At 35.0% G+C, this 102840-nt stretch overlaps 8 protein-coding genes and 1 long non-coding RNA gene across 29 annotated transcripts; 3 read left to right on the forward strand and 6 right to left on the reverse strand.

Annotated features, from left to right (window-relative positions):
- The first annotated feature begins 17886 nt into the window (after positions 1–17886).
- On the forward strand, positions 17887–21874 carry LOC140976810 (phosphomannomutase). 2 transcript variants are annotated; one of them, XM_073441134.1, is made up of 12 exons: positions 17887–18032; positions 18135–18231; positions 18971–19015; positions 19159–19225; positions 19647–19723; positions 20193–20228; positions 20545–20600; positions 20674–20773; positions 20963–21058; positions 21121–21210; positions 21412–21463; positions 21604–21874. In XM_073441134.1, exons 2-12 carry the CDS (start codon positions 18160–18162, stop codon positions 21672–21674), a joined length of 762 nt encoding a protein of 253 aa, XP_073297235.1. In that variant the 5' UTR covers positions 17887–18032; positions 18135–18159; the 3' UTR covers positions 21675–21874. The 2 variants fall into 2 exon arrangements, with proteins under 2 accessions (XP_073297235.1, XP_073297237.1); XM_073441136.1 differs by having other exon boundaries at positions 17901–18032; positions 18105–18231.
- A 724-nt stretch (positions 21875–22598) lies between these two features.
- Positions 22599–25797, reverse strand: LOC140976811 (KH domain-containing protein At4g26480-like). Of its 2 annotated transcripts, XM_073441137.1 has the most exons (5): positions 24746–25797; positions 23760–23883; positions 23563–23679; positions 23280–23423; positions 22599–23097 (listed from the first exon to the last, which is right to left on the reverse strand). In XM_073441137.1, exons 1-5 carry the CDS (start codon positions 24793–24795, stop codon positions 22948–22950), a joined length of 585 nt encoding a protein of 194 aa, XP_073297238.1. In that variant the 5' UTR covers positions 24796–25797; the 3' UTR covers positions 22599–22947. The 2 variants fall into 2 exon arrangements, 1 of the variants encoding a protein (XP_073297238.1); XR_012175323.1 differs by lacking the exons at positions 23760–23883; positions 24746–25797 and having other exon boundaries at positions 22599–23120; positions 23280–23419; positions 23563–23682.
- Positions 25798–31251: 5454 nt separating this feature from the next.
- On the reverse strand, positions 31252–39637 carry LOC140976812 (phosphatidylinositol/phosphatidylcholine transfer protein SFH1-like). 2 transcript variants are annotated; one of them, XM_073441138.1, is made up of 11 exons: positions 39381–39635; positions 39243–39271; positions 36478–36561; positions 36339–36392; positions 34682–34756; positions 34337–34390; positions 34101–34160; positions 33923–34018; positions 32783–32884; positions 32270–32350; positions 31252–31814 (listed from the first exon to the last, which is right to left on the reverse strand). In XM_073441138.1, the coding sequence occupies exons 1-11, from the start codon at positions 39460–39462 to the stop codon at positions 31494–31496; spliced, it is 1038 nt and encodes a 345-aa protein (XP_073297239.1). In that variant the 5' UTR covers positions 39463–39635; the 3' UTR covers positions 31252–31493. The 2 variants fall into 2 exon arrangements, with proteins under 2 accessions (XP_073297239.1, XP_073297240.1); XM_073441139.1 differs by lacking the exon at positions 32783–32884 and having other exon boundaries at positions 39381–39637.
- Positions 39638–42528: 2891 nt separating this feature from the next.
- On the reverse strand, positions 42529–47019 carry LOC140976813 (uncharacterized). 10 transcript variants are annotated; one of them, XM_073441148.1, is made up of 7 exons: positions 46690–47019; positions 46115–46567; positions 45776–45909; positions 45473–45619; positions 43355–43579; positions 42948–43195; positions 42529–42699 (listed from the first exon to the last, which is right to left on the reverse strand). In XM_073441148.1, exons 3-6 carry the CDS (start codon positions 45874–45876, stop codon positions 42952–42954), a joined length of 717 nt encoding a protein of 238 aa, XP_073297249.1. In that variant the 5' UTR covers positions 45877–45909; positions 46115–46567; positions 46690–47019; the 3' UTR covers positions 42529–42699; positions 42948–42951. The 10 variants fall into 10 exon arrangements, with proteins under 10 accessions (XP_073297249.1, XP_073297248.1, XP_073297244.1 ...); XM_073441147.1 differs by having other exon boundaries at positions 42529–42856; XM_073441143.1 differs by having other exon boundaries at positions 42529–43195; positions 46115–46232; positions 46426–46567; positions 46690–47018.
- A 358-nt stretch (positions 47020–47377) lies between these two features.
- On the reverse strand, positions 47378–51876 carry LOC140976815 (uncharacterized). 9 transcript variants are annotated; one of them, XM_073441157.1, is made up of 7 exons: positions 51539–51875; positions 50964–51416; positions 50625–50758; positions 50322–50468; positions 48186–48428; positions 47797–48044; positions 47378–47548 (listed from the first exon to the last, which is right to left on the reverse strand). In XM_073441157.1, exons 3-6 carry the CDS (start codon positions 50723–50725, stop codon positions 47801–47803), a joined length of 735 nt encoding a protein of 244 aa, XP_073297258.1. In that variant the 5' UTR covers positions 50726–50758; positions 50964–51416; positions 51539–51875; the 3' UTR covers positions 47378–47548; positions 47797–47800. The 9 variants fall into 9 exon arrangements, with proteins under 9 accessions (XP_073297258.1, XP_073297256.1, XP_073297254.1 ...); XM_073441155.1 differs by having other exon boundaries at positions 47378–47705; XM_073441153.1 differs by having other exon boundaries at positions 47378–48044; positions 50964–51081; positions 51275–51416; positions 51539–51874.
- A 22734-nt stretch (positions 51877–74610) lies between these two features.
- On the forward strand, positions 74611–76453 carry LOC140976818 (putative 4-hydroxy-4-methyl-2-oxoglutarate aldolase 3). Its single transcript, XM_073441160.1, has 2 exons — positions 74611–74808; positions 75776–76453. The coding sequence occupies exon 2, from the start codon at positions 75784–75786 to the stop codon at positions 76282–76284; it is 501 nt and encodes a 166-aa protein (XP_073297261.1). The 5' UTR covers positions 74611–74808; positions 75776–75783; the 3' UTR covers positions 76285–76453.
- LOC140976819 (uncharacterized) lies at positions 76174–78727 on the reverse strand. Its single transcript, XR_012175324.1, has 2 exons — positions 78092–78727; positions 76174–78039 (listed from the first exon to the last, which is right to left on the reverse strand). It is a non-coding gene; the product is annotated as an uncharacterized lncRNA (long non-coding RNA).
- A 788-nt stretch (positions 78728–79515) lies between these two features.
- LOC140977711 (uncharacterized) lies at positions 79516–81119 on the reverse strand. Its single transcript, XM_073442456.1, has 2 exons — positions 80373–81119; positions 79516–80285 (listed from the first exon to the last, which is right to left on the reverse strand). The coding sequence occupies exons 1-2, from the start codon at positions 80596–80598 to the stop codon at positions 79516–79518; spliced, it is 996 nt and encodes a 331-aa protein (XP_073298557.1). The 5' UTR covers positions 80599–81119.
- A 2832-nt stretch (positions 81120–83951) lies between these two features.
- Positions 83952–88599, forward strand: LOC140976820 (DNA repair protein recA homolog 1, chloroplastic). Its single transcript, XM_073441161.1, has 13 exons — positions 83952–84328; positions 85356–85447; positions 85586–85661; positions 86171–86233; positions 86393–86522; positions 86647–86732; positions 86832–86957; positions 87082–87186; positions 87276–87332; positions 87506–87568; positions 87642–87718; positions 87801–87873; positions 88164–88599. Exons 1-13 carry the CDS (start codon positions 84101–84103, stop codon positions 88266–88268), a joined length of 1281 nt encoding a protein of 426 aa, XP_073297262.1. The 5' UTR covers positions 83952–84100; the 3' UTR covers positions 88269–88599.
- The last annotated feature ends 14241 nt before the right edge of the window (positions 88600–102840 follow it).

Raw genomic sequence — 102840 nt, forward strand, 5'->3', positions numbered from 1 at the left:
GACGAGTACCGCAACCAGTAGCAGGTCGGGCACCAGAACAAGGGAGTACATCCAATGATCCGATGGACGTTACCGCTACACCGATGGAGACTTTATTGAAGAGGTTTCAGTCATTTCATCCTCCGACCTTGAAGGGTACTGAGACTGCAGTGGAGTGTGAGAGTTGGCTAGACGATATAGAGATGCTGTTTGAATCTCTTGCCTATACAGATGAAAGAAGAGTGAAATTAATAGGGCATCAGTTGCAAGAAGTGGCGAAGAGTTGGTGGCTTACCACGAAAAGAGCATTGGAACATCGAGGTATCGATATTACTTGGAAGGTATTTAAAGATGAGTTTTATCAACGTTTCTTTCCAGTGTCGTATCAAAAAGACAAAGGGGCAGAATTTGCAAACTTACGACAGGGGCAGTGGAACATTGAAGAATATGTTGCCAAGTTTTCTTCCTTGCTCCGATTTGCGCCACATGTAGCAGGAAGTGATGAAGCGGTCGCTGATCAATTCATCAATGGCTTAAACCCTGACGTCTTTACTTTGGTGAACACGGGACGACCCAACACTTTTTCTGATGCACTGAACAGAGCGAAAGGAGCAGAGGCTGGATTGATTCGACAGCGAGGAGCTTCATATAGTGCTCAGAGTCAGAGACCGCCACAGCCCGCCGCCCAGTTTCCACCACCTCCTCCTCGATTTGATAGTGGAAGCAGTAGTAGTGGCAAGAAAGATTTTCTGAAGGCGAGAGGTAGACAGTTTAAGAGATCGGGGAGCAGTTCGTCGAGCTCCAGTGGGTCACGACAGAGAGGTCCTGGCCATAGTACAGAGTATAAAGGTGTGTATTGCAGTTCTTGTGGAGGCAGACATGCCACTGAGCAGTGTTAGGGCGTGATGGGTCGTTGCAATATCTGCAGACAGTAGGGACACTTTGCCAGGGTTTGTCCACAGAAAGGGATACAGCAAGCTCAGAGTGTAGGAGCATCTGGTTCCGTAAATCAGCCTGAGAGGCAAGCTTCATCTGTTCATTCCTTTCAGCCAACCCCTACACAGACCCAGCCCCAAGCCAGAGGTAGCCAAACAGTGAGCCAGCCTCCTAGATAGCAGGCTCGAGTATTTGCACTGACAGAAGAGCAGGCCCAAGATGCACCAAATGATGTGATCGCAGGTAACTGTTTCCTTTGCGGTTATCCTGCTTATGTATTGATTGATACGGGTGCATCTCATACATTTGTATCAGAACGTTTTGCATTGATACATGCATTGCCTGTCGAGTCATTATCTGCAGTAGTGTCTGTTACTTCTCCATTGGAAAGTGGTCTTATATCCGTGACTTCAGTTAGACAGTGTATGCTTCAGTTTGAGGGTCACGAGATTGAGTTAGATTGCATTGTACTTGGGTTATCTGATTTTGATTGTATTGTCGGTATCGATATGTTAACCAAGTACAGAGCCACTGTAGATTGTTTTCAGAAGATTGTCAGGTTCAGACCAGAAATGGCTGACGAATGGAAATTCTAAGGAAAGGGTTCCAGATCTCGGATTCCCTTAGTATCTGTTTTGACGATGACACGGTTGTTACAGAGAGGAGCAGAAGAGTTCCTTGTCTATTCAGTTGATTTACTGAAATCGAGTCCTACCTTGGCAGATGTGCCAGTGGTTAGCGAGTTTGCAGATGTGTTCCCCGATGAGATTCCGGGATTGCCTCCAGTCAGAGAGGTAGATTTTAGCATCGACCTAGTACCAGGTACGGTTCCTATTTCTCGAGCTCCTTATAGAATGGCACCTATTGAATTGAAAGAACTGAAAGAACAGCTCGAAGATTTATTGGCCAAGGGGTATATTAGACCGAGTGTATCTCCTTGGGGCGCACCAGTGCTATTTGTGCGAAAGAAAGACGGTTCGATGAGATTGTGTATTGATTACCGGCAACTGAACAAGGCAACGATAAAGAACAAATATCCCTTGCCTCGTATTGACGACTTATTTGATCAGTTGCAAGGATCCTCTGTCTATTCCAAGATCGATCTAAGATCTGGATATCACCAGCTGAGAGTTAGAGATGTTGATATACCGAAGATAGCATTCCGAACCAGGTATGGACATTACGAGTTTATTGTCATGCCTTTCGGTTTAACGAATGCCCCAGCGGTGTTTATGGGTCTGATGAACCGTGTCTTTCAGAGGTATCTGGATGAGTTTGTGATTGTTTTTATAGATGATATTTTGGTTTACTCGAGAAATGAGACTGATCATGCTGAACATTTGAGAATTGTGTTGCAGACGTTAAGAAATGAGCAACTGTATGCTAAATTGTCAAAGTGTGAGTTTTGGCTGAGACAGGTTGTCTTCTTGGGTCATATCGTATCTGGAGATGGTATTTCTGTTGATCCGAGTAAAGTTGAAGCTGTGATCAGTTGGCCGAGACCGACTTCTGTGCCAGAGATACGCAGTTTCATGTGTCTAGCAGGGTACTATCGACGATTTATTAAAGATTTCTCCAGTATTGCGAAACCGATTACCCAGTTGACACAAAAGAATACTCCATTTGTGTGGTCTGAAGATTGTGAGTCTAGTTTCTTAGAATTGAAGAGACGACTAACCAGTGCTCCAGTGTTGACGATACCTTCAGGTACAGGTGACTTCGTTGTATATTGTGATGCATCGCACAGAGGGTTAGGATGTGTTCTTATGCAGCGACAGCATGTTATTGCCTATGCTTCGAGACAGTTGAAGCCACACGAGACTCGATACCCAATTCATGATCTTGAATTGGCGGCTATCGTATTTGCACTGAACATATGGCGACACTATCTCTATGGTGAGAAATTTGAGATCTACTCTGATCACAAAAGCCTGAAGTATCTGTTTTCTCAGTCAGAATTGAATATGAGACAGCGTAGATGGCTTGACCTACTGAAAGATTTTGATTGCGAGATCAAGTACTATCCAGGGAAGTCAAATGCAGCAGCGGATGCCTTGAGTCAAAAGGTATGTTCTCTATCCTTATCGACGATAGGTGTTTCAAATTTAGTTGAAGATTGCTGTTTGTCTGGATTAGAATTTTATACAAATAGTAGACCATTACAACTTGCTACAATTTAAGTTCAGCCAGATTTGATTTTGAGAATCAAAGAAGCACAAAGAACTGATCCAAATGTTCAGAAGTCAATTGAGATGGTCCGATCAGGGCATTTGTCCGAGTATCAGGTACTTGATCATGTTCTGTATGTGAATAACCGTCTTGTAGTTCCAGATGTTTCAGATTTAAAACAGCAGATACTTTCAGAAGCGCACTGTAGTCTGTTCAGTATTCATCCTGGTGGCAGGAAGATGTACAATGATCTGAAAACATGATTCTGGTGGAAACAGATGAAAACAGATATTGCAGAGTTTGTGTCTAAGTGCTTGAATTGCCAACAAGTGAAAGCCGAAAGAAAGAAGCCCGGAGGGTTACTTCAGAGTTTAGCTATTCCTGAATGGAAATGGGATCACATTTCCATGGATTTCGTCACGAAGTTACCACGATCATCCCGAGGCTGCGATGAGATTTGGGTTGTGATAGATAGATTGACAAAATCCGCATGCTTCATTCCGTACAAGATGACGTACAGATATGATCAGATGGCCGAGATATATGTCCGAGAAGTGGTCAGATTACATGGTGTGCCGAAGTCGATCTTATCAGATCGTGATCCACGATTCACTTCACACTTTTGGCACAGTCTACAGCAGGCTCTAGGTACGACTTTACATTTGAGTACTGCTTACCATCCCAAGACAGACGGACAGTCAGAGCGGACTATCCAGACTTTAGAAGATATGCTGAGGGCTGTAGTACTAGATTTTGGTACTAGTTGGCAAGATTCACTCCCTCTTTGTGAATTCTCGTACAACAACAACTATCAAACGAGCATTGAGATGGCACCGTTTGAGGCATTATACGGGAAGAAATGCAGATCTCCGCTATATTGAGATGACATCTCAGAGGTACCAGACTTAGGGCCAGATATGATTCGTGAGATGACTGAAAAAGTAAAGATAATTCAGAAGCGAATGAAGACAGCACAAGATAGACAGGCGAAGTACGCGAACATCAGACGTAGACCGTTATTGTTTGAGCAGGGAGACAGAGTATTCTTAAAGATTTCTCCTTTCAGAGGCGTGGTCAGATTTAGCAAGCGTGGTAAGTTGTCTCCTCGATACGTCGGTCCGTACGAGATTCTTGAAAAGATTGGCGATCGTGCGTATAGACTTGCTCTTCCTCCTTCTCTATTAGGGATACATGACGTCTTCCATGTATCGATGTTGCGTAGATATATGCCAGATAGTTCTCATGTCATTCAGTCTGAAGAAGCCGAGCTAGATCAAACTTTGAGTTACGTTGAGCAGCCGATTCAAATTCTTGATCGAAAAGAGAAACAGCTCAGAACGAAGACTATTCCGCTGGTGAAAGTCCAATGGAGTCGTCATGGCATTGAAGAAGCTACCTGGGAGACAGAATCAGAGATGAGACAGAAATATCCAGAGTTATTTTTATGACGTGAGTATTTGTTTAGCTTTTGAGTTTATTGCGTCCTTTACAAGCTTTGATTTATTGCCTGAGATTTCGGGGACGAAATCATATCTTAGAGGGGGAGAAATGTAATGCCCGAGATTTTATTTCGTTAATTTGAAATGAATATTTGATTGATTGATATGGTTATAGACAGAGCATGTCGAGATGGGATTGGAATTGTTGAGTTGTGAGCAAGTGCAAGGATAATGTGTGAGACCCGAAGGTCTCGCGCATATGCGCTGAGGCGGGCGCGCAAATGCGCGAGCTGTGCGATTCTAAAATGTGCCGAGACGAAGGTCTCGCGCATATGCGCGACAAGAGGCGCGCATATGCGCGAGGTGTCCAGTAGCCAAAGGAGTTGTCCAGAGAAGTGGGCGCATATGCGCCGAAAGAAGGGGCGCATATGCGCCAGCAGCTGAAATGGTCAAGTGCCGAGACAGAGCGTCTCGCGCATATGCGCCGGTGATGGTCGCGCATATGCGCGAGACGTGCAGACCAAAGAATAAGACAAGTGTCCTTGCCATGCATATTTAATGGGTTGTCTTCATTGCAGCATGCTATGAACGAAAGCGAGAGATAAGGAAGACTCAGAAATTCCTTCAAACTTCATTCCTACTTAGACCTTTGATTGTGAAGAATCTAACCATCCGATTTTCGATCCGAGATTATATTTGAGCTCTTTGCATCATAGGCTTCTAAAGGATGTGAGTTTTGTTATGTTCTTATTTGATTTGGCAATATGGTGTTGGGGAGAAATCAGATTTGATTCTATGATATGTTTTTATGATTATTATGAACTCATACTCTCAATCGGATTGAAGAACGGATATGATATGCGATCTTTTTATGTTCCAGCATGTCTTGACTTGGGTATATGCAGATTTCAGTATAGTAGATGTTACTATGATGAGAATTATGAGTGGTTGGTTATAGATTATTGATGTTGGATTGACCGGTATCGTGAGATTACGCCGTTATGCCGTCAAAATATACCGAGATTTAATATGGATCGTATATGTATTGAGTTGGGTTAGAGATTGATAGAATGCATTTTGAAAATGTCATTTCAGATTTGTTTGACAAGCTTCGACATCGAGACCTCGACATTTCTATAGACTACGAAGAGAAAGGTATAATTCATGTGAATGCGAGAAGATACAACTCGAATTAGACTTGATTTGAGTTTCCCAAAATCACATACTAGATTGTTTACCTTTTTATATGTTGATGCTTTGTTTATAGATTCATATTCAAGCATTTAAGATAGGAGAGTCACTGGCAGACTTGCCAAGCTAGACGTTCGGTTATATCGACGCATAGGAGCAGAATTGACTCCGATTGTAGACATTCGATACAGACATGACCGAAGTCTAGGAATAAGACGTACCGTCACCCCGATTGGGAGGGTAGGTGGCAGATTGTGACGTCTTATTCACACCGGGATCCCTAGAGTTAGAGTCGAGTCGAGTCGAGTCAAGATATGATTTCGATTTCATTTGCATACTGATATTGATTTGGTTTCATAGATTATGGAACCTATTGTCATTGATTCTATTCATGATAGTATGATTCATGATTTATATTGTGTATATGCATGTGTACCATGTTTTATACTGGGATTTGTTCTCACCGGAGTATCCTGCTGTGGTTATGTCTGTATGTGTGCATGATCACATGTGGGACAGGATCAGGGTCGAGATAAAGATGAGAGATCGAGATAGCGTGGAGATTTCGGGCGCAGAAGATCACTAGTGGTTTCTTACTAAACATGTACTGAATTTCTAAACACTAGTATGTTAATGGTAGTCGAACATATGAATGTTATTCGGAGTTGAATAAGATGACAGTATTTTTATATGATGTCTTGTGCTAGTTTATATACATTTGAATAAATGTTAAAAGCAAAATTTTGACTCACATTTTCTAGCAAAGATCCAATTAATCCCAAAGATAATAGAGTTAGAGCCCGGGTCCCCACAAACATACTCCACTTCGGATAGTATTTTGTCTTCTTTCTCAATATTAGTCGATACGCGTGCATGCACCTTTTCTCTCCTTGACTTCGATTTTTCAAAATCCTCTATTTTATTCTATTGCATTTGGGCATTTTCTTGCCACGCATTTCAACGGAAAAAATATTAATTCGCTAGAAAAATTAAACAAATTAAAGAACAATGTATCGTGATATAAATAATTGAATAAAATTGTTTAAATATTTTAAAATAATTTATTTCGAATTATAAAAAAATATAATAATTGTGTATTTTAGGAGCTTGAATGAAAAAAAATTAGTTAAAAATAATTATTAGGCTGGTAAATATGACGGTACGGAGGAAAATACTTGATTTAGAGAAATACAATAAAATAAACGATTGTATTTATACTTCTATTAAATGATAGTATACACTTTACTTAATTCCGCGTGGAAGATTACTTTAAAAAGATTTGAATTATATTATATCTAATGTTACACAAAAATTATTTTTACCAGCGAATGATACACACGCGATGCGTGTATAAAATAATGAATATTACTTATATGAATCAGATCATGAACATTAATAGATCTAGTTGATTTATAAAATTTTGTTATAATTTTAAAGTATTATTTGGATAAAGATAATAAAATTCTATTAAATATTTAATTTGTAGAGATATAATGTGCATTTTTTAATTTTTAAAGTGGATTAGATATTGTAGTTATGAGTAAATTATATGAAAAATAATAATTATCTAAATGGATATGATATCTTCGTAAAAACTGATTAGTGTCACAAAGTCGGACCACTAATTACCACAACCTTAATGTATATTAAGTATATATATAGAAGCAAAAACTTGTGTGAGACGGTCTCACGGATTGTATTTTGTGAGACGGATCTCTTATTTGTGTCATCGATAAAAAAGTATTACTTTTTATGCTAAGAGTATTACTTTTTATTGTGAATATCGATAGGGTTGACCAATCTCACAAATAAAGATTCGTAAGACCGTCTCACAAGAGACCTACTCATATATATATATGTGTGTGTGTGTGTGTGTGTGTGTGTGTGTGTGTGTGTGTGGGGTAAAAAATTTTCTTATCTTTTTATTCATATATTAAAACATTATATCAAGACTTAGTGATTATATGAAAATCATTAATTGTTTTATTTTCCTTACAAAATGTATTTTAAAAGATGTCATATGTACAACTATTTCTAAAAAATTTCAAGTTAAATACCAATAATAATTTGATATGACATTTTCATCGTCTTCAATTCCTGCAAGAGTCAATATGTTGACTTTTTATATCGCATAACTTCAATTAGTCAAGTAGATATGATTACGATTCTTGAACAAATTCAATTTTTATGTATAACAAGATAATATAATTGAATCTGTCCAAAAATATTTGTCCCCGTTCCCTATCGAACATTAATTACAATTCTTCCAAACTGAAACTCTTAATTGACTTCGTACGATTACATTCATTTCTGATAAGTCAGAGCTAGAAAATAAGACAAATAATTGTTCAAGATTTTTGATAAGTTGGTTACTTCGAGTTAACCAGACTTCTCATTCGAGAAAACAGATGAAGAAGAAATCGAAGAGAGGAAGTTTGATTTAATCAGCAAGTTCAAGAATATGTACACTATGACTCTCATTCTATTTTTTTTTATTCTACTAACTCAATGTAACTAATTCATTCGAAGTGTTCATTCACTAAATAAATGGAAATACACTTATTTTCTATATCAATTTTTGAAATTTTCAGTTCGACAGTATTATATTAAATACATTATGTATTTAGACATGCATTACACCATGAAATTACCCCATATAGACAAAATCAAGATATATTTACAACTCATACATTTTCAAATTTAGCATTTGTATCTAAAAAACCATATTTCACACTCGTGATTCTTGAGATACTAGTTCGTTTGGTTCGTGGGATGAGATAAGCTATACATTCAGGTAATAAGTCTTGAAAAATATTTTGAAAATATTTTTAGACTAAAAAACCCTAGATCTCGCCAGTTTTCACCACTATAAAAGTGTCATCCTGATCAGTGGCGGAGCCACCTTATATAACGCCCAGGCTTTAACACGTACGGGTGGTCTAATTTTTTTTAAAAAGATTATATGTAAATTTTGAATTAATTTGATATTAGCTCGGGTAGATCAATTTAAAATATTAAAAAATTAGAGTTTAAAATTCTAACCCGAGTAGAACCATATTCCTGGCTCCGCCACTGATCCTGATCGTTAATTTTTTCGGCTGGTAGTATTGCTTTTTGAGCAATGTTTATGCACTTTTCTTTTGAGATGAGATCGAATGTCATCACATCAGAAATCCATATTTTGTTTTCTGCCAAAGCCATTCCATTCGATTGGTGGATGATGTATATAGATTGACGGGTCGCAAGTAACATCTGCACGGTTGCGGTCTGATGTGGGACAAAACCAACGTTTTACCCACAATGGATGTTAACTCGGGTTTGATAGATGTTATTCATATCGGTAATATCTTCATCCACTAAGTACATAATACGTATTTTAAGTGATGAATCATGGTCACTCATCCATACATCATAGTTTAATGAGTGACCATGATTTATCGATTCAATACACATGTCATGTGTTGAGTGAATAAGGACACTACTCATATGAGTAGCATTAATAACAAAACCGTTAATTGAGATGCATAATTTTATTTGTAAATGATCCTATGATGAATTAATTATTGTGTGATTCAAAAGCAAATTGATTATCCCCAGTATTCTTAATTAATTGATTTTTTTAAAAAAATTTCCATAATTTTGTTTCTGCCTAGCAATCAAGGAATTTTTAAAATAATTTAGTCTCCTCATCAAGAGCTATAAAACTAATTTAATTATTTAATTTTTATAGCTCTCTCACACTCTAGTTCATTTACCACTTAAAATGTGTTAGGTTATAAACCCAAGAGGGATATCATCTTAAAAGACTTGTCTATTGGGTGACGAAATCTCTTGGATTTATAATTCATTCTTTATTAGTTTAATATAACAATGTGAGACATTTGTAATACTTCCGACTACTTGAGAAGCTGACGTCCGCGGCGGCCCACTCTAGTCGGCTTTTACTCACCTTTCAGTATTCGATGCATTATCATACACCTAACCGGCCTATAATTTTTTAATCAACATTGATTCGATGATAGCTCTTTTTTATGTCGTCTCTTCCGTTATGTCGACTTTCAACGAGGGCACCGATGTTAGGTTATAAACAAAAGAGATGTATCATTCCAAAAAGCTTGTCTATCGGGTGATATAACATTTTGAATTTATAAGTCACTTTTTTATTAGTTAAATATATCGATGTACGTATGACATATGTAACACATACTTTAAACATTTTACCATGTTAATAAAAAAAAAACGACTTTATATAATTAATTCAACCACCAATTTCGTACATAAAAGTTTAACTTCATTCATGCATGCAATACCACATGATACAAATAGTTGGCGCTTCCAGGCTTATTCCAAATTTGTTCAAATACATCGACATATTACTGCATCACTAGCACACACACGTCTAACATAGAAAATGAAACACGATTTTTTGGAGTGGACGTAAACAAGTGGAAGCCCCGAATGAAAGTCATTGCATTCCTTCAAGGCCACCCCCCACCGCCACCAGCCCCGCCTCCGAACCCACCGCCACCCAAAGCGCCGCCGCCAGCTCCTCCGCCTCCTCCGAAACCACCACCACCACCAAGACCACCTAAACCGCCACCTCCTCCTGCACTACCTCCGAATCCACCTCCACCCAATCCTCCTCCGCCGCCAAAACCACCTCCTCCTCCGAATCCTGCAGGCCACGATAAAGGCTTTTGCTCCTCGAAGGAATTACCCTCCGAGCCGACTAGTTTTCTCGCGGTGGTCATGCATACTAGAGCACCAAGAAGAACAAGGAAAATGAGCTTTGGTGCCATTTTTAGGTTTGAAAGAGAAGATATATTACCGGGTGTTTGATGGTTAGGCTTGACACCCAAGTAGGGTTTATATACACATTGCCATGAACAGTATAAATATATTAACTGAAGCTGAGAATTTTGATTATCTTTAATGGATCATGTTCTTAACCAGAATGGAATTAATGCAAACGACTACTTGCTTCTTTTCTTCTTCTTCTTTTTTTTTTTTTTTATGGAACCACTTGTTTGATTTTTTTTATTATTTATTTATTAAATTCAACGATAATAATTCAAATAATTAATAAAAAAAATTAAATTAATTAATTAATAAAAAATAAAGAAGTGGATGGGATGACTTGACCATTGTAGATCAAAGATCAAGATCATATCAGCTTTTAAATTTTTTTAAAAAATAGAAAATTATTAAAAAAATATATTTAAAATAGAAAAAACTGATAAAAATCTTCAACGGCTAGTAACAACTATATTCTTCAATATTCTATAAATTCACTTCATTGTGTCTTCAAAAAATTAGAACTTATTCCACCTTCATTTTAAAAAAGATTTATTCATTTTTTATTTCATTCAATCCAAAACCAAAATAGATTCATGGAACAAAGATGATCTCAATTCTCTCGTACACCAAATTTTTCTCAATGGATTGGTTTTTCTCAATCTCAATACACCGATAGGAAAATTTTGAGTCATATTTTGAATGAAGCTTAATTATTCCAAATTAATTATATCATTCTACTTTTGAAAACACATTTTTTAAATTTTAAAAAAGGGAAGAAAGTCGTTGCTATGACTAACGAGGGTGAATACATCACTAGGAAATATTGGAGAAAGGACGAAGACTAAGGTCTTGCAAAGGCATGGTGCAACGATTCCACCAATCCGGCATTTGGCAATGACCAAAACAACTATAGTTTATGAGGATTTGTTGAAAAAGAATATAACTATGAGTTGCCAAGGGGATGGAAAATGCGTACAAGGGACAACATGCGCCAACATTTCACTGATGTTGCGAAAAGAGTTTTCACTTTCCAGAACAAAAAGCAAATTAACAGCCCTCGACCAAAGATGATCGTCATTTGAGATGAAGGTGATCTTAATTTGTTAACTTAATATTTTATTTTGACTTAAATTCAACAAATTCCTAAATACATTTTTTAGTATATATGTTGAAGCTCAAACAATGTTCAAGCAAGATTCTGGAAGCCCATGGTTTGAAGAAAAATCTTGGTTAATTTTGAGGGAACAACCAAAATGGAGGAGATGTTCATTCGAAAAATTCAAAAGATTTCCAACGAATGAGACCAAAAAACTGAAAAATATTGATGGCAAATCATCTCCATCTCATTTCTCCACGCCAATTGTTACACACACCGTCGATGAAGTAAATGATGTGCAAGAAGTGACTAAAACTATTAGACCGGCCAATGGGAAGAAAGACGTATAATGCATATTTTCAAGTAGCCATGAGATGTGTTTAAATTGGTGGAATATGTATACTTGTACCAATTGGTCACATGTTCAATTTCTTATCAACACATTCTTAGACGAGCTTGTCAGATAAGACTTGTCGTCTAGTGTGGTTTACATTGGTGTGGTTTGCTAACTAGTATATTCAGCCCAGTGATTTATCTAGCGAACACGTCCAAATAGTGGTTGCTGGTTATACATATAATATTGTTGAGATAATCAACGTCCTTTGGATTATTCTCTGATTATTTTAACTCGAAACAGTAATTTTGATAGAATATTGTACATATAATTAATGTCTTTTGCATTATTCTCTCTTCTTCCTCAAGAATTGTCAATCTGCTTGAATGCAGCTCAAGAATTCTATTCCATTTTCAAAATCCAATTGGTCAAGTGGATATATATGATCACGACTCTTGAAAAAAATCAATTTTTATGTATAACGAAAGAATATAATTTAGTCTCTTGAAAGTTAAAGATTTAATTAACTTTGTCCGAAGAGAAATTTTATGCAATACCCATGTTGGTAGGGTCGAACACCTCTCCAATATTAATTACATTTCTCACCCGACTAATATTAATTAATGTTGATTGACCCGGAATATCACACTTTCGATAATACAGTACGAAAAATGGTGACTATTCACTCGGATCTTGTATTACCTTTAATTTTTCAATAATACAGTAGGAGGGCTTGACATATATATCTCTATGAATGCAGGATCTCGCCTACTGGCATAACTTGATATAAGGCACTCGATGATTCTTCTAATCAATCATCCTACTATAATGTCTGAGATTTTTATCACTGTAATATGAGATTGATTAATTTATAACTTGATCGGATGATAGACGGACCACTTCGAGGAAGGAATTGGCATGACATAAGTTGAGTAGGGTGTGAGACCCGAAGGTCTCGCGCATATGCGCGACGAGATAGCGCGCATATGCGCGAGCTGTGCGAGAAGCTTTTTGCGCGGACAGAACTTTGCGAGCACATGCGCGGCTTGAGGGCGCGCATATGCGCGAGGAGGTGCATTGCCATATACCGAGTCCAGAGAATGTGGCGCATATGCTCGGGGTATTCGGTAGCCAAATGTGAATTCCAGATAATATCGCGCACATGCACGGATGAAGGGCGCGCATATGCGCGAGCTGACGGGAAGGCACGCGCCGAGACATAATGTCTCGCGCATATGCGCGCATATGCGTCGAGGAGGGTCGCGCATATGCGCGAGACGTGTTGAGCGAAAATGAAGCCACTTGCCCCTTATCATGCAATGATATATATATAAACAACGTTAGTCCTTCAGAAATGAGAAGGGAAAGGAAAAGAATCGAGAAAAGGAACGAGAGAAGTTATGAAAATCCTTACGCCTTTATATTTCGATCCGCCCGTTAGATTTTGAATTCGACTTCAGTACTGTGTTCCTATCGACGCAGGCTCCAACTGGACGTAAGTTTGTTACGTTTTGATATGATTTGAAATTATGCTATTGTCAGAATTGAATAGGATTCATATATGATGTTCTTGACATGCTAGACATCATAGAATCGAAGTCAAATTAAGAAACAGATTGATTACGGATTTATTATGATTTTTCAGATTATATTGAGTGGTATTGGACATATTTGGATTATGGTTGGATTACAGATTGTATTGGATATTGATTATAGATAGTAACTGTTATCTGTTGATGTTGTATTAACGGGGATATCGAGATTGTCCCGTTATGCGTTGATTTTGAGTTAAATCCATATTGGTATTGATTTGAACAGTATATTGATATGGGATTAATTGATATTGTCCATTGCCAGATCGTGTATTGGAAGACTTTGAATTCCAGACGGGAACGTCGTCAGAACTGCAACAAAAGAAAGGTATAAGTCAATGTGATATTGGGAGATCGACTCAAGTAGGAAATACTTGAGTTTCCGTAAATCACATACTTATTGTTATTATATGCATTGATTTAATTTGATATGCTTGTTCTATTGATTTATAGAGAGTATGTATTAGACGAGTATTAGACGAGTGATCTTGTGACAGAAGTGCCTGATAGTGGTGGGATCGCCACGGGCACATTGCACGATGTCACCAGATAGTGTATTGGCGATAGTGCCACAGACTGTGACGGATAGGTCAAGACATTGGATGTTTGGTTATATCGACGTGGATATAATCGGAGTTTCTTTTATTACTGTTGGTCGATATAGGAATACCATCGTCTGGAAACCGAGATCCCTAGACTAGGATTGAGTCTAGTCTGAGACGTGGAGTCACGAATCTGATAGACAGTTTTATATTGATTATGTTTTCAGATTTTGATACGTTTTACTAATATCTGTTTCATGCTTTTATATTGCCTATATACTTGCATGTTCGTTGATTTATACTGGGATTTTATTCTCACCGAAGTTATCCGGCTGTTGTCGTGTTTGTATGTGTGCATGACAACATGTGGGACAGATTCAGGGTGGAGGAGATGAAGAGAGATCGTGATTAGAGTGGAGACTACGGACTTTGATTAGGGATAGGGTTGAACACTTGATATGTAGTCATTAAACCTTAGTCTTACATGATTGTATGCTGTACAGGACTTGTACCATATTTTATACTGATACGTGTAATAGATGAATGCCATTACGTTCCGCAATTCTTTAAAAAAAATAGACCATGTTGATTATAATTGATTAAATTGTCCTAATAATGATTAAAAATTTGATTAGCGTCCGGGTCCCCACACCTACAGTAGTTGATCGTTGTTCCCCTTCATTCATCCTATCTAGTAGCTCAATCAGTGGCGAAGCCAGAAATATGGCTCTGCCCGGACTAGAATTTTAAATTCTAAAATCTTTTAATATTTTAAATTGATCTACCCGGGTTAATATCATATTATTTCAAAATTATACCACATGTTTAGTCCGGGTGGTCTAATTTTTTTTTAAAAAAAATTTTTAAAAAAAATTAGACCACCCGGACTAAACTTGTGGCTCTGCCCCTGATCTCAATTATCCATCAAACTTCTAGGTGTGATAGAGTAATGACTAGGGAGGTATTAATGTCCAACTTCATAATCAAAGCAATATCGAAAATTTAGGTACATAAAATAATAATAATAATAATGACTCATGTTGGATTTTTATGTTGGGAGACGAAATTGAATGTTCTGAAATAATTTATTATCAAAATTTATTGACAAATTAATAACAGAATTAAATAATTTTTTAACTCATATCATGAAGAAAATTTGATTTTAATAAAAAAAATATATTAGTTTAATATAATGAAAAATAGAAAAATTAAAACTGGGTGTTTCTTAAACTTTATTTAAAATTATAAGTGAATATATAATTTTTTTACAATATTTAAATTAATAATTTTAAATAAAAATGTTAAAACAAAAGGTTGAAAAAATTAGGGGAAAAAATATATAATTTTTTTTATATTTAGATATTTTTATATTATGCTCGAGTTTTTTTTTAATATAATTTCAAATTAATTGGTGGTTAACTTTATATATACAGAACTGATCATAGGCGAAACACTTAGTGGGCTGAAACGCAGGCTAACCCACTAAATATTTAGTCATACTAAGTTAAGCCATTAGTAATTTATTTTATATATTGAGCTAGACTGGTCTATTAAAATTTTAATATAAAAGCCCATTCTATTGGCCCACTATATTTAAAATAGAAATAACTTGGCCCATTATCAATATCTTTTTAATGTAATCCAGGTGATGTATTTAATAATTACACAGTAGCCCGAAAGCCCGTAATACAAAGAGAGAAAAAATATATACTATAATCAATGTCCTTCAAGTCTGCAAAGTATTCCCTCATATTCTAATATTCTAAACTTGTAAAGTTATTTTGATCACCAATTTTAGATATCTTACTATTAACCAAAAATAAAATTGTGTCAACGAGGTGTCAAAGGATTCAAATATTTTGAACGTGAAACTTTAATTTGTTGTATTGTTTTTTTAGCAGTTTGTATTGATATTCCAGAAGTGCACGTGTCATCTTAGAATCCGAGCTGTTGTGAAATTGAGTAGCTGAGGAAGCATCGACCAGAAAGACAGATCAGATCACCACGGGGACGAACGAGCCTGGGCTCTCAGCTGAGCCCGGATTGTGTAAGCCTTGGCAAAGTGGCGAGTCAGCGAACATGGCTTCACACCATGATCATCAACCCAAGTACCTTGGTATAGGTGTCACATTCGGGTCCATAGGTATGAGGTGCCATGATTTGATACCATTTGTATGTCTTTCAGTACACGTAAGAACGATGTGACTAGATCAGGATTGATATGAGTTTTCGAATATGACAATGTTAGGAAACAGGACATGAACAACCATATTGCCATGAGTAGCAACCAGGGACGAATCTAGGAATATGAGTTGGGGAGGACTTGAACTCAATATGATAAGTTATATATTATTAAAAAAATTACATTATATTGTTCAACAAAGTTGTGCCCTACGAGATTTTAAAACATAAAATTCATCAATAATAGAATTTACATCTATATGTTTAGCTAAATCTTGTTTAATATAGAGTGTCAAACAATCGGCAAGAAAGTCATCCTCCATTTTATTGCGAAGTGCCGTTTTCACATGATTCATTGCTGAAAAAGCTCGCTCAGTAGAATAATACTCAACTCGTAAAATAATCCGCTTGACCAAAATCAGCTTTTCGAGTATAAAATAAAATCATAAAATAAAAGTTTATAAAAATCATTTGCTTGACCAAAATCGACTTCTCGAGTAAAATAATACTCAACTCGTAAAATAATTTAGGATTTCAACATTTTTATAAAATTTTAATCATATGTAATGATATTATCAGGCCTTAAAAATATTTATCGAAAAATACTTTCATCATGGTCGTCTTCAATCTCCTTTTTCCGGCCTAACATCGCATATCATGAAAAAAATTCTTAATTTTATGAAATCAAGTCAAATCATACAATTAAACATTTAATCACAATAAATCATATTATTTAAGCATTTAAAATCACTTGAATAAAATAAATAAGCAATTTAATTAATTTTCATGTATGTGATTTACGTAGAAGGATTTTTCGGACATTACAGAAAAGGAAGAAACAAAAAGTGAATTCAGTGTCTATAATTGCAATGGCCCACAGGCCACAGCTTTTGACTTAAAAAACAAATCAATTATTTGGGTTGGGCACATAGGAAGGGATTTTTACTTAAGTAAATTAAAAAAATGGGCTGGGCTACAGTCCAGTACAGCCCTTCAATAAATCCGTCTCTGGTAGCAACCAAACACTGAAAACAAGGTCATCATTGACTTTTTCTTTATAAATACAAGGTTTAATTGACATTAATGCATTCAGATATTTTTCCATTAAAAAGCATACTTTCTATATACTTTCATTTACGTAAAACATTTGACTGACTTGAGCGTTGGAGTGGTTACGTCGGAAAACCTTCTGGCGTCTCACTAACGTTCTTTACACTTTAAAGTGTGAAGATTCTCCTGCTCGGGTACTCTTCGCTTGATCTCCAGCATATTCGAGAAGAAACCAATATGACAAGGTATAATCAATCACTAAGCTCAATCCAATTTATCCGGTCAGTATCATATATATTTCTTATTTTCAAGATTTATTCGTTTGTCCACTTGATTGATAGTAGAATATTTTACTCTGAATCCGCATAATTTATACTTTATAACATAGAACCTATTTGACAATTTTCGAAAAAATACACAATAATTATATTAGACTGTCTCATGGATTAATTTTGAAATAGAACTCACCTAATCCATAAAAAAAATATTATATTTTTATATAAAAAATATTATATATTTTTTTAAATATGAATCAGTTCAATTGTTCGGACCAACTCTAAAAGTACAGGGGGTTGGCGAAAAATAACAATAATATTGTGGGCAAATCGAAAATTCTACTCGTTACTATAACTACGTCTTACTCCACAGCCAACGGTCAGTCTCATTGAAATCTATTCTCTATATTCCTTTCAGATTTAGCGCTCTGCTCTCTCTTCATCTACTGAGGTAATGAATGCTTTTTGAGCTGAATCTTGCGTTATTAGTTTATATTTTTGATTTTTTAATTTGAATATGAAGAGATAAAATACGGAAAACTTGGGATTGCAGGAAAAAGAAGGGCTTCATTTTTGCCATGGAGGCTGTCAGGAATCCTGGTTTGATTGCTCTGTTTGATGTCGATGGAACTCTCACTGCTCCCAGAAAGGTTTCATTTTTGTTTGTTTTAACGTGATTGTTTTATGATTTCCCATAAATGGTTCAACTGGTGTGAAGAATATTTCTTTGATTCAAGTAAATGAGTTATCTGTCATTTTAATTTAATAATTCAAGAGCTGTGGCCATTTGATTTTATTAAAAAAAATTGTGGTGATAAGAATTTAGGTTTTCATCGAGTGAAACCCAGGCGAGTTATGGGTTTTTTTAGATGCATAACAAACGCTATATGATGTAGTGATAATCGATGCATCTGGTGTGTGTACTAGATATGACATTGAAAGTCTCAATGTTTAGCTGCAATAATCTGACATTTTCAAAGCTCGAAATGAGTAGTTTGTGGATGATGCAAAGCCATGGAATATATTGAGTGAGAAGAGTGAATGGGTAGGTTTGAAGCGGTGCTGATATGTGATTTATGACGTATGATAGTTGTACCAGGCAGTTTTGAAGCGACGCCTACATGATATATGATTTATGATCATTTTACTTGGTAGATTTGAAGCAGTGCGTATGCGATATATGATGTATGACATTTGTACTTGATAGTTTTGAAGTGGCGCGTAAGCGATGTATGATGTATGATAGGTTACTTGGCAGTTTTGAAGTGGCACGTATGTGATATGTGACATATGATAGTTTACTTGGTAGTTTAAATGCATTTCTGCCCATTATTACTGATTTTTACTATTTTCTTATTTCAATTTATGCTTTTAATTTGTCTGTTGTAGGTGACTACCACTAAGATGATAGAATTTATGCGGGAACTGCGGAAGGTATTGACTTATTAAATATGTAGCTCATGGTACCAATGTAGAATAATATGATAAAGTGTCTTCTTCTATCATGGTTTCCTTTTGAAAAAAATACATAGAAAGTAGAAAAATGTGTTTTAATCAATGCAATCTTATTTTTCTAGGTTGTCACGGTGGGTGTTGTTGGAGGATCTGACCTTATTAAGATATCCGAGCAGCTTGGGAAAACAGGTCACCTCCAGTTAGAAGTGGTCTCAAATGCTTGGTCATCTAGCTTAAAGATTCTGGAACTCATAGCAATGTCCACCGCACACCCACCCTGCACTTTTTGATAAGTCAAATGCAACGATAGAAGGAAGAGCATGATAAGACGTTATAAAGACCCTCACTTTTGCCATATCAGAATAAATGTCTGTGTTTGATTTTTAATGCTGGATGATCGTGAAATCTATCATATGTGTTCCTTTAAAGTACCATTACATATTAATTCTCCATCTCTAATAGTTCATTTCGATTTATTATTTTGCAAGTGTTTTGCTTAATCTCGTAAATTTGAAGGATGTGGATTGTCCTCTGAGGAATATCAAAATTTAAATGTGGCCATCTTCATTCTCCACATTCTGAATATGGTATGTATTCTTTACCCATGCAGTTATTAATGACTACGACTATGTGTTTGCTGAGAATGGCCTTGTGGCTTACAAGGACGGCATGTTGATTGGAACACAGGTATCATTTGAGAATTTGACTACTTTTGTTGTGACAACGATAGCACACTCACAAATAAATGGATCAGAATACATAATATGGAAATGAGAGGAAACATTGATTGAAATATTACAATGAAAATGTAAGGTAGTTTTCCCAGAGACACTGCTGTGTACATATATAATCTTTCTAGAAAAGCTAGTCACTCGACTCTCAAAATATCAAAATAATGGAAGGATGTAACAAACCGCTCTCCTCCCTCTTGAAATATCAAAATAATTTTCGGCCCCTTTCTTTAGGCCCGTAACAACTTTAAAGTTAAAAAAAATTGATTGATACATTTGTCATGCCAGTCTCTGTATTAGAGAACTACATATTGAATGTGGATTTTTATTAATTATGGTGGTAAACTTTCTTTATTTTTAAGCTCTTTAAATTTTACATTTGTCAACCGCTTCTTGATTTGACCATATTATCTATCTCGATGCAGAGCTTGAAGTCATTTCTTGGAGAAGAAAAGCTCAAGGTTAGAACTTACCAAATCGTTTCTGAATTTATTTATTATAGTCTAAGAATCATACCTAAATGGGTTGTGATTGAAGTTGTTTGATTTCTCAAAAATCACAAGATTTTAGGACTGTCTTTCCGAAAGGAATATCTAAATGCAATAGAGCTTGTAATGGGGTCTGATTTTTGTGGTTTTCTTTTTAAATGCAGTGCGGCACATTGCGTAATATGTGTTGAGTTTTTAACCATATAATGTTTTAAAATTGTTTGAGAGTAATAACTTAGGATGTTTTTTTGGTAGCTTTTATGTTGATATATTGCAAGCAATGGTGCAGGAATTTATAAACTTCACTCTCCACTATATTGCTGATTTAGATATTCCCATCAAAAGGTGAGTCAAGGGAAGCTCAAGTAGTAACTCTTCATTTATAATCGGCTGGTTTGATTATTATTTCTTCTTTTAGGGGGACATTTATTGAATTTCGAAGTGGGATGCTCAACGTATCTCCAATCGGAAGAAACTGCAGCCAGGAAGAACGGGATGAGTTTGAAAAGTATGACAAGGTATATCCGAAACGCCAATATTTAACAGTTCAAAGATGAGGGACAAACATTTGTTCATTCATATACAAGAGTAAATCTTTATCATAAGAACTCAGTTCTCGGATTTACTCTCTCTTATTCTCTATCTCTACTGTAGAAACTAGTGTCAATTTAGTTTGTTTCTGATTGAAAGAGTTCATAATGAATCAGGTTCTCAACATACGCTCCAACATGGTGTCCGTCCTCCGTGAAAAGTTTGCCCATTTCAACCTAACATTTTCCATCGGGGGGCAAATCAGTTTTGATGTAAGAAATATTGAATGTTTCACTGTACTCTATCCGTTGCTGATTTTATCACATTGGAGCAGGTTTTCCCTCAAGGTTGGGACAAGACATATTGTTTGAGATATCTGGACGAATTTCATGAAATTCACTTCTTTGGAGATAAGACATACAAGGTAGGTATCCATCATGGTGATACTAATCCTATAGTTCTTTCCTTTTCGAAATTTCCAAATCACATGATCATTGATGTAGTAGTGAACTTGTTTTTACTGACTGCGCTAAGAAATGGATCGATCATTCTTTTCGCTTGACATATGGCTGCTTCCACTTCCGGCAACTTGTGAAAATTTCATTTTCTTTTTTAACTTGAACAGGGAGGAAATGATTTTGAGATATTCGAGTCCGCGAGAACCATAGGTCACACAGGTCAGATTTACATGATATATTTCATTTCATTATTTTTTGTCATCATTTAGAGTACTCGCAATCTCCATTTGGGTCGGGTATCTAGATTGCAACTATGGCTTTTCTTGGCATTTTGAATTGATATTTTCATTTGTTATCAGTAACTAGTCCTGAAGACACATTGAAGCAATGTACATCTCTCTTCTTGGACAAGAACAATGGAGGTTCTTAGATCAAATTTTTTTTTTTTTTGAGGAAAAGATCTTTATTTATTTTGAGGAATAAACCAAAATTGTATTTGATTTACTTTGTAGACATGAAAAGACAACATATATAATTTTTCATGGGCAACCAAGGTAGTGGTCAAATGCTTTGTTTCATTCGTAATCTATCCAAGATACAGAGAGACTTTATCTGTATCTTTGTAGTTTATGATTCTGCATTAGTAGATCAACTTGTTGACATTACAATACATAAGACTGGAACTATTCTACTATAATCATCAATATTTTCGTAGAGAAACGAGAGATGGTCATTTCACTCGACGGGTACTCGAACTGGTATTGGTATTCCTTGTCTCCGCAACAGTTATAATCGTTATACTTGGTTGGATTCATTTGATCAATATAAGAAGTGCTCATTATCGTTCAAGATAGGTTGACTACATCAAATTTAAAAAATTTAATACCCATTTCTCTTGAATCTATTTTTTCAAATCCAACTCTCAAACCTAGAATGAAGCAAGACCAGGCAAATACAAAGTTACAAAATTATTTGAAATAAAAAGAAAAGTTTAATCTTTAAACAATGTAACATAAAAAATGATGACACATAAATAATACATAGCTTAAAATTCTGAACAAAAACAAATGAAAAAAATGCATGTTGATTCCAGTCTCAAAACATGAAAAGCAATAAAAAGATAGGAAATCATCGACTTAATATTCTAATAGCTTATTTTCAATATGTCCATGCCACTCATAAATATATGAATAAAAATATAATTAAAATTTAATTGGCAATAGTGGATCTGCTATCATATTGTCGAGTGTGTGATTTATCTCATTAGGTCGTCAAAAACAATAACAAGAAAAGGCAGTGATAAACTGCAACGGAAAGAACAATACAACATCACAAGAGAAAACAGTGCATCATTGAATTTGTTTTATTTTCCATTTCTGTTCTGTAACAAATATGAATCCGACTTCTTACAAATTCCACATTCACAAGCTTGCAACTTGCAAAAAATGAAATAATCGCATGAAAATGCAAGTAAAGACAATGCATTAACCAAACCTCCAAAGCAAACGTACAAACACAAGCCTTCAACCGAAGGATACATCATCATAACACATTGATGACAAAATGTAATATAAGCACGCTTCATACGATAAACACCATCCGGTACCAGTGTCTCCATGGAAGCTAGAGGAATCGCTGGCACCGCAGAGAATGTGGCTTGGAAACAGCTGTTTTCTGGCAGAATGAATTTTAAGGTTCGGGCGTTACCCTTGAGTTTTTGCCCTTTTCATTCCAAGGCTATTGTGGAAGGGCGATACAGAATCAGACATTTGAGAGCCTTCTTCTCGAAGTGTACCGTTGAGCATTGCAAGTTCACGTAACTGCTGCTTCTTGAAAAAATCTTCAGATTCATCCTGTGTTATGTTTTTGTTTTTTTCTGCAATTGCAATCAATATCAGAGTTAAAACACATTGATTATTACCCTCTTTTTTAGAAAACTAGACATGATTTGAAATTTCGTCATTTAAAAACAGGAGTGTTTAGTTCTGCTGCTAGAGCAATGCAATTCTGTATTTGAATGGTGGACGAAAGTTACCATTGGCTTAAGCAAATCTTCAATAATCTCCCGCTCCTGCATTAGGCAGGAATCTATTATCTTAACTGGCAATTCTGATACAACAAGTACGTGGAGTGGTTCGTTCAGATGCTCATATCCTGGTTTCCCCCTCATCATATCTTCCTACATATACCAATGTGTCAAAAATCATTAGTTCTGCAGATTCTGGTAAATAACACATGAAGAAAAATGCAAGTGCCAGATAGAAGGAATAATAAATAAGTCAGCGTCCACGCATACACAAGGGCGAAGGGAAGATTACCCTCACTGGGTCCTTGATGCTGCCACGCCCTCTAATCAGAACATGACAATCAGTAGTTGCTTTGACTCGCTTCAAAGAGTTCCCTCTAGGACCAAGAAGGCGGCCAACGAAATCGAATTGCAATTCCAAGTATAAGGGATCAAGAAAAAAAAAAACTGATACCAGAAAACCACTCAGAGAAAGTAACAAAGAAATACATTAGGATATTGATCAACTGGTATGTCAACACGGAGAGTTTGCTTGACTATGAGGCCTGATGAACTACCTTGGGAACCGAGCCAGTTCTGTGCAGAAGAGGACTGCATCAAACCTGACTGACATCTGTATGTGAAAGCTCCATAGTGTAAGGAAGGAAACATAAAAATAAAGAGAATATTCTTAAATTCTTCGTGTTTAGGATTTTAAAAAGCATAACTTAGAAATAGTTTTTGGGGATAAAATGATCGACAAGAACAAAAATATTTTAAAAATCCCAAAATGTTCGATTAGCAAAACCAGGATGGCAAAGATACTTTCAACTCAACCACTGTAGTTACGAACATAAAAAGCAAAAGATGACATTAGGACAAATTAAATAAGTGGAAATTAAACCTGCATGGCACTTGCAGTTAAATAACCTTATATACTAAAATAGCATCATTTCGTAAACAGACTAAGGGTTTCCACTATCCATGAGCTAGTTAGCCAGAGACAAAGTAAAGAGTTTGTTCCAAGTAGGAAGTTAAGTTACAAAACAAAGCAAAATAGATATGTCAATGCTTTTATGGAAAGGGGAAAGAGGATAACATTCACCAATAGGACCAAAGCTAAACCATGAAGAAGGTGGCCTAATACAATAGTGAAACTCGCGGCTATAACCTGGTCGAATTGAATTGCAACTTGCATAACAGATGTCAGATCAATGCAACAAAATGACACCAAGCAAATAACAAGTGAAATCCCAAAATGAATATGCAAGAATAATCCTACGTCATTTTTGAACTAGTTATTTTCGAACTAGCTGTCACGAGAGAAGTCTAACTTAAAGATAAAGCAAGAAGAGGAAGTAACCAAGTCATAATTCAAAAGTCGAATTACTTCTTGATGTATATTCTAAATAAGTAAAAAAATAGATCAAACGAAAGGTAATGTTAATGGTTAGTATCCATACTTCTGTTTGAAATGGTGATGCCCATCTGCTCACCTTAGATAATCCATTTGAATATATTCCTCGTGAAGGCTGAGGGCTTGCATCTTCAAGGCCGTTTTGTTCTAAAATGGATGCATTTCCCAACAATTCAGATACACATGATATCTCTGATCCAAAAAGGTGAATTTCCAATAATAAGACGTATCAGTTAGCATTGGTTAAAAAATTAGTGCATAGTTTTCACAGCATGGATAAACAACATCTAGTCTTGATGAGTTAGTTGAAGTCAAGGAGTTCTGTGAAGGAAGAGGAAATCTAGTAAAAGTTAAGAGAGATCATGATAAATAACCCAAAGAAGATTAAGTTCACCCATTTTTAAACGGATATACACTAGCCATGGGGAGTGAAAACAGAAAATAAGATAGATGTACCTTGAGTCACTAAGAGTGCATTTGGAAAATAATTCAATAAAACATTTTCCATAAAAAAGAAAAAAGAAAAGAAAACAAAGAAAGAAAGAAAAATCTTTAACTTTAAAACTTGTGGTTTATCTGGCCTTTTTTGAAAAAGAAACACTTCAAAAACCAAAAGCTACAAAATGTCCCTTTTAGACTTCTTTTATAGCTTTCCTTCAAAACTTAAAAAAAGCTCTTTTTTACTGCTTTACCCAAACAAAAAATAAAAAATCTTCTACCTTTATGAACTAGGTGTTTCTGTATCCAAACTGGCCCTAACAAATATTAGTAAAAAGCATTTGAGGGATTACTCTTGTGATTCCCTCAATAAACTCTAAAAATAGAAATGTGACAAGGTGCCTTTAAAGCGAGTAGCCCACCGAACCACATCAACTTGACAATAAAAAAGATGTGGATAGAATGGATTAAAGTTCAACCGAGACACTCCATTAACATTTGTAACAACGAAGCATGAAAACCTACACTTGACAAGGTGGTGTCTAAGTTCTGCAATGTCCAAATCATAGTTCTTATTGCTATTTGAATATTAGTATAGAAAACAACTCACTCTGTGATCTCGAATATATACAGTTACAAGTTTCATTCAAAGCTTTTATAATCAGAGCTTTCAGCACAGAGTTTCAACAAAGTCTACAACTTCCTATAATACTTCGTTACGTATTTGTCAAAAGCGGGCGCCGCAGTCACTTAAGCGCAAAGCGACGCGAGGCACAAGGCATGCGCTTTGGGGAACTCCCAAGCGCAGCAGGTCAATGAAGCGCACGCACCTCGCTTTGAGGCGAAGGTCGATCGCCTGTGCATTTATAGAAGCCACACATTTTTTAAAAACTTTCTGCAGACTTAAAATTGCATTGAAAGTGCGATTTTAAGTCTGCCTAAGTCCCTTACAATTTTAAGTGTAAAAATTTGAGTCCAGCCCATTCAAACATCGTGTCTTGCTTCTGAAATCTCACCACCCTCACCGCCTCGCCTCTGCTTCGCCGCAGTGTCTCTGCCTTGCTGCCGCCGCTGCTCCGTTATCCATGTTGTGTTCCCCTTCTTATTTGCTGCTCAAAATTGATAAACTCTAATTTTTGGGATTTCTGTAATATTTTAAACTGTGATTTTTATTATAATAGGCGATTGTTTTTTATATTTCGGTATTTACCCATGTCAAACGCTGCTGATAAAATGTATGGGTTACTTTCTCAAACTACTGATAAGATGTATGAGTTACTTTAAGTTACTGATAATATGTATGAATTACTTTCTAAATTTGTGAATCGAATTCGATAACAGAATGTGGTTCAGGTTGTAACAGATAATGCAAGCTACAATGTTAGAGCGGATAATCTTTTAAATTGTAAATCGAATTAAAAATCAATTTTCTTTTAAAAGTAAATTTACATAATTTTTTCAAATCGTCTTTTGGAAAACAATTTTTCACACTTGTATTGGACTCTATGTGCAGCTCATTACTTAGATTTGACGCTTGAATAAATATCAAAATTCATAACCTCCAAAAATTGCATGAACGGGCATTGATATTGAATGTTTATATTTATAATAGACCACAGTTGTTGAGCATGATGAGGAAGTTTACTGGACAGAGGGACGTGGTAAGAATTTCAAAGATTCGTTTCGCAGTCACTTTTTTGACTCTAAAACAGTCTCAAGTTCAACAAACAAATCTGAGAAAGATGTTTACATAACGTCTAGTAAACGTGTAGCATAAGTGATATTGATACCTTCATTTTGGAAAACTGTAGCTTTGGCATTAAAAGTTAGCGGCTCATTGCTAAAGTATTGAAGCGGGTAGACGGTGAAAAAAAGTCCCGTGTGGGTTACATCTATGAGCTATGTAGCACGGACACCTTAAAAAAAATTTCAGAAGTATCGGACACGGATATGACATGCGGATACACGTGTCGGATGCGAGAAAATCCGTGTCGTTGACATTTTTAGGGTTGACCAGTCGGACACGGCAAGGACACGCTGCGAACATGTTTTGAGGACACATTTCGGCAAAAAATTTGAATTTTTTTTTNTATATCTCTGTAATTTTAAATTTTTAATACTAAATATATATATGTAATATTTATATATTTTTTAATAATTGTTATATCATAGCCGTATCGTTTCTTATATTTTCAAAAATTTTCGTATTCGCCATATCTGTATCGTATTCGATACGATACCCGTACCCGTATGTATGCAACATAGTCTATGAGACAATGGACAGAGCCAAAGAAGCTATCGCTGCATCATTTAATGATAATGAACAGAACTATCGTTGTATTTTTGAAATCATCGACAACATATGGAACATTCAACTCCATAATCCTTTGCATGCCGCTAGATATTTCTTAAATCGTGAGTTTTTTTTTTTACTCACATCATGACATAGAAAATGATGAAGAAGTGTTGGAGGATATGTACAAATGCATAGCTAGATTGGTGCTTGATGAAAATTTACAAAATAAGATCACAATTCACAAATCAATTAGAGAAATACAAAAAGACGAGACTTTTTGGTTTACCCATGATTATCAGAATTAACAGGTAAATAATATTTAATGATATATCAATTTATTTCTCAAGCATTACTTAAAAATATATATATTAACTTTGGATGATAATAAATTTAATCTTATATTTTTTTGTGTTTCAAAATTCAAGCTTGTTGGTGGCCTTCTTATGGTGTATCAACACCTGAATTAAAAACATTTGCAATGAAGATTTTGTATTTCACACGCTCTTTTTCGGTTGTGAACGTAATTTGAGTGTATTTGAAAATGAACGTAATTGGAGTGTATTTGAAGATGTAAGTTAGAAGTTTTTATACATACTAAATTTTATATTATGGAGTATAAATCTAACTTTTTACTTTCTAATTTTTTGGCAAATACATTCTAAAAAATGAAATAGGTTATATCAACAACGATTGAATAATTTAGTATATATCAAATACAACAGAGCATGGAGTTGAAAATATTCCATGTGAGGTAAGATTGATCCTATTTTTTTGTCAGAATAGATGATAGTAACGAATGGTAGTTGGAAAAGTTGGATGACACTGATAAAGATAATGATTATAACGATTATGCCTATGAAGACGATGACTTGCGTTGGAGTGATGTAGCACAAGCGACTGGGGTTGGTGAAAGTTCATAAGACTTTTGATCTCGAAATGCATCTACTTCAAAAGAAGCATTATCATCCACTTCAGCAAAAAGAGAGCGATCTTCAACTCGAACTAGTTTTGTGGATGAAGAAGAGATCAACATTGATGATGAAATTAAAGAAGAAGAAGATACCGATGGATACAAATCAAGGAATGTAGCTAATGACGTAGATTTGAAAGATGAAGATGACGATTATTATGACATTTGATATTGCATCTATCGTATTTTCAAAGACTTTATTTATTTTTTATTTTTTTATATTTTGCTTATTTCGTTTTTTCTCGTAAAGCGTGCGTTTCCTTTGGATCTTAATTTGCAGGACAAAATTCACGTGATAGGTAGGTAAAATAAGGAGACAAAGGTTAAATTTGTATATCTATAATAATTAAAAAAAAGTTATTTTTTGTTCAATAATAATACCAAATGAAAATAATACTTCATTAGGAAGTATTCTTTCTATGTAAACAATGAAATAAGATTGAAGCAATTAACACCTCCAACCTTCTTTCTTTTAAAAAATAAATAAAAATTATATATTTTAAAGTTAAAACATATTTTAATAAAACATAATAATTGTTTGTTTTAGGAGAAATAGTCAAAATTAAATAATGAAGAAATAAGAAGTGATTGTTTTTTGGATATGTTATTTTTTAAATTAAAATAAAATAGTAAATTATATTATATAGTAAATATGCGACTTTATAGCAACTTACTAAACCTGCACCCGAAATAATTTTAATTTTTTTTAATCTAAATTACGTTTTTATATTTATATGAAATATAATGAGTAATTTTTATTTAGAGTTAATGTTTGAATTTCTAATTTATTATTATTTTTATTTAAAAATAATAATATTTATGAGGAAGGAGTATTTTTGAGGAAAAAAATGATATGACATGACATACTTAAAGTTGTTGACATTCATAGCTCAACTTTAATAATGACTAATACACCAACACAACGTGATATTTTTTATAATTAAATGAAGATCAAAATACAATTATAAGAAATAATGAAAGATTACACTGTAATTTTGATACATAAATTAAAAAATAAATAGAAAAAAGAAAGGCAAAAAAGATTCAAATAAGAATTGAACCTACAACTTGATGTTTAAGAAACAAAGATTCTATCACTGAGCTACAAGTAACTTGCATTAAATTTTTAATATATATAATTATTAAAACAAACAATAACATCAAACATTAATTTTTCTTGCCTTAAATTTAATAATATAATATAGATAATAATCTAACAATAAAATAAATTTTTGCGTGAAATGTAAGATTTTGAAATACTTTTGTAATTTAAAGCCAACATTTGGATCCTATTTTGTTATGTGTTGGTTTCTTTTAAATTAACACAATTACGGGAAGGGATGTTTTAGAAAATAAATTTGATAAGATATTAGAAACCAACGGAACTCATTTTAATTTATAAGGATCTCAACATTTATAATATATTGTAGTAGTATTAGTAAATAATAAATTTGAATAATTTAAAATACAAGTAAATAAAAATATGTATCTTCAAGAATATCAGTAAAAATAATTTATAAAATGTGTGTAATTATATAATACATATTTGTAACAACTAACACAAGGGTTGAAATAAATCAACAGGGGAAAGTGATAGAATTTTATTTCTTTATACTTGTGTCAACGCAGAGTACATTTACTTGGGTGTTAATGAGTCGGGATGTTAGGTTCATGAGTCCGGAGAGGTGTGTGTCTACCTGTTGATGTTGTCTCATATAATTTAGATATCAGTATTACCATTTTCCTACAACCGGCCATGTCCCAACAGAGATAGTATTACCCGTTAAGATCTGACATCACTCTTTTACGGCCCATCTAGCCATCTAGATCAAGCGACAACGTCAACAACTTTGACGCACGAGATCTCAGTACTACTTTCACTCATGCACGCTTGAACCAACATTTCCCCCAAGATAATATACTTCTTGGAAGATTTGAACTCATGACCTCGCTCTTATACCAATTGCTAGGATTAAACGGTTACTACTAGACCAAAAGATATAGACATTAGCCAAGACGCAACTTTATTTCATTATACTTGTGGCAGCGCATAGTACACCTACTTGGGAGCTAATGGGTTAGGCTGTTAGGTTCATGAGTTCGGATAGGTGTGTGTCTATCTACTGGTGTTGTCTCGTATCCCTTAGAGACCAGTCTTATCATTTCTTACCCGCCGACCCTGTCCAGCAGAGACAATATTACCTATTAAGATACGACATCACTCTGTTACGACTCACCTAGCCAACCATATCAAGCGGCGCAACGTCAACAGCTTAACGTACGTGAATTTCCCAAGAGATCACCCATCCTAATACTGCTCTCGCTCATGCAGGCCTAACACAACATTTTTCCTCTAAGAAGTATATCAATATGTTTCTTGGGAGACTTAAACTCATGACCTAGCTTTTATATAAATTGTTATGATCAAGTGCTTACCACTAGGCAAAAGCTATATCTGTTAACCAAGATGCAACTTTATTTCCTTATACTCGTGGTTGCGTAAAATGCACCTACTTGGCTGCTAATGGGTCGGGTTGTTAAACTCATGAGTTCATGGAGGTGCTTGTCTATGTGATGATGTTGTTTCTTATTCCTTATAGATTAGTCTTACTATTTCCGTACCGTCAGCCCTATCCTTAACAGAAATAATATTACCTATTAAAATTTGATGTTACTCTTTTATGGTCGACATAACCAACCAGATCACGCGACGCAACGTCAACAACTTGATGCAGTCACCCATCCCAGTGCTGCTCTCACTCATGCAAAATTAACCCAACAATATATATATTAAAGATTTGAATGTTCACCATCATCTATGATTTTTGATGCACAAACCATGTGCTTGTTACATCATGACACTATAAAACTAGGATACATAGATTAAAACACATGTAAGAACCCTCCATTTCACTTCCCAGTTCCCATAAGAGGCTCTAATAATCAAGCCATTTAGTATCCAATCCACAAGATAGATGCAATGCTTAGCAAGAAGCTCAGCATATCTCTAAAATGATGCATTATTGCTTGTCAAGAAACTTGCATCAACATAATGCAAGAATTCCATGTCACAGCCTTGGAATAAGTATTTAGTCAAAACTCCACGAACATCGGCATCCAATTTCAATCCCCGTTTATGTTAAGCTTGTGTAATGAGTGGGAAACCCCGTTTTGATTACCGAGTCTTTGAAACTCACTTTCTATAGTCTGAGCGATTTTTACACCTTCCGGATCAGGCTCTGGAAAATCCACATGGAATGAGCCATGTTTGATAGGTGCAGGCAAAGTGACTTGTGCAGATTGCTCCTTGATATAGTTGTAAAGCTGCTGGTGGAAGGGATGGTTAAATGAAAAACAGTCGCTAACAGTTCCGTTGCTAGAATGCCGAGATGAACCTGAGCCTTCTCTTCGACAAAAATGCGGGAGGGCTTGATAATCCATAATCTGCAAGAATTTTGAGACAAGTTATTGAGGACAAACCACACATTTAAGATGCAATTGCAATGGAGGCCAACCAAATAGCTAACTGTCGAGCTTTTCCAAGATGATGCACTCTACTATCTTTAATGCATGGACAGGGCCATGTGATGCTGAGAAAGGGGTCAATTTTCGAATCACCTCTAACATATGTAAACTATTCGATCAAATTAAAGGAAAATGAGGATAATTACAGTTTTAGTCCCTTTCATCTTCATCGCAAAAAAGATTTGGTTCCTCATGTTCACAATTTTCAAATTTGGTCTTTCAATTATCCAAATGTGAAAACTATGTGGTTTCTACCATCAACTTCTGTCAAAGTTCTAATGACCTTCCCAGAAATTTGTCAACAAGGTCACAACAATAATTTTTGGAGTTTAAAAGCTTCCTCATGACGGGTCGAAACCAAATAAAGGGCCTACCTTCAACAAGTCGTCTCTTCCAGAGCCGGAAAGAACCTGCACTCTCTTCCTTGTTCTCTCACGCAAAAGAGGTTTAACAACCTGAAAGGAAGAAGCGAAACATAAATATTGAATGTCGAAGAGTGCTTTAACAAACGTAGAGTCTGTTGAGGTGGATCCAAGAATTTCAACACGATGGCCAGATGGGACGAGAGGGGCCATTCAATATATTCAGGGGGTAAAATTTTATTTTTCGTAAAACGTTTAAGATAAAAATTAAAAAAAATTCCGATCGTGAGGAAGATTACCCCAGACCACCCAGTCCCTCAGCTCGGCCCACCCGTGAGCTTGTACATGTGTTAAATGGGGTGTTTGGGTTAAAGACCTCGATCAAATTTGAGTTTTAGAAAAAAAAAACAATGACCTCCTCTTGACTAAAACACGTAATACAGTAGTTCAGACTAAACAAAATGAGGTCATTTTTAAAAAATTCAAATTCGACGAGGGTCATCGCCCGGATTCCATGTGTCAAACCTTCCAACATGCTGCAAATATATATGGAGCATTGACTATGTAGTAAATCTCGGTCTTCTCAGGATAGTTAAGGTCATCTATTGTAGAGATTACAGTCAATATCTGCAATCACAATGATTGAATTGATCATTCTGTCTCAAAAATTACGAAGCCAAAAGTTCAAGACCAGAACTTAAAAAGGTATATAATATATGCCTACATGTATGCACAACATAGTCGGTGGCGGAGCCACATGTGATTGAGGTGGGTGAATACCAAATTATACAATTGTCACCCTGTAAAATCTTAAAATATTGATAGAAACGGGTAAATTACTATCATTTAACTCACTCAAAAAACGTAAAATAGAACAGATGAGTCAACATTTTAAAAAGACTAAGATGCGTAATTCGAAATGACATTTAGTAAGAGAAATCCCATTAAACTAATTATACATATTATTGATGAATTTATGGTCAATCTGTAAATCATGACAGACAAATGCATATAAATTCTAGCAGTACATTTAAATATATAAGTCCAGAAAACAACACGATAATAAAATTGATCAAAATGTTTATTTTCTACTCTAAATGTTGTAACATGATTTAAGTGAGATTTTTCTATAATGAATTATATAAAATCACCTAAATTTACTAAATGAATAGATTTTAGTTTGAGTTAAGATTGTCATTGGTTATATTTTTAAAAAAAAATTCACCCACACATCCAAGTAACTCGAAGACAGTACCTAAATCCTTGAAAATCTATTGCTACTACTAAGCTAAATTATTAGCGAGACTGATGTTGATAAACTATTAATTAGCTAAGAATTCATATTTTTTTGGTTAAAAAACGAGTATGTGAAAGAAAGAAGGTATCTTAATACCATATTCAATAACATGCTAGAATTAGTTTCTCATATAATATATGATTTTGTGCACCATAAGCCGGTGAGCTCTTTGAATGCCATGCAATTCAGTGGCAGAGCTAGAGCAGGAAGAGCTGGGGTCATTGCCCCCTCTTTATTTTTAACTTTTCGATGAACTTTTAAATTTTTATGTATGAGGAAACTATAAATTTGTCTCTCCTAAATTTTTTGAGTTTAAATTTTTATCTCCTATGCAAAATTTCTGGTGCTATCAATGTAATATGAAGTACCTTAATTTGACTTAATGCTGAAAGCTTTAAGCCAGTCATGTCCAAAATCTTTATGCAGGTGCCAATATACCGTCCATATTTTTTCGTTGCAGAAGGCTATAACAAGAATTAATGTTAGTCTAGCAATGCGAAAGAGATATTTTCAACATATAATGGTTGTATAAATGCTGAAACTCACCAATATAACACGATCTCTGTATTCATTCATTTGTATATGTGATTGGACATAATAGTGAATCTTAAAACGAAGAAAACAGGTATTAGTAAGCATTACTACATAAACAAAAAATTTATGCTACAAGTAAAAGCATAAACACTAATTATGGCACTTAATTTGCGGAAAGTATTTTTTTAACCATTCATATCTAGTGAGTTGAAGAAGGATGAAAAAACAGTGGGATGTGAATATCTTACAGAAGCTTTGTCATATGTGCTGAGCCCTACACCAATAGCAATTACCGGAAGACCCTGTATAAGTAAGGAAGTAACACTATCAAACCCATAAAATAACCTCATCAGACAACTTTGGAATTGCTTCAAGAAGAAATGTCACGGCGTGTGACCAAAGGTAGTAAAAACAAAGTGAGGAAAAATAATCTACTGAATTGTACGACTTTTTGTGTCATCCTGGGTGACAGGTAGTTTTTTTTACTTATTCTGCATGGTTGCTGTAAGGCGGAGTTGATAATTTTGTCTATTTTGCCACCCTTGCAATGCAGCTCAGATAAAATAGAACTCTAATTATTATCCAAGCAGTACCTCTTTCGAATATCCAGAAATTCCAACAAGCTGAGATTCTCGTACTGCTATATACACGTCAGTATCTATTGGCTTCTGCAAAGATAACCCGTTAGAGTAAAGTGAACAATCAATTAAAGAATCCAACATAAAGCTATTGAAAGCACTTAACGAGGATACTAAAAGCATAGAATAGGACAAATGTCACCATATATAGTTATTGCAATGATACAGCTCAAATCTTTTGAACTGTACAATAACCCGAGTACCAAGTTTGGATAGTTACGCTAGCAGGGAAATTATCGTTCCCACGGAGATTGTACATTAAATTGCGATGTTTTGATTATTTCAAATGGTCTTTAGAACTTAGTAAGAAATGTTTTGATTTTGTTTAACTGAATAAGGTTAGAATTGGATTGAGAATCAAACTTGTGGAAGGAAAGACGTAAGGGATTCCACAATCCGGATGGATGGGACACCAACCCAGAATCTCATCCACTTCGTACTACAATGAATTACACAGGAACGCCATTGAATGAACGAGCGAGGTGCCCATCCCTACGTCGATAGTTATTGTGATACATTCATGTTTTTTGAGGCGTGTGTCTTGTTGATATAAACGGGTGCATTGACGAGGAATACACTCCATTTTACCTTTTTTCCTTCAGCTAATTTACATAGAATAAAGGTTTTGATCTCAATTTCTTCAATGAATCTTCATCCTTCCATGTAGTGGTTGAATTAAGCATATATTTGGACTCCTCGTGGTAAAAGCTTCAATTTATATTTGGTCCTGACATAAATGCGTCGTAAAAAATTCACAGAAAAGTGACCAAAATGTTTTGGTCCCAAATAATAAGGATGGGAAAATATACTATCCCACCTAGAAAAATAATCAATTTTGGGGGAAAATTAGGAATTGTGAGTCTTTAATGATAAATTAGCTATAGAGACCAAAATCGTCTAAATTAATAAGTCGGGGGACCTTTTTAGCACATCATATCAAGAGGCACTAAAATAGTTTTAGGAATTAAGCCCATGTAATAGGAACAAAAAGGGTACTTAACCCGGAATATATATACAGAGTATGTATTTGAGTTGTCTTCGTTGAGAAGTCCAAATGACAGGAAGATTATGCCAAAGTTTTTAGAAAATAATAAACCATAATTGCTTGTTTGTCGATGAGGATTTGGGGTAACACATTGTCATTCCCAGTAAGTGTACCAACCTACAATTTACAAAATCCAAACATGTAATCTTAGTTCTTTACAAATTGACCACCCGCTATTGTACAGTCACTTATAAATGGAGGTAATAGTTTATGCTTTCAGGAGCAAACAACGCTCCCGACACACAAGCTCATCTAAAAAAATTATTGATTCACTCATAATTTCTATATTCGAATTATTTCATTTGACCAAAAGACCTACCAATGCTTGTTGTTCGAAGAATCATGATATGGTCATTAAATAAGGGTGTATGATGAGTCGAATTGGCTAGATTCAAGCTCAATCGATATAATAACTTTTGAGCTCGAAAGCATCAATAGAGCGATATAATTCATATTGAGCGATATAATTCATACTTTGGGCCAATAATATGAAGCGTTGATTCAAGATAAATCGGAAATATGTAAATCAACAACAGAAACAAACGAGCTTAGTAGCTAAAACCTCACCAGTAGTATGCTATCAATTTCATTTTGTATCCTCCATTTCAAACAGTCAATAAGCTGAAAAATATGGGAACCGGTAAGAACTAAAAAAAGCAAGAAAAAAAGAAACTCACTCAAATAAATTGAATGAACAACGACAAACCATTTTATGTGCATCCAGAAGGTTCCCATCCCTTGCTTTTAAAAACCTCATCAAGGTCTCCCTTTCGTATCCGTTATGTATATTCTGAAAATTAAGTCAAGATGATCAGGCAGCATTTTTCGACCCTTGTTTTCACACGTCATAGCCTAGCGGCATGGCACGACAATTTCTCCAAATAACAAGAATTCGAAGCTGTCTTGTATAATTGCATAAAAATAACCAGAAATTCATTATCATTAACATAGACAGAAGCATCGTTAAAAAATATGATAGCAAGGTAAATGAAAAGTTAAACAATAGGAATGACCAAATGAAGCTTTAAAAGAAGGCCAACTTTTCTAATGCATTCTAATCAAGCTCAACTTTATTACCAATTCCAAATACTTGAACAACATTACTCTGCATAATTGAATATCCAAAAGACAAATTGAATTTTTTTGGGGGTGGGAAGGGCGGGGGCGCACAAGATCACTCTATACATAGTTAAAGATCTTCTGTCGATACAAATGGGTGACATGTATAGTACTTCAAAAGTGTCATTTCAAATTGTAAAAATAAATTCTCATTTAGCCATTTAAAGAAAGACACAGACAGCATGTGATCAGCATTACTTATGTAGAGATCATTCGTAAAGTTTCAGAACACCATAATATAATATAACAGAAATCCAAGTCAAGTTGCTTAGAAGTACCCTGGGTTCATTTAGGTTCAACTGATATCAATCCTTACTATTCATCTCGTTGGGTAGACCAGAACAAAAATGATTATTTGCACCCATCGCACAAGGGTCCTAACAGTTTGTCCTGCTAGATTGGACATAGCAGGATGGAATTTGTGATTTGAACATATGCTTCAACCAATCCATTCTCAATTCCTTGTAGCCATATGGATTTTCAATAACTCTTCTAGTTCCAAAAACACATTTTCAACTTTAAGACTGGGTTTACTTATATCATAATAACAAATGGCAAATAGCATTTTACATCCCCGTAAAAATGCAAAAAAATCACAAAATCACTTGTATAAAATTAATGGCTTTCTAACCTTGTGATCTGCACATTTACCCCATTTGCAAGAGGTTTTGTCCGATTTTTAAAAACTCGGGGTTTTACGTGCCTTATGCAATTTGCCCTAATACCGGTGGATCACATAGTACTTTATTATCAAAAAATCACTTGAACATATCCATATCCAAACCACATATGCACAATTTTGCTCGATAATTGTCTAATTTTTGTTGGCATCCATGAATTATTTTTTTCACAGAGAAGATACTCTTGCATATGTTTTTAAGCCATATCTTGACTATCAAGTAATGCTTTTAACCATATTTTCATATAATAAATAATGTGTTGTCTGATGCTAATATAAGTTCAGCAGTGACTCATTTAAGTTAAGTAGTGATTCAGAAGTTCTATGCTCATGCTTGTTCTAGAATCAATTATGTGCATTTGACTCCTTGCTGAGAGGTAAATTTTATGCCAAGTGTGATCCATGACAAAAGAGTTAGCAGTCGATTTACATCTTCTCCATAAGAATAGTCTAAAATGAGTACTCATTACACAATCACTTAAAAAAAGTATTCGGAAGCCACAATTCCCTAAATTTAGTATTGTGCATTCTGTTATGCTCTATTCTATTTTAAGTTTATCTTCTGCTCAGTTTAGTTCACCAAAAATCATACTGTGTATGTTTTAAACTGTTTATCTAACATTAATGTTATAATTTGTAAAATCGGTCCCCTGAAACATGTAAGATGTTCTAGATAAGCGATTAGAAGAAGAAGATTAGAAGCAGGACTGCAGGAGTGTTCAGGCAGAGAGCAGTCAAAAGTTGGCCTTTACTTAGTCCGAGATCAATAATAGTGTTCAGACAATTTCAGAATGTTTTAGGGATGTAAATTGAACTCAATTATTGCTTTAGTATTATCAATTCCGGTGTATTCAAGTTTGCACCATAATACTTGTTTTGTTCAGTTTATAATGTGTATTTTTGCTTCAAGCCAGTTTTTTTCCAGGACAAGCATGTATTGTTCCGTTCGTCCTCAGTTTTATATTTGCACGATTCCCAGGGTTCCATTTAAGCATGTGCCAACATTTATTATTTTAATAATGCTTTTGAAAATAGAATTGTGAAATTCGAATTTTCCTACTGCTGATTCCATTCACTTAATTAAATGTAGCTTTGGTAAGAGCCTTGTAGTCGGTAATGATCAAGACACATGCCCAACTCATCTATTTTGAAATTCCGGGAAGTCGTGGCATCAAAACGAATGTTAAGCTATAAGCTCGAGAAGATAGTCTATACAGGGAGAGCCCCTCAAGATTATCAACACAATTGCTTGCAGAATCGATGCAGGATCACGATAATGAATACTCTAGAAAAACTTCGAATCCGGTAAACTCCAGACACATCAATTTCTTTTGGTGCTACTGAAACATCTTCATGATTCACAAATAAAAAGTAGATCAAATCATGTACTTGAGTAACACACAAGACAGAAATTACAGAGATTCCCCACCACAAATCCAGCTCAAATTTCCAGGTAAGAACATGTAGTTGACTAGAGTAATCTTTAAAAGTTACAAATCAGAGTTTCAAACCACACATTTGACCAATCTATCATCACAACCAGGCCTGGAAGTGAGCAAACCAAGTATGCAGCCCACCATCCCAAACCCAGATCAAACTTAGCCTCATCAAGAATCAAAAATTTTTCCAACATCAACAAAAATTCGAAACACATCAGTTAAAAAATGGCAAACCTGGAAAGGCTTCTTCAGTGGTTCATCAACTGCAATAGAAAAAGCAAAACATTGATCGAAACATCAAGAAAATTAGAAAATCCTGGGGTTAGGGGCCTGTATTGTTAAGTAGTTAGTTAAGAACAAGAAGAAGCTGACTTTTTTCCACGAGGGATTGAAACTGGTTGATCATTTCTTCAGTTATGAAAACCATTTTCGCTTTTCTTTTTTCTTCACACATTCAACAATTTGCACCAAAAGATTCAGACCCAGATTTCAACTTCCATCCCCCTGTCGCTTTAAATAGCTAATGGAGTTTCCACATGGCGTTGGATGCGGGTGGGGGCTGGTTTTCAGACAAGGGGGTGTGAATTTTGGTCGCTTTTTATCTCTCAACCAACCTCCTTGAGTCTTGAATATATTGGCTTTTCTCCCATGTCTCATTTGGCCACGTTCCGATTAAAGAAAAAGATGCCTAAAATTNGATTTTTTGGTATGAAAATGAAGGGAAATAATTTTTAATTAAAACTCTTGAATTTACCGATAACTTTGTTTTATTGTCCAAAAAAAACTTGTTTATTGAATTTTATTTCAAAAAAAAAAATATTCCACCAAAATCTAATATTGTTCTTAATTACCTATGGACATTTAATATAGGATTTATATTGCATTAAATTCGATATCAAATATTTGTTTTGAATATAAAAATATTTATATTGGATCTCTAATCATTAATGTTTACTATTAACTTATTAATGGCATTTAAAAAAAATGAAATTTCATAGTTTGGGCTTTTTTTGGTACTTTTTCGGCAAAAAATTGATGGGATTAGATTTTATTTTTCATGTGTTTTGTTTCTGAGTGTGTTAGGTAAAAAGTATGTTTAAAATAGTAGAATTATTACTGTTTCAGAGATGGATTCAATAGCTAATATTGACCCATCATTTATATATATATATATATATATATATATATATATAAAAGATCAAGCATGAATTATACATGTCTGTCATAAATTATCTCTATTGTAATGTTTCATTGATCTTCGATTTGTAGCTGGTTTTGTTTTAAATTTTTAGTATAAAGTGGGAGGAGGTTCGAACTTTAGTCTAAATAGTTTTATTTCTTAGGAAATATTACTAGTGGCTACAAAATATATCGTATGAATTACTATGCATGAATGAATAAAACTAGAATGTATTAGATCATAGGCAAAAACTTGTGTGAGACGGTCTCACGGGTCGTATTTTATGAGACGGATTTTTTATTTGGGACATCCATGAAAAAGTATTACTTTTTATGCTAAGAACGTTGCTTTTTATTGTGAATATTGGTAGTGTTGACACGTCTCACAGATAAAGATTCGTGCACAAGAGACCTACTCTAGATCATAATAAAATTTATCAATAAAATATTACTTTTTATTGTTATTTTTTTTCCGATGAAAATATTTCTATTTCCATGGGAAGCAAACCAAACAAAGCCTTTCAGTATATGCTTAACGAATAGAATATTCGTAGAATAGGAGCATTATAAATATGAAAGATATATGTATTTTATTTTATAAATCTTGCGTATGACTTGGAAGCATTCTTCAGAAAAGTCAAAGCATGGCGCACTTTAATTTGTACGTGTTCAAAATTAATACAATGTTGTGTTATATTTTTTTAGTGTGCGTAAAAAAAAAAATTTGTGTTTATTTTACGGTAAATATCAAGATATTTATATAAATTATTTTATTGAATCCATATCAAATTCTTGTCAAGTTTTGATTATATATTTAATTTTATAGTATATATATTTAAAAAGAAAAGTTTAAATACTGAAACTGAACTTTATTCTAAAACTAGTATAAATTGATTATAAATCATACAATTTTAACTAAATTGATGTAACTAATGTAATCGTTTAAATGTATTTTATTTTTTCAATGAATTTATATTCAAATTTGATTTTTAAAAAGTTATTCGAAAAGGTTTGATAAAAAAAATATCACAAAAATGAATAAAATTAAATTGTTTCAAACACTTTCGGTATGCCTAAACATATATCTTAATAATTTTTTCTTATATATAGAAATCAGCTTGAAATACGTATGTTTTACTTAAATACCAATTATGTTATAATATTAAATTTTTTGTTTCTTAGAAAAAAAAAAATTTGAATCATTTTGTTATCTCTTCATGTTTGTTTATTCTCGTCATATTAGATAAATAAAATAATTAAAAATATATATAACTTATTTTCAAAATTGTTTCTCAAATTAAAATTCAATCTGCTGATTTTACATTATATATTGTATGATAATAAACATAGTATATAGAACATAATGTATTAAAAAAATTAGAAAAAATTATTCAAAAAAAACCCATGTAAGACAATCTCAATAGTCAATTTTCTGATAAATACATTCTATTTGGATCAACCATAAAAAAAATAGTACTTTTTATTCCAAAAATATTACTTTTAATTGTAAATATGTATATGATTGACTCATCTTACGAATAAATATTCATGATATCATCTCACAAGAGACCTACTAAAAAATGTTTTTCTATCCAAACATCATGTATAAGACAGAATAACATAAAAATCAACCAAATTATGAATTTCATCGATACATAAATCAGAATTTACATAAAATGAAGCACACTTAAGGACATAAATTATAAGTTTAAAGTTCTCATAACTAACTGATACGGAAATTATAATTACTATTAATAGTAGTCTTATGCAAACATTCTAATTATAAAAAATAAAAAAATGTATTGGTGAGAATGGAAGTTGTGGGACGGGAAAACAATTAATGGAAAAAATTAAAGGAGAACTAAGTGGAAGTTATGGAAGGGAAATAACCACAATTAATTGAGCAATTGATTTAAATTAAATTATTATTAATATGAAAGTACAACAATTGCAACCGGAGAACTAGAAGAAAATAGACGTGTGAATAGTAATTGCATAATTCATAATTGAAAATTCTTTCACTATCCATACTTTATAGATTATAGGTAGGGGTACCGTACCGAAAATTTCGATACATATAACTAGCATACCGATTATATCGAAATTGTACGATATACCGAGATTTCGGTATGCTATCGATATATACCGTTTTATACCGAAAAAACCTTACATTTTAAAATTTTTATAAATTTATTGTTTTAAAATATTATATATTTTAAAATTTTTGTATATTTTTTCGATATTTCGGCATATACCGAAATTTTCAAATTGCATACCGTTACCGTACCGAAAAATTCTGTATTATTACTGTACCGTACCGAAATCTTCGGTATACTCTCAGTTTTCATATTTATATAGATGTAGATCATTGACAATAAATTCATCTTCCTGTACATGACAATAAAGCTTCCCCTGTTATCGCCGCTAAACGCAGCTGCATCTGTTAGATTTCATGCAAGTCTACCCCGGCTGCATCGAAAAGGGCTTGAGCTTTGCCAAGATATGCCAAATCCTTAGAATATGAACAATTAAACAAATTAAATGGACGCGAAGAGAATTGTGATTGCTAGCTTTCCATTTAACTAATGCACCCTTCGACCAGAAGCCTGGTGCCAATCTGGACTTGAATCGAACACACATTTCACTCTTATTCTAGGAGTTGACACAGCCTTGGGTAAAGAGTACCCAAATATGCATAAATGTGAGTAATCAGTTGATACCCAGGCACATACACCTACAATCGACGGGTAGAGAACTTACAAATTCATGTATTATGAAGGTGTTTCTCAAGGAGGTCATTTTCTTTTCTAATAGCGTCAAGCTCTACTCGTAGTCTGTCCATGTTCAAACTTCTAGAATCATATATTGCAAGCTTGGTCTCATAATCAGCAATGTTTCTCCGGCTTCTGTCAATGGCGAGAATCTTTTCAGTTATCTGTTCAAAGGTCTCATGGATGCTTGCGAGAAGCATGTGAGCTTTTCGAGCAACAGCATCTTTCTTAGCTTCCCTGTTTATGACGGATTTCTTCTCAGTAAACGGGACAATATATCGTAGAAACAAAATCTTGCAAACTCTTCTAAACAAATACAAATGGACGAAAAGATAATTTCCAGTATTTTATGCTTGGTTAAGGAGGGAAAAAGACCACCATATCAAAATATTAGACCTCAAAATTGTTTCTTCCAAAACAGCAAAAGTTCGATTAAGGCGTTCCTGTAAGGTATTACTCTCCAACTGGAGCTCCCTGGTATCTTTCAGGATCAGCTGGATGTCAATGTCCTGTTTCCTGCTATTCTTTGTGATCTCATTTATCTGCTCTATGTAAGATCTTCTAGGAGCCAACTTGGGCTGTTTTCCAATATCGGATGAAAGCTTAACAATTTCATCCTCTCTATGAGAAGACATAAAACAAGTAAAATTAAAGACATAATAAGACAACTTAAGAAGTTATATGTCTCCAAAAACACCATGAACTCCAAGGATCTATGAGATGCTCGTCTAAAATGTAATGGCTCAAAGAAAAAAGGAATAAATTATCAAAACATGAGATTTTCAAGAATTTTCAAATTGTTTCAAATGTACTCAAGGAAGGCAGTTTTCCACATATATAAATAAATTAATAAATACACACACACACACACACACGTATAACTGGGCAAACAGAATTTCAACTTAACAAAGTTAATCTTGTCGTTATCTACACTTCCGAGCTTAGGAAATGGCCTGGGTTAATCACGCTTGGCTCGAATGCCAGGCAACAGTTGGTGTCACACTTTCAAATAAGAATTTTCGGAAATTTCAAGTGAAATATGCGAGGAAAAAATATATCAATAATTTAAGTCAACACTGTCATTATGCTAAGCTCCATACTTTCTTGGCAGAAGGTTAAATATTCCAACATATAGATAGCGGAAATCTAACATTTCATGTTAAAAGATTGCAAGCAATCAGAAAAATGCAGAAGAAAAATAGAAATAAACATTTGCCAGCTGATAGAAAGAAGCATGAATCAATTACAAATAAAAGGAAGCCATAACATTAATGCAGTTTTATTAATCTGGTTTTGTAAGAAACTTATTTTTTATATGTTGGAAATTTGAATTAAATTTAAAGTTTGAAAAAAAATTATGGCTCATGAACGTGGGAATGTCTTTTGGCTCTCCATATTCTTGAATTAGTTATGACTCATGATTATGGAAGTGTTTATTGAATTTCCATATTCTTGAGTTAATTGAAGACTTTTGGCTTTTCATATTCATGAGTTAATTGCTAGATTAATTGTTGAAGAATATTGGCTTTTCATATTCATGAGTTAATTGCAAGATTAATTGACTCAATTAATCTTAGCATAACTTTTTGTTTGCATTTTGAAACTTATAAATAGTGTGTTTATTTCTTCAATTCATACATAAAAAATATATTTTACAAACACACTCAAGATCTCATTCAAGCATTCTCTTGTATTTCATATAATTAGCTTTTCATTTGGCCCCCGTTATGTTTTGGTGATAAAATGAAGGTACGTTTTCAGTTCGCCGGCGTAGTTACTTCGTGCTAAGTTGCTGCATGGTTTTATCGTTGTATCATAGGAAACAGTTGTCAGTCCTGACTCGAAACACCTTCGGAGGGGAAGGAATATTTCGTACATACCTCAGTTTGATTTACTGGTTTCTTAATGTTTTACACACTCGATATTTATACTTCAAGTTGCACACTGCTTTTGTTTAGTGCTCTATCTGTATCTATACGATCCAGTTTTCATTTACTGCTCTATAATTATTGTTTTTATACTTCGAATTTTAGCATTTTGGCTAACATTATCAACACCCATACATTTTGTTACAATTATAAGGAAGAAGTCTTACAAAATCTCAGTTTGCCAGATAAATCCATACTACATTGACCTCTTTCTCTATGCTTATTGATTTTTTCATAATAATTTATCTTAGCTTTTCGATAGCACCAATTTCAACTTTAGAACTAGATACATTCATTAGCCTACACTGAATACCGCAACATTTTCATTGGAGCCTCCAGAAATTCATATTTAATGATTCTACTTTCACCAGCAATTGAATGCAATGTTTCCTTATCCTTGGGATCATATTCATGACAATCATGTTTCTAAGCACCCCAACATTTGGTACCACACAGTATTGTTTATTATAGCAGAAAATATCGTGCTAAACAAAGGTATAAACACGTAGCAATATAAAGTACAAAGATATTTTTTCCAATCAATACATATGGCTTATAAATAGTTACTTGTTATATGACTGAATACCTTCTTTTAATCTCAGCTTCGACGGCTTCAGTTTCTAATTTAATTCCTTTTATTCTTGTAAGTTTGCTATACACCTCGGGATACTGCGCATGGACAGACTGTTCAATATTTCTTTTCTTTTCCTGCAGAACATTTTCAATTGCATCCCTGCATGAATATCCAGAGTCATCCTCACAGTGAAATAAATTATGACACCGTAAGCTTAAAATTTCAGTCCTTAATGGGTTCAAACATTAAAATGAAAAACAAGAACCGAATGGAACGAAAACGAAAACGAAATGCAGAACTTTGTTTCTATTATACCATTCAGACTCCAGTTCCTCGAGCTTGCATCTTTTCTCTTGCACTTGGTCGTTGAGCTGGACAATGTAAGATTCCATACACTGGTTGTTATCAGATGCCATTATCCTTGCTGTTTTTATCAAGTCAATCTTCCCCTGATGATGCAGCAAATCAGAAGATTTTTCAGTGAACTGCTTCTTAAGTATAGATTATTTTTCCTGTAATAGATCATTATGTTTTTCCATACATAAAATGTTAACAAGACCACAAGACGGAAATAACTAGATGATATTCCTAGCAACAGAGTGACTAACACCTAAGATGGACATGTGACTAACTCTCGACACATTCGCTTATGACTGTTCATATGGGCTTAAAGAGGATATAAACGTCCAACAGTGGACTAACTACTCAGGACGGAGTTTTGAGTGCTCGACCAATTGCGCGGCTGGTCAGAACTCCTTAAGCTGCTGAATGCCTGAGCTAGTATTGTAACACGCATTAAATGAAGTTTAAGCCGACAATTTATCACCAATGACTCGGCCCGAGAGAGCCCAACTCATCAAGATAAATATCCATGGATCCCAACATATTAAGATGTACCATAAAAATCAAATCTAGCGAATAAAAAATAATCTCAAACATTCGTTAAGATACATTTCGATAAATACCAAAATATGGCACCAGAAATTCCAAATAATATTATTTGCATTTCACTTGTATCCTAGCCTTTCCTCCCAGATTTTCTAGTCCGTGGCTTGAGCTGAAGGTTCGTGTTTTTCAGGTTTTTGTTCGCCGTATGTCAACTGGGTTCTAGGGTATCAAAAAGAAACCAATCGGCTATGAGGGAATCACACAGTTTTCAAAAACATTAATCCTCTGCACTTAGATATACTAAAGGATAGTATTTAAAAGCTAGCATTCATCAATATTACCTGAGAAAAATCAAACTTCTTCCATAGTTTTGAACACCTCTTGATGAATATTGGCTGCAGTCCCAACTACCAGATTCACTACTCACCGCTTTGGAGATCTTGGTATTAGTCTAGACTATTCGATTTCACCGCCTTGGAGATCTTGGTATTACTCTAGATTATTCGATTGCAAAAGCATTACAGCCAAATCAGTGGACTCCCGTAATTGGGGAAAAGGTAATACTGTGATCCCTCGAATTCGTCCTACAATCCCAGCATTTAACGATAGATATAACAGAAAAGAAAATTTTTTTCAGTTATCGTTGGAGAAAAACAAGAACAAGTCAATATAATCTTACTAGGCTAATTTTAACATGTTATCTACCAGATATTTTGGTATGATTCAAAAATAATAATAATCTCAAAATTTATTTATAGGATTTGTTGACCCATTTTAAGAAGAACATAAATTCTCTTTGATACCCCTGTAAGAGCTTGGGTCATCATTGACCCGGGATATTAATTGGAAAGCTCAGAATAGAGGTCAGCTTCTCGGACACTTCTCCTCCNAATATTATATATTTTAAAATTTTTGTATATTTTTTCGATATTTCGGCATATACCGAAATTTTCAAATTGCATACCGTTACCGTACCGAAAAATTCTGTATTATTACTGTACCGTACCGAAATCTTCGGTATACTCTCAGTTTTCATATTTATATAGATGTAGATCATTGACAATAAATTCATCTTCCTGTACATGACAATAAAGCTTCCCCTGTTATCGCCGCTAAACGCAGCTGCATCTGTTAGATTTCATGCAAGTCTACCCCGGCTGCATCGAAAAGGGCTTGAGCTTTGCCAAGATATGCCAAATCCTTAGAATATGAACAATTAAACAAATTAAATGGACGCGAAGAGAATTGTGATTGCTAGCTTTCCATTTAACTAATGCACCCTTCGACCAGAAGCCTGGTGCCAATCTGGACTTGAATCGAACACACATTTCACTCTTATTCTAGGAGTTGACACAGCCTTGGGTAAAGAGTACCCAAATATGCATAAATGTGAGTAATCAGTTGATACCCAGGCACATACACCTACAATCGACGGGTAGAGAACTTACAAATTCATGTATTATGAAGGTGTTTCTCAAGGAGGTCATTTTCTTTTCTAATAGCGTCAAGCTCTACTCGTAGTCTGTCCATGTTCAAACTTCTAGAATCATATATTGCAAGCTTGGTCTCATAATCAGCAATGTTTCTCCGGCTTCTGTCAATGGCGAGAATCTTTTCAGTTATCTGTTCAAAGGTCTCATGGATGCTTGCGAGAAGCATGTGAGCTTTTCGAGCAACAGCATCTTTCTTAGCTTCCCTGTTTATGACGGATTTCTTCTCAGTAAACGGGACAATATATCGTAGAAACAAAATCTTGCAAACTCTTCTAAACAAATACAAATGGACGAAAAGATAATTTCCAGTATTTTATGCTTGGTTAAGGAGGGAAAAAGACCACCATATCAAAATATTAGACCTCAAAATTGTTTCTTCCAAAACAGCAAAAGTTCGATTAAGGCGTTCCTGTAAGGTATTACTCTCCAACTGGAGCTCCCTGGTATCTTTCAGGATCAGCTGGATGTCAATGTCCTGTTTCCTGCTATTCTTTGTGATCTCATTTATCTGCTCTATGTAAGATCTTCTAGGAGCCAACTTGGGCTGTTTTCCAATATCGGATGAAAGCTTAACAATTTCATCCTCTCTATGAGAAGACATAAAACAAGTAAAATTAAAGACATAATAAGACAACTTAAGAAGTTATATGTCTCCAAAAACACCATGAACTCCAAGGATCTATGAGATGCTCGTCTAAAATGTAATGGCTCAAAGAAAAAAGGAATAAATTATCAAAACATGAGATTTTCAAGAATTTTCAAATTGTTTCAAATGTACTCAAGGAAGGCAGTTTTCCACATATATAAATAAATTAATAAATACACACACACACACACACACGTATAACTGGGCAAACAGAATTTCAACTTAACAAAGTTAATCTTGTCGTTATCTACACTTCCGAGCTTAGGAAATGGCCTGGGTTAATCACGCTTGGCTCGAATGCCAGGCAACAGTTGGTGTCACACTTTCAAATAAGAATTTTCGGAAATTTCAAGTGAAATATGCGAGGAAAAAATATATCAATAATTTAAGTCAACACTGTCATTATGCTAAGCTCCATACTTTCTTGGCAGAAGGTTAAATATTCCAACATATAGATAGCGGAAATCTAACATTTCATGTTAAAAGATTGCAAGCAATCAGAAAAATGCAGAAGAAAAATAGAAATAAACATTTGCCAGCTGATAGAAAGAAGCATGAATCAATTACAAATAAAAGGAAGCCATAACATTAATGCAGTTTTATTAATCTGGTTTTGTAAGAAACTTATTTTTTATATGTTGGAAATTTGAATTAAATTTAAAGTTTGAAAAAAAATTATGGCTCATGAACGTGGGAATGTCTTTTGGCTCTCCATATTCTTGAATTAGTTATGACTCATGATTATGGAAGTGTTTATTGAATTTCCATATTCTTGAGTTAATTGAAGACTTTTGGCTTTTCATATTCATGAGTTAATTGCTAGATTAATTGTTGAAGAATATTGGCTTTTCATATTCATGAGTTAATTGCAAGATTAATTGACTCAATTAATCTTAGCATAACTTTTTGTTTGCATTTTGAAACTTATAAATAGTGTGTTTATTTCTTCAATTCATACATAAAAAATATATTTTACAAACACACTCAAGATCTCATTCAAGCATTCTCTTGTATTTCATATAATTAGCTTTTCATTTGGCCCCCGTTATGTTTTGGTGATAAAATGAAGGTACGTTTTCAGTTCGCCGGCGTAGTTACTTCGTGCTAAGTTGCTGCATGGTTTTATCGTTGTATCATAGGAAACAGTTGTCAGTCCTGACTCGAAACACCTTCGGAGGGGAAGGAATATTTCGTACATACCTCAGTTTGATTTACTGGTTTCTTAATGTTTTACACACTCGATATTTATACTTCAAGTTGCACACTGCTTTTGTTTAGTGCTCTATCTGTATCTATACGATCCAGTTTTCATTTACTGCTCTATAATTATTGTTTTTATACTTCGAATTTTAGCATTTTGGCTAACATTATCAACACCCATACATTTTGTTACAATTATAAGGAAGAAGTCTTACAAAATCTCAGTTTGCCAGATAAATCCATACTACATTGACCTCTTTCTCTATGCTTATTGATTTTTTCATAATAATTTATCTTAGCTTTTCGATAGCACCAATTTCAACTTTAGAACTAGATACATTCATTAGCCTACACTGAATACCGCAACATTTTCATTGGAGCCTCCAGAAATTCATATTTAATGATTCTACTTTCACCAGCAATTGAATGCAATGTTTCCTTATCCTTGGGATCATATTCATGACAATCATGTTTCTAAGCACCCCAACATTTGGTACCACACAGTATTGTTTATTATAGCAGAAAATATCGTGCTAAACAAAGGTATAAACACGTAGCAATATAAAGTACAAAGATATTTTTTCCAATCAATACATATGGCTTATAAATAGTTACTTGTTATATGACTGAATACCTTCTTTTAATCTCAGCTTCGACGGCTTCAGTTTCTAATTTAATTCCTTTTATTCTTGTAAGTTTGCTATACACCTCGGGATACTGCGCATGGACAGACTGTTCAATATTTCTTTTCTTTTCCTGCAGAACATTTTCAATTGCATCCCTGCATGAATATCCAGAGTCATCCTCACAGTGAAATAAATTATGACACCGTAAGCTTAAAATTTCAGTCCTTAATGGGTTCAAACATTAAAATGAAAAACAAGAACCGAATGGAACGAAAACGAAAACGAAATGCAGAACTTTGTTTCTATTATACCATTCAGACTCCAGTTCCTCGAGCTTGCATCTTTTCTCTTGCACTTGGTCGTTGAGCTGGACAATGTAAGATTCCATACACTGGTTGTTATCAGATGCCATTATCCTTGCTGTTTTTATCAAGTCAATCTTCCCCTGATGATGCAGCAAATCAGAAGATTTTTCAGTGAACTGCTTCTTAAGTATAGATTATTTTTCCTGTAATAGATCATTATGTTTTTCCATACATAAAATGTTAACAAGACCACAAGACGGAAATAACTAGATGATATTCCTAGCAACAGAGTGACTAACACCTAAGATGGACATGTGACTAACTCTCGACACATTCGCTTATGACTGTTCATATGGGCTTAAAGAGGATATAAACGTCCAACAGTGGACTAACTACTCAGGACGGAGTTTTGAGTGCTCGACCAATTGCGCGGCTGGTCAGAACTCCTTAAGCTGCTGAATGCCTGAGCTAGTATTGTAACACGCATTAAATGAAGTTTAAGCCGACAATTTATCACCAATGACTCGGCCCGAGAGAGCCCAACTCATCAAGATAAATATCCATGGATCCCAACATATTAAGATGTACCATAAAAATCAAATCTAGCGAATAAAAAATAATCTCAAACATTCGTTAAGATACATTTCGATAAATACCAAAATATGGCACCAGAAATTCCAAATAATATTATTTGCATTTCACTTGTATCCTAGCCTTTCCTCCCAGATTTTCTAGTCCGTGGCTTGAGCTGAAGGTTCGTGTTTTTCAGGTTTTTGTTCGCCGTATGTCAACTGGGTTCTAGGGTATCAAAAAGAAACCAATCGGCTATGAGGGAATCACACAGTTTTCAAAAACATTAATCCTCTGCACTTAGATATACTAAAGGATAGTATTTAAAAGCTAGCATTCATCAATATTACCTGAGAAAAATCAAACTTCTTCCATAGTTTTGAACACCTCTTGATGAATATTGGCTGCAGTCCCAACTACCAGATTCACTACTCACCGCTTTGGAGATCTTGGTATTAGTCTAGACTATTCGATTTCACCGCCTTGGAGATCTTGGTATTACTCTAGATTATTCGATTGCAAAAGCATTACAGCCAAATCAGTGGACTCCCGTAATTGGGGAAAAGGTAATACTGTGATCCCTCGAATTCGTCCTACAATCCCAGCATTTAACGATAGATATAACAGAAAAGAAAATTTTTTTCAGTTATCGTTGGAGAAAAACAAGAACAAGTCAATATAATCTTACTAGGCTAATTTTAACATGTTATCTACCAGATATTTTGGTATGATTCAAAAATAATAATAATCTCAAAATTTATTTATAGGATTTGTTGACCCATTTTAAGAAGAACATAAATTCTCTTTGATACCCCTGTAAGAGCTTGGGTCATCATTGACCCGGGATATTAATTGGAAAGCTCAGAATAGAGGTCAGCTTCTCGGACACTTCTCCTCCTCCCGAGCAGTTATCGTAGCCCGGGCTCTTATACATGCACCCGGGTAACCAACCGAGCCACCTCGAAAATTGAACCACACTCGAGTATGATTGATACAGGCTGTCTAATCTTTCAGAACCACTTGGGCTTGGAGTGTCCTCGAAGTCATCAGAAGCTAGGGTATGGGCAATCGACTTGCCATACTTAGTAGATGGCACTGGAATCAAGGTACCTACCTCATTTTCTACTATAAATAGCAGGTATCCTTCTCATTTACTGATTCTTAAATCCTTGAACTCTCCAAGCACTTACATATATTCTCTCATATATTTGCTTGGGTTCATATTCAACCTGCTGACTTAAGCATCGGAGTGGCCACGTCGGACATCCCTCCGGCGCCCATTCACGAGTTACTTTCTTGCTTGCAGGTGTTAATCTAAGCCATTATCTTCACTCAAATTCCCAAACATTACAAATTGTTGATTTGATCCATTGGAGCTCCTTACCCGGCTCATCCATTTCAGCGAGATCACATCATTGGCGCCGTCTGTGGGAAATATTGAGATCAAGGCGTTGATATGGCTAATACTAGAAGAACTAACCAGGACAATTCGCGGGCTCCTGGAGGGGGTGCGTATACTTCTGAACAAGGTGGTGTTCCTCCTAGGGGACCCAACCCTGTTACTCTGTCTCAGGAAGAATTGGCCAGACTTATAGCTGAAGCAGTCGAGAAAGCTCTGGCCAGGAGAGAAATTTCTCATCAAGCCACACTATCAGGAGGGGGCAGGAAAATGAGCAGGAGCAAGAGCAAGAGTTGAGGGAGGAGGAGGTGAGAGGAGAGGATGAGGAGTCTAGTGCTAGATCCAAATCACCTACCGTGGCTGAGGAGCTGTTGGAACTAAGACAGAAAATGAAACTTCTAGAAGGGCAGTTGGAGAGCCGTAGTGTTTCTCGGGCGATTACTAAGGGTTGCCCGTTTGCTGATATCATTGTCCGGGAACCTCTTCCCGAGAACTTCAAATCCGCCAAAGTAAAAGATTACGATGGCAATGCGGATCCTGAAGAGCACCTAGCCAGGTTTGGAAACATGGCCATGTTACACTGCTACACAGATCGAATCAAGTGTAAAGTGTTCCTCACCACTTTGATGGACTCAGCTCAAAGGTGGTTTGAAGGACTGGCCCCTCAGAGTATTAATTCATTTAAAGACTTTCAGAAGGTGTTCCTACACCACTTCAGTAGTAGCAAGAAATACAAGAAGACTGTTTTTAGTCTTTTCGAAGTTAAGCAGAGCCCGGATGAAAGTTTGAGAGCTTATATCAAAAGATTTAATAGAGTGGCTTTGGATGTACCTACCTGCGCTATTGAAACAAAAACTACGGCATTCACCCAAGGCTTGAGGGAGGGTGAATTTTTTAAGTCAATGACCAAAAAAGCGCCCGGGGATTTCGAGGACTTATTATCTCGGGCAGAGAAATACATCAACATGGAGGAAGCCCAGAAGCAGAAGAGGGAAGCCGTAAGGAAAGAAAGAGGAGACCGGGTAGTTAGGCCCGAGGAAAAGGGACATAGAAGGAATAATCCAGGACACTTCTCTCACCATGTGCCTCTTAAGATCGCCCGGGACAGAGAGGTCCAGGAGTGCAGTAGGGATCTAGCCCCGGACCATCAATTATCCCGGCCTGAGAAAAGAGGATTTTGTACTCTCCATAAGGTGTGTTATCACAACACCGAGGATTGCAAAACATTGAAGGGAAACTATTCTTCCCCTTCCGCCCCGGAGCAAAGTCAAGCCAATAAGAGGCCAAGATTGCCATGGACATCTCCACAGCCAGGGTCCAGCGCTCGGGGAGGAGGTATGAGGAATGTACCGAGAGGAGAGCCCGGGAGGAGAAGAGAGCCCGAGCTTCAGGCAAAAAAGAATTCACCCCCTGCTACGGGGTTGATAAAAATGATATCAGGAGGCTCTACTGATGGAGACTCCAATCGGGCAAAGAAGTTGAGGAATAGGAGGGAGTGTATGGAAGTAGAGGGAATGAGGAGGAGCGAGGCAGTCATCAGTTTTGGCCCAGAAGATGCCTTGGTTATCCAAGCCCGGGTGGCAAATTATGACATTCTGAGAGTCTTTGTTGACTCGGGCAGTTCTGTAAATGTAATTTTTAGAGATGCCTTTGTGCAGATGGACTTGCAGGGGTATCATTTGGAAGCCGTGGAAACTGCCCTCTTTGGCTTTGCTGGCCATGTGGTTTACCCGGAAGGGGAGATTGTCTTACCACTAACCCTGGGCTCCCAGGATCTCAAGAAAACAGTGATGACTTCTTTCACCGTGGTGGACTCCCCATCATCTTATAACATCATACTAGGGAGGCCGGCCATGAATGGGTTGAGGGCTGTGGTATCTACCTACCATCAAAAGATAAAGTTTCCTGTGATAGCCCGGGTAGGAGAAGTCCGAGGAGACCAGCCCTCTTCCCGAAAATGCTATGTGGAATCAGTCCGGGCGGATCATAACAAATCCAAGAAGGAAAGGAAGAAAGCTAGAATGGATGAAGTTGGAGGAAGAGTGGTGGAGAAAGGAGAGGTGCATTTTGTCGCAGAGGAAGAGCAGGAGATGATAGAAGTCGGACCAGGCCAACAAATCCGGGTGGCTCAGGACCTCAGTGGATCCACCCGAGTTAGTTTGATTAACTGTTTAAAAGCTAATATTCATGTGTTTGCCTGGTCTCAACAGGAGTTGACGGGGATCTCTCCCCTGATATCGGAGCACCAACTGAATATTCTCCCGGGATCTCACCCGATAAACAAAAGAAAAGACACTTTGGTCCTGAAAAGGACAGAGTTATTGATGAGCAAGTAAAAGAGCTTCTGAAGGCTGGCCACATTCGGGAAATTCAATTCCCTACATGGCTCTCGAATATGGTATTAGTGCCCAAATCTACCGGGAAGTGGCGCATGTGTGTAGACTTCCGCGATCTTAATAAAGCTTGTCCCAAGGATCATTATCCTCTGCCCCGTATTGATCAATTGGTGGATTCCATCTCGGGCTTCGAATTGCTGAGTTTCATGGACGCATATCAGGGGCATCATCAAATCCCCTTGGCCAAGAGTGATCAGGATAAAACCAGCTTCATCACCTCGGGAGGTACATTCTGTTATATTGTAATGCCTTTCGGCTTAAAGAATGCAGGAGCTACTTACCAGCGTCTGATGAACAAAGTCTTCGAGAAGCAACTGGGACGAAACGTAGAAGTTTATGTGGATGATATCCTGGGCAAGACCCGGGAGGTTGCCAGCTTTATTGATGATCTAGAAGAAACATTTGCCACTCTCGTATATTACGGAATCAAGCTTAACCCAGCCAAGTGCATTTTTGGCGTAAAGAGTGGTAAATTCTTGGGATTCATAGTGACGGATCGGGGGATTGAGGTGAATCAGGAGAAAGTCAAATCCGTGCTGTGCATGTCATCTCCTCGATCTGTCAAAGAGGTACAAAAGCTGACCGGGAGGATTGCTTCCCTCTCTCGATTTATTTCCCGATCAGCACACATGAGTTATCCTTTCTTTCAAGTCTTGAGGAAGGCCCAGCAATTTGGATGGAATGATAAATGTGAACAGGCCTTCCAGGATTTGAAGATTCATCTTGCTAAACTCCCGATGTTGGTAAAGCCTGAGCCCGGGGAAAAATTGTTTGTTTATCTCTCCACTACAGAGTATACTGTCAGTTCAGTATTAATAAAAGAAGAAGGTTCTGACCAAAAGCCTGTATATTATGTCAGTCATGCTCTGAGAGGCCCCGAGCTCCGGTACAACGAAGTAGAAAAAATTGACCTGGCCTTGGTTGTGACCGCCCGGAAGCTGCGACCATACTTCTTGTCTCATCAAATCATAGTACTCACCAATAGCCCTTTGGGGAGAATAATGACTCACTCAGAGGTGGCTGGGCGGATGATTAAGTGGGTGGTGGAATTAGTGGAATATGATATTGAGTACAAACCCCGGATGGCCATCAAAGCACAACTTTTGTCAGATTTTTTATCCGAGATGGCCCAGCCCGATGAAGAAGAAGTATGGAGAGTGTTCGTGGATGGGGCATCTAGCCTTGCGGGGTGTGGAGTAGGTGTTGTGATAATATCTCCCACAGGAGAGAGGATTAAATTAGCAGTAAGAATTGATTCCCGAGTAACTTATAACGAGGCCGAGTATGAAGCTGTCCTCGCTGGTATCCGAGCAGCACAGGAGATCGGGGTTTCCCGGGTTATCCTTTATTCTGATTCACAACTGATCACTCAACAGATAAAGGGTGTTTATTAGGCCAACGATGACAGGATGCTAAAATACTTACAGCTCATAAAAAACCAGGCAAAGACCTTTGTGGATTGGGGTATTGAACAAATACCCCAGAAGGAGAATAGAGAGGCGGATGCTCTGGCAAAAATGGCTGCTTCTTTATTTGAGGTCAGCACCCGGGAAGTGTTACATGTTTCTCGTTTAATCCTCTCTACAGATGAAGAGGCGTTACCAGAACTAGAAGACTCCTGGATGACATCCTTGATCAAATTCATTACAGCAGGAGAACTACCAGAAGACAAAATCCAGGCTCAGAAAATCAAGAGACAAGCTCCCAGGTTTGTTCTCTTGAATAATGTCTTGTACAGAAGATCATTCCAGGGACCTTTATTACAATGCTTATCTGAGGGAGAAGTGGATTATGTCCTCCGGGAAATTCAGGAAGGGTGTTGTGCTGAGCATCTCGGAGGAACAGCTTTGACCCGGAAGACGATGCTCACCGGGTTCTGGAAGCCAACTCTTAGCCAAGATTCTGCTCGAGTGGTCCAGGCTTGTGAAGGATTTCAACATCATTCAAACTTTCAGCACAGCCCTGCCACTCCTATGAAGCCTATCTGGGCACCTTGCCCTTTTGATAAATGGAAATAGATATTGTGAGCCCTTTCCCGACTGCCTGGGCTCAGAAGAAATTCCTACTGGTGGCTGTGGATTACTTTTCCAAATGGGTAGAAGCAGAGCCATTGGCCATGATCACTGAACAGGAAATGTTAAAGTTTTTGTGGAAAAACATAGTGTGCCGGTTCGGAATACCCAGAAGACTGATTTCAGACAATGGACGACAATTCCAGGGAAGGGAGATTACATCTTGGTGCCAGGAAATGAAAATCACTCAGTCCTTTACCTCCGTTGCCTACCCTCAAGCTAATGGTCAAACAGAAGTTATCAATAGAATCATTGTACAAGCATTGAAAACCAGGCTACAAGGCAAAGGAAAAGACTGAGTGGAAGAATTACCCAGTGTTCTCTGGGCGTACAGAACTACTCCTCGAACACCTACTCAAGAAACTTCTTTCAGCTTGGTGTATGGACCCGAAGCAGTTTTACCAGTAAAGATCGGACAAACTTCTTCTCGGGTAGAATCTTACCCGGACAGTAATGATCAAAGTCGGACCATAGAATTGGATTTGATAGAAGAGAAAAGAGATCGAGCAATGATTCGAATGGAAGCATACCGAGGTCGGGTCGTGAAATCATACAACAAAAAGGTTCGAGTTCGAGATTTCCAAATAGGGGATCTAGTCCTGAAAAAAGTCAACCCTGCTGGGGATGTTGGGAAATTAGAAGCTCGGTGGGAAGGACCTTATAAAATAACCCGGAAGGTCAGCTCAGGATCTTTTTATCTAGAAGATGCCCAAGGACACTCTCTCAAAAGACCTTGGAATGTTTTTCATTTAAAGAAATATTATACCTGACAAATGTAACCGTTTATTGGAGGATATAATGAAAGATCTATTTTCCCAGAGAAATATTGTGCATCTAGTTATTATACAACGAGGAGCCACCCCTCGACCAGTTAAAAGCCCAGGGCACTACACCCTGGCTCGGGAACCCACACCTCGACCATTCCCAAGTCCCGGGCCATGCTCCCCGGCCCAAGGCTCCGCACCTTGGCTCTTAAAAGCCCAGGGCACTACACCCTGACTCGGGGAACCACACCTCGATCAACAAAAAGCCCAAAGCACGACACCCTGGCTTGGGTTTCCAAACCTCGACATTCTTTCATCCAGGGATACGTCCCCCGATCCAAGATTCATATTTCATGGTTATTCAAGCCTGTGTCTTGACTTAAAAAGACCTATGATTCTTGCATATATTAAGAGCATATGAGTTGTTGTCCGGATAAATGGTTCCTTGTCCAGGTTACTTATTAAAACTCCCGGTTAATTCATAAAACTTAGAAATTTTTGTGGTTATTACGAGTTCTAGTGAATGGGTAATTGAGGAGATATTTGAGCATCGTTAAAAAAGAAAAACATCAACCGTTATATACAGAGAGAGTTATAATTTCATTTATGTCCAAAGGCTGAAGGAAAATTGAAAAGAATTACAATCCTATTCAATCTACGTCTACTGGAGTGGATCGCTCTCCGGCCTCTTCAGGAGCCTTCTCAGCCTCCTTGTCAGCAGCATCGTCCTTGGGAAGTGAATCGATGGCCTTATCTATATCCGAGAAGCCCTCCTTATTTGATGGGATTAGGCCTTCTTCCTCAAACTGCTCCTGGCATTTTTGGAAGCCGACTTTGAAGTAGTTATAAGACTTGTCTTCAACAGCCGCTTGAAATTCCGAAGAGTGAAGGAAGACGGTTCGCCATTCCTCTTGAGTCAGTTGCAGGAGCCTAAGTCTATCCTCTGCAGCAACGGCCCGGTGCTGCTGTATGCTGGCTTCATCCTCAAGGTAGCCAACTCGGGACTCTAGGAGGGCAATCCGCCTCCCAAGGCTCTCTTCCCGGGCCACACTTTCATCCCGGGCAATCTGGGCGGAGGCCAATTGCTGATTAGCCCTATCTAGGGAAGCTTGGAGACCGACGGTTTTATCCTCATGAATTTTCTGAGCCCGAGCAAGCTCCCCTTGAAGTTAATAATTGATTTCTTGAGCAGTCCGGGCTTGCTGCCCCTTTTTCGTGGCCACTACAGCCACCTCCTCAAAAGCCGAGATGATCATATGAACCGCCTATATAAGAGAAGTTAAATAAAAAAAAGGGGGGGCAGCAAACCAGCAACTAAGAAAGAAAGAGAAGGGATAAAACTTACAGATAGGAGCCGGTTTGATCCCTCCAAGAATCTAACACTGGCAGGATTGCTCTTCAGAAGTGCCTCCTCAGCAGGGTTGAGTATCTACTTAAGGCGCATAACGCCAGTAGAAGTAGCCCCCTCAAAAAAGATATTGGCCTGAGAAGGCTGATCAGGTGGAGGGAGCTCCTGACCGGGTTCTTCAGTGGAAAGAGGACGGAGGGGAGGAGATTGGGCAGATCGGGAGGTGCCCTGGCCGTCCTCAGGGAGATCTTCGAGAACGACTAGCTCGGGGTCCGCAGCAGCTTTTCGTTTCCTCTGCCTGAGAGGAATGAAATCTTCAGCCTCCTCCGAAGTCTCAGTCATTACCCGGGAAGTGTTACCCTGGACAGCTTCAGCTATCCGGACTGCCTCCTCTGCAGCCCGCTGCTTTTCTTCTTCAACAGCTGCTCGGTGAGCTGCTATTTCCTTCTCTCGGGCCGCCTTCTCAGCTGCCCGCTTCTTGGCAAAGGCCGCCTGCATATTGGGGTTATCTGTATAAAGAGGAATAGGGTTATGAAAAATTAAATAAGTATAAACAAAGAACAAGAGATAAGAGAAGGGAAGAGAGATGCATTACCAGGTTGAGAACCCGAGCCTGCAACTTCGTCGATTACCCGGTCCAGGGGGTTCTCGGCCCGGGCGCTCAACTCGTACGCTATCAGGTTGTCAGTGGAGATAAGGGGAGTGGAGGGGTATTTTTTACCCTCTACTAATTGCTGGCTTATCAGGTATGGTTCTTCATACTTATAAGCCCTGGGACGGGTAGGTTGTGGGGGTAGGGAAAGCAGAAAACCAGTTTGGCAAGAGAGAGGGGTCGGAAGTTGAAGGAAGAAATATCTTCCTTTCCATCCCTTCTGGGAAGAAAGGATGTCATCAAGGAACCGGGAATTGAACCAGGCCGTCAAGGAAAAAGCGTTATCCCCAAATCGGCAAGTGAAGTAATAATGAAGGATGAGGGGAGTCATGAGAAGATTGTTCATTTTGAAAAAGACATAGGCCGAGGCCATAATCCTGAAAGAATTAGGATGGAGTTGGTTGATAGGTACACCAAAAAACTTGGCAACCTCGATATAAAAACAAGGGAGGGGGAATCGGAGACCATTTGTAACTTGATCCCGAAAAAAAATAGTATAGCCGGGTGGAGGGTGATCTGCCCGATCAGAGGGACTGGGGATTAGAATGGGAAAAGTGGGAGGGATAGAGCCTAGAGCCCGGAGCTCCTCTTCTGCCCCCGAGCACAGAGTGCTACTCATGGAGGAGAACCAGGGAACTCCTGGGGTCTCGGAAGAAAGAGGGCTCGAGGCCCGAGCTTTACCCTTACCCTTGCTCTTTGCAAGAGCTCGGGCATGGCTCGAAGAGGAGGGTTTGGAAGAGACCAGTGTAGTTTGGTAAGCTGAGGGTTTTTTAGGAGGCAGAGTAATAGAGCGGCGAGGCGGAGAGGGAGAGGAATCAGAGCGCAGCGAGGTGGACTCGTCACTAGGCGAGCCTCGCGCATTGGCTCCTGAATTCGAAGAAGTAGATTAAGACATAATTTGAAGGAAAAACTTACGAGTTTTTTGGAGGAAGACGGTGGAGGATCGTCGGAGCGAAGGGTTTTTGCGCGGAGGAGTTTCAAGGAAAAAATTCGCAAGGGCTTCACCGAGATTTCAAATTTGCAATTGTTTTTTCGAAAACAGGAGGCCTAATATATATAGGCGGTGGGAACGGATCTCGGCCGTTGATCCAAACACACTTGGACGATCAGGATGCACCTCGAAAAATGTGCCGGTATACGAAGGGACACACGCAATTATTAAGGTGTCAGACTTATCGGCTCCTCGGAGTGCGAAACGTTCCTGACCGTTGGAATAAAAGGGCACACGTCATTTTGACACCTCATCAACAACCCGGGAGATTTAAGGAACCGACACATCATGTTAAGCCCGGGAGATTTGAGGTCCCGGCATATTATTTATAGTTTGGGAGACACGAGGTCCCGTCATATCGTCTTAATCCCGGGAGATATGAGGCCCCGGCGCTTTAAGTTAAGCCCGGGGAACGTGAGACCCCGATATATTACTTTAAACAGGGGGGATAGTAGGTGCTGGCGTTTTAGTTTGTCGATTTATCCGTTATTATCGCAAAGTAAAAAGCAAAGATAAACAGAGAAACATTTTATTTATTAAAAGAAATGAGCGGAGAGTACATTCAAATATTCTTCCTTAACGGCATCCCTCCATTTGTTTAACCAGCTGGTTAAAGCTCCGGTGGACGTCTTGGAAAAGCTATCTGAATCTGCTATATTCTTAAGGATCTTCCTCTCCTTTTTAAGCATCAGCATGTAGACACCTTCGTGAGTTAAGATGTCCACACTGTCTGCAATATGGAGGCGCCGGCGATGTTTCTTCATAAGAGCCACCTGCTCAGGAGTGGGACTTCCCTCTACATACTGAGAAGATTCAAGCTCATACAGCCCTTCCCAGAATCAAAGCACTTTATGGAAGACTTCATCCTCCAGTTCAGTCCTTCGTTCTTCCAGAGCTGTTTGCGTGAACCTCTCTGCCATATCAAAAGTCTTCGAACTACTTGGACATGCCATTATACTTCTCAGATAACTATTTGCTATTGAGGGTTACTATATATAGGGAGAAGGAATCAATCTCCACCGTTGATCCAGATCAAATCGGACGATCATAACGAGTCTAAGAAATTGTAACAGGTATGTGGAGGGACATGTACACATATCGATGTGTCAGACTTATCTGATTCTCGGAATACGAAACGATTTTTTTTTTTTTTTTTAATGCTAAAACGCATGCGTCATAAATGATACCCTATAGACTTCCCAAGAATACTAAACGACACAGTACCTAAAGCCCGAAAGATGTGAGGCCCCGACATCTTATCCTCAGCCTGGATTGTATCAGACCCCGATATCCCATTTCATCTGTGGGATACTCACTTCGAATTATGTTCCAACAAAAGTACAGATATGACTGATCGGGACAACGAGTCAAGCTCTAGCCCGACTATTTTAGGGATGGGTGATGATACCCTTGTAAGGGCTTGGGTCATCATTGACCCGGGATATTAATTGGAAAGCCCAGAATAGAGGTCAGCTTCCCGGACATTTCTCCTCCTCCCAAGCAGTTATCGTAGCCCGGGCTCTTATACATGCACCCGGGTAACCAACCGAGCCACCTCGAAAATTGAACCACACTCGAGTATGATTGATACAGGCTGTCTAATCTGTCAGAACCACTTGGGCTTGGAGTGTCTTAGAAGTCATCAGAAGCTAGGGTATGGGCAATAGACTTGCCATACTTAGTAGATGGCACTGGAATCAAGGTACCTACCTCATTTTCTACTATAAATAGCAGGTATCTTTCTCATTTACTGATTCTGAAATCCTTGAACTCTCCAAGCACTTACATATATTCTCTCATATATTTGTTTGTGTTCATATTTAACCTGCTGACTTAAGCATCGGAGTGGCCACGCCGGACATCCCTCCGGCGCCCATTCACAAGTTACTTTCTTGCTTGCAGGTGTTAGTCTAAGCCATTATCTTCACTCAAATTCCCAAACATTACAAATTGTTGATTTGATCCATTGGAGCTCCTTACCCGGCTCATCCATTTCAGCGAGATCACATCACTCTTCAAAGTCATAAAATCGATTCTTGATAAATTTACTTATATAAATTTAAATTAAGAATTTTTTTGTGCTTACAGTCAATGTTTGCGATTTATAGTTTTTATCACAACGACATATTTATTATGTAGTTTGATATATATACGTCTAAAAATTTGTTATGTTCGTAAGATCGAGTCATGAGACAATTGATTGGGAGATCGATTTGATCAATGAGTGATTCTCTGTGAAAAGTTTTTTGGTTATATATGATTATTGATGGAAACGATGAGTTCTTTAGAAAGAACTTGACGATCTCTGGTGTAATAATAAGAATTTGGATGAAAATTAAATGCATATAATTAAACCAATGTCAAAGTTAAATACGATAACCAAATCTAAAAATATGAAAGACCAAATCCTAATCTAGAAATTTAAAAGACCAAACTATAAACTGACCAAATACTAGAATTTAAAAGAACAATAAACAGTAATGCAGATAAAAATCATCATGCTATTCTATGTTTGCCATGCGTGCACCGTTTGTAAATTTTATCCATTGCTGAAGCTGATCTACACGGATTTGCGGGTTGGTTTGGGGCATGGATTCCATTACATCACTACCCCTTGAGACTCATGGGTGTCTTCGAGCACGAAAATAAGGGAACTTGACAGCAAGTGTCGCATCATCTTTCGAAGACGAGTTAGACAGACAAAGGCCAAGTAGCAAATGGACCAAGACCTCCGACCAAGTGTCCCTCGTCATTCTTTGTGAACGTCGTGTTGTGAACCATGAGAATCACAATCGACACAAGTTTAAAACTACAAGGAAGTTTTTAAATTCAGAGGTAACACGAAATAATATAACAGACACAGAAAAAACTGTCGGCAAATGTGATGATGGTACGGCAGATATTAATGGTGTTGGTTGACAAACTCAGCAGAAAAATTCAACAATTGTTTTTAACATGTTTTCATTTAATGAAAATGGGTTCCACAATACGCGTAGAAAGCTTTCATCCCCTCATTCCAATCACCCATTCATCAAGTTTTCTCTCATCTTATAGTATTTGAGTGCTAAGTTCTATAATATTTGTAGGGTGTTTGTTCTCTTGTATTAAGAGACTGTGTGTTCTCTTTAAAAACACAGTGAATGGTTGTATACCATAAAATATTATAGTGAATTTTTTTCATCTTGCCCGTGGTTTTTATTTTAATAATTTTTAGGGGTTTTCCATGTAAATCTCGGTGTCCAATTTATTCTTTGGAGGGTGTATTCAATGTAGGAGATTTATTGACTTTTAATGACTTTTGTAAATTTTAAAACTCTAGATGTATTCAATTAAGACTTTTACATATTCTATAGAAGTCTAGTGGTATTCAAAATAGACTTTCATAGAGTTTTAAAAAGTCAAATGGTAAGTCTATAGGTATTCAAATTTTCAGTAGACTTTTAATAATTTAATGGAATGCATTAACATACAAACATTAAAGCCTAAGGTACAAATATAAATTGTCAAAAATTGTATTTGGTTCAACCCAAATATTTTGATGGATTTTTAAAGCTTCTAACTCATACACAAACTATTTATTTATCTCTTTGTTGCTTCACATCACCTCTCTTCTTATATTCTCTCTCCTCATCTATCTCTACCTCTCTCTCAAACTTTCGAAGTGTATCTCTATATATATTTTCATTTTTCTTTTTCAAATTTTTCATTTTTTTAAAATTAATTTTGAATTCTAGAATTGATTTTGTGATTTTTAATTTATGATTTATACAAATTAATGTAATATTCAATAATAATAATAATAAAATATGATCCAAAAAAATATCGCTTAATTCTTAATAATTGAATAGCCTCGCAACAACCATGATTTTTTAAATTCTTTTTACCATTTTCAATTAATATGTAAGCTATGATTTTTTTATACACAATTATATTCACACAATGCTAAATAATATTCTTTTCCCATGTATATTTTCAATTCAAAAACAAGGTTATTGATTAATCAATTGATGTATTTTAAAAAAAATTACAAACATGCATACAAACCCACATATATATACATGTAAGTATTAAATGATTTAACATTTAAATAAGTAAATTTATTTATTAATATAAATATTGAAAAATTATTTCAAACTGAATATGTTATATATGTCAATTAATTATTGGTTCAAAAAAATTAAAAAAAAATGTTATAATTAAGTACAAAATTTATAAAATCCTATAAAAAAAAATTTCACAATTGTCTATACAAATCTTGCAAAAAAGTCTACATGAATCCACATAAATATGTTTTATAATCTGTGAAATTCTGTAAAAGCCAATTAAAATATATTAAATCCATAAAAGTCTATCATCTGAAAAAGTCATCAAAAGTCTGGATTGAGTACACCTCACTTTATTTTCATATTTATTATCTCAAATTGCTATGTGTAGGACCAACATAAACGACAACAAAACAGTATACCAAAATAACAAACAAATGAAACAAGGATAAAACAACTAAAAAATAACGCGATGAAACCTAGACCTGTTGCTTAGAGAAGCGAGAATCTATTATGTGATTCTATCTCGACCCATTGCCAACAAACGTGGTAAGAACCGAAGCAAGAATCAAAGATATCCATGAAAGGACCTCGACCCGCTACTTAGAAAAGTAGGAACCTAGGTTTCAATGACTAACGTCACAAGGAGTGATCCTTGACAAGTTCCACATATTGGGATCATTTAGATCCATGAGAGAATTATTAGAGATTTTTCTCAAAATCATGTTTTTTACGTATACATAAACATGAAAAACAATATGTGGAAGCTTAAATCGATTGTTACCTCCAGCCATTAAAAATTTTGATTTCTCTGAATTTCTTCTCGGTTGATGCCTTCTAAGCACTCCACCCTCTCAATAGATGGTGTAAATGTTTCTTATGAGATGTGTGCTTAGGGACCTCAATCGTCTCTATTTATAGGTATCTCATACCATCAACGAGAAAAATCGGGAGTCTGTATGTCAAAAGAAGAATCGTGTACGCATCTCAATTTTCTAAAGTTGAGGTTGCGTACGCAAGTTTTGTCAAAATATGTAGGCAATGGCCGTCGCCATTTCCTACACGTTTAATATTCTTCTGATATGTGTCACAGTTTCTTACATTTTCCCACTTGACACATATATCTTATTTATCATAGGAGAAAACAAAATACCTGAATCATGGCGATAGGTCCTCTAGAAGCGAGTATTATCTTCCATGTATCACAATGCATTATGTATCTCAAACTATATAACTTAATGAATAAACCTTATGCTTATTCGAGGTCCAACTTTATTGATATTTCTAGAATCAATGAATGTGTGCACAACAAATATGAGAAAATATCACATCATAGTTTCATGAATTTGTTCTTACAACAAAATTACATAAAGGAACCAAGTCCCATTATTTCTGTATGATCCTTAAATTTCAATGGTGGCATGCCCTTAGTTAAAGGATCTGCAATCATCAATTCAGTACTAATGTGCTCGATAAGTAACTTATTATCTTTAACACCTTCTCGTATGGCTAAATACTTAATGCCGATGTGCTTGCTTCGACTACCACTTTTGTTATTTTTAGCCATAAAAACAGCAGCTGAATTGTCACAATATATTCTTAATGGCCTAGATATAGAATCCATGATTCTAAGCCTCGAAATGAAACTCTTCAACCATACACCATGTGAGGCTGCCTCAAAACAAGATACGAACTCAGCTTCCATAGTAGAAGTAGCAGTCGATGTCTGCTTTGCACTTCTCCAAGATACAGCTCCACCAGCTAGCATAAAAATATATCCTGAAGTGGATTTTCTTGAATCAATGTAGCCAGCGTAGTCTGAATCAGAGTAGCCAATTACTTCCAAATTCTCAATTCGTCTGAATATAAGCATATAATCTTTGGTCCCTTAAAGGTACCTCATTACTTTCTTTGCAGCTTTCCAAAGGTCTAAACCTGGATTACTCTGATATCTTCCCAACATCCAAACAACAAATGCAATGTCAGGTCTAGTGCAAACCTGAGCATACATTAAGCTTCCGACAGCAGAAGCATAAGGAATGTTTTTCATTTGTTCCCGCTCTAGATCATTCTTTGGGCATTGGCTTAAATTGAATTTATCGCCTTTCACGACGGGAGCTATACTTGGCGAACAATCTTTCATCCAATATCTCTCTAAAACTTTGTTGATATAGGTTTCTTGAGACAGACCTATAATACCTCGAATTCTGTCTCTATGTATCTTAATGCCAATGACATAAGATGCATCGCCCATATCCTTCATATCAAAGTTTTTAGAGAGAAATTGTTTCACTTCATATAACAAATCTTTATCATTTGTTGCAAGTAATATATCATCCACATATAGAATAAGGAAACAAATCTTGCTCCCATTGACCTTCTGGTATATACATTGATCCATGGGGTTCTCAACGAATCCGAATGAAGAGATAACATCATGAAATTTTAAATACCATTGACGGAAAGCTTGCTTCAATCCATATATAGATTTCTTAAGCTTACAAACCAATTGCTCACCATTACTAGAGAAGAATCCTTCAGGTTGTTTCATATAAACCTCTTCCTCTAGTTCTCCATTTAGAAAAGCTGTTTTCACATCCATTTGTTGCAAATCTAAGTCAAAATGTGCAACTAATGCAAGAATGATACGGAGAGAATCTTTCTTAGATACAGGAGAAAAAGTCTCCTTATAATCGATTCCTTCCTACTGAGTGAATCCTTTAGCAACGAGTCTTGCTTTATACCTTTAAATGTTGCCTAATGAGTCTTTCTTTGTTTTGAAGACCCATTTACATCCAATGGCTTTTACACCATCAGGCAACTGAACAAGATCCCAGACTCTATTAACTGCCATAGAATTCATCTCTTCTTTCATAGCATTAAACCATAGTATTGACTCATTACAACTCATGGCTTGTGAAAACGTTTCAGGATCATTTTCGGCTCCAATGTTAAAATCCGATTCTTGTAAATACACAACATAATCACTAGATATTGCTGATCTTCTTATTCTAGTAGATCTCCTAAGGTTGTTTGGTTGATCAACAATTTCTTGTTGTTCTTCATTAACAACTTGATCTACTGGATTTTCATTAGCGATTTGTGGAACTTCATTAACTAGTTGTCTAACACCCATTTGGTCTTGAGGGGTGTGAATAACGACCAATCTGTCATTTGAATAAGAGGGTTGTGCATTAATATGATCATTCTCAAAAACTATGTCATGATCACTCCCACTAATCAAGTCATTTTCAAGAAATTTTGCATTTCTTGATTCCACAATTCTAGTGTTGTGAGATGGACAATAGAATCTGTACCCTTTGGATTTTTCAGCATACCCAATGAAATATCCACTTATAGTTCTTGGGTCCAGTTTCTTTTTCATGTGGGTTGTAAACTCTTATTTCAGAAGGACAACCCCAAACGCGTATATGTTGCAAACTCGGTTTCCAACCTTTTAATAACTCAAATGGCGCCTTTGGGACAGCCTTAGTTGGAACTCGATTTAATATATACACAGCTGTTTTAAGAGCTTCAGTCCACAAGGATTTAGGAAGTTTGGAGCTACTTAACATGCTCCTCACCATGTCCAATAATGTTCTGTTTCTCCTTTCAGCTACGCCATTCTGGTCCGGAGAACCAGGCATAGTATATTGGGCAACAATCCCATGTTCCTGGAGAAACTTCGCAAAGGGACCAGGTGCTTGTCCATTCTCAGTGTATCTATCGTAATATTCTCCACCTCTATCAGTTCTCACGATCTTAATATGTTTTCCACATTGCTTCTCCACTTCAGGCTTAAAAACCTTAAAGGCTTCAAGTGCTTCGTTTTTATTATGAAGCATGTAGATATACATATATCGTGAATAATCATCAATGAAGGAGATGAAGTATTTCGGACTTTGCATGTCCATATCTGGACAACAAATATCTGAATGTATGATTTCTAATAGTTCTGTACTCCTCTTGGCACCCTTTTTAGACTTATTAGTCTGCTTTCCCTTTATGCAGTCCACACAAGTCTCAAAATCAGTAAAATCTAAAGTACTGAGTACTCTATCATTTACTAATCTTTTAATTCTCTCTATGGAGATGTGTCCCAATCTCCGATGCCATAGTATAGAAGAATCTTCATTTATAACACATCTTTTAATACCTTCTTGAACATGCATAGTGGTGTTATTATTTTGTAAAGAAATAGAGAAAAGACATCAACCATTGTACCATTTCCAATAAGATTTGATTTATAAAACAAATTTATTGATTTATCCAAAAACTGAAATGAATAACCAAGGGGTACAAGTTTTGAAACTGAAATTAAATTCCTAGAAAAACTAGGAACATAAAATGTCGTTTCCAATTTTAAAATAAAACCACTATTCATCACTAGGCAGCAAGTCCCAATAGCCTCCACATGCGAAGACGTCTTGTTTCCTGAATAGATGCTCCGCTCATTTTTTATTGGCTTCCTTAGGTTTTGCATATCCTGCAAGGTATTTGTAACATGGATCGTAGAACCAGAATCAATCCACCATGTGTTATAAATCATATTAACCATATTAATTTCATAACAGACAGAGGAAGTAAGAATACCTTTCTTTTCAAGCCAGTCCTTAAATTTATTGCAATCCTTCTTCATGTGTCCCGTCTTCTTACAGAAGAAACACTTGGATTCTTTCTTAATGTCAGGTTGAGGTGAAATTATTCATTTCCCTTTTTCCTTGACTTTGGCTTGCTTCTTAAATTTTCCTTGTGTAGTCATAAAGACATTATCACTTATTTCCATCAACAACCTTCCTTCCTCTTGAACACACATGGTCATTAATTCATTAATTGACCATTTATACTTATGTGTGTTGTAAGAAATTTTGAAGGGTTCATATTGCTGTAGAAGAGTGCATAAAATGTAGTGCACAAGAAAAGTCTCAGACATTTCCACTTCAAGTGTCTTGAGCCGAGCCGCTATGTCCCGCATTTTCATTATGTGCTCTCGCACACCTCTCACACTGGTAAGCCTTAATGAAGAGAATTCCATAATTAGGGTGCTTGAAAGTGCCTTATCTGAAGACTGAAACTTTTCATCAATAGCCTTCAGTAATTCTTTGACATTATTATGCTGGTCGACAGAACCACGCATGCCAGCAGAGATTTTGGTCTTTATGAACATTACGCAAAGTCGATTAGATCGCTCCCATTTTTCATAAAGATCAACATCATCCGGAATGCTGTTTTCGGTAATAGCAGATGGTTCGTCTTTCCGTATAACATAATCAATTTCCATCCACCCTAATTGAAGAAGAATTCTTTCTTTCCATATTTTATAGTTGTCGCCCTTTAGTTCGGGAATGTCACATTTCATATCAGAAAAATTCGCAGGTTGCATAACTGCACAAAATATCATATGCTTAACATTTTGAGACAATATCATGTTTTACCAATGTAATTCATGTTATAAAAATCTAATGACATAAAATTTGCCTGTTGGCAAAAATTTTAATTCAATAAGATTTTTCTATAACTTTATGATAAAACTATCATAATGTATTTTCCTTAACTCCTGTTGGTAAATTAAAAAAAATATAATTTGATATTTTAACCTAATTAGTTATATAAATATAATAAAAATCCTTGTGGGGTAAAATTTATTATGTTTATATAATTAATTACAATTGATGTCCATTATGTGATCTAAATCCACTTAATGCATAATTTTTCATAATTAAGGATGCTGTGGCTATTCCTCAATTATTTAAAATTATACGGTTCACCGGATAAAATTTTGGCTTTACTTTAATACTTTATATAATAATTATTTAGTAATATAATCAACATTTTCCAAGAGTGCTCCCAGGAAAGATAGGTAGTGCTAAGGCCCTTTAAATACCTAACTCCTAGTCAGAGCAACGTTCCTCAGGGAGACCGGTGGCTAGTCAAGGCAATTTAAACCGATCTTTGAATAACTCCCTCAGATCATGTTTTCTTATGACACCTTATAATTATTATTCAACTTAATTATTCACATTTATGTAAATCTTTATAAGCCAAAAATTTTCATTAAATAACTTTATATTCACATTTTTACTCAATATGAAAAAAATTCACATTTTTACTCAATATGAACAAAAACGTTCCCCATCATTTTTTCTCTTCAATTAGAGTAGTGATAAAGTGAGGACCACATTTATGTAAAAATATGGACTTCTCATCAGTTTTTCTCTTTTATCAGAGTAGTGATAAAGTGAGGATTATTTGTTCATTTGTGAACATCTGAAATATTTTATTTTAAATATTATATTCACATCTTACTTGATATGTTCATTTTAAATTATAAAAAACTCAATATAATTTAATATGAACATAATGTGAATATTGATTTACCAAAATATTTTTCAATACTATTTGCATTTTAAATTTCAAGAATAAATGCAAACATAATATTAAATTTGCATGTATACATCAAACACTTATCCATAATATTTGACATTATATAATACATGCAAAAATAATTTCTAAACATGTATTAGAAATTACGTCGAACTTGAAATTATTTTAATGTGTACAAATTATTTAACCAAATACTATATATATATACCGAATTATACATATAACTTAATAACACATTAATCATTAATGATTTATTTATTATTATTATTATTATTATTATTATTATTATTAAAAATAATAAATATTTTTTTAAAAAAAAAATATCGACAATTCAAGCCATGGTCAAAATGTGTGGGTCCCTCAACATTAATTGTGGGTCCCACATTAATTATTTATTTATTTAATTTTTTTTTTTAAAAAAAAATTTAATCCTTTATGTACCATTCAATTGCCGGCACATGCAATCAATTTATTAGTTGCCCACACATATTTAATTCACGTGGATGATTGAATTCATTTAATTGCTTGAAATATGATAGAATGTCATTTGTATATTTCATCGTCTTCATCCTTCATGACCTCTCAGAAAAAAAAAAACAGTAACACCCTTCGTGTTTTGCTCTAAAAAAAAAAAATTTCAGAACTTCAGACTCCGATCAAGAAGAAAATTCTCCGAAGAAATTTTCAGGTAAATTTCTTATGATATCAAAACTTCTATTTTGTTACGTAAACTTTCAGAAACAAAATTTTCAAGGCAGAGGTATCATGCTCTGATACCAAATGTTAGAGATTTTTCTCAAAATCATGTTTTTTACGTATACATAAACATGAAAAACAATATGCGGAAGCTTAAATCGATTGTTACCTCCAGCCATTAAAAATTTTGATTTCTCTGATTTTTTTCTCGGTTGATGCATTCTAAGCACTCCACCCTCTCTATAGATGGTGTAAATGTTTCTTATGAGGTGTGTGCTTAGGGACCTCAATCGTCTCTATTTATAGGCATCTCATACCATCAACGAGAAAAATCGGGAGTCTGAATGTCAAAAGAAGAATCGTGTACGCATCTCAATTTTCTAAAGTTGAGGTTTCGTACGCAAGTTTTGTCAAAATATGTAGGCAATGACCGTCGTCATTTCCTACACGTTTAATCTTCTTCTGATATGTGTCACAGTTTCTTACAAGAATTTCTCTCCCTCAAACACAAACTGAAGTTGGTTGACTGAAATATGATTTTGTTTAGAAGATAAAGTAAGCATAAAAACCCAAAACCATTAAAACAATAATGATCCAAAATAATAAAAGTAATCAAGCTCTTCATCGTGAACTTGGCTAAAACCGAGCACTGAAATTGCTTCCAATAAACTAATCGTAGTGCGCTCGATGTAGAAGGATGGGGTCATTTAGTGATTGTAGAATTTTTTGTTGTGTCCACTGCTACGCCCTTGCGGAAAACCGTGTGGCCAAATTATCCCACCTCCACGTGCCCGAAGGAACACTTCGAGTGTTTGAGGAGAAGACGTTTGGCCAAGATAGAGAACACCTCATATAGATGGGCAAGATATTCGTCCCATGTCCGACTATAGACGAGACTATCATCGAAGAAGACAGAAAAATTTGTGCAGATAAGCCTGGAAATTGAATTCATCAACGGCTAGAATATCATGAAGGGGGCATTGGTCAGTCGAACGGCATGATGAGGAACTCAAAATGCCCATGATGTGTTCGAAACGTACGCAGTGATTGAGATGCTGCTAGAATCCATCAGAATCTAGTGGTATCCGGCTCGGAGATCCAACTTTGAAAAGTAACGAGCGCCATGCAATTAGTCCAATAGCTCGTTCGTCCAGTAAGTGGGATGGGAAACTTGTCTTTGATTGTCTTGGCACTGAGAGCGATAATCAATACATAAGCGCCAAGAATCATCTGATTTTTTTACCAGCAATACCGGTGAAGAAAAAGGTGAAGTACTATGGCGGATGAAGCCTTGAGATAGCATATCGGCACACTGCCATTCAATTTTGTCCTTCTGGGCATGTGGTATCTGTAGGGATCGACCACAATAAGGTATGTACCTTGTGCAAGGATAATGCAATGCGAAACCCCACGGGAAGGGGTCAAACCTCTTGTCTCAAAAAATAGAACGGAAAATTTTCCCGAGCTTTGTAATTTGCAATGCGTGTCCATGCGGAGAAGGTAGAATAATAGGTTGATGGGATTGAGTTGATAAATAATATTGTGATTATTAAAATATTTAATTAATGTGTGAAATAATATTGAATAAAAAATAATATGTTTGATTTGATCGATAAAATTTAATATAAAATAATAATTTAAAATCTTGTTTCTTAATACTAAATTAATATAAATAAAAAAATATATGAAGAATAATATTATAATTTTTTTTATTCGGTAATTTGATATGAGATAAATCACTAACTCTATTATGAAATCGTCTCATGAATTACATCAATACGGATTGATCTGACTATATCTAACATGAAAAATAATATTTTTGACATTAACAGTAATATTTTTTCATGAGTTGAGTCGGGTTGGAGATCTATCTGATTAAATAGATTTGTAAAACAGTGTCACAATAGTTTTCGTGGAGATAAATAATGGGTCTCGTGCTTTACATTATGTTTGGACAAGTAAAAATGAGATTTTGATTTAGATTTGGATTTAGGATAGAATTCTATTGGAGTGTTTGGTAAATTTTTAAATGTAATTTGAAATTTGTTTTAACAATTAAAATTAATTTATTTTATATTAAAAAAATTTGTATTGTTATTTTTTAAAATGATTTGTTTATTAACAATATTTATATAGCTATTCTTATTTTTTATCAAACAAAAAAATTTATTTTCGGACATATAAAAAATAATTTTAATCGAACAATTTATTTAATAAATGCAAAAATTATAAAGTTTATCGTTAAAAATAAATTTATCAGATTTTGATAAATTCAATTTTTACTATTAAAATAACAAATTTTTTTAATAAAAATGTCTTATTTATAGATTTTTTTAATATAAAATTGATTTTGAAATAATTTTCTCAAAAATATATATGATATAAATGTTTGTGAATTGATAATATGTATTTTTGGATAAATGAGACTTTATAAAATTTGAGAAGAACATTTAAAATTTATGAGTAAGTTATAAAAATTTATTACTAAAAGATTCAAGTTTCATGAAATCTCACATGTTTTGCGAGAATTTCATCTAGTTAAATCAAATCGTGTCAAATTCCATCAAATACCAATCTGAGTTTCAAAAATTAAAATATTATTTTCAAATACAAATATGATTCAAATCATTTGAATTTCATGATTCCAAACATATGATTGGATTCGATTATTAATGAATTGGATCCGGGTTTACCAAGTAACCTTAGTTACTTGTCCCAGCTTCTCAACACATTCAGTAGACCGCAAGTTCACGGCACAATAATCGAAGGATAGAAACTCGGTGGACTATAAATTCCCAAATTATTGGGATTCTAACTTCGCACTATCCATTTCCGTGATCTCTGCTTCTTAGGGTCGTTGATTTTTAATTCCAAGGTAAGAATCACATTCGTCGTAAAATTTAATTTCTGATTGCCGGCAATTCTGTATCTATTGTTTAGGAAGCCTTTTTTGGATTTGTGTGGTTTCTTTTTTTGACATTAAGGTGGTGATTTCTTGTTAACCAACGTCAACCATGACCGCTGAAATAGATCAGCGTCTTTGATTCGATATGGATGGATTTGATTAATGGATTGGCCTCTCGTTGTTCATTATAGTTTCAGTTGTCCGTATCCAACTTTTGCTTTCAAAAAAGTTGGTTTACGAGCTGGGGAAGATTTGTGAACTACTGTATTGGTATTAAATCCAGTTGAAATTGTTTTAGGGTGTGTCTGCATTTCTTTTAACTGTATTTTAGTTGTTTGGAAGCCAGAAAGTTCATTTTTTGGTACTAAATCGTTTCAAGCAGGTAATTATCTAGTGCTAATGACTAGAAATATATCAATTTGGTAGTCGGTGGATCCATCATAGCGGCAATGATGTGCAGTTGCCATCGAATTATGGATAAGACCGACAAACTATTCATATTAGCAGTTGAGAGTTATAGATCTGAATCTTATAATTGTATGCGTTAGATGTTTCATATCAGCTGGATTATGTCAATGTCAGTTGTATATATGGACTTAGACAATACTACTTCTTCAGCTAGCTTTTGGATTAGAGTTATACCCAAGTTTCAATCTTAACATGATATCAGAGCTCAGACTGACCGTTATGTGTTGGACTGTCCTTATGGATCACCCGATAATGTCTTGTAAATACAATTGAGAATTGTATATATGGACTTGGACAATTCCCCTTGGGTTAGCTTAAGATGGAGTTATACCTTATTCTCAATCTTTAAAACATGAGTCAAAGCAACCGATTACCATGGAGACGCCCCGTGCTGGTCGATTTGATTTACATCATGTATATATTACATTCTTTTCTTCGGTATATTACGGTTGCTTACTTGTGTTTACAGGGGAACCCATGGCTTCCTTAGCAACTACTGACTTTTGTGATGCAAATGAACCACTAATTGAAAGTGGCGACATTCGAATCCTGCCCCCTATCTTCCAAATGTATGGGAAACGTCGAGCGTTCTCTGGCCCCATCGCCACTCTCAAGGTATTTGAGGACAACGTATTGGTTAGAGAGTTTCTTGAATCCAAGGGCCATGGTAGAGTTCTTGTAGTAGATGGTGGGGGCAGCATGAAGTGTGCTTTGGTTGGAGGAAATCTAGGCCAATTAGCTCAAATTAATGGTTGGGCTGGAATAGTTGTCAATGGTTGTATCCGAGATGTGGATGAGATCAATGGTTGTGATACTGGGGTTAGGGCATTGGCAACACATCCCAAAAAATCAAAGAAAAGAGGCGTCGGTGAGAGGCACATCCCGATTCATATCGCAGGGACGGAAATTCATGACGGAGAGTGGTTGTACGCAGATGGTGATGGTATTCTCATATCCAAAACAGAGCTTTCTGTCTAGCTCTTGCTCGAAATCATTATGTATTTGATTCATTGTCCAATAAGTTGTCAATGCAAGCTTTCAGGGTTTCATTTCACTGCGCTAGTAATATTATTATCCTGATAAACTTTGTTATTGTAATTTGTAACTCGTGATGAGCATTTAAAATACTAAGATGTTTTTTTTTATAGGTTCTCGACTTCTTTCAAACAAATAGTCGTTTGGGTTTCATAGTAGAAGTATTTTCAGCACCGGCATCCTATCGATACATAAATTCTCCCCTTGGTTGGATATAGGTTATAGCTTTCTGTTCTGCACTGAAGACTGATCCGACCACCTGATTAACTTGGCTTGAGCTCACATAACCTCTCCCTTAAAAGTTCCTAACCACTGCCGCAACACTATACCTTTTCAGCATTGAGTTACACCAGGCATGTACATACATTTTTAGCATATTATACTCGGGTGCTTTCCATTGGTGATCAGTCATGCTCGGACCCTGAATCTGCTGTGGTGAAAAGGGAGCGATTTGAGCCTTTTCTAAAGAATAGACCCAAGACACATTCAACTCAGTTTTATATGAAGATTCTGAATGGAATGATTTTACAATAATCAATCCAAATACCCCCAGCACATCAACGAGAACAGCTCAAAGCCATCCTTCGTAAGCACCTTGGACCATGGTTCGCCGGAACGGTTGCGGTGCTTGTAACGGCAACAACCGTTCCAGTTTCAATGTTATGTTGCGGAACGCTTGTATAAAAAAATTAATAAATTCAAAAAATTGGTAAAAAAATTTAAATATAAATTACATCATACTAAAAAATAAAATATATGAAGTTATTACAAATTAATATATCAATACAAAACTATTTTACAATAATAGCACAATAAGAAATACACATTAAAAATTATAACATACCAAAGCTAATACCATGAAGAGTGACGCGGAGGAGCGAAATCATTGTTATATTCTTCATCAGTATCTCGTAGATTAAATTGATTTCGAACATTTGGATATTGACGTGATTGTCCGTAGGGATATTGATTAGATTGAGATGACGAAATCATTAGAATGGGATGACTGATTTTGTAATAGTGTTTCGTCACGACGATTATAGTATCTGAATCCACGATACACAGTAGAACTATCAGTTGTACTTGAAGATCTATACTCGGGACCATGACGTCCAACACCACGCCATATAGATGATGAAGATTCATTGTATCTATCACCAATATATTTAGACGACCCATAATCAAATCCACGATGTCTAATTCCACGTGTACCAGATGTTGAAAAATCAAATGATCTATCAAAAGAATCGTGTCTAGAATTATAATTGCCCTGATATCCATATCCACATGATTGATATCCATTCGGATCATACTCAACATGCTGAGAGGTCAATTGTAACTCATCGATCCATAATTATCTGTCATTTGAATTTGTCGATTTCCCCCCAATCCAAGACATCTTATATGTTCTTCGACACCCATGTATGGTTGAGTAGAATCAGCTGAATGTTCTTTATCACTAGCACTAGAGAATTCTGATAAACTTTCCAAGAAACGACGTTGTTCCTCAATTCCAGGATGGTAACCATGATCAGTATCTTGTGTTGCATAATAATTTTCATCTCCTTTTGCCCATGTCATACATGCGATATGTTGGTCATCTTGATGACTTTGATCATTTGTTGTATCTTGTGATTTATGATATTTTCCACGTCTTTGTTGATTATTTCCGTCATCTGTATAATCACTATCACCACTCTTATCATTATCTTCACTATCATCTCTTGATATAACTTCTTTTCCTTTCAACTTTGATGACGTTTGGGCCTGTTTCTTCTTTTTTCCACGACTCTGAACACTAGTGGTTGTGTTGGTTTCTTCAGCATCTATATTTTGAATTCCTTCATCTAGCCATGCCAAATTGTCATCTTGTAAAACAGGCTGTTCATTATCCCTCATCCATTCGCTTAAGATATCGTCATCATGAAAAATGTGGTTGAGGTCTATAGGGCTGTAATAATCGTCATCTTCTTTTCCACACATCAAGTTTCGTACCCTGAGCCGCATGTTATAATGAACATAAACTAATTTGTGTAGCTTCTCTATAGTCAAACGATTACGAAGCTTTGTGTGTATGAGAGACCATGTACTCCAATTTCTCTCACACCCAGAAGATGAGCATGTTTGGCTTAAAACTTTTGTTGCAATTTTTTAAGGTGTGGAGCGTCATCACCATAGTCATTCCACCATTCAGCTGATACAAATAACATAACAAGATATATATTTTTAAATGTACGATTTATATTAAAATCTAAATTCAAATAAAAAACAATAAACCTGGGAGACTTTTTTTTACTGCCAATTTTGCTGAGTGATGATCCAAATTCACCTATCTGCTCCGTGAACAATTTAATCTAAAAGAAATAATGAAAAATTTATTACGATTTATATATGAAATATATAGTAGGAAAAATTAATACATATAATATATATATATATGTGTGTGTGTGTGTGTGTGTGTATGTATACATATATATGTATGTATATGTTTATACCTCACTAATCTCCGAAGCTTGATCAAGTCTGGTTCAAGTCTCTTGATTACAACTTTTATTCCTTGTCTGACCTCGTCATTATAAACACAAGTTCCAGAATACTGAAGTGATGGAGCATCGAAAATACGCTGAAATATCATAAACAAAATCACAAATTAGAATATGGAAGATATAAATGATTTTAATGACATGCTCTGTATTTTATATTTAATCATATAATTTATATTATTACTTGCAGCATGCAAATGTTGATGTAATTGATTGTACCACCGATTATCAATAACATCCCAATATGATTGCCAGTCTTTAGTATTTTCTTTTATTGTCAATTTCGTTCTATCCATTGCTTCATAGATAATTGACATTGTTGGCCTTTTGTCTTGATCAACCAACTTTAAAACTTTTACAAGTGATTCCATTGCAGCACAAATATCACGAGCTCTCTTCCAAAATCTTGTTTCCATTATAATCCCTGTAATTTTTTCGGCTTCTTTTCTTCTTCTACTGGTATTATTGATTTCTTCCCACTCAGTTGAATTGCACGTTCTCTTCAAATCTGAATCATGCCGAACAAGACTTTCAATTGAGATAAATTCTGTAGCAAAGCGGGGTTATTCCTGGTCTCAACAATTCACGATCGTTGGTAAATGTTTTCATCAAATTCACAACTTTATCACTATTATAGATGAAACTTGTGATTTGCTTGGCTTTCTCGTACATTTTTCAGATTTTGCATCTTACCTACATCTTCGAAAATGAGGTCAATACAATGTGCTGCATAAGGGGACCAAAACAAATGGGGTCTTTTCATCATCAATTTTGCACCTGCAGCCTTCATTGCACCTTCACTATCTGTAACCACTTGCACAACATTTTCTTCACCAATCTCGTCAATAACTTTATTCATTAGAGACAAAATGAAATCAGCAGTCTTTGATTTGTTGGTGCAATCAACTGAACTATGAAATACCATATTAAGATCACAGTAAATCATAAAATTAATGATAGGATGCTTGTTGCGTGTGCTCCAACCATCACACATAATCGTACATCCATACTTGGCCCATTTAGATTTCAAAGCATTTAGATAACCATTTATCTCATCAACCTCTTCTTCAAAAAAAACCCCACCAATTTGGCGTCCCGATGGACTTTTTATTCCAGGTCCAGCTTCTGCAATGGTATTAATCATAGATTGATAATATGGTCCACTATCTGCTGCGTTGAATGGAATATCATTATATATAAACCATTTTGAAATAGCTTTTCCAACTCCCTTAACTTTTTCCTCACCAAACCAATTTTTTATACTCTTATGCTTTAAGGGAAACATAAAAGAGTCAATCCCCTTTGATGATAATTTAGATTTTTCTTTTACACTCAAGCTACGATGCATATCTCTTTTCAAACAAGGATTCAAACCAGACGATGAACTAGAACCGATAAATCCTACAATTAAAAATATACTATCAGACATATAAAAAAATTATTAATTGCATACACACATGATTTAATGAAATTATATATATTGTTTACCTTGACCATATCGGTTACGCATCTCTTCCTCGAAAGCTCTAGTGTTACGACTTTCTTTCAACGCTTTTCGCATTTGTTGAGTTTCAATATCTTCTGAAACGTCTTCACCACTACTTTCACTTTCCAATCCATGAACACTTTGTTGAATTGATTCTAAGACAAGTTCTTTTTTCTTTTTCAATATATTTCTTTTTGTCTTTGAATCTTGAAGATGTTTTCGGATCATCAATGATATTTCCTTGAGAGCTTTATAACATGCCTGGACATTTCCACTAACAAGTGCAATATGTTCTTTGAATCTCTTAATTCCTCCGTTTATGGTTATTCCACAAAATTTTCATATTATTATCTTCCGATTATCACCTATGATGTGACGAACTCCCAACCAATATCGGGTTTTGGAGCCATTCTACAAAATCAAGAGAGGGATTTGGGATAATTAAAATTTGTCGATGATTATATTTTTCAACAAGATTGACAAACAAGTAGAGAAAAAAAAAATAGAGAAGTATGAAAAAAAAACATCACCTTGTTTAAAATTTGTCGATGATTAGCTTGCAAATCCAAATGAAAAACAATCCGCAAATAAAATGATGCAGCACCAACTCGGCAAAAGGCAATCAATGAGAAGATTTTTAAAATTTTTATGTGATACCGAAAGAAACTTTTTTTTTTTGAAGCAGATACCGAAAGAAACTTGAAGAAGATTGAAGAATGGGGAAAAAAACACATTGTTCATACATCTCACACAACACAATTATTGTACGATTACACGGATTATTTGTTTTATAAATTGAAAACTTTCTTTATTTTATAACTTGAAGAAGAGAGAAGAATGGGAAAAAAACACCTTGTTCATAAATCTCACACAACACAATTATTGTACGATTACACGGATTATTTGTTTTATAAATTGAAAACTTTCTTTATTTTATATTATATTTTTTGGCTTCATTTGTTTATTATTTACATCACAAATTTACTTCTGAATCGGATGATCTTTTTTGTCTTTTTTTATGTAGTGCAATCAGTGTCATGTCTTACTTCCTCTTTCCAACTCACCACTTCAATCATCTTCTTCTCCATCAACAAAAACAAAACTCATGTCCATGTGAAAGTTGAAAATTCGAATTTCCCGTTCCGCTCATCCGTTCCGTTCCGCATCACCGCTAAAAAGGCGAAGAACAGCGCTACAAAACAATCACCGATTTACCCTGGAACTTTGGAACGGCGGTCACCGTTCCGGCGAACCATGGCTTGGATAGAAATAACCCACAATCTAGGTTCCATAAATGTTACAAGAACACAATCTTTTTCCACCAAATCCGATCCACAACACAAAACAGAATGCAATGGCTAGTAGTGGCATAATACATTTTGCATAAAGGACAAATACCTCAAGTAGGTATATGATGCATCTTCAAATTCACTGTTGTTGGGATACTGAATGCAGGGAAAAGGTACTCGTTTTTCATTTTTTTAAAAAATGTTATATTTAAAATAAATAGAAACAGGAAAAAAAAAATCAAAATACAGATTAAAATATCATTACTCTCAAATTTACCTATATTTGAGTCGAAAAGTATGGTGGTTCATGAGATCAAAGGTTTGGCCCAATGGTGTCACCGGAATTCCCCATGTACAGACTCAAGTTCGAGTCTTTCCCACTACTTAGATTTGGATATCAAAATAATAATAATAATAATAATAATAATAATATGGTGGTTCATCAATGACCAATATCTCCAAGCCCAACAAATTTTCTGTGGGGCTACATTTTTTTGTCGGAAAGGGAAATGGGAAGGAACGCTTCTCATGTTTTGCTGATTCGTTAAATGTGTTCCATCTATGAGGCAAGTGGGATATAACCGTGAGTGAGACTAGTTTGGGTTCAATCGATTTGATTTTGAGATTCAATTACTTCCATTTTTTCATAAATTATATATTTTAGTATTCTATCTTAGAAAATAAATTTGAAATTATATCCACGTCGAGTTTAATTTCATCTAGCAACCTCGCTTCAAGATGTCAATGTCTACATTTCAATATCACCTTTTAAGAACTTACCATTTTATATGATTATATCAACTCAGATGTACTTGCTCAAACTTGAGACATTGACTCGTGCAAATGTATCTTACCATTCATACATACATTACAAACTATCATAAATATTCATATGTAACTAGAGAAATTTCGTTATACAAACATGTATTTGCTATAACCAAAGACTCACGGTGTTGTTCACTCGATGGAACGGACATATGAGACATCCATGCAAGTATACAAGTAACAAATCTTATGCTCACCAATATATAAATACTAGCAGATCATGACACACGCGATGCATGTATTATATAAAAAAATTACAGAATAATAGTTTTTCTTAAAAAAATAAAATTTATTAAATCGAAATGGCATGTGATAAAATAAAATGTAAAGAAACATATATTACATATAGTTGGATGGTTTGAGGATGTTGTGAATTATAAAAAATTTCACCACCGTACTGAAATAAGTTAGTAAATGAGGTTCAAATTTAATAAATACTAGTTACTATGCACACGCGATGTGTGTGTACAATCTTTTTTATTATTATCGATGGACTAAAGTGAAATTTGACAAATTATGGAGAGACTAAATTGATATTTGAATTGTTGAAATAAAAATAAAAGTGTGTGTTGAAATTAAAAAACAAAAACAAAAAACAAAAGTGTAATAATAATATCATATAAAAGTAAAATTGGAAAAAAAAAGTTGGTGTCCTCTCTAGGTAGTTATTATCATGTCTTCACACTTAATATAATAGTATAGATTAGTAGTGGCGGGCGCTCGTATTGCACGTGTTAAAAAATAATTAATTAATAAGTCAAAAATATTTTATCAACTAATTAAAGATTGTGTAGTCTGTCTTCTCAATCAGATCAATTTTTTTATTTTATGTGTTAAACCATACATGAAATAAATAGTAAATTAATTAAAAATCTCTCTATATATATAAAAATAGAGTTTTTTTTTTCATAATTGAAAATTTTCCGTCAAAAATAAATGTATAATTATATATATATATATATACACACACATATATCTATATTATATTATTATATTATTAAGTTTAAGACATTTAGAGTAACTAACTTTTGATGTCATAGTCTGTTTTAATAATTATATATATTAATAAAATATTAAGATTTTAATGCAAGTCATATGTAGTTCAGCGAATAAAGTTTTTGTTTTTTATGCATTAAGTTGTAGGTTCAATTTCTACTTGGATCTTTTTTTATTTATTTTTTTTCTATTTATTTTTTAATTCATATATCAAAATTACATTATAATCCCTCACTATTTCTTATAATTATATTTTGATCTTCATTTAAATTTAAACTAAATAAATAATAAAAAAATATTATTTTTAATTCATATATCAAAATTACATTATAATCCTTCATTATTTTTTATAATTATATTTTGATATCCATTTAAATTTATACTAAATAAATAATAATAAAAAAATATTACACACGCAACGATGTACAGAAGAAACAGGCTCATTTTACAACCCCATTTGTTTCTTCTACGGATCACTTCGAGGGAAGGGCTTTCGCCTACGAAACGAAAGCTTCTCAGAGAAGATTCTGAACAAAGCAAAACGCTTCTTTTTCCTCGACTGCTTCTTGCCGTTGCGCTGATTGTTCCTAGTTCGATATTAATACAACATAAATTCAACAATGGATTTGGTTTTCTCGTTAAAACCACAGTATCCGTCCTCGAAATCCAAGAACTATAGCTCACCAAGTTTCTCAAATGCTCCTCTGGTTCATGGTGTATTTCAAGATTCTCCTCCGTTCCGCGTTGGACGGAAGTTTTCGGCGAGGAGAATACGTGTTCGTGCGGAATTTGATGGGAAAATTAATGGGGCCCTTGCAAATGACTTCGACTCTCGTTCTCTTGACCGGGTTAGTGGCCAGTATAATTCCCAAACACCTTTAAAGTTAAGAAAGATTATATGTTCCGAGTTGATTTGGTTTATTGCAGTCACTGTATAACTAATTACGGGGAGCCAAATGGGGCGGGGAAATGTTAGTTCCATGATTGAAGTTTGTTTGTATTGCATAGTTAACATTTAAGTTTTGCAAAGCGCCCCCAAGGAACATCATAGACTTAAAAAATCTTTGTTAAGCTAAGGTTTTTCTTAGGTTTTTTTCATCAGCAAAGGTTAAAAGATGTACTTTTGTTTGTTTTTTAATTAGTTTGTTACTAGAACAGCTTTTCTTAAAACAAACATCTGGCATCTACCTGGAATAAGTTCTTTGGGTAACTTAATTATGGAAGCATTAGTATTTGTAACACATAATGTTACATTAAGCTGCTCCTGTCCTGGCTAATTAGCATAATTTTGGGAATACCAAGATTTAATATGTAAATGATACTCAATTGTATGACACACAGAATGTTTTAGTTAAAATTTTTGGAATTCTAATGTTAAATATTATGTGGCGCAGAATGAACAAAGCAAATTTAATTCAAACTTTGAAAAAATAACGTTTAATATAATTTGCCAGCTTTCTATTTTCCTGCTAATATCTACATTTTCCATCATCTAATTGGTTTTTTTATCATGTTTATTGTTGAGATATCTTGTTAACAAATGTGAGAGGATCATTGATAGAATAAGAAAATTACTCTCTGACCTTTGAGTCCACCAACCTGTGCTTAGCATGGTATCTGGAGATTGTTCCATCATGGTGGACTACCATGGAAGTATAAATGTGAAGATATGAGATTCTGTATTTTGTATCACCAAAGCAAACATGGGATATTTGTACTTGAAATTGAAAATCGATTCTACGCTGCTGGCCTGGGTGGAAAACTAGTAGTTTTGTTAAACCTAACAAACAGGGGATATGTACAAAGATAATCTCATAATCTCATAATATTTTTGCACTTTTTACTGTTTCTGAGAAGCTTATTTTCTTTGGACAGCAAAAAGCGCTTGATGCGGTTATGAATGACATAAATAGCTCTTTTGGGAAAGGAAGCGTTACGAGGCTGGGAAGTGCTGGGGGAGCTCTGGTGTAGGTGTTTTTCATGAATGCCAATTAACTATATGAATCTGAATCTATCCCAATGTGCATGCATACGAAGATGCGACCAAATATCTTACATCACTCTCTATGGATTTTTGCTATTTGCATTCCCTTTTCCTTGTGTAGTGAAACTTTTCCCAGTGGCTGCTTGACGCTGGACTTTGCTCTAGGTGGTGGCCTACCCAGAGGAAGAATTGTGGAGGTATTGGCTTGTTTTGCTTTATCCATATCCTACATATGCTTTAGCTTAGCTCCTATGTTACTAAGTTTTGGACTTATTTCTTGAAATCCATTTGGATTCTACCTGTGGAACACGTTCTTTCGGAAACATTTTACATGCCAAAATTGTTTGCTGAAATTTGTTTTTCGGGATTCAAAATTTTGATCGAGGTTTCGATGAAGGCATGCAGTAGGGTCAATTTAGTTTGACACTAGATGTTTATGGCTAAATACACTACTGTAGTAGTCAAGATTTCAGTTTCTGATGTTAAGCCCAGTGCGGGAGGGTATCAACCCTAAGACATTGTCACCTTGTAACTATGGCAAAACTTGAATGATTGGAGAGATTTAATCCTGAGGATTTGGGGAAAAAGCTTGATAATTTTTCCTCTCTAAATGTGTATTGATCAGTTTTTCAACTTCGGCACCGAAAATGTTGGCATAATACATAGAGTTTAACGCTCGACAAGTTTTAACCTTTGTTTTTGTCAGATATATGGGCCAGAAAGTAGTGGAAAGACTACATTAGCACTCCATGCAATCGCAGAAGTCCAGGTTTAGTATGAGTTTGTTTTACTTATGTCGGATATTCGCAATTCACAATCCATCATATATAATTCAAAAAACTTTAAAATTTTGTTGATAGCGTCCGTATCCTGGTTTTTGCCCACGATGCAGTATATAAACAATCTGGAACTTCTCAATGTTATACAGAGTCTTGGTGGAAATGCCATGCTAGTTGACGCTGAGCACGCATTTGATCCAACATACTCGAAAGCTTTGGGAGTTGATGTAGAAAATTTGATTGTTTGCCAGCCTGATAATGGAGAAATGGCACTAGAGAGTAAATTTATTTCCTTGTTGAGTTGCCAAGACATGAATTACAGCTTTTTATAATGACCTTTTTTTCCTGAGCCACAATCATATAGTACTACATATGCATCTGGTTTATGTGGTTTCTGTGTCAGTTGCTGATCGAATGTGTAGATCTGGTGCTGTTGATCTCATTTGCATTGATTCAGTCTCAGCACTAACTCCACGGGCTGAAATCGAAGTAAGTTGCTTAAGTTGTATTACTCTATACAGTCTGTATTCTAAGTTAGTGGTTTTCTCCTAGAACATTGAAATTGTTTGTGCTATATTATTCGCTTAGGGTGAAATCGGAATGCAACAAATGGGGTTGCAAGCTCGACTTATGAGCCAAGCATTGCGTAAGATGTCTGGCAATGCTTCTAAAGCTGGGTGCACACTTGTATTCTTGAATCAAATAAGACACAAGGTATGTTTGATCAAAGAAATGTTATTTGCTTCTAATATTTGATCTCTTTTGTATGAAATGTGCCGTGCATGAAACTTATGGTAACTATTCATCTGAGTTCTGGTGATATCCTTCCTCAAACCAGATAGGTGTCTTTTATGGAAATCCTGAAGTCACTAGTGGTGGTATTGCTTTGAAGTTCTTTGCATCTGTCCGACTTGAGATACGCCCTACCGGGAAGATAAAGTCTGTAAGCCCAAAACCACACAATTTAATAATATCTCACACTTTTCTACTCTAAAGAGTTGGGGTTAGTCATAAAAGATTTATTTATCCTAGATCAAAGGAGATGAAGATGTTGGACTTAAAGTTCGTGTAAGAGTTCAAAAGAGCAAGGTCAGTGCCACAAAACCACATGAATGCATATTCCTGGCTGCCATTTACTTCTTTCTTGAATGTGCTACCTGAGTAGAGACATTTATAGGGTGGACTTCTGAGTCATGTCTTTTTTAGTGGATGTTTACACTGATGCTATGTATCTTGGTTACATCTTATGGTCTCTATAACAGGTTTCAAGGCCATACAAGCAAGCTGAGTTTGAAATTATATTTGGAGAGGGAGTCAGCAAGCTGGTGAGTATGAAAATTTAGTTTGTTGTTTCTACCTGGTTTTTTCTTGCTCCCAAGATTTATACCTGCCATTCAGGGTTGCATATTGGATTGTGGTGAAATGACGGATGTTGTCTTAAAAAAGGGTGCGTGGTATAGCTATGGAGATCAGAGGTCTGCTCTGTAATATCTTTTGGTTGAAAAAAATTAGATAATTGTTGAGTGCATGTTTAACATACTTAGCTATTGAATATAGATTGGGACAAGGAAGAGACAGAGCATTACAGCACCTTAAAGAAAATCCTCTTTTGTCTGAAGAGATAGAGAAGGTAACCACACTCTGTTTGGTAGTTCTACAGCTTGAATCTTGCTTATGGATTTATGTTACTGCTCTCTACATTTGTTTTTAGGACAAAAATAATTTTCCTTCACTAACTCCCACAATGGTTTAACAAATTTAATCGGCTTCAGTCTGCAAACCTGCACAAAGGAACTTGGTGAATTTCAATGATATCTTACACAAACAGATCATAAAGTTTACATTGTTACTTCCATGAGTTAAGCCCTTCTTTTTCTATTTCTATGGAACCCAAAAGAATTACAATTCGCATACCTGCAGAAAGTTAGAGCTGCAGTGGCTGAAGGAGTTGGTCGAGTGGACTCTTACACAAAATTCTCGCTTCCACAATCCGAAGATGAAGATACACTCCAAGAAATGTTGTGAGTTTTCCATCTCGTGCTAGGTTTCTCTCAGAAGATCGGTTACAAATGTTCAATGGACGAGAAATATTATTTGAACATTAGTTGGTAGTCTAGATTCTTGGTTCGGGTAGAAATGTACACATTCTTCAAGCAAAACAACCCTGGGAAGGTTTTCATGGATTCCCACCTTTTCCATCGTTTTGGCTGATGTTCATCTTCCATGGAATGTGACTTGCTTGTGGATGACCTTGCTTGAAAGTGGCTAGGAATTTTATTTAAACAGATTAAATCTATATCTGTGGATCGTGAACAAAGATTCCTCGAATTGTGGAAAGACAAAATTGTCTTTCAAATGGTTGTTCTTGCACTCGTGTGTTGGTATATATATATATATATATATATATATATATATATATATATGTCACTTCAATTGTGAATTTACTTTGACACCTTTATTAATAAGTTTGACCTCAGCACGATTATAAATGAATCTCGATTACTTGCCTACATTCACGCGGCTTCTTTTTTTTTTTTTTTACTTTTCATTTTTTTAACGATTCTTTTAAAACCTATATTTGATACTGATTTAAAATAAAATATGCATAATCTCTATTTCAATATAATGTCTTTTCACATCTTATATATAAATGTTAATTATGCAGAAGAATGTTACATATTCAAAACGGTAAACAAAAATAATGGGACGGCTGGATGCAAAACCAAACAATGCATGAGGTTTACTTAAAATCATTGCCCTTTGGAATACTGTATACGAAAGTTACTCAAGAATTGGACGGTCCCAACCATTAAGAGAAATATGTATTACATACTCTTGATATCGTTATGTAGTAAACGTTTCTTTACATAATTAAAACATTTATGCTACTTTATTTCTTGGAATTGATTAAGAGATGCCTGACCGTGTAAACACTGCTATATATAAATAGCAAGTACAAGTTGGCACCAATTACAACATCTCTTTTGAAGCATTGCAAACATCCAATTTATTCTGACATGGATAAACCCAACAGCTTCGCACACAACCAAGAAACTCAGATGGCTACACCCCACGTTGTCATGATTAAAGGTCTTCAGGAAAATCAATCGGATGTCATCATCGATGCTCTCGTTCTTCGACAAGGCTATGAAACCCGAACAAATAAAGGTTCCATAAGAATCACGAAGTCGATACTCATTGACAAGCAGGTATGTAATTTATATCTTATTCCGACCAAGCATCGTAATATCGTCACCTATATCAAAATAGGACCGTCTTCACAATTTTTTATATCGCTTCATTGAACCGAAATCAACATCAGCTTCATATATATTTGTAATACCCCTACATTAGCCTTTAAGTGTGTTACCCGTTGCTTTCTATATATTTGTATGGGAGCATGATTTACGCTCTTATGTTCTCGAATGTGATCTCCCAATTTAAAACATTGCAGCACTAGAAGTTTTACACAGGTCATAAGGTAGAGAAGCCGATCTATGGAGCTTATGTGTTTTATCTTATATTTATCCTCTGTGGTAGCCGCCCCTTTTGGGCTCAAACCGAATCTGGTATTTTTTCGGGAGTTCCTGAAAGCTAACCCAAATTTCGGTGAAAATGTGTGGCCATTTTTTCCTTTTATCAAGAGATTATTGGATGAAAATCCTTGGAGAAGGTTAACAGCTACTCAATCTCTGTGCACGCCATTCTCTTAACTACGATTTTTTTATTTTTTGGTTTCGGATAAAAAATTTCCGAACTTTCTTTTGTTGGAAATTTTCTATAAAAATCTCTCCTCACTCGTACCTTGTATAAAAATACTGTTTTTATCATTATTGATCTCTTTCTATTGTGCTAAGCCTTCCATTTGTTGTATTTCAGGAAATGCCTCTCCGTACTCGTGCTGGAATACCCCAACGTATGCGCCATCTCGCTCTCAACGAACACGAGATTACGATAGCGAACCTTAGAGCTCAACTCTATGAAGAGAAACAAGAACACCAAGAGCAATTGTTTGCCAAAGACTTGGCATATGAAGACTTGAAGAAGGAGAAACATGAGTTAGAAGAACTCAAGGACCATCTTCAGGCTGACGTACAAAGGGTTGAATACTATCTCAACTCAGAAGAAATACATCATGGGATGACCAAGAACAAACTAGAGGCTTCCCAGACAATAGTCCATGAACTGCACGAATTATGTGAGCAAATGCTAAAGGAAGCCCAGGCACTCCAGGCCCAAATTCAACAGATTATGCTGACAGAAAACCAACGCCGTCAGCAAGATGAGGCAACCATCCAAGAGCTGCAGAGTTCAGTGCAGGCCTTGACTACTCTAAAAAACCAGTTGCACAACCATGTTAATCATCTTCAGGATGCGTTGGCCACCTTGGTTGATGATCCTGAGGAAGAGCCTGAAGAAGATCTTATGGAAGATGAAGCGGTGGGAGAAGGAGAAATTTTAGACGATTAGACTAGATCCTGACATCGTACTCTTGTAGTAAAAGCAGTGCTCTGGGGGTTCCGATAAGAGCGTGAGCTCGTGGTCTCTGATGTTCTTTATTTTGATTTGTACAAACTTATAGTAGGACACATTTGACGCAACTATGCTAACGGTAATATGGCGGCTTGAAATTTTTTAAAGTGACAAAAGATTTCCTTCTCTGGGTTCCGATACAAAACCTTGAAACAAAATAAACGACAGAAACGGCACGCTAATGGGAATATGACGGCTTGAAATTTTTTAAAGTGTTAAAAGAATTCCTTGTCTAATTCCCGCTCCAAAACCAATAAACAAAATAAAAAACAGAAACATAAGGGAATAGCAAGTGGTGCTACAAATATCTTGTTTTGAAATAGAAATCTTGCAGCGTAGGGCATGTTCGCACTGTTTATGTAACAGTCGCTACCTCGATTGCTTTAGTTAAACGATACAATTTTTTCACTTTAAAAGGTATTATAATGATGGCCTTTATTATACAGGCAGATGGAGAAATAGGGTCTGGGAGGACGTGGAGCTCTCTAGATTTTTGTTAGATTATGATTCACCTTCCGACGTGGGAGGATCTAGACTTATTATTATTTCGGTTACATACTTATATAATTTAATTTAATTTAATAATAATAATATTAATTTGAGATATAGAATAAAATATAATTATAAGGAAAATAACATTTTTTTTTTAGTTCAATCAAAAAAAATTTGATGAATCAATTTATAATTTTAGGCTACTAATTTGTATTTTTTCGATTTTAGTTTTTCAAAATATTAATGTGACATTGTAGTCTGGAGTGAAAATTGATTAAATGTTTTTACAAATAAGTAATTACCACAAAGTCTATTACTTAACAATTTAATATAAATTATTATTGATGTATTTTGTGCATGATTTTCATCATTATTTATAGATTTCAGTATAAAAATTTAGTAGAAAGACCTGTCGGCTCCTTTACCTTGTCATTGTTTCTATCCATCCATAAACAAAAATGTGTGAATAGATACATTATAAAAAAATATTATAATGTATCTATTTTTATATGTGTTTCACAAAAACATTATTTAATATATATATTTAATACGGACGGTGAGTTTAGCTCTATGGACAAATCACGTTCAATTTTAACCAAGACGTTCAATTTTAGTTTTATTCTTTTTTTTTTTAGTAAAGTTTTATTATTTTAAATCGAATATACCTCGGATACCTCTTACTCCAGCAGAAAACGAAGGGTACCCATTCCAATTCAAATGGATGCAATTTCCGATTCGCTTATATTTTGCAATGACAATAAACAAATCACAAGGTCAAACAATTCCAATTGTTGGGGTTTATTTACCGGAACCTGTTTTCTCACATTGACAGCTTTATGTTGCTCTAGCTAGAGGGATCTCGATGAAGAATACTCATGTGCTAATCAAACCAGACATTGCCAGTGGTAGTGATGAATCACGAACAAAAAATGTTGTTTACAAATATCTGCTTGATACTTTTTTTTTTGTATAGTAATCGTTGACTAATTCTGTTTTTAACTCTTTGTTGACTTCTTGTTAATATTTGAGCATGTTTCTTTTTTCCATTTTTGTATTTTTTTTTAGTTTTCCTTTTGTGTCAATAAATTGTTATATCCTTTAAGTCTGACTTCGTACTCCAATGTCGTTGGAAAATTATATAAACGCTAATAAATATAAGTTCACAGTAATAGATACTTAAACATCATCGTACAAACAATATATTCAAAGTTAACAATATACAGTTGAACACGATATAATTTTTTTTAATGAAAAACGTATCAGAGTGAACAGATTTATTCTTTGTTTTCTAAAACTTGTTACACCTCATAATTTATGGAGGATGCGAATGAATGTTTACACCTCATGTCCTAAAAGAGAATCCCTATCAACTAAATTCTCTAACGAACTTATTTTAATAAAAAAAACAAATTATACATATTTTATCAAATTAGTATGTATAGTCCAATATGTTTTTACCATACATGATATTTGAATTAGACCCGATTGAGTAGTTGATGTGTTAAATGTTGTGTCGATGCATGTGTTTATTTATAAATTTGTTAGTTCGATGTCATTTTGTTTGTTTCCAAATACCACATTATAATATCGTGTTCAATTTTAAACTTTATGTATAATATTAAAATTTTATTTAAAAAATTTAGTGAATGTTTAAGAAAATATCATCAAATTTAACAACCGTTATTTTACAATTTGTTGTTAGAATTAGAAACGGTTATGTATAAAACACTTTTGATAGCTTTAATGGAATTTTAATGATAAATCGTAGCAACAATTAAAGTTGTTTTCACATGAATCCGTCATTGCACACTAACAACAGTTTATGTAGACTATTGAAACCTTTTGCACCAGTCTTGTTAGTCTGACATGCCCCAAATAGTTACTAAATTGCCAAAACCTTTCTCACTTTACTGCCCGGCTGCTTTTCCAATTTTTTGACAATTAAAAAACGAACTAATAAAATTGTTGTTTATTCTAACAACAATTTACAAACAAAATGTCGCAAAAGCAAGAGACAAAAAACATCATTTAAAAATATCATTGCAAAACTATCACTAATTTTAATCTTGCGAAGATTCTTCAACGATTTAAAACATCGTTAAACATCAGTTTTTCTTGTAGTGGATATATTAGAATTATCGTTACACTATAAGCTTTACATTGATGCAAAAGTTCAGATTTTGATTTACTTTAACCAATAAAAATTACATTAGCATATGCTTATGTTTTAAACAAATAACTTTGGTTATTTTAGAAATTCCAATTGCTTTGTTCATATTTAGCTTTTCCCATAACAGATTTACGATAAATAAATCTATAATAGAACATAAGAATTCGATATTTTAAGTTAGATTTTCTATCTTTTCTTATTATTATTTATTCAACTGAAAACTTATCTTTGACTAAATGTATAACGAAAAAACGATTTTGAAATTCTGAAGTACAATTTTTTTTCTAAAAAAATGTACAAACAAATAAAGTTTCTTTTTGATACCGCACACACATCTTTTATATGAAAAAACAAATCATCTAAATTATAGATGAATGTATTAAATTCATTTATTATAATAAAATTACAAATAATAAGAATATAATTCTTTTTCCTAGAAATATAATACAATTTTAATGAGACATGAATATATTAAAATTTTTGAGCTCGACTCGATTATACACACGTCAAATTCAAAGATTCAAGAGTTTGGATCAGCTGAGCTCGATTGCTTGCCTACTTATATGTGACTTTATTTATCTATTTCTTCCTCTTCTTTTAAAATATATATTTTATCACTAAAATGTCTGTTAGTAGGCTCATGGGTCAACTATTAGAAAAAAAATGATAGTTTTGTTTTTGTTTTTTTTATTATATATTTCAAACGTTTACTAATAACAAATATAAAAAATCTATTAAGTTTATTTATTAGAATAAAATTACGAATTTAATAAGAATATAATACTTTTCTTCTAAATATAATACAATTTTTAATTATTAGATGACTATTTATATTATGATTTATATTTCTTAATCTTATTTAGGCTTGACAACAATTCAAAGAAACTCGTGAGCTATGAATATATTCTTTAAACAAAAAATGAGCTCGTCTTGATTATAAATACATCCAACTCAAATACTCAATACTTCAATTCGGCTCAGCTCGTTTCAATTACTTGCCTACTTGTATGTGCCTTTATTTATTCATTTTTATTCTTTTTTTAAAAAACTTATATTTTATTGTTCAAAGGTTCATTCGTAGGCTAATTAATCATTTGTTAGATTATAAGAATACTATTTTCACTACATTTAATTCATATTTTAATGGCTATTTAAATTTATGCTTTATATTTCTTAAGCTAATTTAGATTCGATAAAATTTGAATAAGCTCGTAAGTCATGAATATATTCTTTAAATAAAGTTTCAGTTCGACTCGATTATAAATACGTCAAAATCATAGATTCAAGAGTTCAGATAGAATCAGTTTGATCACTTGCCTACTTGTCTGATACTTTTTTGTTAATCTTTTACCTCTTCTGTTAAAATCTATATATGATTGTTCACATGTTCGTTGTTATCTCAAGATCCAAGTATTAGATAAAAATAATAATAATAACTTCGATATTTGATTTATATATTTGGCAAAAAAATATAAAAGAATCAACTAAATTTATTTTAATAAAATTACGAATTAAAATAAGAATATTATATTTTTTGCAAAAATATAATTCGGTTTTAATAAAATAAATAGCTATTTAAATTTATGATTTATATTTCTTAAGCACATTTTGAGCCATGATATATTCTTAAAACAAAGTTTGACCTCATCATGATTATAAATGAGTCAAACTCAAACATTCTGAACCTCGGTTCCGCTCATCTCGATTACGTGCCTACATTCANTTTTTTTTTTTTTTTTTTTACCTTTTCATTTTTTTAACGCTTCTTTTAAAACCTATATTTGATACTGATTTAAAATAAAATATGCATAATCTCTACTTCAATATAATGTCTTTTCACATCCTATATATAAATGTTAATTATGCAGAAGAATGGTACATATTCAAAACGGTAAACAAAAATAATGGGACGGCTGGATGCAAAACCAAGCAATGCATGAGGTTTACTTAAAATCATTGCCCTTTGGAATACTGTATACGAAAGTTACTCAAGAATTGGATGGTCCCAACCATTAAGAGAAATATGAATTACATACACTTGATACCGTTATGTAGTAAACATTTCTTTACATAATTAAAACATTTATGCTACTTTATTTCTTGGAATTGATTAAGAGATGTCTGACCGTGTAAACACTGCTACATATAAATAGCAAGTGCAAGTTGGCACCAATTACAACATCCCTTTCGAAGCATTTCAAAAATCCAATTTATTCTGACATGGATAAACCCAACAGCTTCGCACACAACCAAGAAACTCAGATGGCTACACCCCACTTTGTCATGAATAAAGATCTTAAGGAAAATCAATCGGATGTCGTCATCGAAGCTCTCGTTCTTCGACAAGGCTATGAAACCCGAACAAATAAAGGTTCCATAAGAATCACGAAGTCGATACTCATTGACAAGCAGGTATGTAATTTATATCTTATTCCGACCAAGCATCGTAATATCGTCACCTAAATCAAAATAGGACGGTCTTCACAATTTTTTATATCGCTTCACTGAACCGAAATCAACATCAGCTTCATATATATTTGTAATACCCCTACGTTAGCCTTAATGTGTGTTACCTGTTGCTTTCTATATATTTGCAGGGGAGTATGATTTACGCTCTTATGTTCTCGAATGTGATCTCCCAATTTAAAACCTTGTTGCACACCAATAAAACCTACTTGATTTGTAATCCACTGGTGAAGAAAATAAACTCCAACTATGTTAATGTCAATCCGAGCTTCGAACTTACTATCCAAACAAGATCTGTAATTACTGAATTTCAAGCTATGTGACCAACGATGCCAAGGGATATCAACTTCAAGAGATTTAATGAAATCACTCCTGAGCTTAACGCAACTGAAGACCAACGTAAGATTAATCTTTGCCAATTATTTCAAAACGTTTTTAAAAAAAATGATTCACTAACTATGTGATAACTTTGCAGATATAATTGGTTTTGTCAAGAACGTTCGGCCACTTCGTACTTTCACGAGAACGAAGACTGGAACTATTGGACATTTAAGAGAAATCGTCCTCATGAATGAACGGTAATTCATGATAAACAATGACTAAATACATCTAAAAAAATCATTTTCTTTGCTACTTTTCTTTACCCAATTTCTGCTGCACACTTTTAATGATTAAATTTTCAACAGGTACAAGACTATAGGTATTGGATTGTGGGATGATTTAGCTGTCAATGAAGGCCAATTGATGAAAAAAATGAGGCTCGTGCACCTATTGCGGCTATATGCAACCTCAGAATGCAAACACAAAATAGTTATTCTAACCATCAACTCTCTTTATTGTTTTATTTATCATGCTAACAAGTAATAACTCTCATTTCTGCTTTCGATGTTAGATGTTTCTCAATTGAAATCTACACCAACGACCTACATTCTACTTAATCCACAATGTTCCAGAGCAATTGAAATTACCAAATGGTAATATCACTTTTAATATCTCTTCATCGCAAAGCATTGCATCTAATTGTAGCTATGTTTCAAGTTAACAATCTTTTGCACCTAGCTAATATGTGCATCTAAAAGAAACGGTTCTTCGCGTGTCCTGTAGAAAATTTAGGACACTTGTATTTTGTTACTTAATGATATATTCACAGTCTTCATTTATGCTATAATATAACGAGATATAAATATCAGGTTGCACGCAACTGACACTATAGATGGAGTGAATGAACTTTGGACAAAGAAAAAGTTTGCGGAAGCAGTCGAAGTTACTCTAGAACAACTGGCCAAAAAAAGGAACACACTTACTAAGGTATTCTTTATTTTATAATAATTGCATCATATTAACGACTTCCTATATCTTAACTATGAATTCAACAAACACTACAACTACATTACTGCACGTAAAGAATAAAATTCTGTAGACAAGTTTGTGCAAAGCAGCGGGGAAATTAAACTACTGACTTGGTCTATCTCATTTTTAGTTTATTTGCATTTATAACTTCTCTTTTAACTATTTAACTTACATTGTAAAAACCAAGAATAAGAACCAAAATTCTACATACTTTCATTCATTCTTCAACATTTATGATGACCCTTGTTCACTTATATCAACTTTGTGCTCTCGAAATATTATGCATGAAACTGTAAAATAGCATAAAAATATATATAAACAAGATAACTAAATCTGCTTTCTCTCTCTTTTTTTAGAACAACTACTGTTGTGTTTAGGGAACAATAAAGAAGATCGAAAACAACTCATCTCTGTTTTATGATGCATGCAACCATTGTCACAAATTAGTCACAAAGACAACAAGTGGAATGTCTTGCCTTGACTGTACAAATGTACCCATTGAAATAGTTCCAAGGTTTTAATTAACTATACTTTCAATCTTTGTTAAATATATCCTGATGACTACATAGAATGATACGCTTATTATATACACTCTCAGGTACGTATAAACTTACTGTGTTGATTGAAGATAGAACTGGAATCGCAAAAGTAACCATGTTTGGAGAAATTGTCACATTGTTCATTGACTGTCTCGTATTGAAGAATACATCAAAACCCACAATAAGGTAGGAAAAAATACAAGAGAGACGGACTTCATGCAAGAAAACAAACAATGCTTCTATGACGACCAAATAACGGAGACGTTAAGAGATTTCTCATTGTGTTATCAACACGCGTTTAACTTTTTTTATGTACTCGTTTAACTTTTTATTTAAATACTTTTTATATTTTTTGTCTTATTTGTATGAATTCAACATATCATACAATATAATTAGTTATACAAAAAAATCGTTTTATTTTCTTAAAAAAAACTTGGTTTCATTATTATCACACGTGCAACGTACGTGCATCTTCCTAGTTAATTCAAATATGAAACTGTAAATTTTAAATTTTCAAGTTACTACACTATAATTCCACCGTTTAATTCTACTGATTTAAAACATTGTGTAGAAAAGCTGCCTGATAAATTTTTCTCTAATAAAAAATTAGAAATATTCATATATAAATTTATTCATAAAACGTGAAATATAAAAGTTGTACAAACGAAAAAGAGCTAAACAATTTCGAAGATACCTCACAAGACTATACCATCATGAACCTCGGATGATTTTTGGGCGTCGGCCTCCTTTCTACGAACAGAGACAAAAACAAAACTCAAAGCAAAAGCAAAAGCAACTTAAATAATATGCCAAAGGCACATTTTACTGGGTAGTAAAGACCAAGACATGGGATTTCTTTTCCGGGATCGACACCTCAAGCAACGACAAACTAAGTCCAGCCAGGTTACACATGGTGGGATGATTCATGATCGAAGATTTCACCTTTCCTGATGTACCTGAATACCACCAAAACTGAACTTGAGATGGAGATAGACTCCCAACTTTAAATCATCAATATGTTTTCCAACATTATACCATAGATAGTTTCAACAGCAAAAGAATCTTAGTCAATGTTTTGGAGTGGGGTGGTATCTCGTCTCATTTACCAATTTAGCACTTGCAATGGTTATTCCAGAGACGCTAAATCAATTGAATACTTTTTCGGCATCCGGAAGTCAGATAGCTTTCCAATATTGTCACCAGTACCTTTCTCGTGTGCATGGTACTTTTCATGGAAACCTGGAGCAGCATCACAGGAAATACGATCACCTTGAGATGTATTTGGTGATGTGGGAATATGATAAAGGACACATTTCAACTCCTCGGATCCCAAATTGACTGTGATTAATTATCCATCATCGAATTTCCCATCAATTGTTCCAGTGACTAAGCTGCCATATCCAGGTTAGGACTTTCTGCACAACATATATAAGCATGTTGGACATGCTATATTACAAGAATGTGACATCAACATTTTGTTCACGGCTCCGGAAAATAATAAAAATCTTAAAATACAGAAAGATACAGTAAAGCCTCATCCAAAACATGATTTGGTACAGCACTATTAGGAGAATGTGACGTTGTGAATCCGTTGCTACTCTTGCTTGCTTAATTCATTTACATATAATAAACATCAATGGTTCAGCGTAATTAGGAAATGGTTAGAGTATAATCAAAGTCAAGTGTGAGGATATCAGACACAGAGTTTGATTGTTCTTCTTTTCGAAGATAATAAATCTGCTCAAACTTATAAAGTAACGACAGATGACATTTCACAACACAAATTGACGCATTGGTAATGGAGGACAGAAACTTGAAGGCTCCGGTAATTTCCTTCCATCTACGATCTCTTAGAACCTGGAACATGTAACTGGAAGTAGTTGGAGTCTTGGAGATGGATCAGAATATGAAATTGAAAACATGAATGTTCCTCACAGCACAAGTCAGATCAAGCAAAATGGTAAAACCTTTGAATTGACCAACACTTTCAAACACTACATGTAGTTGTTGCTAGCACCTAGGAAAAATTCTCCGGACTGAATATATCATAAACATACTCTGATAACCAATTTAATTTGTTCAAAAATTATATCATGTGATTTCTAGTGTGATCATCAAAGAGCTATGTAAAAGGATGGAACACTCATGACTATTCGCCATAAAATTGGGAACATGTGGCCCGCTCGTTACTTCTGATATCGATGAACTGATTTGACACAAGAAGGGATAGATCGCCATAATATCGGATTGTGCCAATTGTAAGCCAGATAACTTTGAGGTGCATATTTTGTATGCTTTTTACCATTTTGAAATTTAGAGCATGTACTTCAACATGTCTTTTAAAAAGTGCTTTTTCTAGGGGGGATCGATCTCATACCAAATCACATCAATCGAATCACTTTTTCGAGAAATACAAGACATTTAAGTCATACAAGTAATGAGATCTATTCATCGATAAGAAAAAGAAAAAACGTGAACGGGGATTGGATTGATGATAAAATAGAATCCTGGGTCGCGAACAGTGATTCGATTGATGATGAAGGAAGAGAATTCTTGGTTCAGTTCTCCGCCTTAAAAAACTCGTGTATTCGTATAATTAATATTTATTGTATTGTTTCCGATTCACCGGATCTTACCTCTTTTCAAAGGAATCAATAAAAAATTAAGACATATACTAACTTAAATAGATTTTTTCATTTTTATTTCTTTTTATTTTTTATTATTTTTTTTTTGGAATTTATGTTAACTACTTCAAATAGTCAAATCAAGAAGTTACAATTGTGCAAATGAAAGAAAAAGATTTATAATTATTCTCTTTTGAATTGAAAAATTCAAGTAAAATTCAACGTATTTTCCTTTGTTTGACAAGTTTACAGAAATAATATGGACTGAAAAAATGCACAAAAAAGTTATAATCTCACTGTCAAATTCTTTTATTTTTTTCTACTTTTTCTATTCTTCTCGTCTACGAAAACACTTTGTTCTAAGCGCAGGACAATATTAAAACCAAAATCCCATCAAAAGAGATGAGCGGTCAATATAGTGGCTTATATACGATTAGTTATCACAGAAAATGAAACTCGTTTGCATATCCAGGGAACAGATAAAGAATTCGGGTAATGTCGAAGAAGTAGATACAAAGAAACAAACCATCGTACTACGAACTGAAAATATGGAAACTTAAAAAATACTGCAGAGTTAATGCAAGGGAAGCAACTAAAAGCATTGTCATTGGCAGTAGTTCGAACAAGTTCCCGCTGAGATTTTTGTTAGCTTTATTTGATAGCACTGCTGATGATGCAGGCAGTTCAGGGCATTCAAGCCCTTCTTTCCCTTCTCGGCAGATACTGGCGAAGAGACCTGCTGGATACTTTCCGTTGAGATTAATATAGCTGAACATGGTTGCAGCACAATCGTTCCTTAAGTCGTTTAAATAATCTACGAATGGACATGCAAAATCTTTAAAGGAAGAACAACATAGGTCAGGTGGGTACTCGGGTCCTTTGCATTTGCTAGTGATGATGGTATAGTTCTGGAACTCGAAGTTTACAGGGCATTCTGTGGGAAGCAAAAGCAGCGAATCAAACAAGTCTGTTCTAAATTTGAAAATCAAAATCTTGAAAATGAAACTCACCGATCTATTATATTCAAATTTCATGTACGCATGATTTTGAACACAATACTGTACATTTGTTTGATGATATACAACTGATGTCAGAATCGCTAGTGACAAGAAAGACTTGAGAAAACACCAAGCGATGCTTGAACCTCGTGTCACAAAATCTAACTATCGTTCAAATCTTTAGTTTGTAAGGTGTTCTATTCATTGATTACAAAACAAAAGAGAAAATTTTGTAGCCAAGATGCAGCCTAGCCCAACAAACACCATAAGAAATGTCGCCAATCGCCCCTTTTTCATCAATTAAAAAGAATATCAACCAACACCTGTTCTAATTTTCTCCACGTGAAACCTCAAGTTCAAATCTCATGATTTCAAGAAGGGAAGGTAAAACTGCTGCAGACTAATGTCACTCCAAAGATAGCATACAAAAGATCGGGTACCAATACTACTCGTTCTATCGGCTTCAAAGCTGACTTGAATGGTTGTAATAAAATAGTCCGCATTGAAACAAGGAACTGCCAAGATTGATAGAGAGGGAAAACTTACACCAACACCACTGGAGTACGTATACTCCTACAAAAGAAAGGATCAGACATATAGTCCCTTTAAACCTTTGAAGCCAATACCTTGATCAAGGACCCTAAACTCAAACACGGCTTCAAAATGTGAAAACTCGATCCTTAATCTCCACGCCCTCAATGGAAAAATGAAACAAACTAACATGGACCATAACACATCCTACTAAAAACACTATAAGGATCAAACAAAAAGCCAATCTTCAACATCCTTAATCCTTTTCCAAAACAAAGTCCTAAAAAATTGGTTACGTTGAAATATTGAATCTTTAGAGGAACATTTCGGCATAGCATGCTTCTTCGGAAACGGTTTTTCGTTACCTTCTCTTTTGTCTCAAAGCAATAATTACTTTTTATTAAACTTTTCATCATTTCCAAAAAATATTATATTATAATACAAAATACATTATTTTAAGGGTAAATTGTTGATAAATCCACAAATCCCCCACTCAAATTTATTCTAACACCTTGCACATAAAAATCTTTGTTCAAACTTTCTAGAAAAATAAAAATGACAAAAATACCCTTATAAGTGTAATTTTAAATGATTGATTTTATGGGACCGTAAATGCTATCAGAGCTTAAATAAAATTATTTCAAGGACAAACTTGTAATAACTCCTCGTTTCATTTCTCAACTTTTTCCTTAATCTCTATCCCTTACTCCCTATCCCTACAATTCTTCACATATGGCTCGACAGGTATAATAATGTCACGTATAATATGTAAAAGAGCAAGAGTATTATTGGAAATTTTAAAAAAATTAGGGAGTTAAAACAAAAAAAACCGTAAGGACAGAGGACAAGGAGAAGGTTGAGAAGAGAATGAGGAGCTATGGCAAGTTTGCCCTT

The sequence above is a fragment of the Primulina huaijiensis genome, chromosome 5, assembly GCF_012295235.1.
Source record: "Primulina huaijiensis isolate GDHJ02 chromosome 5, ASM1229523v2, whole genome shotgun sequence".
Taxonomy (NCBI): domain Eukaryota; kingdom Viridiplantae; phylum Streptophyta; class Magnoliopsida; order Lamiales; family Gesneriaceae; genus Primulina; species Primulina huaijiensis.

Coding starts and splice junctions, on each gene's coding strand:
- LOC140976810 (XM_073441134.1), top strand. CDS start 18,160: ATGGAGGCTGTCAGGAATCCTGGTTTGATTGCTCTGTTTGATGTCGAT. Junction 19,226..19,646: donor CGAGCAGCTTGGGAAAACAG/GTCACCTCCAGT, acceptor TTACCCATGCAG/TTATTAATGACTACGACTAT. Junction 20,229..20,544: donor TTGGAGAAGAAAAGCTCAAG/GTTAGAACTTAC, acceptor GCAATGGTGCAG/GAATTTATAAACTTCACTCT.
- LOC140976811 (XM_073441137.1), bottom strand. CDS start 24,795: ATGCAAGCCCTCAGCCTTCACGAGGAATATATTCAAATGGATTATCTA. Junction 23,424..23,562: donor GCATCAAGGACCCAGTGAGG/GTAATCTTCCCT, acceptor TGGTATATGTAG/GAAGATATGATGAGGGGGAA. Junction 23,098..23,279: donor AAGATTTGCTTAAGCCAATG/GTAACTTTCGTC, acceptor AACATAACACAG/GATGAATCTGAAGATTTTTT.
- LOC140976812 (XM_073441138.1), bottom strand. CDS start 39,462: ATGTGTGAAGAAAAAAGAAAAGCGAAAATGGTTTTCATAACTGAAGAA. Junction 36,562..39,242: donor CACTGAAGAAGCCTTTCCAG/GTTTGCCATTTT, acceptor CTTAATTTTCAG/AATATACATAACGGATACGA. Junction 32,351..32,782: donor TATTTGCAGCATGTTGGAAG/GTTTGACACATG, acceptor TCTTCCTTTCAG/GTTGTTAAACCTCTTTTGCG.
- LOC140976813 (XM_073441148.1), bottom strand. CDS start 45,876: ATGGCATCTGATAACAACCAGTGTATGGAATCTTACATTGTCCAGCTC. Junction 45,620..45,775: donor GAGGAACTGGAGTCTGAATG/GTATAATAGAAA, acceptor ATATTCATGCAG/GGATGCAATTGAAAATGTTC. Junction 43,580..45,472: donor GAAGCTGAGATTAAAAGAAG/GTATTCAGTCAT, acceptor GTCTTCTCATAG/AGAGGATGAAATTGTTAAGC.
- LOC140976815 (XM_073441157.1), bottom strand. CDS start 50,725: ATGGCATCTGATAACAACCAGTGTATGGAATCTTACATTGTCCAGCTC. Junction 50,469..50,624: donor GAGGAACTGGAGTCTGAATG/GTATAATAGAAA, acceptor ATATTCATGCAG/GGATGCAATTGAAAATGTTC. Junction 48,429..50,321: donor GAAGCTGAGATTAAAAGAAG/GTATTCAGTCAT, acceptor GTCTTCTCATAG/AGAGGATGAAATTGTTAAGC.
- LOC140976818 (XM_073441160.1), top strand. CDS start 75,784: ATGGCTTCCTTAGCAACTACTGACTTTTGTGATGCAAATGAACCACTA.
- LOC140977711 (XM_073442456.1), bottom strand. CDS start 80,598: ATGATCCGAAAACATCTTCAAGATTCAAAGACAAAAAGAAATATATTG. Junction 80,286..80,372: donor GCGTAACCGATATGGTCAAG/GTAAACAATATA, acceptor TTTTAATTGTAG/GATTTATCGGTTCTAGTTCA.
- LOC140976820 (XM_073441161.1), top strand. CDS start 84,101: ATGGATTTGGTTTTCTCGTTAAAACCACAGTATCCGTCCTCGAAATCC. Junction 84,329..85,355: donor ACTCTCGTTCTCTTGACCGG/GTTAGTGGCCAG, acceptor TTCTTTGGACAG/CAAAAAGCGCTTGATGCGGT. Junction 85,662..86,170: donor CCAGAGGAAGAATTGTGGAG/GTATTGGCTTGT, acceptor TGTTTTTGTCAG/ATATATGGGCCAGAAAGTAG.